The 121,483-nt window shown below is 32.2% G+C and overlaps 1 protein-coding gene across 1 annotated transcript; it reads left to right on the plus strand.

Annotated features, from left to right (window-relative positions):
* The first annotated feature begins 8,098 nt into the window (after nucleotides 1-8,098).
* Nucleotides 8,099-110,954, plus strand: LOC148308313 (uncharacterized). Its single transcript, XM_088261961.1, has 3 exons — nucleotides 8,099-8,904; nucleotides 31,525-32,324; nucleotides 107,705-110,954. Exons 2-3 carry the CDS (start codon nucleotides 31,543-31,545, stop codon nucleotides 109,098-109,100), a joined length of 2,178 nt encoding a protein of 725 aa, XP_088118087.1. The 5' UTR covers nucleotides 8,099-8,904; nucleotides 31,525-31,542; the 3' UTR covers nucleotides 109,101-110,954.
* The last annotated feature ends 10,529 nt before the right edge of the window (nucleotides 110,955-121,483 follow it).

Consider the following 121,483-nt stretch of genomic DNA (forward strand, 5'->3'; position numbering starts at 1 on the left):
CTGTTATTTTCGCGTTTTATTTTTTGTTTGTTGTGAGCTGGTAAGACAGCTTTACCCATAGCAGTTGTTGCAGCCGATCGAAGCGTGAGACGTCCATCAACCAATTAGTCTAGAATACGCAGCTACTTTACATACTCCGGGGCCATATTACTACTACTGCTACTACTACTACCGTCACGCCGTTTCTCCGCAGGGGATGGAACGCCACACTATTCTGACCTGACATACACTCCTCTCTTCCTTAGAATCCATACATCTAGTCACACATGCCCTCCGATTCGCAGACTTTTGACACTTTAGGTGTTGCTTGATTTGATCGTGCCAAGTCTTTAAGGAGCCATATTATTTATATGTATTGATTTATACATGAGTAGAGATAATTTATACTCAACTCTTTTGGGAAAGAGAAGATGCATTTGATGAAGTAGTGATGTGATGTGACTGAATACAGAAATCTTAAAAATCAGTCTTTCCGCAGCGTGTAATACTGATTACAGTCGAGTTATTTTACTGTGTGGTAGACCCGTATATATACCGTTACAATAATCGACTCTGATACTAAAAAAGCATTTATCGATTGACGAGCAGCATCAACTGGCAGATTCTTGCGAATGCTTTGAATTTGCTTTGGCTAATAAAAACATACATAGAAGTTGAAAATTAATTTGACTGATCTGCGATCACATTACTCTTAAAAAGATTAAGGTAGGTTCAGTTAAAAAGCATTTTTTTTAATATTGGGCGCAAGGATGCAAGCGCCACTTTTAGTCATTTCCGGTTTCTTGTGCCACAGTTTGGCAATCCCTGGCATAAGCGATCCTTTATCATCTGCATGATAACCGTCTACTGAAGCAGTGTCAATTTATCATTTAATTCGAGCAAATATTATAATATTATCACACATTTACCTTATTGCGTGGTCACATGTCAAATGTGTGTTATAATTATAAACCTAGATTATAGCCACTACAATCTGATGCTTCCATCTGTCGTAATGCATGCTATGTAAACCTTATATTCAAGTATATTGACATGTTCTCCACCTCAGTGTCGGCTAGCGCTTTTGGCTGTTGTACATGAGGTTGCGAGCTCGATTCTCTACATATCAAGTTTTGTCAGTATAATATTGAATATTTAAAAAAAATTAAACTCTTGAATATACCACATGATGAGTTTTATTTTTATATATACGAGTAGTTTCGAAAACTCACAGATCTTCTGGTAAAAATTAAAACTAGTTTCATTTTAATTTTTACCAGAAGATGAAAACATAAAAATGATATTTTATGGCGCTTCTCATGTGTGTGATTATAATCCATGATTCGGACCTCCCTTACTAATAAAAAGAGTTTCTGCTATATGACGGTCGTCAGCTCCGTAAATGTCCAGACTTCCATATTCTTCTTCATCTTTGATGAGATGTTGAAAAATAATATGAAAATAACTCCTGTAATTGGAGATAATCCTGAGTTTGTGAACAAGTATTTTGACACACTCAAAATGTTGTAGATTGATCATATATGTCAGTAGTGTAATGGCATAGGGGTATATCTGTCAAATTTTTCATTTTCTATGTTTTTTTTCACAAAATGTCTAAAATAGTGTATTCCATAATATGGCAAAAGGATAAAGCTGTAGTTGCAATACTTATTTAGTTTTATTAAGATATGCACATATGCCATCCGAAAAAAAAAATAATTTCACAAGTTTGTTTTCGCTCTCCTGTAAAATTTGGTCTTATACAGATATACCCCTTTGCCTTTACTCTACCGATGTATGACCTTTATGAAATTTAAGAAATGTGAAATGGTTTTCAATCATGAGTGGATTGGTGAATGTTACTAGTGATCACTAAATGGTTGAAGGCTAGTATATATGAGAAGGTCTTAAGCCTTGTAAATACCGAGCCCATATTTTTCCAAATCGGCGTTGAGATTATATATACTTATTATATGTACTTATAAGCTCTCTTTTAAAATTCTGCATTTTGTTTAAATATGAATGAATTCCTAAATACGAATCAAATGCTCGATTATTTTTTCAGGATTTTTTTATCCCTGAAAAACATTAGGGAGCAGAAAATACAAAGCTCCAGGATTAACCGTAATTATCGGTGACGTTGAAGAGAGGAAACTTGTTTACTTTTGCTTCTAACGATTCCCACTGATAAGCAGATTGAATCGGAATACATATTAGCTAAAAGCTCCAGCCTAGGAGCTTTGATAAGGCTAATTGGTTCGAACGCATTACCGGGCTAGTGCTGATAGGGGGTAATTGATCATTATGACAAACATTTGATTTGCAGCTCGTTTTAGACGGATTAACTAATTACCTGTGTATATTTACCCAGCCCAATAAGTGGGAAACGGAAAACGGCTGATGATTTGGAGGGAAATCACTCATGTGCGCTGATTTTCAGCATAATCAATATTTTCAACCATCATCCGATAGCCATATTTGCTTTGGATTTAACGCTAGTTGTAAAAATTACATATTGCGATCAGGGGCGTGCATTCCAAATATGGTAAGCAGAAAAGCAGTGTCTATCCTAACTTACCCGTGTGACATACAAAAACGCAACCAGTACCTACCCTACCTTCCTAAATCTTCTTCTTCAAACCCTTATCCGCACCCTAATGGTGCATAGGGCACTGCATCATATAAACGCAGTGTTATCTTGATCGTTAATACAATAAGGAAAGGTGATCAGCCCTCCGCCTCAGGTACCAGTCCAGAGAATTGAATAAATATTAGAGTGAAAAAATCACTTTTATTCATTTTACCCCCCTTCCCAGCCCTCCGGGAATCGAATCCAGAATGGCAGTCGAGCGTTCTGACCATTACACTACGGAGGCGGATCTTACTAAGTAGTACCAGCTTACCTTACTACCTACCTCTACTGCCTACCCCAGTTAGTAGTACCAGCTTACCTTACTACATACCTCTACTACCTTTCCCAATTAATTCTCTGTGCGCGCCTCTGATTACGATATTACTCGTGTGCAACTGCAAATTAATGATAATGAAAATGTGATTTTTAAATAATGTATGTATTTAAGCTTCATGAACAGAAAAAAATAAGTGCATTCGCGGGCTAATTGCTAAAAGCAATATCTTCCATCCCACCAAAAACAGACTAGTGATATTGGTCAAAACATTTGACACCACATTAATACAATATAAATATTAAAATGTAAAATAAAAATTATGTTTTGTTAGCAAGATAAGTATGGTTAGCACAAAAAGAAACCGCAAATATGCAACATAATACTTTGGTTAAGGGAGGTGACCAACTTTCGGCAGCTCTCTTGTCCCGTCTCAAGAAGCTACTTTTTAATATGTTTTTCAAAATTATTTTGATTTATTTCTAATTTTATTTTATGTGGCAACCCCGTAATCCTTGCAAAATCACTCGGATGAGAGTCTATCTCCACGCGCCTACGAATCGTGGAGAATTTCGTGGCGTTATTTCATCTGAAGCGCTTGCAAATCACCCATAGGCACTTCCACTACACTTTCAAATAATGAACATACCTGAAACTGCCGCCCACCCCGACGAACCAGATCATTCCAACCCCCAGCACCCGGACACTAGTTAGTTATTAAGTTAACTAGTGTAGTGATATGTTAAGTATATGGTATTATTAGGCGTATTGTTAGTATGTTATATATATCGCTCACTCCTTTCAAGAATGTCATAATTAAAAAATCGTCAAGTTTCAGTTGTGCATGTTTTTGAAATGCCCAGAAAACGTGCTATATCCCAGCAAAAGAAGCATATTCTTAACTTAATATTTACCCGCAACAGGGCAGAAAGTGATGTTTTTGTATTTTGAATAAAAGGTATTGTTTAATTATTTTTTTAAATATACTAAATATTTTTCAAATGGAGAAAAAACCTCCAGGTTTTACCTAAAAAGATATGTTGCATAGTAAAAAGTTCAATAAGTGGCTTGATATTTATGTTTAATACATTGTATTATATTTTTATACATTAAAAACGTTTTCCTGAAAAATCAAGTTTTTTTTATTTATGACGTTCTTAAGTACATAAGTAAATTCACTTCCTAAGTAAAATAAAAAATTAAAATCATACCCCTAAGTAACTTCACTGCTAACGTAGAATCAATGACATGTATAAACTCACGCCTCTAGCGAGATAGCGAGTGTTTTTGCCTAGAATTTTCACTCATGAATTAGGTACATGAAATTAAAGTAACTTCAAACATAAAAGTAAATCCACTCACGAGTAGGCATAGGCTTTAAACATTCAAAGTTGAAGCCTGAGTAGGGTCATGATAAGCGTTGTTACATAAGCCGTAGCTATATTTCTGAGTCACTTGGAGGTTAGGATTTTTTTTAATCACCCATAGGAGCACTTGTATTATTTATTGGACCTTGGACCCAGTATAATGAATAATACAATAAATTGAGCGATATTACAACATGCCACTTGAACGCCAAATGACATTTTCAGCCACTCCATCAGCCACTCATATAAGGGAACATCCCATATAATCCCATGGATCACCTGGGATTCGATTCTAATCATATCACGTGGTGATCTCATCTCGATAATCCTAAAAGTATACAAATTTATCACATATTGCATCAGTGTATGATATAATATATACTAAAGTCCTCCATTGGTTTGGTAAAATAGGTCACCACATTTTCGGTGTTGAAATCCTTGTTAACATATTTGTGTTACCTGAAACAGTTTAGAGTCCTGACTGGTAATCTGGATTGACAGATTATAAGCCCTGTAAATACCCAGACTTCCATATTTTTCTTCATCTTTGTTGAGATGTCAAATACAAAATAACTGAGTGTAGATTTTGAACCAAATTTGTGAACAAGGATTTCGACATCCTAAATACTTATATTCTTCCATAGACTTCCATATTCTTCTTCATCTATGTTGAGGTGTCAAAATGTTTAAATAACTCCCAGTGGGAGACCACAAAAAGACCTATATTTGTGAACAAGTATTTGGACACACACAAAGCGATTTATTAAGTCAACTAAATTTAAAGGAACCCTCAGCAGGCTTAAAAATACTTTAAAATAATAAAAAAAAAACAATACTGGCACACTTAATATTTTGTAAATAAAATAGCTACTTAAATTATGCGGTTAATAAAAAATCATGTTCCTGCATTTGCTGCATTTGGGCATCATATATTGTATTATTTAATATTTTTATATTGACATCTAAACATTGGAGAAAAGAATATGAAAGTTAGGCCATACGACATTAGGGCTTACGACCTGTCGTAGTCTGGTTTGAGTGATCACTCTATACACATGTAACATTTAACCTACACTTAACATTTTTATAGACTTCAAAAGAAAAGATCCTCCTTGTGCTTCTTTTTTACGACGTCTATGGTTGAATTGTTTAATATGAAATATAACGTTATTTTTTAATGAAGTGATTTCATTTCATTTTGTGGTAAAATCTATCCATTTTTAATTGATGTTTTACCAAGGAATTACACCTATTTCTTGTAAGAAATAGTGATATTTACTGAGTAAAATATTAATTAAAAATGAAGTAATTTAAGTTAAAATAACAATTAAAGAAATGACGTAGACAAACAAACTACCTCAGTACTCTCTATTCACAAACGCAAGGTATGCAGAGAAACAAGATTGTAAAGTTTAAACCTCCCTTATTACCACGAGGCACGCGTAAGATCGAGACGAGACCACGGCATAGGAATTTTGAGAGGTTCAATTACCTTCGCAGAGAAATATTACAAGATTTAATGCCGAAGATATCGAATGACTCATCTAATCGATAACAGAATATCTGAATTCTTAGGTAGATATCCGAAACGACTTCAAGCAAGATATTTTTGGGTAAATTTGTTTACTAATTCTTTATCAATCCATCCGTCAATAGAATATTCTAGAACTGCTACTCATTAATGATAAAAATAAAGAAAAATATATGAAAACACATAATATATTGTATATTTTTAGTACATAAATTAATGTTTTTAAGTCAAAATTTAAACACCTCTTTTCGGATCTCTTGCAATGAATTGTATTGTGATTATTAGCTTCCCTAATTTGTACCAAATATTTTAATTTATTTTTTTTCACCATGTTTTGTATTTTTTTATTATGTGTACATATTTTTTTCTTTTTTCATTTTTATTATTTTTATTATATACCGGATCACTTATTATTATTTTCTTTGTAATATTTTTATATTTATACATATATTGTCCGCCTCCGTAGTGTAATGGTCAGCACGCTCGACTACCATACTGGAGGTTCCGGGTTCGATTCCCAGGGGGGGTCAAATAAATATTAGTGATTTTTTCACTGTAATATTTATTCAATTCCCTGGACTGGTACCTGAAGCGGAGGGCTGATCACCTTTCCTTCATGTATTAATGATCAAGATAACACTGCGTTTAAATGATGCAGTGCCCTATGCACCATAGGGTGCGGATAAGGGTTTGAATTTGAATACATATATTATTTGTATTAATTACTACATATGTTAAAAACACATTATTCATATATTTTTTTAAAAGGCAGTAATGCCGTAAATAAATAAGTAAAATTAAATAAATACTTTCGAAAATATCAGATATTCTGAAGAACTAAATATAACGCCACACCTCTCTGTCATTGCACACAATATTCACCTCTTCCACATTCATGAATCTCCTTCATTATCCATCCTTCCTTCATCCACTTATCAATGGAACATTCTGGAGCTAGAACTGCCCATCTATCGTAACAAATACAATTGTGAGTTCATTTAAATGAAACTTAAACTAAATAACTAACCATCACTGGTAGGCAGAGAGAATAGAATGCCACACCACTCTTTATAAAACAATAATAGCTTCTTCCATATTCATGCATCTCCTCATACATAATCGCAGATTATTGCGACTCCCTACCTGACCAATTAAAAGCATTTCAAATATTTATTTATTAGTTGACATACTCAAAATATTTTGGACATGATTTTATTGTTTGATATTATTTTGATTAATAATTTTGTTTTGATATCTCAACAAAGATGATAAGAGAATATGAAAGTCAGGGTACAAGCCTTACGATCTGTCAAAGACTGGTTTAAGTGATCACTTTGTAAACATGAAAACCATACTACTCTAATTTACCCAGATTTGTGAACGAGGATTTGGACACACCTAAATTTTTGTAATTAAAATAACTGACCAAGGTATAAGCGTCATAATAATTGAAAATGCTGAAGATTATTTTGTTGCAAAAATGGTCGTTTTATTAGGTTTGTTCAAAATAAACAACATTTTTCTCAAAAATTGACGGATTTTATTACATATTTATTCAGGTATTGATGGAGAACATTTGTAATTATTCAAATAAAGGGCATTTTATAATAAACGTACTTATTTTAAAAAATTGAAAAAAAAACATGAATTCTTTTTTTGTTATTATTTATCGATGGGCCACACTTTTGTGACTATATCAGAGTCGATATATCGATTAAAAGACAGATTAAAACCAGCCTACGACAGATCGTAATCCCTGTAAATACACAGACTTCCATACTCTTCTTCATCTTTGTAGAGATGTCAATCTGTGAGAAATTCAATTTGAGAAAATACAGAAAATTTTCATTCACAAGAATGTGGTATTGTCCATCGACGGGCCGCGCTTTTGGCAGAGTCGATATATGTAGATTATCAGCCAGATTTAAACCAGCCTACGACGTATCGAAGGTCTATGTTAAGATGTAAAAATATAAAAATGTTAAATACTGAAAAAAATATAGATCTACCAGCAGTTAATTCCGTCCGGGTACCTACTGAAAAGGCTTTTATTTCATTTCCCTCGCGCTCCGCTGTGCGTGGCATACATTCCGACGGGAGCGCGCGTTGCTGCCGGGCGGCGGTAGTTGGAACTACCGCTCGAACCCGCCAACACTACCTGCGCCAAGTATCACATCAATAGTGCCGCCACTCGCGAGTAAAAAGAGACATACCTGCTCCAAGAAATCAATACTAGAAATAATATATTACTTTTGTCTTTGTTGTTCGCGGCCCGCCTACTGGACGCGCGACTCGAGCCGCGCAGAACCGACCGCGGCTTCCATCAGTACCCGCTCGACCTGCGCGTTTGGTGCACGCGCGCATGCGCGAATCTCGTAAAAGGAACACCTACCAAGTTTGCCGCGAAACTGTGAAAACAATAGACAAATGTGCGAATTTTTTCACGCTTTGGGCGGGAAATCAAAGTTTATTTTCGTTTTATCCGCTTGTTTTGTTAGTTTGGAGGCGTCCCATCGGCCGGCGCGACTGCCTCCGTCTGTGTGAGTGCTGTGTGAAACTTTCGATCGAAAGCTTCTGTGAAAATAACGCTACCGATAGACAAGATTCGATGCATTGCCAGATCTCGGCTCACTTCTGTTCGTTTAAAATTGCTCCGAAACAGTGGTTTTATCTGTGTTGATGTTTAACACTCTCTTATCAGTGTCCCGAGGCGAATGGGATTAAAATTATCCGCGTGCAAAGTAAACAAATAGATGTTTTGAATCTAAAAACCATTTTTAATTAAAACTTTGTGTTTAGTGTGGTTACATTACATTCTTATGAATACATTTTCTTTGCACATTGTTTATTTTGTGTTCCGGGTATTTCGCATAATGCGCGTTCATATTGGAAGCTGTGGTTAGGAGTAAAACTAACAATAAACATTTCTACGCCTTTTTTGTCTACCTGTGTCGTGATTTGAAAAAAAAAGAGGGTGCATTGTCGCGTGGATTGTGAGTGCACAACAATGCAAGGGTTTGCTCCCTGTTGCTAGTGTCAATCACCTGTGAACATATCCACATGACGGATCAAGTGTATTGTGTATTGTATTCATCCACACGTAGAAATCGTTCACTGAAAGGTAAGAAAACCAACTTTTAATCTCGTTATTTAAAATTTCAATTATACTCCTGTCTTCAGTACCCTTTTATATTCTCATCTTATTTAAATGCTAGAGAAATTTGTGAAGGCGATGCATGGAGTTAGCAGAAGAAAGATGAATATAGTCAAAATATGATCACTTAGACGAATGTCTGCTAAAACAAAATAGTATGTATAAACCAGAGATATTTGAATTATTTTGAAAATACAATCTTATGGTTAATTTTCAAAAAAGATAAATTTCTTTCAAACCCTTATCCGCACCCCAATGGTACATAGGGCACTGCATCATATAAACGCAGTGTCATCTTGATCGTTAACACATGAAGGAAAGGTGATCAGCCCTCCGCTTCCGGTACCAGTCCAAGGTAATATTGAATGAATAAAAGAGTGAAAAAATCACTCCAAAAAGATAAATACTTAAAAGTAAAATACCACATGATGATTTTATTTCATTACACACGACTAGTTTCGAAAACTATAAATGTTTTCGTGTACAGGTGAAAAGTAAAACTAAAAAGAGGAGTTTTACTTTTTACCTCTAGATAAAAACATCTGTAGTTTTCGAAACTAGTCGTGTGTAATGAAATAAAACTCATTAAGTGATATTATACAAGTGTTTTTTTTTAAGTTGTCAACATGTTATGCCACGAATTTAATGCCGAATCAATAAATAATATCTTATGGTTTCTCTAATGTGTGGAAGAGAAACATGGAGTTGACAAAAGAAAGATGAATGCACTCGAAATGCGATCACTCAGACGAATGCGCCGCAAAACTGTGTATGATAATATATTCGAAAAGTGAAATACGGAAAGAATGCACGGCTGAGATAAGTATTATCGTATTAACCAGAGGAATTTTAATTACATGTTTTCAAAATACAATCTTTTGGTTTCTTAAATGTATGGAAGTGTAGCATGGAGTTGGCAAAATATTAAATGTGCGGTAAAACCATGTATGATAAATGTTCGAATGGTGAAATAAGTAAAGAATGCTATCATAATAGATAAAATTACTAAAGGAATTTTGAGATGGTTTTGGACATGTGGAACGAATGGGTGAAAAATATATGAGGCGAATGTAGTTGGAAATACTAAGCGGAAAAGACCAAAGAAAACTAAATATGAACAAATATTTTAAATACTGGTTTGTGATAAGTTAAATGTGGTTAGGTCAGGAGTCGGAATAATAGGTAGGGATGAGATGCATGAGTATGGAAGAGGCGAAGAATGTCTGTAAATACAAAGTGTGGCTTTCTATTCTCTTTGTCTACCCCTGCGAAGAAACGGTGTGATGGTCAGTATTAATCAGACTATATTTTACTGTAATTCCTTGAGTGAAAATTCTAGACTTATCTAGTGCCTGGCATTCTTTCCTTGTACATATATCACCATTTGAACATCTATCATCTATCGATTTGCCACACATTCATCTTTCATCTCTCATATGAAACTAATAAAATGTATTGGTATGTATTTTTTTTGCATATCGCTCAATCCTTTCAACAACGTCATATATCAAAAAACTTGATTTTTCAGGAGATAGTTTTTAAAGTTTAAAAATATAATCAAATGTATTAAAAATACATATCAAGCCACTTATTGAACATTTTACTGTGCAATAGATCTTTTTAGGTAAAACCTGAGTGTTTTTTCTCCATTTGAAAAATATTTAGTATATTTAAAAAAAATAATTAAACGCTACATTTTCTTCAAAATGCAAAAACAATACTTTCTGCCCTGTAGCGGGTAAATATTGAGTTAAAAATATGCCGCATTTGCTGGTATATAGTACATTTTCTGGGCATTCCGAAAACATGCACAACTGAAAATTGTCGATTTTTGATATATGACGTTGTTGAAAGGAGTGAGCGATATATCGAATGCAGAGCGGACACCACAATAACAAACAACCCGCTAAGAATGTCAGAAATGAAGAGTCTTTAGAGCATATCTGGCAAGAACCTACGACATAGAATAAGGAACACCAGGATAAGAGAAATATGCGAGATTGAAGATGTTGTTTGGTGGGGAAGGCAGCGAAGAACTCTGAATGTTATGCGCATGTTAGGAGAATGGAACCATCCAGACTACTCCACAATGCACTGCACGGTCATCTCCAAAGCAGATCACAAAATAAATGGATTGACAGATGGAAATCGACATCGCAAGAGGCTGAGCCCTATTAAAAACAGGCCAGAAGGCCTGCACAGTTTTACGTGGTTTCCTTCCAGCAATGAGAAAATCCTGATTGGCCCATACTAGATTATCCCTCCTGTCCCCAACAGAGATTTAAATAAAAACATATTTATTTAGTTAAAAGAAACAAAAATCCATTTAATGATGTATAAACCTTGTACGTAATAATCAAGGTAAATAATAAATGCAATTTATGTATTAATTTTTAAATCAAACACAGATTTTTTGAGTCTACTAAGTTTTAATATAATACAACTTATTATACTCAAAAAATCTTCGTTTGATTTAAAAATTTAAAATTAATACATAAATTTAAATGGAGTCTTACAAATTAAAGGCCAGATCAATAAATAAATGAAATTCCTATCTAAAAAAAAATACAAAAAGGCCTGCACCAAAAAGGAGAAGAATGTGTTACATATATAATTTTTGGATCGATTTCAGTATCATTTACGCTTAATAAAACCAGCGAATAAACACTTGATTGGAATTTATGTCATTGCTATTATAAATTTAATTAAAGTTGTCTAAATAATTGACACGACACAACTTTAGAGCCACGGAAGCGGTATACCTATAAAAGTCGATACAGCACACAATAATAACGCTATGTACAAGGCATGTGATTGATTTAATTATACATACTGAGCAATTCTCGCAGACATAAATTTATTATTTTATCTCCAGTGGGCGGGAGGTGCCAATTAATATAGAAATCCGTGATGACAATAAATTATCATTGTTGAACGTATTCATACGATGCTTCCTTTCGGTATGGAGACTGGAGATTTATGTATGAGCTCGGCTCTAACTACATACAAATTATAAGGTGAACATTATTGGCAAGAGCATATGTGCTTTCTATGTAGGCATTATACAGGGTGGCACAAAATTAATCACACCATCAAACAGATTTAGGGTGGCGCAAAACTAATCACCCTATTTTGTTTTTTTAATAACTCTGTTACTAAATAATAAAAAATGATTTTGAGTGATGAAAATCTTTATTTGAACATTCAAATTCTTTCTGTTAAGTAAAAAATATGATATTCGTCAAGTGGCTTTTAGGCATTATCCTCACCCAATGGTGCACAGGGCACCATTGGGTGAGGATAAAGCACAAAGGGCACATAGAGTGATCTTGATCGTTACTTACATGAAGGCGAGGGTCACTTTTGCGTTTCAGGTAATATTAAAACCTGTAAAACAAATTTATGGAGTGAATGTGGTTGGTAATAGAAGCAGAGGAAATCTGAGGAAAACTTCGTTTAATCAATTATTTCAAATACTTGAAAGTGGTAAGTTCAAGAATCGGAATAATCGGCGGATAGGTATAGGGAGATGCCAAGGATGTGGAAGAGGCGAAGATTGTTTGCAAATGATTGGAATGGCGTTCTGTTCTCTCTGCCTATCCCTGCGGAGAAGCAGGGTGATGGTTAGTTAGTAGGTTGTCTTCTTTCGTTGATTCCATGTTTATAGGCGAGAAATTTATGAGGCGAATGTAGTTGGAAATAGATGCATAGGAACAGAGAGAAAAATTTCGCATGATCAAGTATGCCAAATACTTGAAAGCATTCAGGTTAAGAGTCGGAATAATCTAGAAGAGGCGAATAATGAGTTCGAAATACAATAATATACCCTCACTGAATTTTCTTGTACCGAGCTAACATTTTGCATTACGTACTTATAAATCTGTATAAAAGAAAATTATTAAGGAAACACTTGTTTTTAAACCACTTGAGTTTATTAATGACTACTTGTTTCGGAAGCTAAACTTCCATCGTCAGGTCTGAATAATAACTTTTTATTCAGACCTGACGATGGAAGTTTAACTTCCGAAACTAGTGGTCATTAAAAAACTCAAGTATAAAAACGAGTGTTTTTTTAATCATTTGAACATGTCTTACCACAAAGTAAATGCCGAAACAATAAATAAAATAAAAGAAAATTTATATTATTTATATTTGAATCACTAACATTGGGATTTTTTAATTGATAATTAAAATGTAACTCAATAAAATAATTAAATTTAAATAAATTAGTTTAATTTTAATAAAATGTAACTCTGTTTTAAAATCACTAGAAATATTTTATTTTAACTTAATTATCATGTCTACCGGTTTTGAAGCTAACCGCTTCTTTATCAAGACTGATTAATACTAAAACTCTATCTACTAAACAATATTAAAAATATTTTGACGGTTAGGGACTAATTTTTTAACATTTTAATTATAAAAGAAAATTGTTTATGACGTGCAATAAAATACGACATGGCCGAATGACGCGATCTACTCTAGATTCAGATCTAAGTAGCAGTAGCGGTAGATGGAGTGTGGAGCAATGACGTGTCATCATTTCAGTAGAAACAGTTTTGCTCTCATATCGGGATCATTACATGAGACAAGGCCGCCCACGCCCGCCCTCGCCAGCACCCGCCCAAAGTAAACTAACCACGCTCCTATGCTAATATTGCCTTAACCCTAAACTAGACAAATCTTCACATGAAAGTAAAAACTAAGAGCTATATTTTATAATCCTACATAAATAAACAATTGTTTAAATATTAAAATCAATCGCTGATTTTTAGAGTAAACTAAATTGTATTTTATGAAATAAAATAACTTTGATTTAACCACTTTTTATTGGTACACTTTTTCCAACCGGTTTTGACAAGAACCTTGTCATCCTCAGGGTTTGTGTACCAATTATAAAACATTGAAATACTCATGGTTAGGTTATAGTTTATCAAAAAGGGGCCACAAAATATCTGCGAAAAATATTCGAGAAATAAATTGTATTTTATTTTTTATTTTATTTTATTTGGCAGTCACCCAGTGAAAAGATGTTTCAATTATTATTTTTTCTTACAAACAAAATAAATTCTGACAATTATTACAAAATTTCATAGTTTAAATACGTTTAGCTTTATCATTTTTAAAAATATGACTGCAATTCTAGGATTAGGTTCAGAAAGAAGGGTGGATACTTGGGTGGAGAGTTGGATCCCAAAAACTAAACAAAATCAAATTTGTGACAATTGTTTCGCCATGTAATGGCATTATCAAAATACTGTGAAGATCAAATGGACTGAGGGTCCTTATATATGTTAATAAAATAATAAAGCCCTTATCCGCACCTCAATGGTGCATAGGGCACTGCGTCATATGAACGCAGTGTTATCTTGATCGTTTACACATGAAGGAAAGGTGATCAGCCCTCCGCTTCAGGTACCAGTCCAGGGTAATATTGAATAAATATGAGAGTGAAAAAATCACTAATATTTATTTTACCCCCTTGGGAATCGAACCCGGGACCTCCAGAACGGTAGCCGAGCATGCTGACCATTACACTACGGAGGCGAACAATATATGTTACAATGGCTATAAAATTATAGGTGCTCAAGTAATAATTAGTCTTATCAGATATATATAACTTGGACAGTAATAATTATGGGAGAAACCAATAGTTAAATGTAAGGCTAGGTGCTTAATAGGTAATGGTTATAGTAAGTGTGGTATAATGTATGGGGAATATATATAATGAGGAATGTATAATTCATAAATTAAAAGGGAGTTCTACAAAATGAACGCCAAATCAATAAATAAATGAATAAACAAACTAGAACATTAAACCATTCTGTCTTTGCAAACAATCTTTGCCTCTTCTACATTCATGCATCTCCTCATACATCATCTGATTTTTCCAACTCCTAACCTGACCGCTCTCAAGTATTTGATACACTTGATCATGCCTTGTTTTTTTCGGTATATTACTTTTACGAATTACATTAATAATTTTTATAATTTGGTGGAACTGCGTTTTATAATTATAACTACGTAGTTTTTTTCACATGTATTTTATTTGATCAGTGATCGGGTTTCGTCGTTACGATGATGTCGGATGATAAAAATCTATTATTTCTTATTTCACCATTCTAACATCATTTTGTTGCACATTCGACTGAGAGATCGCATTTCAAACGCATTCAGACTATTTTCATATTTTTTGTCAACTGTATGCTTCACTTTTTTCTATGATATACTACAACGTAGCGAGTTGCAATGTCTTTATATGTAATTGTCGATATTTCAATATGTAATAATATTTTTATTTTAAACTTGAAAACATTTCGTTTTCCTGATGCCTCAAATATAATATTAAACTTTATATTTTTAAGTAACCATATCCGGCCACATGATGCTGTGGCTCAGTCATGTAAAAAAAAAAGAGAACGATAATATCGATTGCAATGTTGTCTAAAAATTTCAATGCAATCGGTGGATAGGTTTAGGAGATTTAACATTCTGAATAAACGAACATTTTTATTTATATAAATGATATTATATCTAAAGATATGTTGTTTTTTAATGCAGGTAAATAATTAATATAAGAAGACTGCGACGATAAGCTGAATTAAACATGATCTTATTAACACCGTTATTAAACATGATCTTATTGTCCGCCTCCGTAGTGTAATGGTCAGCACGCTCGGCTACCGTTCTGAAGGTCCCGGGTTCGATTCCCAGTGGGGGTCAAATAAATATAAGTGATTTTTCACTCTAATATTTATTCAATATTACCCTGGACTGGTACCTGAAGCGGAGGGCTGATCACCTTTCCTTCATGTGTAAACGATCAAGATAACACTGCGTTTATATGAAGCAGTGCCCTATGCACCATTGGGGTGCGGATAAGGGTTTTATTATTATTATTATTAACAAAATTGTAACAAAACATCTACAATATATTGTATATACAAAATATATAATTTTAAACATGTAAAACAGGTTTTTATTTTTTTCTAAAAACTTCAACAATTTATTCTCTACGTTTTTAATCATTATGTTTCTCATTCATTATTTTTAAATCGATATTTTTAAAATTATTCTATTTATGCTGTTTTCCTGGTACTAAAATCATAATTTGTAGAAGAAAAAAACATTTAATTGCATGTTTGCAAAAACGACATCAACTACTTAAGTTGCCGTCATTACACGTCATAACATTATAGACTTGTAAAATAAACATTTGCATACAAATTTTAAAATGAATTGAAATGTGATTCCGGTTAAATTTTATTTAAAATTTGTCATTTTAGCGATCTTTAAATGCATTTAATTCTGTGATATTCCTTCTTATACTTGTATAAATTATATAAAAGAAGATTATCTGTGGCATGCAATGAAATACGACATGGCCGAATAACGAGATCTATTTCAGATTTCTTCCATTATCCATTTATGAATAGCTTTTTTATATTATATATTTCTAACTTCTTAATATTTTATTTATTTGTGTATTATATATTCAGAAAAAAACGGTTTGATTCATTGAATTGTCATATTAATCAATGCGATATCCATTTTTTTAAGGCGGGATAATCGATGGACCACAACTTAATTTTCTTTAAACCCAAGTAACATTTAACGCAATTGATTTTATTCCTTAAATACCGTTTTTGTTTTGAAAAATTAAGTTTCTTTTCGAAATAAGTATATGGTTCTGAAAAGAACAGAGTTATCAAAAGGTAGGTTTTTTTTATAAACAAATATAAAAAAAAAACACTTTAAAAAAAAAACAATATATATTCTATAATAAAACAAAATGTGCGCAAACACACGTGTGGCTTCTCGCGCAACCGCTCGCGTACTGAATTGTATATTTGAGAGTACATCCATAAGTGTGTCTAGAGTTAGGATAGTAAATTATAAATACATTTTTTTTCAATTCGTTGAAATGTCTTGTATATAAATTCTTTAAAATGCTAAATCCTAAACGTTCTTTAAAATTTCTCTGTATAAAACGCCTTTAATTTAAAATGTCCTTCTTTACCCACATATAAATAATATGCAGATATTATTAATATTCGGTCATATCTGGTTATATTTACATATGCAATGTGCCAACGTTTTAATGCGAAGTAACGTTTCTCGGAACACTTATTAAGAAGCGACATATCCAAACATCGCTATCTTCAATTTAAAACAAATTTTCATTTACATACTGCCAGTCATCGGTTGAACGTCGCTTGTAAAAGAAAATCCGTGGGATGCTGTGGCCGTAATCGTTTATTAATTTATTGACAAGTGTATTGTCTTAACCCTTCAAGTACACCAATTTATTTTTCAAATTTCTTAAACAAAAAAATGAAGTATGGATAATATAAGTTTTTTTATGGAAATGTATTAATGTGTACATTACACATTATTTGCGGGAAACGCTGTAAAGCGTCTCTTTCGTACTGTTGGTAGAGAGCAGGAGACGCTTATCAGCGTTCTATTTGCTTACTTTTGGTAGAGCACGATACGCCAAATAAACATTATACAGAACGGGATTGAGTTTGTGGTTACATGTGATTGGTATACGACCCTAATAAGTATACTAATTAGGGTCGGGGTTGATGAAAAAACCCCCGGAAAAACAATGTGTTAATACATACCTCAATTTTTTTTTAAGAAAAAAAGTTATGGTGAAGAAATAAACATGATTATTTTTTCAGTACAATATCAAATTGTGTCATTTATAGATACATTTTAATTGTATGTGTTAAGTGTATGGAAAATATCGTTTAAGATACATACTTGTAGATAAAATTAAGAATAAAGTAAAACCATTTATGATGAATTCTTACTTTTTATTAGACTTTCTTTTGACTTTAAATTCTCTCAATTATCTATCATATAAAAACATTTAAATCCAGTAATTTACCTGCATAAAAATGTATTTTTCGTATGAAAAGAAATATGAAATTGTGATCGTGAAGAAATGTATCATATTTTTGGAGAAAATAACGTATAAAAAAATTGTGGTTGTTTTTTCAACTAAAAATATTTTAGTGATATAGAGACAAGTGTTCCCTACATAATGACGACTGTTAAATTGTTATCAGAATAGCTTACGAGAAGTAGTTTTATGACTTTGTCTATATACAAGCACATAACACTCAAAAACAGTGTCGTGCCGATATTGTAAAACGCAGCATTTAAGGGGTTAATTTATTAACAAGTGTTATTGTCTTAAATAGGTGCGCTATTGCAGATATCGTTATTTTAGTACCAATACGTTAAAATAGCCTTACTTGGCTGATTTGAGATCCATGTAAGTTTTCTTAATAACAAGATGGCTACTGGTTTTCTCGATTTTGCGTAGGTTGGCCATACGATTACTGTTTGTGAAAAACGACATTCTTTTGGATTTTGTGAGTTCAGTTGTTTTCCTTATAAACTAACATGATTTATAAGATTGAACATAATACATTAATTACATCATTTGTATCACACATTGGTCAGGTTAGGTTAGGTCTAATTATATAGGGAGTCCAAATTTATGAGGCGAATGTAGTTGGAAAAAAGCAGAGGAAGACCGAGGAAAACTTCACACAATCAAGTATGTAAAATACATGAAAGCGGCCGGGTCAGGAATCGTAATAATCGTCTGGTATGTATGAGGAGATGCATGAACGTGGAAGAGGCGAATAATGGTTGCAAAGACAGAGTGGTGTGGCGCTCTATTCTCTCTGCCTACCCCTGCGGGAAAGCAGGGTGATGGTTAGTTAGTTTTTTATCACAGTTTTATTTTAACTTTCATTCAGTGGATATTAATATATTTACGCTTAGTATGTCAGAAATGATAACTCTAAGAAGCATATCAGGCAAGAGTTTTAATTTTTACCAGAAGATGAAAACATCTGTAAGTTTTCGAAACTAGTCGTATATATAAATAAAACTTACAAGTGGTATATTCAAGTGTTTAATTTTTAATAAATAATTAAAATGCCATTCCACTAAGTTAATGCCGATTCAATAAATAATATATTTTCTTAGTCATTCTCTCGTTATCCATTCGCTCCACATGTCCATACCACCTTGAAGAACTACAGATTTACATACTTCGTCAATATCCGTAGCCCACGTTGCATGACGTCATTACTGAGGTTAGCTAATTATTTTAACGTTGCTGGCACTTTGCACACAGTGGAGAACAGCAACTAATCTATCAGATTCAAAGAATCGGCCGTATAGAAAATCAGCTACATAAAAAGTCTTTGTTTACCTCGCTACTCTGCATAAATCTTAGCAGTCACACACAGGCAACAGTGAGAGATAAGCAATAGAATTTGCGTAATTAATTTGTCTGACTTTATTTGACTTAAGTGTTTTATTTCGACTTCTACCTGCTTTGATATGCTTGCTTAATTAATGCCTTACAATTTAAAATATTTGTCTTTGATGCAATGTTTAATTTTTTTAGTGCATTTACGTTTATACTGCACGATCTTTATCTTACTTTTCCGTATGTTCGCATACAACTACATACGTACATATCGCTCACTCCTTTCAACGACGTCAAATATCAGAAAACTTGATTTTTCAAGAGATCGTTTTTAAAGTTTAAGAATACAATAAAATGTATTAAAAATAAATATCAAGCCACTTATTGAACTTTTTACTGTGCAACAGACCGTTTTATGTAACACCTGAATGTTTTTTCTCCATTTGAAAAATATTTAGGATATTTTAAGAAATAATTAAACAATACCTTTTCTTCAAAATGCAAAAACAACACTTTCTGCCCTGTAGCGGGTAAATATTATGTTAAAAATATGCCGCTTTTGCTGGGATATAGTACATTTTCTGGGCATTGTGAAAACATGCACAACTGAAAATTTCTGATTTTTGATATATGACGTTGTTGAAAGGAGTGAGCGGTATGTAAAGGTTCAGTTTTCTTCTTTTCTAATTCTTCATGTTGTCATATCAGGTCTTCGCTTGTCGACTATCGCTTAAGAGTATGTATCTCTGTATTGGGCAGCTCTAAACAGGGCTTCAACTGATCTAATCCCTGTACGATCTCGTATATTCCGAAGCCTCTGTCTCCTGCCCAAACCTCGTCGACCGTCTATTTGCCTTTCATGATTAGGTGCAATAGCTCGTACTTCTCTCCTCTAAGGACATGCCGCAGATAAGATACCTTCCGGACTTTGATATCAGTCAGCAATTGGCTTTGCGTGGTCTTTGGAGCACATTTGCGTTGCTGACCATATCGGTCCATGGAATGCGTAGCATTGTACGATGTAGTCACATTTTCAATTCCATATTCATGCATTTCATAATAAATATAGGCTGTTTTTTCCGACTTGTGATCAGAGCACTTTCAAGTATTTCAAATTATTGATCACATCAAGTCAAGTTTTTTTCGATCTTTCTCTGCTAATATTTCTAATCACATTCATCTCAAAAATATGTTTTACTGTTCTTTTCTCGCCCATTCTTTCTACATGTTCAAACCTTCTCAATACAACTTTATCTTAGTTTTATCAATAATTCTTATCCTAGCTTTGCATTCTTTCACCATTTGAACATATATTGTACATCGTTTTGCCTGACATTCAGTCGTCTACTTACATCCTTTTTTGGCTAATTAAATGCTTCACTACCATGCATAAGAGCAGTGGCACCTAATTAGTTTTTCCTGCGTATCATTTCAAGAAAAATCTCAAAATTGCTTTCCCCTTATTACGTCAATGATAAATATAAAATGATATCCCTTTTCTTTCAACCATTTGATACCAACAAAATACATATTACTGATTAAATTATCTTATTATTAGAAACACTATATTAGAGAAACCAAAATATTGAAGTTTTCCTAAATAATTACAATATCTCTGCTTTCTACATCTGTTTAATTAAATTTTATCGGCATCTCAGATTTTATTCCGGTCTCTCAATGATTCTCGAATTCCCACACTCTAAAAATGGACTTCCGAGAACTCTCAAATGCTCGCCTTTCTTGTGTCATTAAAAGAAATGGGAATCGGAGGCAATTTGAGGCATTTTGTCCAGTCACCCACTAACTTACCATAATGGCACATTTCGCGAATAGTCTTGCGGTATTTCAGTCTTTGGTACGTACATGGAAAGTTCGCAATAAGTTTTTTGGACCGTAGATGTTGGCTAACAGAAATTTGCAACTACGCAATAAAAATACTGTGGTTCACCACTCGCCATAGACTGTTATTGGCTTCTTAAATTATTGCCAAAATAAGACGGGCATTTCGATTAGAAAGTATTTCAATATGGTCGCAATCTAGTTAGCTAAAACCAACAATAGTCATTAACTGAATGATCGGGAGGTATCATTTTGCAGCCTACCTTAAAGGCAGTACTTAAATATACATACGTTTATAAATTATTACTTACTAAATCACTAACTATCACGCCGACTCCCCTCAGGGGTAGCCAGAGAGAACAGAACGCCACTTCGATCTGTCTTAGCTAAAAATCTTGGCCTCTTCCATATTAATGCATTTCCTCATACAAACCCGACGACTATTACGACTCCTGACCTGACCACCTTCATGTATTTATAATAACTGATCATACCAAGATTTACTTGGTCTTCTTCTACTTCTATTACCATATTCGTCTCATAAATTGGTTTAACTGTCCTTTCTTAACTCATTCGATTCACAAGCCCAAATCATCTCAACCCACATTTGATATAATTAATTCTGTTTTCTCAGCATTGCATTATTTCCTTATTTGACCATTTGAACAACTATCATACATCGTTTTGCCGCACATTCCTCTGAGCGATCGCATTTTGACTCCATTCAGTTTATTTTAGTTCTGCTTTTGCCTATTATTTATTTATTTTTAAATTTCACTTGAATTTAGGATTTTTTATTGAAATACAATAAAACATATAATAATAAAAATTAATAAATTATAAAACCCTTATCCACACCCTAATGGTGCATAGGGTACTGCTTTATATAAACGAAGTGTTATCTTGATCGTTTTACGCATGAAGGAAGGTGATCAGCCCTCCGCTTCAGATACCAGTCCAGGCTAATATTGAATGAATATTTCAGTGAAAAAACATAACATATATAAAAATTAAATCTATTCCCGTTAAACTGTTATGTACGCAGTTATGTAATTATCAAGTTCTTGGCATCAATTGTTTATACTAAAATCTCACAAAGAAAAAAATACGTACTCGTATATCTACATTTGATTGTACGAATATCAAGTATATATTATTGATGATGAAAATTTGTTAATTTTTTATCATTTTGAAAGTTTTATTTTTATGATTCCTGTATCTTATCTCACTGTACATCAATAACCACATTTTTCAGCGATTTCATCACTCTCCGTGTTCTTTTTATCTTAAGTAATAAAATTTTGCGGAATGCTCGTTATTTTCTCTGTTCAAACTTCAATAAAATGTCATTATTTGCCATGTAAAGTGCACGTTTAATGTACGATTGTTCATAAGCTGCAGTTTCTTAAGTTATTTATTATTGAGAGGCACTCCCGTTTTGTTTCCAAGTTAGCCTTTAGAGAAATATCTTTAGTTTACATTCTAAGACGTGAATTCGGCTAGTTTTGTAATTGCTACACTTCTGAAATACAAAGTGTCTGAAATGACGGTCCTATGCAAATTTTACACATTGTATTTTCCAAATCAATAGAAGTATTACTCCGTAAACCTCGCTCTGTATACAAAACATTTATATTTATTTCCAAATTAGTTGTGGTCACAAAAAAAACAGAAATATTCAACGTCCATCTCGCTCGCATTCACTGCGGTCTAAAATGGCCGGTCTCTTTTATTCTCTTTTTAGATCGGCCTCTGCATCCCTTTTCTTACCGTGTATTTTGATATATTTCTCTCTGTTGCTCTTATTTCATCTCGTTTGGTTTATCATTAGTCGTATAAGGAAGTCTCTTTCCTCGGGTCATTCGTCTCTTTCCATCTCAAAGACACGGTTCGCCGTCTTTTTCTGGCGCAATGCTTTACGGCAGGTGTAAAGCTCAGTCCACGTGGTTGCGAGAAAACCTGCTAGAAAATGGTTGGCGTAAAAAAGCTGAAGGCTCCCTTGTCTTCGGCCTGGACAAAGGCTTCGGTCTCCGTCTTTTTTTACTAAACGGCCACTATTTGCCTGGGGTTTTGTTTGTGTTTTGCTTTTTAAGGATCACTGAGGTGAACGCAACGGTGGTGGGATGTTAAATTGAATTCGAATTGCTTCTTTCCATACGGAAAGCACAGCCACCGCTCAGTTAGAGCGCCGCTGCCAGATTTATAATTAATTTTATGTTAAAATATCTGGAGCTGGTTCGACGATGCCGGATCTATTTTTTTATCAAACTAATCACAGGTTTCTGACGTAAGACGCCGATCAGTGCTTACATAAACGAGAATATATAATAGTACGTTTCTAACAATTCTCCACGTTGAATTATTTATAAGGCTAAATTGATTTACTTTGATCTTAGAGAATCTTTGGAATTTCCGCAGTAATTTTTGTTTTGCATATTTTTTAATGTGATAAATTTTTTCTCTGGGCTAGGTTCATATAATTTTTTCGAGTACTTAAAATATGTATTTAATTAGTGATTAAATTTCAATTGGTAAATACTAATGTTTCTTAAAATCGATTATGACACAATGCATTCGATGCAATCCGCATCATTTTCAAACACCGTATGTGAAGCTAAGCCTAAATTTTAAAGGTATATTCAAAACAATAATCAGGAAACATGATTTATGTTTAAAAAATGGTATTTTTTAGAGTTCGCTTGTTATTTTATAGATAACAATTACACATATAACAACAATAACGTGAAATCCTATTGAACTGATCTGAATACATACTGAATTCTTAAGATATTTTTTTCCTTGAATTTCATTCTTCTTAGGTACTAACTAAACATCACGCCACTTCCACACAGAGAATAGAACCCCCACACCAGTCCGTCTTCGCAAATTATCTTTACCTCTTCTACATTTATGTATCTCCTCATACATACCCGCTGAATATTTTGACTCCTAACCTGATCATTTTCAAGTATTAAAACTCGATCGTGCCGTATTTCCTCGGTCTTTCTCTACTCTTATTTCGAACTATATTCGCCTCATAAATATGTTTAACTGATCTTTCTTCACTCATTCGATTCACACGCCCAATTAAAATTCTTTCAGACTCTTTTCATTATTCATACATTCAGGCATCTCATCATACATTTTCAAACCCTTATGCATTATACACTTTTGCAACTCTGTTTCTTTAAAAAATGGCAGTTTTATTTTATCTTAAATAAATAATAAATACAATACCCATCTAACAAAAGTCTACTTTCATCCTTCATTTCCCAACTCCATGCTACACTTCCATAAATTCTTGTAACTACCTCATGGCATCCGAGGCAATGTGGAGTCGGTGTGTATGTAAATGAGGCTGTATAAATACACATTTAGTGTAGCTGTGTGGGTGCAAGTACACGAGCTGGTAGCAGCCTTATCTTTGACAAGCAAACTGACGATTAAGCTGCGTTTAGTCAAGACAGCGTAATAGAACTGATAATTCTTGTTTTTCTTGTTTTATCGGACGTTTAAACGTCTTCCGATTATAAAAAAAAACCTTACCGCAATAGTCGACAGGTTCACTAATTAATATCAAAAGTATTATACAATTAAAAAAATAACTAATCACCGATGTAAAACCGAATATATTCAATTTACAATTGATGGATTTGTATAGGTACCTACATCTACATTTACAAAAATTTTGTATATATATAACCACTCATCGAGATGTAAGTCTTCGTCAGGACAATCACTACACCAGCATGCAAACAATACTATTCGTCAAAAGCATACCAATTTTTGCATTTTAAATACGTGAGCATGCCAAGTCTTCCTCCACTTCTTTTTCAAACTATATTTAGAATTTGCTTCTTAGCAGTTTCTTCACTCATTCGATTCACATGCCCACACCATCTTGAGACACTTTTTTATTTATTTTACCAATAATGCTTATCTCAGCCTAGCATATTTTTTTTCTATCGCCATTTAACCATTGAATATCATTGAAATCTATTATACTTATATCGTTTAGCCGCATTTATATAAATAAAATATTTTAATATTTTATAAACTCATTTATATACTGTGTTATATTTTATCACAACTTTTGTTGAGCGTCCAAATCCTCGCTCACATATCTGGTTTTCTCCACTTACGATTATTTTACATTTTTGGCATCTCTACATTGATGAAGAACAATAAGAATGTATTAAAGACTAAGAAAGAGTATTTACAGGGCTCCTGAGTTGTCGCGGTCTGGTTGAAGTGATCATTAAATCCATAAATCTTCTCATTTATATATATATTTATATATATATATATATATATATATATATATATATATATATATATATATATATATATATATATATATATATATATATATATATTATATATATATATATATAAATATATATATATATATATATATATATATATATATATATATATATATATATATATATATATATATATATATATATATACATTTATATATATATATATATATATATGTATATATATGTATATATATATATATATATATATATATATATATATATATATATATATATATATATATATATATTATATATATATATATATATATATATACATATATATATATATATATATATATATATATATATATATATATATATATATATATATATATATATATATATATATATATATATATATATATATATATATATAAATCACGTGTAATACACTCCTCTATTTACATACGAAGCTCGTTTCACGGCGGGGGGTTATCACTGTTCAAACGCTCACTGTATCCCGAATGTAAGCCTTTGTCAAATTATAAATATGTAAGTTGCTTACGGACAGTACAACGAGAGGCGTGTCTGGGTTATGTCACCCTAATCGTTATTTATTTCCCCCTTTCTCCCAACAAACGAACATTATCCTACCTTATTATACTCTCGGTTATCTTAAAATTCCATCTACGGCATCTCCAGTACCTACCTCTAAAAAATAATTGTTTTTTTTATATAAAAAATATAAATAATTGTATCCTGGGTATTAAATGCACCCATGACGGGCGCTGTGGCGTAGTTGGGTAGACGCTCGACTGCGAGACTGGCATCGCGGGTTCGATTCGACAAAATTAATTGAAAAATGAATTTAAGATATACTTACTTATTTTCGGGTGTTTGCGATGTATTTTTCACATTACCTTCCCTATCCTCACTATCCTACCTGCAGACAAACCTTTTAAATAGAGGCTTTGCGGGTTATTCCTTTAAAAAAAACTTATCTTTCTTTACTTATATTATCTACATATACATCAAATAATTTTTTTTTTTTAAAAGAGATTTTTATCACGATATTATTTTTATTTATGTGATAAATTAGAGTGAATGGTACACTAAAATTAAAGCAAAAAAGTTAAACAAAAAAAAATCAACGAAAACTTAACTGGCTGTCTAAGCTTAACTAAGTCCTGATTTTCATGAAGTATGATTTTGGCTATAGAAGGATGAAAGTAGACTGAATGCAGTCGAAATGCAATCTCTCAGTGCGACAAAACGATATATGATAGATTTTCTAATGGTGATATAAGGAAAGAATGCTAGGCTGAGATTAGCATTATCGATCAAATTAAGGAAGGTGTGTTGAGATGGTTTGATATCGAATAATTTTTTTAACTATCTAACCACCACGCTGCTTCTCCGCAGGGGTAAGCAGAAATAGTAGATTGCCGACTTATGACCTAACCTCTTTCAAGCATTTGAAATACTTTTTCATGCCAAGATTTCCCTCGCCTTCTTCTGTTTCTATTACCAATAACATTTGCCTCGTGAATTTATTTTACTGTTATTTATTCACTCATTCGTTTCACATGCCCAAACCATCTCAACGCATCTTTCTTTTTATCGATAATACTTATCTCACCTTGCATTATTTTCTTATATTACCATTCGAATATCTATTTTACATAGTTTTAGGCACCGATTGCATCCAGTTTAACTTCATCCTTCTTTTGCCAACTCTATACTTCACTTAAACATTAAAGTTAGTACCAAGACTCCATTGTGTAATGCCAGTTTAGCAATATCGTTTTTATATTCATGTTTTACGAATTTTGTATATAATTTCCGAAGGAATAACGAATGCCAGAATGTTTATTTACAACATATTGAGTGTGTCCAAATACTTGTTCACAAAATCTAGATTATCTCTAATTACAGGAGTTATTTTCATATTATTTTTTGACATCTCATCAAAGATGAAGCAGAATGTGGAAGTCTGGGCTTTACATCTCACCAATAGATGTCTCTAGTAAAGTTCTAGTGAAGTTCTAGTGATTCAAGAACAAGGTTTCTAAATCGGTTTATATATATATGGAACTTCCGAGAATTTGAGTAGTGTGGTTGTCAATAATGGGTAGAATTGGTGAATGTTACACGTGTGTAAAGTGATCACGTAAACCAGCCTATGACGGTCTTCCATATTCTTCCTCATCTTTGATGAGATGTCAAATAATAACCAGAATTTTTATTTATTAACTTGTTACCCACACTCTTACACAAAACATACACACATATCAATACATATATATATGCATGATTTATAGCTTAAAAATCGTAAATATCAATGTGGTTAACAGGTTTTGTAATTACTGTGTTTAGATTTTTTCAAATTATCGTTAGAGATTTTTTCATCGAGTAGGCAAGGTATATTTTTACGACACGACCGACCATGATGGTAGGCACAGGAGATTAAGTATTTTTATGGTCCGCTGAAGGTGGATACAACCAAATATATTCGATTGCAATTTTTATTTCCACCAGTTGTATCATAGTTTTTTTTTTTATTTGAGATCATTGTTGTTTGAAAGTGGTTTATTTACGACATCGGGCCTTCAAATCACACATTAATAAAATAACCCGTTAATTTTAAGAGTCACCTAATTCCGCTTATATTTAAATTGAGATTTTGAAGCAATGATGAAAGAAAACACTTGTTTTTAACCACTTGAGTTTTATTATAGACTACATGCTTCAGAAGTTAAACTTCCATCATTCAGGTCTGTATAATAACTATGAATGATGGAAGTTTAACTTCTGAAACATGTAGTCTATAATAAAACTCAAGTGGTAAAAAACGAGTGTTTTCTTTAATCATTGTAACATGTCTTACCACAAAGTTAATAAATGAGATATTGAAGAGTTTCAATAAAACTTTTTAACGTATGTACAGGATAATAAATTGTAACACTTCTTAAGTTTATAAACGAAGGTTATCTTTGATGAGATGTTGAAAAATAATAGTTAAAAACTATATATAACTCCTGTTTAAATAACGCAATCCTGGTTCTACATTTAATAAATGGAAGTGAAGCATGTAGTTGCAAAACGAAGGATAAACGTACACTGAATGTAGTCGAAATTCCATACCTTAGACGAATATTAGGCGAGACGTTGTATGTAAGATGTTTTAATGATGATGTAAGGAAATAATGCAAGGCATTTTCATAACATTAAGAAAGGTGTATTGAGATGGTTTGGGCATGTGAATCGAATGAGTGAATAAAGGATTGTTCAACAAATTTTGTTTGTTCGCCTCCGTAGTGTAATGGTCAGCACGCTCGGCTACCGTTCTGGAGGTCTCGGGTTCGATTCCCAAGGAGGGTAAAATAAATATAAGTGATTTTTTTCACTGTAATATTTATTAAATATTACCATGGACTGGTACCTGAAGCGGAGGGCTGATCACCTTTCCTTCATGTGAAAAACGATCAATATAACACTGCGTTTATATGACACAGTGCCCTATGCACCATTCGGGTGCGGATATGGATTTTATTTATTATTATTATTAACAAATTTATGAGACGAATTGGTTGGTAAAAGAAGCAGAGATAGACCCAGGAAATATTGGCATGATCAATTATTTCAAATACTTGAAAGCGGTCACTCCAGGAGTCGGAATAATCGGCGTGTGTGTATGAGAATATTTATGAGCGTGGAAGAGGCGAAGACAACCAACTTCAATTTTACATCTTACTATTGAATAGATTTGAATTTTTACTAACATTTCTTGGTGGGATTACTACAATTTTTATAATAAAACAACAACTACATATATTGTTTTTTTCCATAACGAAAGTGTATTTTACGAAAACGGTGCCATATAAATTATCCAAAATTATTATTTTTATTACTATTATACTACTTTGATGATGTCGGTAACAACGAAACCCGGTCACGGGACAAATAATTTAAAAGTGGATAAACTGTTTTTGTTTTACAACATTTTGAGTGTGTTCAAATACTTGTTCATAAAATCTGGATAATCTCCAATTACAGGAGTTATTTTCATATTATTTGACGTTAGCCCCTTAAATGCCCAGACTTCCATATTCTTCATCTTTGATGAGATGTCAAAAAATATTGTTTTTGTTTTATTATATGCGTTACGGATATAATTTAGAAATGGACTTAGGTCACTTTAAAAATTAACGACTCAAATGTTGATAATAAAAATGAAGGTGATCGTTTCAAAGTATCAACAAAATTTATGTCCAATTTTTAAAGACCCGTGTAAAGAATGCGGCTGACTTTTTATTAGCATTTTGTAGAGACGCGTTAGCGCGTAATAAAATGCTCATCTACGAGACCGCTTGTGAATTCTCAACTTGTGTTCTCGGCTTGTGAATTCTCAGGTTGTGTTTAGTTTTCCAGTTCTCATCGCCGAATTCTGACCCTAATGGATTCTTAATGATTAAACGCTTGACTCTTTTGTGCCTGGTCGAAAAATCATTCCAACATACGTGCGAGAGAGATTGATTAATATTTTTCTGAGTAAATTACGACTGACAAAAAAAAACTGACCAGTGCTAGATGGGATTATAATTGATGCAAATTTGAAAACAATAATAAATAATAATAATAAACAAATTCACTCCGGACTGTTATTATTTAGTAGATAGAATAGGAACACATGGATAAGAGATATCGCTCACTCCTTTCAACAACGTCATATATCAAAAAACTTGATTTTTCAGGAGAAAAAAACAATTATACTACTACTGCCATCACAACGTTTCCCCGCAGGGTTAGGCAGAGAGGATGGAACGCCACACTCTTCTGTCCTGACATACACTCCTCGCCTCCTTCACATCCATACATCTAGTCATACATGCCCTCCGATTACGCAGACTTTTGACACCGCCAGATTTTAGGTTCTGATTGATCTGATCGTGCCAAGTCTTTTTCGGTCGTCCACGTTCTGTTTTCCCTCTCACATTCGCCACATATATTTTCTTAGTCATTCTCTCGCTATCCATTCGCTCCACATGTCCACATGCAAAGAAATATGGAAAACAATTATATTTTCTTCAAAATGCAAAAACTTCGTTTTTAAAGTTTAAAAATATAATAAAATGTGTTAAAAATAAATATCAAGCCACTTATTGAACTTTTTACTGTGCAACAGATCTTTTTAGGTAAAACCTGAATGTTTTTTCTCCATTTGAAAAATATTTTTAAAAAAATTAAACAATACCCTTTCTTCAAAATGCAAAAACACGCTTTCTGCCCTGTAGCGGGTAAATATTAAGTTAAAAATATGCCGCTTTTGCTGGGATATAGTACATTTTCTGGGCATTCCGGAAACATGCACAGCTGAAAATGGACTATTTTTTATATATGACGTTGTTGAAAGGAGTGAGCGATATATGCGAGATCGAATACGAGTATGTCGTTAGGTGGGGAAGGCGACGAAAAAGACAATGGTATGCGCATGTGAGGTGAATGGAACTATCCATACCCCCCCATTGCATTGCACAGCTAACCCTAAGGTAGACAACCCCAAAGAGATGTATTGACAGCCGGGAATTGACATTGCAGGAGGCTAATCCCTCTTAAAAACAGACCACAAAACCAAAAAGAAGAAAAATTAAAAAAAATAGGTACCTACTCTGGAATATATGAGATATGATGGGAATCATATTACTTGAGGTACTGTTTAGACATATAATATTTACTTTCATGTGATGGACCTAACATGGCACATAAAGAAAAAAAAACGAATTTATGAGGTGAATTTCGTTGAAAATAGGAGTAGAGGAAGACCAAGGAAAACATGGCATCATCAAGTATTTCAAATACTTGAAAGTGATCAGGTAAGGTGTCGAAATAATCGGCGAGTTTGTATGAGGAGGTGCGTGAGTGTGGAATAGGCAAATAATGTTTGCTAAGACAGAAGGATGTGGCGGTCTTTTCTCTCTACCTACTTCAGTTGGGAAATGGCGTGATAGTTAATTTGTTAGGTAGTCATAAGAAATATCTATACGTTTTTTTGAAATTTGACTTGTTCGTGTAAAGTATAATTCTCCATAAATATCTGACAAAACGTAAAAGATCTGAGAACAGATTTTTCATATCTTGCAATCTTAATCCTACAATTTGCCATTCCGTCTTAAACAACTGGATTTAAAAACTAAGTTATTGTTTCAATCAATTGATTTTCTAATATATTTTCATCTTTCACAGGTTTTGTGCTGATCAACCATGTCTGACGGCGGAGGAGCCATCGCCGAAGAGCGTGTTCCACCTCCAGTGGGCCGCTCACGGCAGGAGCAATTCCTCAGCGGAGCGTCATCATCAGCAGAGCCAAGAGCGTCCTCAGGAGGTTATGATTCCTCCACGTACAGACAGCACTTGGCTGCAGCTGCTGGTCTGGGAGGCGGGCTCCTGTCGGCCAACCATAGAGAATCCTCAGCTTTTGTTCCGGTTGTTCCGACGAGGACACTCCATCCTGTTCTGTACCCTGGAGAAATACATCCGGCACTGATGTCGGCAGACATTCTCGAAAGGGAAAGAATCCTAGAAAGAGAAGGACAAACGAAGGAAGGGGGTGAAAGAAACCCAGGGCAAAAGAGAAACTCCAGTTTCGAACTCATGGCTATGATGGCAGATAAGAGAAAGGAATTGGCGCTGAGAGAAGCAGCTGCTGTTATGCTATTACCAGGAGAAGCTGGATCAATGTATCCTCCTCCTACTGCGTATCTTTCAGGCCCTGGACCATCTCCGGGAGCCCAATTCAGCTTTCCCAACCCAGGATCTATGATACCTCCTCACCAACTGCATGCCCATCTGGACAGAAGGCTACTTCGAGCTCCTGGAAGAGCCTCTAGACCCAAGAAACAATTCATCTGCAAATTCTGCAACAGGCAGTTCACCAAATCCTATAACCTCCTAATCCACGAGCGGACGCACACAGATGAACGACCTTACTCCTGCGACATTTGCGGGAAGGCCTTCAGACGACAAGACCATCTGAGAGATCACAGGTAAATACTTTTTTTGACTACTTTATTTCTTATCGCACATTATTAGCATGTATGAATTTTTATATTCTAATATCAGTTTAAAAGAGATCATAAACATTTATTTTATGGATGTTTACGACCGTCTTTAAAAACACTTTTATTGTTTTTAAACTGCTCAAAAACGCGTGGGTTAAAAGTTCGTTGCATCCAATAGTTTTTTAAACGTCTTCGAATAATGTGCCACCTACGTAATGCAACTATTAGTTGTACACATGTTATCAAATAGAAAATAATTACAGAGTGCATAACTTCTGTTGTTAAATACAAGGTGATCACAAAGAACGGGTTGCTTTTGAAATAAATAAATCTCAATCAATGTTGAAGTGAAAAACTATTTATTTGCATAAAAATGTACTTAAATGTATACCATACTGCTTAGAAAATTATGTGTGTAAGACGTTTTCCACTCTACTTTTGAAGTTCTCACACATTCTTTAAAAAGTTTTCTGGTCACTTGGATCTCATGTCGAATCATCATCTTTGATTTTTTCTAATGTTGAGGTGACAAATTATTATAGTAAAACGAATCTTGGAGTTATGTATGGAAAATAATATCTGCAAGATGTTGACCACCTTCATCGATGCTCTTTTCCACTCTTTCTTTGAAGTTCTTCCTCACTCATCTCTTTGTCTCATTGCTAATATTTCTTCCTCTGAGATTACTCAAAATCACGCGTTTATCTTGACAAACCTCGACCATTAGAGAAAATGAAATTTAACTTGAGATTCAACTAGTTCTACCACGCTCTTTCCAATGTTTGATGGTTAATCAGTTGAATCTCACGTCGAATCGCATCTTGAAGTTTTTAAATGTTGTCAAAATAAACGCGTGATTTTAAGTAACGCCAGAGGATAAAATATTCTCATAAATGGGAAAAAGAGGAAGAATTTCAAAGCACCGATAGAGACGGTCGATATCTCGCAGACATTATTTTCTAAACATATCTTCAAAAGCATTCATTTCACTTAATTTTTATGATAATTGATATTTTGTTAATTTCTAAATTCTTCATCAAACCCTCACCTGCACCTGATGGTGTATAGGGTACCGCATCATATAACGCAGTGTTACCTTGATCATTATCAACGCATGAAGAAAAGGTGATCAGCCCTCCGCTTCAGGTACCAGTCCAGGGTAGTATTGAATACATATTAGAGTAAAAAAAACTTATTTTTATTTTACCCCTCCTGGGAATCGAACTCGGGACCTCTAGTACGGTAGCCGAGCGTGCTGACCATTACACTACGTAGTCGAACTTCAACATTAACCGAGTTTTACTTTTCTTAAAGCGCTTTGTATGTTATAGCCATCATATTACTCGGTTTAATTAAATTTGTTTGGAAATAATACGCTAGTGTCGTAATTTGGTTTACAGGTGTTTAATACGGGTATAATACATAATTGCAAAGTTTTGCTCGATCGTTCTTGATATTTGCCGTTTACGCTATAGCTATTTTAAGTCTGCGGTTCTCTCGGAGGCTGTGCATTCGCTGCCGCCCACAGATTTCTACCTCTCTCTCTCCTTTGGCTTTCCTCCTCTCGATTGGGTACAGTCCTGAAGCATAATTACAGCTGCCGGTACAAGATTTGTATCTCGGTGCTTCGTTTTTTACCCTCGCGACTGGTCTTATTAAAACATTCCTGAGCCCTGCACCGCGCTCTGAAGCGATGCACCATCCCGAACCTCACATGCATACCGCATACATACCGTACTTGTACCTTTGATACAAATATCCACAGTAACAAATTGAAACCCTCCAAGATAACAATAAAACCATTTTTCAATCGAAGACAAAAATTCATGGCATTAAAAAAAAATATCTTTTGATGTACACATACTATTTATTGATTTGGCATTAACTTTCTAGAGTGACATATTGATTATTAAAATTTAAATATTTGTTTTAGACCATTAATTTAGTTTTATTTTTAAAACTCACTCTAAAACTGATCCTTTACCAACCTACGAAAGTCTGGGTATTTAAAACGCTTTCGACTTGTCATAAGCAAGTTAAAGTGACCTATGATAGGTAAATACATAGACTTACATACTCTTCTTCATCTATGTTAAGACGAAGAGAAGAGAGGAATGAAGATATCCTGTAGCATATACATATACACACAATGCTTGACACTATCGCATTTTATCGTTGTGTAAACGTCGCTCTCTTTTACTCCACTCCCGTGACGTCGGAATATATAGCTATGTTTCTCCTTCTTTCTACGTTATATCTTTCTTCTCTGTCATGTAACGAAATATGCCTAATAAACGTGACGATTCCTTGAAATTGCATCCCCAATTCTCGTCCAATTATCGATTATATCGAATCGCCGCCATAAATGTTTCAATAATCGACAAAATTTGAATACAAACGGTACGGTATATAAATTTTGCATCTAAATTTAGAAGATATTTCTGTTTTTTTTTAACTTGTTACGTATTTATGAACGTTACAGTATTTACGGGTTATTTTTAGAAAGAAAGAAAGTATGCGTGAGTAACTGAGTGTTCACGAAAATCGTGAACAGTTATCATTCTAATGTAACACAGTCTACTTCATACCTACATCATCTACGTTTCTAGGTGAAGATAATGTTGCCGTCATACAATTTATATCAGATTTCGATACGCTTCAATGATCCTCTAACGTTTTAAGACTAGTCAAGTTTGTGAGAAAATCTCGCTTTTTTTAAAATTATTTATTTATTTAAACTTACAACATTTTGAGTGTGTCCAAATACTTGTTCACAAAATCTGGATTATCTCCAATTACAGGAGTTATTTTCATATTATTTTTTGACATCTCATCAAAGATGAAGAAGAATATGAAAAATATGAATATGTCGTCAGCCCCGTAAATGCCCAGACTTCCATATTCTTCTTCATCTTTGATGAGATGTCAAAAAATAATATTTAAACTTCATGTACCTACAGAAAATAAATTAGTGCTTTGGCGGACTTATTGCTAAAAAGCTATATCTTCCAACCAACCAAAAACACACTAGTGATATTGATCAAAACGTCTGATACCATATATAGCTGTTTGCAATCAGAGGGTAGATAGTACTTGAACATAAAAAAAAACATAAATTACAAATTGATATTTAAAAATACATGAATTTAAAAAAGATTTTAATAAGAAGGGGAAAGGAAAAAGGAGAAAAAACTAAGGGAGGAGGTTTGATAGACAGTTAGGATTCAATATTATTATTGTTCATTTATTTATATTAAAATACATTAAGAAGTATATTTTATGCATTTATAAATAGATTATATTGATTTACTTAATCAATTCGGTGTTTAAAAATGATGCAGAATTCATTGAAATACATGTCACAATAGATTTTAAGAAATTTATTAAACATGTATCCATATAAAAATGTAAAATCAAAGTATTTATTTATTTCATAGATACATACATTTTTTACTATATGTATTACGGTTTCTTAGGCATGACGTGTGTTGAGCCGAAATACTTACATGTTTATACAATTTTTTATTATTATTTTTTTATTTTTATTATTACATTATATACATTACATACAATAGATACAATAACAATTTAATGTATAAAGGTTTTACCAAGTATTAAGGCCCCTTCCAACGAGAAGCAACCATCGACGGACACTGTTCTTAAAGACATGATCACTACTGGAATTCTTAATGGTTACGGGCAACAAATTAAATATCTTTGGAGCAAGGAATAAAAAATATATAAATTGACCATATAAAACTTAGCATGATCAAGTATATCAAATACTTTAAAGTGGTCAGGTCAGGAGTCGGAATAATCGGCGGGTATGTATGATGAGACGCATAAATGTGGAAGAGGGGAAGATTGTTTAGGCAGAGAGAATAGAACGCCACACCAATCTGTCGTTGCAAACAATCGATAATTCGCCTCTTCCACACTCATACATACCCGCCAATTATTCCGACTCCTGACCTGACCACTTTTAAATATTTGTGTACTTGATCATACCAAGTTTTTTCTCCGTATTTCTGTTTCTATTCCAATAGTTCTTTCTTTATCATTCGATTATCATGCCCAATCTATCTCAAATATGTACTAATAATTCCACTGTTAAGATATATTATGGTATGCGTTTCGATGCATCACGCATCGAAACACGTGTCTTTAAGGTCTTAAGAAATGGTAGTAGTTACTAAGTAAAATATAAATTAAAAATTAAAACGAATGTCTTTTCATTAATAAACTCAAAAATGTTTTCTTTTTATATTTAAATCGTCTTGTTTTTAACACAAGTTTTTTTCTAAATCAATAAACAAGGCTTTTTTAAAATTAATAACATTTTAGCTTAAAAAATTCTGTTTTGAATATTGAAAGCATTAACTTTGTGGATCATATTGATTTATTATTTCGAGAAATAAAAATACTTTGTGTTCTGATCCACTCACATTTTTATTAACCAACTAGTTTCGGCAACAACCTGTTGCCCTCTTCAGGGTTTCATTTATTACTAAATAATACTTTAGTAATAAATGAAACCCTGAAGAGGGCGACAGGTTGTTGCCGAAACTAGTTGGTTAATAAAAATATGAGTGGATCAGAACACAAGGTATTTTTATTTCTCGAACTAATATAAAATATTCTCACTCGCATTTTTTGCCATTTTCATTTCCATTGCCATATTTTTTTTTAAATTTTAACACTATTTTTTTATAACATTTTTCTTCATATATTCGTACATATCGAAGCCTCTATCTTACATTATGAATATCATCTCCTTCTAAGGATGCAAACACATTATCAGAAAGCCTGGGGCGTACCTCCGACCATATATTATCATTTTGGAGTCTGAATATTAATAACTATATTGCAGTTATATCGGCGTATCTTCTTACAACCGTTCAATGCATATAAGGTTTTTTTCTTCAATATACAACGTAGTTGTTGTTATAAAAAAATAGTCATAACGATTCATCTTTGTACCTGTTTTTTTTTTATTGCTAGTAAATGATACTGATTATGAATTATTCACATAATCATAAACAGTTATACGCATATACTTTTTAATTAAATAAATAAATATTTAAAAAAAAAACATTGGAAGACCGAGGAATACTTGGCATGATCGAGTGTTTCAAATACTTGAAAGTAGTCAGGTCATTAGTCGGAATAATCGGCGTGTATGTGTGAGGAGATGTATGAATGTGTAAGGGACGAAGACTGTGAGCAAAGACAGATTGTTGTGGCGTTCTATTCTCTCAGCCTACTCCTGCGGGGAAGTGGTGTGATGGTTAGTTAGTTAAAAAAACAAAATACTTAAACTTTATTTATTAATAGTAATATTTTTTAAATTTTATTTATTATTGTGATCACTTTATTCATCATCTTGGTCGTCGTCACCACCAGTCTGATGATATTGGTAACGATGAAACCCGATCACTGGTCATATAAAATATATGTGGAAAAAATCATGTAGTTGTTATAATATTTAATACTCCTTTTTACTTATATCTTGATTTTTATTATTAATTGATTCGGCATCAACTTTGTGGAATGATATATTGATTATTTCCTATAATTTAACACTTGTATATCCACTTAATGTGTTTTAATTCATTACACACGACTAGTTTCGAAAACTAATAGACGTTTTCATCTACAGGTGAAAACTAATGTTTTTACTTTTTAGTAGTTAGTTACTTTTCGAAACTAGTCGTATGTAATGAAATATAACTCATTATGTGGTCATAAAATTGTTTAATTTTTTTATTAAAATTTGTAATTCTTTCATACGTTTATTTTTTTCCACATTCTTCTGAGCGAACGCATTTATTCGATCGAATATCAGTTATCAAAAGCTTCTACCGAAACATTTGTTTAAATTACAAATTAATCTCGTAGATATTCCAATACCAGTGTTCGAATGATCGTAAATTTCTCAAACCCGAGAGTTAGTTCAAAAACTCGTCTGTCCAGATATGTTTTTATACCGATCTTGATATAGAATCGAGAGAATACCTCCTCCGCTGGCCCACGGCTGCATTCTCCCGCGTAGAAATGAGAGCAGATGAAGAGAGGGTGGGGGGGAGAGACCTCAGAGACTACTACCGCGCTGGGTATGCAGATCCAATTGGACATCGGACCACATAAAGTGATTTAAACGTACGGAGACTAAATTGCTTCTGGAATCGATTTTCTTTATTAGAATTTCAAATTGTCTTCGCCCTGACAACGCAGCGGTCATGAATTTGTTACTTTATTACTTTCTATTTCATTTTTAAATAGCTGCTCGTATGGGATATTACGTAAAAATACGCTTCTTTCTTACAAAATATGTTTTCCTTGTCATCTACATACGAGTATATAAATAAAAATTAAGCAAGTACATTTAGACATTTTAACATGAATAAAGAATAACTGAAATTGACATTTTCTGACATTTCTCATGTGTGTGATTATAATCCAGGATTCGTACCTCACACACTAATAAAAGAGTTTCTGCTCAATAAAAAGCTTATTTTCATCTCACCAATAGATGTCTCTAGTGAATTTCTAGTGATTCATGAACAAGGTTTCTAAATTGGTTCATATATATAGAACTTCCAAGAATTTGAGTAGTGTGGTTGTCAATAATGGGTAGAATTGGTGAATGTTACACGTGTGTAAAGTGATCACTTAAACCAGCCTATGACGGTCGTAAGCCCCGTAAATGCCCAGACTTCCATATTCTTCTTCATCTTTGATGAGATGTCAAAAAATAATATGAAAATAACTCCTGTAATTGGAGATAATCCAGATTTTGTGAACAAGTATTTGGACACACTCAAAATGTTGTAAATAAAAATTACAGTATATAAAGTACATTTAGACATTTTAACATGAATAAAGAAAACTGAAATCGATATTTTCTGGCATTTCTCAGTTGTGTGATTATAATCCAAGATTCGGAACTAATAAAAGAGTTTCTGCTCAATAAGCTTATTTTCATCTCACCAATAGATGTCTCTAGTGAAGTTGTAGTGATTCAAGAACAATGTTTCAAAATTGGTTCATATATATAGAACTTCCAATAATTTTAGTGTGGTTGTCAATAATGGGTAGAATTGGTGAATGTAACACGTGTATAAAGTGATCACTGAAACCAGCCTATGACTAATGCCAAGACTTCCATATTGTTAAATAATATTGTTGCATACTTGCAAATTTCTTACTGTGCTATACTAATTTTGTAAATGTAGAGGTCCTCACCAAAACGACTTCCATATTCTTCTTCATCTTTGATGAGATAAAGAATAATATGGAAATCTGGGTATTTACAGGGTGTTTATAACCTGTAATAGACTGGTTAAGTGGTCACTTTACACATGTGTAGCATTCACTACTCTACCCATGATTGACAACCACACTACTCAAATTTTTCTTCATATATGATCTCTTGACTCAATAAATATGAGTTTATAACATACATCCATGTTGAATTGAAAAAAAAATCTAAGCTCTCATGAAACTCGAAAATGTTGTGAATAAAAATAACTGGTCAAATTATAAGCTACATAAAAATAACATGTTTTTAGGCGTATTCCAGTATTATAAAGCATATATCGCTCACTCCTTTCAACAACGTCATATATCAAAAATCGTCAATTTTCAGTTTTGCATGTTTTCGGAATGCCCAGAATATGTACTATATCCCAGCAAATATGGCATATTTTTAAATTAATATTTACCCGCTACAGGACAGAAAGTGTTGTTCTTGCATTCTGAAGAAAAGGTATTGTTTAATTATTTTTTCAAATAAAACTAAATATTTTTCAAATTGAAGAAAAACCCTCAGGTTTTACCTAAAAAGATCTGTTGCACAGTAAAAAGTTCAATAAGTGGCTTGATATATATTTTTAATACATTTCATTATATTCTTAAACTTTAAAAACAATCTCCTGAAAAATCAAGTTTTTGGATATATGACGTTGTTGAAAGGAGTGAGTGATATAACTCCTATGTGGACAAAACCCAGATATGTACACACTCAAAATATGTATTGTGAAATTATATCCACCCAGTATCAGAATATAATTAGTCTGTTTGTTTTATTTATAGTTTTATAATCCATTTCACTGTTAAATTTCAAAATATATTCATTCGGCTTCAAATATCGCTATATTACCACACCTAAATTCAACTCACTGACTTTTTTTCGCATTTCTCAGCATGATCGATGATTTTATTACGCTCACAATATCGTTCGGTTACATTTCGTCGAGGAAATAAATTAACAACGAAAACCGAAGCGAGTTGTATACTTTATATAAAGGCATAATATAAAATCGCTTACATAAACTTTATCTGGGTTTGGTTTGAATGTAATAAATCAGTTACAAAGTTTTATAAATCAATTTGGAGCAAATTTAGTTTAAACATTATACCTTCGAAGCTTTTTCGCAATGGTGTATATGAATTTTAAACAATAATAAATTAAGGTTGCACAATATACTGCGATATTTGAAAATAATCAATTAATGCTGGAAACTCATTAATTACCGTTAGATTAATTAATGATTTCAATAAGTCACTTTTGTATATTAATTTTTATATTTAGAAAAATTAAACTACATATCTACATAAATGTATACTTAATTTCAATGGGTTGCTTCCTTGATTGTAATACTTATACTTTTATGATACGTGAATTTAAGAGAACACGAATTCAATCAATATTTTAGTATTAAAATAAAATAATCTTAAAAATATACGTAGTGCCAAAAAGTATATATAAAACATTTGATCGTCCCTTATTTTATTTCTTTACATTCATCTTTTCATTTAATAAATCACAAATTGGGTTTAAATAAAAAAAACTTTAATTAACACTTGTACAAGACATTTTTTTAAATTTTTTAATGTAAACACGACTAGTCTAAATACAAATTTTGTATTTCCACTTGTTGATGAGAACATCTGTTGTTCTCGAAACTAGTGTTTACATTGATAAACTCAAAAGTGGTCTTGTACAAGTGTTTTACATTTCGCCCACTCCTTTCAAGAACGTCATAAATCAAAAAACTTGATTTTTCAGGAGAACGTTTTTAAAGTTTATAAATATAATACAATGTATTAAAAATAAATACCAAGCCACTTATTGAACTTTTTACTGTGCAACAGATCTTTTTAGGTAAAACCTGAAGGTTTTTTTTATCCATTTGAAAAGCATTTAGTATATTTCAAAAAATAATTAAACAATACCTTTTCTTCAAAATACAAAAACAACACTTTCTGCCCTGTAGCGGGTAAATATTAAGTTAAAAATATGCCGCTTTTGCTGGGATATAGTACATTTTCTGGGCATTCCGAAAGTATGCACATCTTAAAATTGTCGATTTTTGATTTATGACGTTCTTGAAAGGAGTGAGCGATTTATACAATATTTTAGCCATGATTCCATAAAGTCAATGCCAGATCAATAAACAAGAGAAAAATATTATTTCGACGTTTTTAATTACTTACATTTTGTAGGATATAGTTTATTTCACCTTTTTTTTCAAAATACACGATCGTATACGATAATTTCTAGTATGAAATAAGGAAGTAAAAAATAAAGTTGATTTATATAACAGTGGGTTTGGCAAATCCTAAGAAACCACTCCCCGAGAAACTAATTTCAAAAGATATGAGAAATAAGTTTATACATTAGCAAATATTTATAGATATTCATATGCATAATTACAGATAAAAAAAATAAAATTTCGGAAAATGTAACCCTCATACGTACGCTTAAAATAATTTATTGTTTTATACCCTCCCACTTAGTTTTATGCATAATTCAATTGGTATAATTTAATTGTTTTTTTTTGAGTTTCATAATATTTTTTCCAATTTGATTTGTGTGTATGCAACCGATGTTTATTGCAGTCCAAACCAACTCGCCTCCGGGTAATAGTTTCAATGCGAAATCTTTTAAAAATTCTTTTTTGTTTAATACTATTGTTAACTTTTTCGAACTGGTAATAATCATTAATCAATAATGTCCGCCTCCGTAGTGTAATGGTCAGCACGCTCGGCTACCGTTCTGGAGGTCCCGGGTTCGATTCCCAAGGGGGGTAAAATAAATATAAGTGATTTTTTCACTGTGATATTTATTCAATATTACCATGGACTGGTACCTGAAGCGGAGGGCTGATCACCTTTCCTTCATGTGTAAACGATCAAGATAACACTGCGTTTATATGACACAGTGCCCTATGCACCATTGGGGTGCGGATAAGGGTTTTATTATTATTATTATTAATAATCATTAAAAATATTTTAGTATGTATAATAACGAGAATTTACAAATTTTCTTACATTTAGTGTAAATAAACCAATAAACAACATTTATTAGTAAAGAAAGGATGAAGAATAATGATACTCACCTCTTTCAGTACATAGATTGCTTATTAGTTTGTATTTTCACCTATTGATGAAAACTAACATCTGTAGTTCTTGAAACTAGTAATTTTTGCATTAATATACTCAAAAAGTGGTCTTTCAAGTATACCTTTTTTATTTTTATAATCAAATCGTTTTACAAAATATTGAGAACAAAATAAATTTTACGTAAAAATTATTTCATACAAAGTTGATGCCGAATGAATGAATTATATTCTTAGTGTATTATTTCAATATAATGCTTAATATTAAACGCACCAAATACATTAGTTTAATTTCAATATTCTCAATTTATATATTTGTTAAAATATTTAATATTAAGTACCAAATACTTCAATTTAATATTTATATTCAAAGTGTGTTTTTATTAAAATGATTAATATTATACGTACCAAATACTTAAGTTTAATGTCAACATTCTCAGTGCGTTTTTTTATTTAAATTTAAAATACCCAATTTCAGATATGTAAGTTTTATATCAATATTCTCAGTGCGTTTTTTTATTAAAATTTAAAATACCAAGTACCAAATATGTAAGTTTCATATCAATATTCTTAGTGGGTTTTTTATTAAAATTTAATATTACAAGTACCAAATATGTAAGTGTCCTGAGGAACTCGTTATGGACGCAATAGTGACTAATCATTTCATCCTCGCCTACCACCGCAAGTGCTCTGTATAGTAATTATCGAAGATACAAAATTCCTCGTAACTCCATTCTGGACGTCAACAAAAAACCGCCCAATGGGTATATTACATATTAGCTCCACACGGTGCCACAGAAGGCACGGATACAAAGATATATTTTTTAAAATTAATTTATTTTTTATTAAAAATCGGACAATGGATTATTCCTCCTACAGATGACCCCTCGGATATTCAGACTTCCATTTTCTTTCATATAAAATAAGGAAGAACGATATATTTTTCAAATAAAGTTAAGACACCTTTGGATTTTTTATAATGGAAAACTTTTCTTCGTTAGGATGCACCATCTGACCATTCTATCTTTTACATTTTGGCATCTCAACATGGATGAAAAAGTATATTGAATTCTGAGTATTTAAGAATCTGACGACCGGTCATGGGCTGGTTTAAGTGACCCATGATTGATTATTACACTACAAATTTTTTTGGAACTCTTATTTTATCATAAATCTCACGACGTTTTATGTTTGAGTTCACTGAATTAATCTATGGTTGGGTTGAGAAAGTTTTTATTAAGTAGAAACCCTTTATTAAAGATGTATGTAAAATCCTTTCCGGATTGTTGTACATACTGGCAGACGCCTGAAAACATGATAAACACACAGTTCATGATTTAATAGATGTGATTTTGAAACTCAACAATATAAATATTCTCGTTTCATGTTTGATTTCTCGGAAAAATCTTTGATTGATTTGAGTAAGCTGTTTTTTTTTAACAAAAACCTTATTTTTAGTGTATGCTTACCTTTTTCACATACTGAAACACGCCTGAAAACATTTTCATTTTCATTTTTAAAGCTTAAAAAATTGACCAGTTATTTATTTACAATTCACAGTTTTGGGCGTGTCCAAATCTTTGTCTACAAATCTAGTTTCTCCACTTTATATAAGTGGACGTATATGAGTACAAACATTTCTTAAAGGCATTTTAAGATCTTTGAATTTTGTGACACCGTGTGTTCCGTGTTTTTCTCTTGGGTTATTAGACGAGCCATTATTGAAAAACCATTATAAAACATGAATGTGTAGAAGTTGGGATGCAGTACATTGAGTTCATACAGGCTTAAGATCCAAAATTGGTACAAAAAACGCATTTGTATCGAACTGCCTTATAATCAAAGCAAGTGATATTTGCATATCTTAATGACAGCAATATATTGTATATATAGAGGTGAATAAATTTATTTTAACATATTAAATTAATTTATATATTATATTAAGTTTTCGTGGTTTTTGCAAGTAGTCTTCACTGATATCTCACACTACGTTTACGACTAGTTTTCTAAACTATGTAGTTGTGTGAAATAAAACTCAATTATTGTTCTAATACGTTTAATTTTTAATAATTAACTATAATTTCAATTACACCACTTATTTATGAATATAATTTTACACCACTTTACCTTTGCAAACATCGCCTCTTCCACGTTCATTCATCTCCTCATACACATGTATAGATATATATATATATATATATATATATATATATATATATATATATATATATATATATATATATATATATATATATATATATATATATATATATATATATATATATATATATATATATATATATATATATATATATATATATATATATATATATATATATATATATATATATATATATATATATATATATATATATATATATATATATATATATATATATATATATATATATATATATATATATATATATATTTATATATATATATATATATATATATGTATATATATATATATATTTATATATATATATTTATATATATATATATATATATATATATATATATATATATATATATATATATATATATATAATATATATATATATTTATATATATATATTTGTATAAATATATATATATATATATATATATATATATATATATATATATATATATATATATATAAATATATATATATTTATATATATATATATATATATATATATATATATTATATATATATATATATATATATATATATATATATATAAATATATATATATATATATATAAATATATATATATATATATATATATATATATATATATATATATATATATATATATATATATATATATATATATATATATATATATATATATATATATATATATATATATATATATATATATATATATGTATATATATATATATATATATATATATATATATATATATATATATTTATATATATATATATATATATATATATGTATATATATATATATATATTTATATATATATATTTATATATATATATATATATATATATATATATATATATATATATATATATATATATATATATTTATATATAAATATTTGTATAAATATATATATATATATATATATATATATATATATATATATATATATATATAAATATATATATATTTATATATATATATATATATATATATATATATATATATATATATATATATATATATATATATATATATATATATATATATAAATATATGTATATATATATATATAAATATATATATATATATATATATATATATATATATATATATATATATATATATATATATATATATATATATATATATATATATATATATATATATATATATATATATATTATACATACATATTTTAGAACAACAGGAGTGTTTTTATTAGGTTAATTCTGAATTTCTGATTGAAAAGCCTAGTAGGTCATTGGTAGCATGTATAAATGAAAGGATTGTTTTCCATCGAGCCTTTTAATTATGATATAAATTACCGCGTTTACTATATAATAATTTCCCATTTTCAATTACCTCAAATAACCCAGTTACATTATAACGTTAGAAGAAAAATACATTTTTTAACGTGAACACTAACTTGATACATTGGCACTTAAGTCGATCGAACGCTATTAAGGTTTACGAACTCAAAATATGTAAATTATTCATACAAGCCTCAATGTTACTATATTTCTTATGCATTTAAGAGCTGAAAATAAAATATTTTGGGTCTAATTATACACTGCTGTCGTTAACCCTTTGAGGCGCGGTGCTAATTCAATTTAACATGAGACATTTTGATTTATTTCGTACGACACGCTACACTATTTTTTTTCAGTTAGCTGGTAGTTTTTCCGCTATTATAAAATAATAATAAAGTTATACATTTCCCACTTATAACAAATAATTTATCACAATAGGTTGTTGGCGAAATTGGCTTGACAAAATTTATTATTAATTTCTTAATATTTTCAATGTTTTTCTTGAAATTATTCATAAATTGAAATCTACGCACGAGACCATTGAAATCAACCAATCATTTTCGGCTTTTTCATTTAAAAAGCTACATATTACATGAACTTCAAATGTTAAAACTTACCAGCTACGATTGTTGATCGTCATTATAAATTTAAAAAAAATATGACATAATTAGTTCTTATCAATTAATTAACAATTAGTAGCAGCTTTGTGTGGAATAGAAGCATGGAGTTGGGAAAAGAATAATGAAAATGTACTAAATGTCAGACGAGTGTCTGGCGAAGCGTTGTATTATACATAAATGTTCGAATTGTGATATAAGTAAATAATGCAAGGCTGAGATAAGCAATACGATAAAATTAAAAAAATAGGTCTGTTGAGATGGTTTAAGCATGTGAATCGAATGAGTGAGGTAAGACAATTTCAAAATATTTTAATGGGAGAACAATTTTGCGAGGTAAATGAGAGTAATTGTCCTTCTCTTGGCAGCACTAAACAGCACCTCGACGGTTCTGATCCCAATCCAATCTCGTATATTCCGAAACCAGGAGATCTGTCTTTGCCCACACCTCATTGAGCCTGTTTTTCTTTTATTATTAGGTGCAATAGCTCGTACTTCTTTCTTCTAAGCACATGCCCCAGATAGGATACCTTGATGTCAGTCAGCAACTGTCTCCCTGCTCTTGCTTTTTGGAGCACATTTGTGTTGCTGATCATATCGGTCCACATAATGCGTCGAGTGCGTGCATGTAATATGTGACTAAACTATGATTATTTTTATCATTAAAATATACAGTAAAAAAAGTCCGGTCCCAAAGGGTTTTATTATGAATTTTTCAACGACGAATTGAAGCCTTTAGGTTTGGAACCTGATTGGGTCTCGGGTCGCTTATCGAAGATTGTGCTGCATTTTAATTCGTTAGATGCCATTCGCTTGAAAGGGATACCACGTACATCTATAAAAGTAATTGATACTCGTCTCGGTTTTGTTCGAGAATACTATTTGTACCGAATTCCTTCGCATGAGAAGTATTTAGATATTTTTTCAATAACTTTGATATTTTCGGAGGTTAACTAACTCATCGCCGAACAGAGAAAGGAACATTTTTTCAATCTCACATGATTCAATTTACAAATAAATCTATGAAATATTTTTTTAAATAAAAAAATTACCAGTATATTCTGCCATTAATAGTAAATTACTTTTATCGCGTATATAGATCGATCTTGATATGCCCAAAGCTATACTATCTAGTTTTGGCAGAGTTGATTGACTGAAACAACTCTGATTGAAAAATATATATAAAAGTCGGATATAAATTTCAGCATTACATTTATTATAAATCAATGTTGGTTTGGATTTTTCTAATTGAATGTTTGACGTGTAAACGAATTCAAATGGCCCAAACTAGAACCCCACAAATATATATATATATATATATATATATATATATATATATATATATATATATATATATATATATATATATATATATATATATATATATATATATATATATATATATATATATATATATATATATATATATATATATATATATATATATATATATATATATATATATATATATATATATATATATATATATATATATATATATATATATATATATATATATATATATATATATATATATATATATATATATATATAAATATATATATATATATATATATATATATATAAATATATATATATATATATATATATATATATATATATATATATATATATATATATATATATATATATATATATATATATATATATATATATATATATATATATATATATATATATATATATATATATATATATATATATATATATATATATATATATATATATATATATATATATATATATATATATATATATATATATATATATATATATATATATATATATATATATATATATATATATATATATATATATATATATATATATATATATATATATATATATATATATATATATATATATATATATATATAAATATTAATTAGTCAATATATTATGCATATAGTGAATCGCCTGTGGGTTTTAAGTAAAATCAAATTACGTCTGAAGATCATGTTATTCCTTAATTTTGTAATCCAATGTCAAACCTATGATGTAGGTCAGTATGATTGGATAATTTATGAAAAATTTGAATATTTTTAGAAGCGACATAGGTGTCTATTAGGATTTAAGTTTAAGGATATTCAAGATATATTTTCTTCTGGAAGATGCGTGTCTTGTGACGGATTGATTCTGCCATCAAATTGTCTGGGTAGAGAACCCAAAATTGAACGACTTCGAAAGTCGATCATCTTAGAATAACGTCTCACGCACTCCAGGTAAAGTTAAGTATTATTAATTTAAGTTTAACTAGATAAATACCACTTTTTCAAAATCTATTGTGACATGTGTTTTAAGAAAAGTTGGTATTTACCGAGAACTTTAATTAAGTATAATGAAAAAATATTTTTATACATATATTTTTTTACTTCTTACCTTTCAATAACTCTTTATTCAAAACCATATACGTATGTACTTATTTTTTCTAACAAACAAACCTAAAACGATCGCATCGCTTGCATACGGATTACATAAGTAAAATCATACACCTAAGTAACTTCATTACTACTTTACTAGTAATGAGTATTAATGAGTAATTCTGCACAAGAACTTTCCACTCAATATTTTAATGAAATCATAGTATCGTAAAACACAAAGAGTAAACCCACTCATAAGTAGGAATTGGTTATAAAACTCAAAAAGTTGCAACTTAAGTGTAGACACTACACACAGGCTCTATACAATGTCGGCCCTTGCAACGTTATACGCTGGCAGCCGTATAAGGCTGGAAGGATGCTGACATTATGTATTACTTGCCCGAGGTAAGGATGAAATTGGTTTGGTAATCAGGGATGAACTCTGGAGGATGCAGGATGATGCATGGGAGTGCTAATGGGGAAAGATAGTGGAATTGGCCGCAGGTCCACAATCATATAACACAGATGTCGGTGATATTTGAGATTAATAAAATGTATCCAAATGCAAAAATTATTTTTCATGATCTCAAAAGACCCATTAAGGCGAGAAAATCAAATTTTCGTTAAATCCAGATAACATTAATAGTAATTAAATTTCTTACTTAAAACAACGTTTTTCTTTTGAAAAAATGTGTTTTTCTTCTAAATAAAGATATGGTTTTCAAAAAAAAGTGTTAAAGAGTTTTTTTTGTATATTTTTTACATGTTTTCATGTACAGTAGGTAAAATTTTATTTTTATTTAAACCCTTTGCACCACTAATAAAGATAACTTAATTTTTTCATAGAACACACACTATTTAATTTTGACACATTTTTCATTACAAATACATTGAGACTAAATTATATACAAAATAAAAATGGTAAAACATAAAAGCATATATTTTTTTTACATTGTGATTATTACATTTTATTATGAAATCAGTAAACGAAATATACTTATTTACGTCATTTTTATTAATCAAGTTATTGTCTCTTGAATGTTTTTCGCAAATACAAATGAAAGCTAGGAGTTAATAAAACTAAAAAAAAATTTGCAATACATATTCTAAAAAAAATGTATGCGGATAATTGTGTGTATTGTTTCTATGATAAAAAATAAAAAACTGATAAAAAATAATAAAAAATAACTCCCTGTTAATCGTTCAACGTCGCAAGAACACAACTCTCAATTTTAGACTTAGCCTTATATACGGTGTTTGAAAATGATGCGGAATGCATCGAAATACGTGTCACAATACATTTCAAGAAGTAGTGGTTTTTACCAAGTGAAACTTAAATTTAAAATATATTTATGATATACATATTTACGTTCAATTACTAGTACTTCATTCAATTACCTAGTTCGTTCATTTGAATTTGATTCAAATATTTTAGTACGTTATTTGATTATAAAAAAGCCTTCTTAGGACATCGGAAATGAAGACTCTACGACCCATTGCAGGCCTAACACTTCACGAAAGAGTTAGAAACTCAGAAATAAGATAAATCTGCGATGTCGAAGATGTTGTGCGATGGGGAAGAGAAAGAAGACGTTTCTGGAGAAATCATGTGGGAAGAGCGAGTTCAGATCAAGTGGTGAGGATGGCAGCGGACAGCAGCGTAAGCGGGATCAGACCCCCAGGAAGACCACCTAAACGATGGAGGGATAGCTGGTCTTCCACCTCCCAGGAGCGGACTGGAGAATGACAGGACCTAGTCCTAAAAAAAGAAGAAGATTTGATTATAGGGTATTTTCATGATAGTTTTATAACCCTGTAAATTTGTTCGGCACCTGTGCATCTAAAGGGCACGAATATGATTTATTGTTAATTCCTTTCGGTACAATTTGGTCGGGGTTCGAATCCCCAGCTTTTAGCGCTGCAGGGCAAATATGGTAAACAATCCAGGCAGAATCCATCACAAAGGGAGGGATAAATACAAATTTATTAAAATATGGCCAATTTTATACCCCTATGAATTTTAATGAACGTTTAACAGTAATAGAATTACTCGAGTCGAAACGACGGAACAAAAGGATCGATTCGATGCTAGTAATGAAACAATGAATATATTAAAAATTATTTTAATTAAGTCGGTAAATATATATATTTTTGGTTAAATATAACGAAACGTTGTTGTAAATACATCATTTTATTTATGTTAATTTTCCCCCAAAAAAAATATCCACGGTTAAAATACGTAAGTGTTAAAAATTGTGGCGAATTTGGGATTCGAATTTGTACGACTAGATGATACACTTCTTTACAACTTATCAACAGTAAAGAAAGGCAAGGGAAGCTGAATCAGATGAAAAGTTGAGGGGGAGAAACCAAGGAATAATAACACGATGGACAGTTAGGGTTCCATGGATAGATGTTAATGTTCTATGCGCTTTTTTAATTTTATTAAAATTAAGCACTTGAATATACCACTTAATCGAGTTTTATTTTTATTTACGACTAGTTTCGAAAACGACAGATGTTTTCATCTTCTGGTACAAATTAAATGTCGTTTTTCTAATGTCTTGAGAATTGGTACATTTTTAACAGGTAGAGGTAATTCATTCCATAGTCTGAATACGTACATAATATATGCATATTATACTTAGATTATTATGCAATAAAGTTGTACAAAATGCTCACATTATCCATAAAGTCATTAATATTTTTAACTAAACATAAAAGAGCTATTTATAAATGGATAATGAAAATGGGTAGATCTGAAATATTATAGATCGTATCATTCAGCCACGTCGTATTTGATTATTTTAACAATTTGTTTTTCTTTATAATTTTATAAATAAATATTGTTAAATGTGCCTTTATCACAGGAAAACTCAGTGAGGGTATATTATTTTAAATTCAAGTTATGTATGTGTTCAAAATAAGACTAAAAGTCATTTATATAAATTTTATGATACTTAAATATAGCGATAATTATATCTTAACGTGTTTCTGTGTCTATAAAATTGATACTACACCTTATTTTGAATGGTTTCACGGAAGAAATCTTATTTGAGTAAGATCATAAAAAGGTTAATTCTCCTCTTATTGATTTTAAAAGTGGTACTTTAAGTGTGTATTAAATTTAAGTGTCTCTTACATCATTTAATGATAATAGAGAAAGCTGATTGGCCAATGGATAAAACTGTTTGGTTAGTATTTGGCATTTTTTACTCTGCCACTAGAACCTTTTTCAACTCTTTGGCTACCAGGACTTTTGGGGTTACTTTGCCAGAAATACCTTGATTTAAACATAAGTAATTAAAAAAAAATCATAATTTATAAACATGTGCTATTGTTGAAACAAATCTGTTTTTGAATTTAATCTTGGGCGTGAGCAAAATATTTATCTCAGTTAAGTTAGTACTAAAAGTACGCAACGTTGTAAAAAAATTGACTTACATAAAAATGCTGCTATTTTCATGTCCACCTCCTTTTTACGCCGTGCGCTTAGTACTCCAAATTCAACGACTTCCCTACCGAATCGACGACATCCGGTGTTGAAAAAAATAGAGCAGGGGTGAGAGTAATTAACATTGTTTCACCTATGCAATATATGTATTATATTATTATCAATTTATTGCAAATTAACGATTAACCTTGACACGTAAATCAATGATATTTGAAAAATATCGCTGCTTTACACAACTTATTTTCCGCAGAATCAAAATTGGTTTACTGTTTTCTATTTTTCTCGTTTCTCTTTAAGTATTTTTGAAACTTTTTTGCTTATGTTATATTACTACTAATTGTAAGATATAAATCATCATTTCATTCTTAATATTGATGCATAACTTATCGAAGAAAAAAACATATTATGAATCGAAAATTGCACAACCCTGAAGGGATCCCTCACATACTATCCAAAATATAACTAACTATTTAACTATCATACCGCTTCTCTGCAGGAATAGGCAGAGAGAATAGAACGCCATACCACCCTGTCTTTGCAAACATTCTTTGTCTCTTCTACATTCATGCATCTCCTCATACATACCCGCCGATTATTTCGACTTTTAATCCAAAATGTATCTTGTACTTTTATTAATCATGACGTCAAATCCGAAGGATCCGGTATTTTTCGCTAGTGGACCGAAAGCCAATTTATCATCATTTTGGTAACCAAAGGGTTAAGGCCATCTTTGGGTAATGATTTTAGATAGGAGCCATTATTAGTTAGACGCGACGAATTCCGAGATGTGAAGAGTTAGTAGGATTATTCGGTTTGGCTATGTATGTATGTAAGTTACTTCTAGCCATGTTGTTCCGGTGAAGTCTACTGCTTCTTTTACGACCTGTATGTAGAAGTCTGTGCTACAGGTAACGGGTGGTTATGAAGTTTATAATACCATGCAATTAAATAACGTGTCAATCGACACAGACGTATAAGTAAAATTTCTAGTTTTAAATTTGATTTCACTTTGTAAATAAGATCACTATCTAACGCCACACCGATCTGCCTTTGTATATTTTCGTTTTATATCGACTCCTGATCTAAGTACTTTTAAGTATTTGAAATATTTGATCATGCCATGTTTACCTCGGTTTTCTCTGGTACTATTACCAACCACATTCGCCTCATAAATTGGTTTTAATATTCTTTCTTCACTCATTTGATTCATACGCCCAAACCATCTCAATACACCTTTCTTATTTATATAACCTTGCATTTATTTCTTATATCACCATTCCATCATGTCTGCACCAGGACTCCGTTGTATGCTGCCAGTTTAGCTTTTGCAAATAGTTTGTGTTTTAATTTGTAAACAAATCGAGGTCAGCTCTCTTTATCCTCAGGTTCTAGGTTCTTCTATCATGCACAACGTCACAATCATGTTGTCTTTCTGTAGCATCCATGAATTCTTTAGTCTTACTCTAGATGTCTTTCAAGGAAGATCCATGTTGATTGCTTTTTTTTTACAATATGTTCAGGTTTTCTACGTTCTTTATACCATTTGCCCTTAAATACCCAGACTACCATATACTTCTTCATCATTCATTGAGATACCAAAATAGATACCAGATACCAAATGTAAAAATTAAAACATTTTTTTGTGGTTAGGCTGTTTGTGATCTCCCTATACTGGTGTCCGGTTGCTCGCCACACCGACCAGGTGTTACGGCCTCGGCCATATCTGCGCAGTCACGATTTTTAAACAGATTTCTTTCATCCCAGCACACACACACACTCACACGTACGCACTGCTACAACACACAGCGTGCCCTCATATTGGGTGTCAGTCCAATAACTTCAGAGTATCAACTTCCTCTTCTCTCTAAGTTCTGGACCACTGAGGTTGGTGGTCCATACTGTTATTGCATTGACGGTAGATGGTCTAGATTTAGCTAAATCATTGAAATATTTAAATAATTACTTCATTCATTTGGCGCTGGTGTCAAAGGTGTATAGTGTGTGCAAGGAAAGTGATTAGTTGATGAATGTTGACAAATACAAAGTCAAGGTTTTTGAAAGAGATGATGTATATTTATCTGAGCGTAAAAAATGTAAAACAGGTAGAAGATTTCGTTTATTTGGGAAGTATATATTCTGGGGATGGAATGATCGATAAAGATATAGAAAGGAGAGTGAATGCTGGGAACAGAGTGAATGATGCACTGAAATGATAACAAATAAATGTCCAACAGCCAAAAGTTAAACTATGAGTCCTGGTTGTAACCCCAGTGTATAAGTGATGCTTGGAGTTAAAAAAAAACTAGATGAAAGTAGACTGAATAAGAAATCAAACGAGTGATCAAAGAGGAGTAAAGTATTTTAATATGCACAACTCATATTACTAAAAATAATAAATATATCGCCAAAAAATAAAGAGCCATTTTTACAAAATATCGTCTTAAGAAAACTTTGCATTTTTTATGAACTATATCCAATGCTTTGTACTAAATATGAACTCAATTTTAATCTAAATGTAATTATTAATTTACACTCTACAGAAAATACAAAGTAAAGGAATTACTGTTTTGCTTGAAAGGGCTGTCAACATATTTTCATTCATTAATAGTCACATTGTAGTACTATTGTATTTATGCATATTCCATTTAAATTTTACTTAATAAACACAACTGATTCTGAAATAGATTTTGATAAAAACTGTATTTACCCTATGAAATTTAGATAAAAAAATCTATGAAATAATTATTTTAATTAAATTGAATTGAAAGAATATGAGGATTTGAAAAAGAGGTGTCTTTAGTTGTGATCGTATATGCACATATCAAACATATTTGATACGTTATCAGTGCATACATATAATATAAATTATTATGTTACTATAATTACGAGTATTTTCTGAAACGGCGACAATTAATATAAATACATTATAAAGGTGTCCACATATTTTTTTTGTATGATTGCGTGAATACTCAAATGTTTTCAAATTTATCAAAATTCTCACAGGAACCAGCATTAAAATTCAATTAATTCTGTATCTTCATCTTGTATTAAAAATATCAAAACTGTTGTGAAACTCTTAATAAAAATAAGCGTTTTGTGTATTTATCAGGATAAGCCGATAATATTATTTTTACATCAAAATCGAATGCCATAAAGATATATTTAATGACAGGTTTTAAAGGTAAAGATACCTCTCAGGTTATCATAATTTCCCATGTGAATTTGGAACCAATCAAAAAGTTATCTTATCTTATGATAAGTTTTTAGATTTAGATCACTTTGGAATGTAAAGTCAATAAAAACTCAGAATTAAATAGCAACAAAATATTAAACCATTTTAGGTATTTTATTTCTATATATTTACAACATTTTTAATTGTGTCAAAATACTTGTTCACAAAATCTGGATTATCTCCAATTATAGGAGATATTTTCATAATATTTTTTGACATCTCATCATAGATGAAGAAGAATATGGAAGTCTGGGCATTTACGGGGCTGACGACCGTCATAGGCTGGTTTAAGTGATCACTTTACACAGTGTAACATTCACCAATTCTACCCATTATTAACAACCACACTACTCAAATTCTTGTAAGTTCTAAATATATAAACCAATTTAGAAACTTTGTTCTTGAATCACTAGAACTTCACTAAAGACATCTTTATTTTTCTTATGCCTTGCATTGAAATAAAGAATAAAAATTCATATGACCATCACGCTGCTTCCACAGGGGTAGGCAGAGTGAATAGAATTAAGCGGGATATTCGATAGCCCGCAACTAAATTTTCTTTAAACCCAGGTAACATATAACGTAATTGAATTTTTCCCCAGGTTAGTCGCATCTTTATTTTCTCTAAATCCACGTAACATTTTACGTAAATGATTTTTTTCTAAAAACATCGTTTTTTAAACAAAAAAATAAGTTTTTCTTCGAAATAATTATATGGCTTTGAAAAAACAGTTATTGAAAGGTAAGGAGTTAAAAAAGTATGTAAAAATATTTTTCTTTTTTTTTTAAATTCAAAAACAAAAATTACAAGCTTGAGATCTAAGCCTTAAATCACTGTTTTTGAATTGATAATTTTGTGATTAATAAGATTGTATTGAAATAAAGATTAGTTTTTGAAAAGAAAACAGCTTTTAAAAGGAGAGAAGTCAGGGTAAGGAGAATGGTAGCATTGAAAAATTATGCATATTAAAATATGTGTTTTCTATTTTCTTTCTGTTCCTTTAAACCAGACTAAGTCACAACAACACGTGTAGGTACAGCCAGATTAAAATAAATCAATAAATAACATTGTAAATCAGAGACTTAGAATAGCTAAATAAATACTGAGGTATTTAATCACATGGCCACACTTTTTTAAAGTTATAGCATTTGTAATACGTATTTCTCTTGAGAATTTGAAGAATCTCGTTCCGATGACTCTAAATATATTATATTACGTAGATGTTAATCAGAGAGGATGGCATTCAACAATAAATGAATGGGTTTCAGATCACCTCCTTAACATCGGGAGTTTTTTTCTTCTTAAAATAAATGATTACTTTTTTTTTGCTTATTATAAACTGCCAAGTAATATTAAAATGTATTTGTAAAAGCTCTTAAAATAAACAATAATAGGATATTAGCTGGACTGACAGAGAAAAGGGGACAGAGATAGCATCTTAAGAGAAATACAACAATACAAAATTTGCATAGCAAATATTATGTTTACTTAATATTTACACTGTCATTGATTAGTATTTCAATCAGTAATAAAATATGAGATAAAATAAATAGTAATTAGAAAAAATTGCATCTCTTGTAGTTCCAGTTTCCGTTGTTGAATCGTTGGATTTGTTGAAACACATTGATAAATATTACATATTTACACAACTTCGTTGTACCTCATTGGTCATATATAGCGTCTGACGTATACATCCATAACATCGATTACATCTCCTCTTCCACTTTGATGCATCTCCGCATACCTCCTTAATTCCTATTGTCGCCCTGACCACTATAAAGTATTTCAAATGCTTGTTCATGACAGGCTTTTCTCGGTCTTCTTCTGCTTCTATTACCAACCACATTCGCCACATCGTATCATGTTAAAGATTATCCCTTTTGTCTGTCTAGTTGTAGCAAAAGAGTGTCAGAAATGAAGATTTTAAGGAGCATATCTGTCAAGAATCTACGAGACAGTATAAGGCACACCAGGATAAGAGAACTATGCGAGATCAAAGATGTCGTTAGGTGGGGAAAGCAACGAAAAGACAATGGTATGCGCATGTGAGGAGAATGGAACCATCCAGACTCCCCCACATTGCACTAAACGGCCAACCTAAAGGTAGACGACTCCCGGGTAGACCACCTAAGAGATGGATTGATAGCTGGGAAACGACATCGCAGGAGGCTAATCCTTCGTAAAAACAGGCCACGAAAAGGAGAATAAGACTGTCTTACTAGGATTATTATTATTTTTAATTACCCTATATTTACAGCATTTTGAGTGTGTCCAAATACTTGTTCACAAAATCTGGATTATCTCCAATTACAGACTTCCATATTCTTCTTCATGTACATGAAGTATTATGTAAATAAATAAAAATAATATATTCTTTTTTGACTTCTCATCAAAGATGGAGAAGAATATGGAGGTCTGGGCATTTACGGGGCTGACGACCGTCATAGGCTGGTTTAAGTTATCACTATACACACGTGTAAAATTCACCAATTCTACCCATTATTGACAACCACACTACTCAAATTCTTGGAAGCTCTATAAATATAAACCAAATTAGGCACCTTGTACTTGAATCACTAGAACTTCACTATAGACATCTATTGGTGATATGTAAATAAGCTTTTTACTAAGCAGAAACTCTTATATTAGTATGTGAGGTCCAAATATACTCTTATATGTATGCCCCATAAATGCCCAGACTTCCATATTCTTCTTCATCTTTGATGAGATGTCAAAAAATAATACCCTATATTTATTAAATGAAAAGACATTTTTCTTTAGTCATGTTAATGTTAGAGATTTATATTATCCACTGACACTTCGTGATGGAATTGCATTTTTAATATATTATTAGATTAAAACCAATATTTTTAGCTTTTCCACTTTTTTTATTTGACCAGCGACCGGGTTTTTCAACAACATTTCGTTTTCCGGACAACATTTCACTCTATAACTTCATCATCATTCATGCAATTTGATTCATATTTTTCTTTATCTTTATATCAATGCTTAGAAATACTTTGTATTAAATTAATTTCTCCATAAAATTATAACAAATCATGGTTATCAACTCCTGCCTTGTTTTATATATACCATAACAATTCGTATAGCCTCCCACCAGTCTGATGATGTCGGTAACGACGAAACCCGGTCGCTGGTCAAATTAAAAAGTGGAAAAGCTAAAAATATTGGTTTTAATCTAATAATATATTAATGTTAGAGATTAAGTATTTGTGTGTACATTACATTGATCCTAAATTATTCTATGTTTTCGGAGCATCAGTCTTTAATTTAAAGCCTTTAAAACCCCCATTTAAATTGATTGCCTATTTGTGACGGAGTTGTCGGTCCCTCCTCGTTCGATTTATTCACATCCAATAAATTTAAGTGCTTCTTAATTAATATTCATGGATATTCAAATTTCCACTTTGGACGTCATTAGACATTTAAAATTTACGAGTGCTCGTTTTTGTTGAATCGATTTTACTAAGTCAAATTTAATTAATATCGCCGTATAACTATGCAACGTTCCTTTCTTAGAGTCTTATCTGAGACTAGTTTTATAAACATAGATTCGCGATTTATTATGATTGTTTCGCTATGATCCGAATAAAGTATTGAATAATTGAATTTTTATTATTATTATTTCTTTAGTTAATTTTTATTACTTTTTTAATTTATGTTCTACTATTTCTTAAAATATTCGGTTGCACGTGTTTCGATGCATTCCGCATCATTTTTAAGCACCGTAGGTACGCGGAATGCATCAAAACACGTCTCACAGTAGATTTGAAGAAATAGTGGTTTTTACCAAGTAAAACTTAAATTAAAAATGGATAGATTTTACCACAAAGTGACTGCCGAATCAATTAATGAAGTTTGTATTACATTCAATACAAACTAATTTTTACACTTAATTTACATCATATAAATATATATTTATATATATATATATATATATATATATATATATATATATATATATATATATATATATATATATATATATATATATATATATATATATATATATATATATATATATATATATATATATATATATATATATATATATATATATATATATATATATATATATATATATATATATTTATATTTACGTCTTATAATAAACAATTAACAAAACATTTCTTTTAAATTCTGTCTGACTTTTTTCATTCTTCATACATTCAGGCATCTCATCATACATTTTCAAACCTTTATACATAATGCAATCCTGCGACTCTGTTTTTTTTATAGTCTTATATTATCCTCATCTCTAGTTCTCTGCCTACCCCTGCGGGAAACGGCATGATGCTTTCCTAGCAGGCTAATTATTCAAATTCAAAGATCAAGTTCAAGATTGCCTTTAAAATAAAGGATCCATTAAAAATTGGCGTTATTCGCAAAGGTTTTAAATCATTCGGTCGTCATGAATTTGGTCCAGTTTTTCTTCTTCCATGTGCGCTATTTCGTTTCTCGATCTCCATCGACATATCGACGAAAGGGTATGAAACGAAGTTCGTTCACTCCGGACTGTGCGTCTGGGAAGTCTTGGTCGAATGATGTGTCCGAATGTAATCGAAGCGTCGAGCTTGGTAGGAAATCTCTAAGCCGGATACCGTGAGAAGAAGCCTGAATCGGATTACCAGCATCCATTCGGCTTTAATGCTCGATCATGCTAATATATGATTCATTAGTATCTGATATAAATTTTAGATTGGAATTCGACCAGCTATATTGAAGGCAGTACATAAAAAAATCACTCTCCTCACACTTTTCAGATATAAATTAGACTGAAATGATTTTATTTTTTTGCGCGTTTCACTACATTAGCGAATAATTTATTTTCGCAGCAAAACTTAAATCGTGAAAGCTCTCTATGCAGCCTATTAAAGCCGCAATTTTTTGCCATTATTAATTATTTTGAAATTTATGCTTGACAGTTCGAGATGAAATTACACGATTGTTATTATTTAATTAAACAAGTTTTTTATTCGAAGTCTCGTAGCTTTTATCGAGGGCGGATATGGCTATAAATATATCGATCTGAATTCGGCAGAGCCTTAATAAGATTCGGTGTGGCGAAATGGTAACACGCATACACGGATTCTCAGAATTTGCACATGGGCATAGGGAGTAGAACGCCACTTCTCTCTGCAAACAATCTCCGCCTCTTCCACATTCATGCATCTTCTCAGATATAACTGCCGGTTGGTCCAACTCCTGACCTGACTACTTTGAAGTATCGGAAATACTTGATCCTGCAAAGTTTTCCTCGGTTTTCCTAATTAACTAACAAACTAACCATCACGCCGCTTCCCCGCAGGGGTAGGCAGAGAGAATACAACTCCACACCACTCTGTTTTTGCAAACATTATCCACATTCGCGCATCTCCTCATACATACCAAACGATTATTACGATTCTTGAACCGGCTTTCAAGTATTTGACATACCTGATTGTGTCAAGTTTTCCTTGGTCTTCCTCTACTTTTTTTTCCAAGTACATTCGTCTCACAAATTTGTTTAACCGTTATTTCTTCACTCATACTTTCCACATATCAAAACCATCTAACTCACCTTTCTTGATTTTATCGATAATGCTTATCACAGCTTTGCATTCTTTCCTCGGTTTTTCTCTTTCTATATTTTATAGTCGCATATAAGGAAAGAATGCAAGGCTGATTGATATAAGCTGTATCGAAAAAAACAAGAAAGGTGTATCAAGATGGTTTGGACATGTGGAAAGAATGAGTGAAGAAAGAACAGTAAAGCAATATTCTTCTCTTCCATATTAATACATCCCCTCATACAAATCCGCCGATTATTCCGACTCCATACTTGACCACTTTGAAGCATTTAAAATACTTGATTTTGGCAATAACTTAAAACTGCCGAAAAAAATGGTTGATTGTTTTGTAAACTATATATATATATATATATATATACAAAGCTAAAGTTATCTACACATCTAAGTTAGTAGAATCATAGGCCCTGTTTTATGAATTACGCATTTTATATGAAATGTTTATAAAATTAATTAACTTTGTTTTCACCACTTTTTTTAATACTGCAATTTAACCTACAGGTTTCGACAATACCTTGTCATCATCAGGGTTTATTTTTAATCAAAAACATCAAAATACTCTTACCAAAAACTTCCACACACTCCATAAAAATCCTAAATGTGATTAAATTATGTTAATAAAAAAAATGTGATGAAAACAAAGTTAATTAATTTTATAATAATAATAATATAATAATAAAACCCTTATCCGCACCCCAATGGTGCATAGGGCACTGCTTTATATGAACACAGTGTTATTTTGATCGTTTACACACGAAGGAAAGGTGATCAGCCCTCCGCTTCAGGTACCAGTCCAGGGTAATATTGAATAAATATTACACTTATATTTATTTGACCCCCCTGGGAATCGAACCCGGAACTTCCAGAATGGTAGCCGAGCGTGCTGACCATTACACTACAGAGGCGGACGAATAAAGATATTATAAAATGTGCCACAAAGTATCTGCGGAAAACATTCAAGAAATTAGATGATATGTTTTGCACTTGCATATAACATTTTGTAAAATTCACAAAATGTGTCTCGAATTTTTCATTGTATTTGAACGTATCTACAGTAATTTAGATTTAAGCTCTAGTATCATGTTTCAGTGCTATTTGCAAGTACATAGTACACATTTACCAACAGGATTCTTTATCAAACCGTATCTCTCTTTATTAATCTTCAAAGAAGGCGACATCAATTTATCTTCATTCCACAACTTTGTAATTTACAACCTTTATCATAGGAAAAATAAAGTACAGTTTATTAGGAGGCATATCTGTGTCGCGTACATAACTCGGTATTCATATTGACGTTTTTGATAAACTTACCTACCTTCCTTGCTACTTACTATTTTATTTTTATTTTAAAAGCATATTTGATACGTAAAAAAAGATGAAAGAAGACTGAATACAGTCGAAATGCGATCTCTCAATCGAATGTGCGACAAAACGATGTATGATAGATGTTCAAATGGTGATATAAGAAAGAATGCAAGGCTAAGATAAGCATTATCGATAGAAATAAAAAAAAGGTGTGTTGATATGGTTTGGGCACGTGGAACGAATGATTAAAGAATAAATAGTAAAATGTATTTAAGAGGTAAAATACAGATAATAAATTTATAAGGTGAAATAAAATGAACAAAATTCAATCTCTCAGATGAATTTGCGGCAAACAATCTACAACAGAATTTTTTCCACCGGAGAGGTTACATGTCTGTTCACGCCCGATTTTTGTATATTGAATTTTCGTTTGTTTTTTTTAGAATATAAATAGAAGAAAAATTAAATAAAAATTAACTCCTTTACTTTTATAACCCATATAATTATTTCAGAGAAAAACTTTTTTTTTCATTGCAAAAACAATGTTTTATGAAAAAAATCTATTACGTAAAATGTAACCTGTATTTAGAGAAAATTATTATTTTTTGACATCTTAACATAGATGAAGAAAAATATGGAAGTCTGGGCATTTACTGGGCTTACGACCGTCATAGGCTGATTTAAGTGATCACTTTACACGTGTAATTATATGGAAAATAACTGCTTTAGTTGGAGATAATCCAGAGTTGTGAACAAGCATATGGACACATTCAAAATGTTGTAGAGAAAATTAAGTTGCGACTCAAGGAATACTGGACCTCAACTTAACGTGGTGTCCTTTGAATCATATAATGTAATACTTATGGTATATTTCCATTTTCCTTAGTAGGTCATCAGAACAGTTTATTTGTCTGACAAAAATAGTATTTTTATGTTAAAACCAGTGTAAAGATAACCAGTGGCGAGCATGATAACGGCCCTCGAACCTGTTAACCTTCAGTTCACATTGTTCCCCTCTCTTCCATCTCACCTCCCACCTTGTCTTATCTCGAACCCGGGCTCTCCACCCTTCTCCCGCTGCCTTTAGCGTTTCTAGAACCTCCTCCGTGTTTCGTACCCTTTCTTTATCTTGCGTCTAGAAACGTCCGCTCGCTTCTTTACCGGTAATATTCGAATTGGTAGCTTCTAAAACATAATAGATATATATAAATAAAATAAAACCCTTATCCACACCCCAATGGTGCATAGGGCACTGCTTCATTTATACGCAGTGTTATCTTGATCGTTTACACATGAAGGAAAGGTGATCAGCCCTCCGCTTCAGGTACCAATCCAGGGTAATATTGAATAAATATTACAATGAAAAAATCACTTTATTTGATATTTATTTGACCCCCCCTGGGAATCGAACCCGAGACCTCCAGAATGGTAGCCGAGCGTGCTGACCATTACACTACAGAGGCGGACATATTTTATACTAAAATTAATTAAATTTTTGTAAAAAAAAATAAACAAACATAAAAATGACTAAGCACAAAGTAGATGCTTTAAATGTTAATAATAGTGAGAATATTATTCAAATCATTCACAACATTTTGAGTGTGTCCAAATACTTGTTCACAAATCTTGGTTTTCTCCGCTTAGGAGCTGTTTTTTATATCTTGGGAATTTCACCATAGATGAAAAAGAATATGGAAGCCTAAGTATTTACAGACCCAAACTTCCATATTTTGTATTATCTTTCTTGAGATATCAATTTTATTTACTATTTTCGTCTTTTTTCTCTTTAATGTGGCTTGTAAATTTTTTAATTGAAAATTTCGGGATTGAATTTAAAATTTATTTACATATATATGATAATATGTGACGTTTTTCGTCTTATTAAGACATTATCAAACACCAACTAAAAATATTTAGAAAGAAAGAATTAAGAAAGGTGTGTTGAGATGGTTTGGACATGTGGAACGAATGAGTGACGAAAGAACGGTAAAACAAATTTATGAGGCGAATATTAGTGGGAAAAGAAACAGAGGAAGACCGAGAAAAATATGGCACCATCAGGTATGCCAAATACTGGAAAGTGGTCAGGTTGGGAGTCGTAACAATCGGCGGGTATGTATGAGGAGATGCATGAACGTGGAAGAGGCGATGAATGTTTGCAAGGACAGAGTGGTGTGGCGCTCTATTCTCTCTGCCTACCCCTGCGGGGAAGCGGCGTGATGGTTAGTTAGTTTTTTTTTAATTTTTTTAACCAAAAATATTTACAGAATGTCCCTATATACTAACCATAGTTGGTATTTACCCACTGAAAATCCATCACTATATGTACCCTTATAATACAACATTTTGAGTGTGTCCAAATACTTGTTGACAAATCTGTATTATCTTAAATTATGGGAGTTATTTTTCATATTATTTTTTGACCAAGTATACGGCATACTGAGCATTAGTAAATGGGATTGTCCCAACTTGAGCATATTACGTATTCAGAGTATAGCCTCGGGTACCGATTTTTCCGGTTAAGGCAGATAGCGGCATCACTCATTGTATTTTGAAGAAATCCTAAGGTTTTATGAATACGCAAATGACAAATTAACATGCTGTCGAGAACTCGTGTAAAAATGCAGGTACGACGTTCGCCCGGAGAAACAAAGATGTAAAATGTGAAGGTACGCTTATTGTCGAAATAGCTGCCTCTATTTATGTGTACTATACCAGGGTATATGTACACATATAATAGTCTTCTTCTTCCTGGCTGCATCCCCACTTATCGTCTTTGTAGACTGTTGAAGTCAGCTCTCCTCGTCCTCAGGTTGTAGGTCCTTTTATCATGGACAACGTCACCTAGGCCATGCCTTTGAATCATGTTATCTTCCTGTAGCATCCATGATTTTTTGTGTTTTGTGTATTTTTAAATCTTCTTCTTCAAACCTGTCCGCCTCCGTAGTGTAATGGTCATCATGCTCGCCTACCGTTCTGGAGGTCCCGGGTTCGATTCCCAGGGGGGCTTAATAATTATAAGTGATTTTTTCACTCTAATATTTATTCAATATTACACTGGACTGGTACCTGAATTGGAGGGCTGATCACCTTTCCTTCATGTGTAAACGATCGAGATAACACTGCGTTTATATGAAGCAGTGCCCTATACACCATTGGGGTGTGGTAAGGGATTTATTATTATTATTATTCTTCAAACCTTTATCCGCACCCGATGGTGAATAGGGCACTGTATCATATAAACGCAATGTTATCTTGTTCGTTAAAACATGAAGGAAAGGTGATCAGCCCTTAGCTTCAGGGTAATATTGAATAAATATTAGAGTGAAAAACCCACTTATATTTATTTGAACCCCCCTCTTGTAATTGAACCTGGGACCTCCAGTACGGTAGGCAAGCGTGCTGACCGTTACACTACGGAGGCGAACAACCTTGAATCTTGAAAATGTCTTGAAAATATTATTATTATTGGCTAGTCACATCTACCCGGCGAAAAAAAATACATACGTATAATGCTCGTTTGAATTTTGTATTGAAAATAAATAAATGATTCAATAGAATACAAGTTTTGTACTGTTAAATTATCATTATTTCAACTTTGAGATGAAGTGTGTATGCCTCTAAGGATCATGTGATATATACTGTTTACATTATTAAATCAAATCAAAGAGGTTTAAATATAACTTGCATACGTTTATTCATTTATTTAAATGTACTCACATATTTGTGATTATTTCTGCAAATATATATGTATTTTAAGGCATTATATTTTTTGAGGTCCTTTGTTATTAGTTCGTTAGCAGACGTGTAATTATTTATTCTGAAAACGAATATTACTTACGTGTCAACATGTTCTCAACAATGGATTTTTAACAGGTAACGCTTGGAAGTTATTTTAAAATTCACTAGGCATAACTAATTAAGTTCGAGGTACAGTATGGGCTAATGAGAATAATTTTAAGACTTACATATTATGCATAATTTGTGAGTTTTTTTAATGGTAATGTAAGAAGGTTGTATTTTTGCATATTTAAAAAAAAATTAATAAATTGATCGTATAAAACACGCACATTTCACGTCATAAGCAATCATAAAAAAACAATGATATGTAGCTAATTGGTTTTAGTTGAAGAAAGGATATAATATTTTTTAAGGAAAAATTCTACAGAAATAAAAACGTAAATATTAGTTTACTCAAAATTTCTAATCTCCTAAAAATATTCATCGATTGCTCTGAATTTTCAACACAACGATGCATTCAAATACACGCGTGGTGATTTTATATGTCTTCATAAATAAAAATGTAAATTTTAGTTTGTTTCAGATTCTCAAAATTTTCAAATCTCGTATTTGATAGCGTAAATATTTTCTTTCATATTTTGCATATCAAAACCATTGTTTACTTTGTGGTTTGGTAATTTAACTCTCTCCTTTTATCATTCATCGTTCACTTCGTATAATAATAATGATAATAAAACCCTTATCCGCACCCCAATGGTGCAAAGGGCACTGCGTCATATAAACGCAGAGTTATCTTGATCGTTTACACATGAAGGAAAGGTGATCAGCCCTCCGCTTCAGGTACCAGTCCATGGTAATATTGAATAAATATTATGGTGAAAAAAAAATAATTCGTGTAATACCAATTAAAAAATCTACTTCACGACTAATTTCAGAATAACCATTCCATTACCGAATCATCTGTTTACGTAGACTATAGTCTAGAGTAGACCTGATGTTGGAATGAATATTCCAAAACCGGCAATCATGAAGTAGTGTTTTTAAGTAGTATTAATCAAAACGAATGATAGGGATTGTCTTACTTTATTTCATTATAATTTTGCAAATAAATTGTAAAATGTGTCTTCGGCACGGAAAACTCAGCGAAGGCACATTATTGTAATTATTTATTATTTAATATATAATCATAAAATAAATAAATTAGGCATGGCAATATTTTTTTGAAAATATTATATAACGTACATATATTAATGTACTAATTTTTGTTGTTGTAAACACTCAAAGTCTAATCTTCTTAAGCATAATATATAAACTTTAATGGCACTATTTATTTTTATCGTTATTTTATTCCGTTTATGAGTCACTTGTTCAGAAAAAGCACCTTTCAAAAGCCCACGCAGTGATACCGATACGAAAAAAAGTGCTAGTAACCCGAGATCCGTGAGATATTTAATGATACCTAATAGTGTAACTGTAACATTACGAAATTCAATTGTTTGCCGCCCGGTTCGGCTAGTCTAATGGGCGCTCCCACGTAGCTAATAAATCTCTCGCGAGGTTCCGGTAGTATAAATCCGGGCTTCTAATGCACATAAAGTATTCATGTTTAACAAATTGATGGCCTGTACATGGAATCGCTCATTACGAACATTCAGTACGTACAAACAAATGCGTATTTGTCTAGTTTTCAATTAAACTGAATCCACCTTTGCGGTGTAGCGATTAACATACAGTATCAAACAGATTAATTGAAACAAAACTTTAATCGTATTTTCAACACCCTCTTTAAAAAAATTGGGAACCTTATAAAATAAAACAACTTTGTTTTTACCACTTTTTTATTAATACAATTTAACCTACCGGTTTCAACAAGAACCTTTTCATCATCAGGGTTTATTAAATTCTAAAACATTAAAATACTCTCACCAAAAACTTCCACACTCCGTGAAAAATCCTAAATGTTGAACATTGATAAATAGAAGGACCTAAAAGCTGTTAACGAGGAGAGCTGACCCCAACAGTCTGCAAAGACGATAAGTTGGGATAGAGCCAGGAAGAAGAAGAGATATAGATAAATATATACATTTAAATACATAGGACTATAATTTGTCAAATTTGTCATCTGGCTGACAAAGCAAACTAACATTCAGGACGTATTAAATGACACAGATGACACATGTCACCATTCCAGTAAGTCTTCCATTATATTACTCCCTAAGTGAGTACGTATCACAATGGAGTGGTTAAGAATAATGATTGAGTTCGCTAAACGGATTCCCCTTTGCCATCTGAAAATTTTATTGCAAGACGTGTATTTTTTAACGCAGTGAATCTTCGGAACTACGAATTGAAAAATGCATACATAGTATTGTATATCCATACGTATGAAACGATAAAACTTAATGTACTATTACATGTATTCAGAAATATAGTTAATATTTTTGGCATCTCAACATAGATGATCACCTTACACAAGTGTAACATTCACCATTCTACCCACGATTGACAACCATACTTCTCAAATTTTCGGAAACTCCTGCATATATCATTAATCTTATGACGCTGTACATGCGGATTCACTACAGTCATCCATAGTTGGATTGGGAAAGCTTTTATTTAGCAGAGACCCTTTTTTATTTACATGTATGCAAGATCCTAACCTGATTATTTTACATGCTGGGAAACGCCAGAAAACACGATTTGGAATTTTGATTCAGCATAAACTATATTTAACCTTTGCCTTAAACTATATTTCACCAATCATGCAAAGTTTTTCGCGATTCAAGTTAAAAATGATTACTAATGGTTTTAAAGTCCCTATCACTGTCAGCGGGTCATGTAAGTTGATAATAATAATAATAATTTGGATAATTTGTATAGCGCCATTTTCGTAAAATACTACCTCAAGGGCGCTTATAAAGACATAGATAATAATAATAATAATACATATGATGATGATGATAATGATATACAAAAAATAAACGGATTAAAACGTCGTCAATCGTTCTCGGGCCGTCGAGTCTGGAGCGCGGAAAAGATGACAAATTTAAGTTATTACTTATTAGTGTGTAAAATCTACCACCATGTTCTTATAGCCAGGATGGCAGTGGCAGTGGTTAGTAACCCTACTAAGGCCAACCTCCCGCGCTCTATATCCACCCCCAAACCCAATGTCCTAAGGAGGAACACCAAACAACCTAAGCTACGAAACGAACCTACCAAGCATTTCCTTATCCTAAACATTAAAAATTGCAGTGCCCTTTGCACCACAGGTTTCGGATAAGGGTTATAAAAAATTGATGTTTTATACCATGTACCACCAGATGTTTTCTACTGATAATTCTACAAAGGAAATGCCGCCTTTATTATTTTTTAACGTATGAGGTTGTATCGTATAATAAAGACCATGCACTAATATACGCGTGTAAACACATGTCCTTTTTTATTAATAGATTAAGTTGTATCCTGTTATTTTTTTAAAAATATTATTCCCCCTTTCAATCAATTTAAAGGAAGCATGGCTACTTTTTCTTATCCGACCAAAATCTTGAAATAAATAACCGATTCATATTCTAATACCATACTAATTTGCTTATCTAAAGACTACCCGTGTCGGCATATTGTTGTTTTTTTAACTCCCAGGTTACTACCTATTCTTAGTGATTTCCGCTCTAAAAAGGGGGTTCTTTGAATACAGAAGGATGTTCAAATAGCAGGTGAAGTGAATCGTAAAGTAACCCCCACTTTGCGCTCGAGTGATGACAGCAAAAAAATGAATTACCCCTTTTTTGTAATATATTTTGAATGCGGCTACTGTCTTATTTATCAACGAAAAAAAACTAGAATTTATTAACATCAGATAATAAATTATTCACCCTACGGATTATATATCCATATTATAGGTATATCAACTTGATATGAAATATCTATCTTTTATATACGAAAGAATATTGAAGTCTGAGAATTTCAGGGTTTACGATCTAGCATTTGCTAGCTTCAGTGATCATTTTATACACTTGCATATCGTTCACCATTATTCTGAACATTATCGAACATCCATATTGCATTTATTTTGTAAAGATGTATATACGAGTATGTATGTTAGTTTTAAATTTGAAAGGTTTAATTGGTACTTTGGCTGTCATACAGTACTACCCTCAGTTGAAAATTTGAAAAGTACGGTTTTCTACAATCATACATTTATTGATGTATCATCCGTAGGGAGAAAAATATTGTGTCTTACAGAAATAAAATGAAAAATTTAGTACAAACGAAAGTTTGATACATTATATTAGAACAAATGACTATCGAGTCTCTTCTAGAAATATAAGTGTTGTGTTGATATATCTTTGAATTAATATATTTTAATTTTTTGTGTAGTTATTTTTTTTTAAACATATATTTTTAATATGATATTCGTACTTGTTTTTTATAAATTTCATAATTTTTTTTATATAACGTATAAGTCAACTGTCCCTTAAAGGTTTCCCTACTTCATCTCAAGGTTTGGAACAATGATAAAATAAAATAAATAAATAGTACAATACCTGTATTACGTTGATTATTTATGTACAAAATTTATGAGTATTTAACGTATGCAGTTTATATGAGTATTTAACGTATGGAAGGACGCAGACCCCCTGGCAGACCTCCAAAAAGGTAGAAAGACAGCTGGGAGTCAACATCCCAAGAGCGACAAGCGAATGCACAAACAGATCCTTAGGATCTAGGATCTACAAAAAGAAAAAGAAGAAGAAGAAGAATGCTTTTAACTAAGTGCTTTTGACCGGTCAATAGTAATAATATTTCAAATACTGAAAAAAAATATTATCTTTTAACGTTCGAAAAATAGTTGTAGTTTAATATATAGCAACGTAATAACCGATTCTAATATCTAACATTAAAGTTCCTCCCACGGTAAAGTTTCCGGTCGAACCATGCGTCGAGGTTTATACCAGTGCTTAGCAATCAAGGAAGTCGTAATGGGGTAAATTTCAAAACTCCTGTTCTGGCAAGCCGTAATTTAAAAACGTGTTTTTTCCAGTCATTATTCATCGAAAAATGCTAAACCAAATATGTGCTTCATGAAAAAAAATTACCAGCTGCCACCGTTTTGAAGCTTGTTGATAAGCCTTAGATTGACTGAAGTTCATACTTTTAGCTCATACCTGCTCAGATCGAAGCTTGCGTTATACCAGTGGTTGCAAACCGTGGCTCGTGGGACCCTTTTTTATGGGAATTGCATTAATTATTTACCTTGCTTATTATGTACAAGGTTTATAGATCATAAAGTGGATTTTTGTTTTTTCTAACATAAAAAAAATAGTCTGTGTTGGCTAACAGGAGGGATAATCTAGTGTGGTCTAATCAGGAACTTGTCAGCATTTGCTCATTGCTGGGAGGAAACCACGTAAAACTCTTCAGTCGGACTGATGACTGTCGTCAGCAGACCTTCCATTACACTATAAGAGGGTTAGTCCTACAAGATGGAATAAGGTGTACCAAGAGAAATGTGCGAGATCGATGATTCGTTAGATGGAAGGCAACGAAGATAATAATGGTATGCGCAGGTGAGGAGAATGGAACCATCTAGACTCCCCTCACGTTGCATTGCGTGGCCAACCCCAAGGCAGACGACTTTCGGGTAGACCACCAAAGAGATGGATTTACAGCCGGTAAATGACATCGCAGGAGGCTCATTCCTCTTAAAAACAGGCCACAGGCCCCATACCAAGAAGAAGACGTTTAAATACATGAATCATATAAATATTTTAGTTTTTTCGGAAAATTATCTCAGACACCGAACGTTATTTTTCGGTGAGGCTCTTTTTATTGTTTTTTTTATTACTTTTGATTAATGAGTAAAATCACAACGAATTGAACAATTATTAAAAAAACACTTGTTTTTTTACCACTTGAGTTTATTTATGACAACTAGTTTCGAAAACTAAGTTCCAACTTCAGGTCTTAATGTTAACAATTTGGAATTGAACAATTTGGTTGATATTTGTCTTGATATAAAAACACCGTTTTTGTATAAAAAATTTTAAGGTCTTGAAAAAAAAAGTTATTGGAAGATAAGTAGCAAAAAAAAGAAAATATTGTTTCAATTTAATATAATATTCTAAAAAACAAAAAAAAATCAACACATATTTTATTAAATAATGAGGGTTTAGTGATATCTGGCTCTCAGCGTAGCCGGGCGCTTACTGAACTCTACGATTGCGAGTAAAGCCTCAAGTACACAGGCGAAATAATGACTTATTATGGTTTACTTTCATTAATAGTCTGGCAATTTTTCGACCGAATATGGAAGGTTTCTCTCTCTCGATTCCATGGTATGACGCCCCAGGCTTGTTTGGTACCAACTCCGCGCGGTCTCACGAGTAATGGTTCCAATTCCAAAACTCAAATACATGCGAGAAATTGCCTGAATTATAGCCATAGACAATCCAGTCTAGCGTGAATACTGTCATTTAAAAATTGTGCAACTCAAATTAAACTCGGATCGTGATCTATGGCGTGTTCTAGCTAAAGCGTTATAACGTATTTTGGCGATAAATTCGTGTCAAAATTAATTTATGACTTTTTAATCCAGCGCCGACCACATTCCCATACATGTTAATATGAGCGCAAAATGTTTTTTTATATGTTCGGACATATGTAGCTGTCACGATTATTTCAACTTGTAAATTTTAATTTCATTTTTATTATGTCGTTTTTTTGCAATCAATTAATTTCGTACAGCATCCGGTTTGGTATTGCATCCCAAATATAAAACATTAGTGACTTGTTTATTAAATAATATATTTAAAATATATCGTAATAAAAATATTCATATTCGTTCTTCAAAATCTTTAACAATTAACGTTATTATTATTTGACATCTCATCAAAGATGTAGAAGAATATGAATCTGGGCATTTACGGGGCTGACGACCGTCATAGGCTGCACAACTGAAAATGGACGATATTTGATTTATGACGTTATTGAAAAGAGTGAGCGATATACGTATTGTTATATTCGTAATATTTCCGTCATAAAATAACAACTATTCAGTTTTAACCACTTTTATTTCTGAATTTTCAAATATAAATATTTGTAATTTATGTACTTCAATTGAATACTAAGCGGCTCATTATTTTTATAATGAAATCTTAGTATACATAGATAGGTTTTAATAATCACTTTATAAACGTGTAATATTCACCATTCTACCCAGAAAATGTACTACATCCAAGCAAAAACGGCATATTTTTAACTTAATATTTACCCGCTACAGGGCAAAAAGTGTTGCTTTTGCATTTTGAAGAAAAGGTATTGTTAATTTTTTTAAATATACTTACTAAATATTTTTCAACTGGAGAAAAACAATTAAGTTTTACCTAAAAAGATCTGTTGCACAGTAAAAAGTTCAATAAGTGGCTTGATATTTATCTTTAATATATTTTATTATATTTTTAACCTGAAAAATCAAGTTTTTTTTATACATGACGTCGTTGAAAGGAGTGAGCGATATGTATATACTACTTTTTCAGACCCAAACCCGTTTAAAACATCAGTGGCCTATATAAATATTGCGAGGGTGATCACAACACGAAAAGCACAAATGCATTTTGATTGATATGTGTGTTAGTCGCTTTGACAGCTGTCGATGCCTCCGAATTTACCATCGGTTACTCATTTATTTTTTCCAATCTCCTTTTTGTTTCTGGTCATAACTCTTGGAGTTCTCGATCAGGATTCGTACGGTCCTTGGCTATTAATTTTAGGCTAAGGTTAACCATTTTTTGTCTTGCGGTTATGTGGGTAATATTGGGCAGTAAACACTTGCCTCATGGGTCTTTTGTTCTCTTACCTGTCTTTTTTGTTGTTGTTTATGTCGTTCTTATGGGTGCGTCAGTTTTTTGAACACGGTTGAAGTTTTTGCCATGCGTGACTCCAAACTAAATATGCCTTACAAAAACATCAATAAGTACGCCTATTAGTTTCACTTATTAGGTTAATGTTATCAAATTTACATAACAATTTTACCAGTAGCTTTTTTATACCGGCTAATTGAATTCATAATGATTTTTAAATAGAAAAAAGAACTGATAAAATACTTTTTTATTTAAGCCGAAATTTTATTTAAAACTGTTTATTTAGTTGGATTTCTTTATAAGATAAAATTCAAACCACTTTATTTTTACATATCCATCCCTGAAATCGTGTGCTTGTCGAAACCGTTAAGAAAATGTACCAAAAATTAAATAGGTTAAATAAAAAGATCTTGTTTTATTTTACAAACTTTATAAAATATGCCACAAAGTAAATACTAAAAATATTAATAAAATAATTTGGATTCTAATATCGTGTCATAAAAGTGGATGTTTCTAAAGTAGCGCGTTCAAAATATATGTGTACGTATATCTTCTTCCAGGCTCCATCCCAACGTATGTACCGCAACGTTATCGTCTTTGTAAACTGTTGGGGTCAGCTCTCCTCGTCCTCAGGTTGTAGGTCCTCCTGTCATGGGCAACTTCATCTAGGCCATGCCTACAAATCATGTTTTCTTTCTACAACATCCATGAATTCTTTGGTCTTCCTGTAGATGCCTTTCTACGAAGATCCATGTCAATTTGCCTTGTTCACAATATGATCAGGTTATTTGTGTAATAAAATACCTAGGTACCTACCTTTACATTTTATTTAGTACTTACAAATAGAACCTACATAAAACAGTTCTACCACCAGATGTCGCATGCGTCGCACTTAATAAAACAAAAGACATCAGATAGAAAAAATAGAATGTTCTGAACTGTCAGAATCAGATAGATAGATAGAAAAATATTATAAAGATAAATTAAGAATAAACTTTAATTAAAAACTTTAATTATTAACTTTAATTACAAAGCAACACATTGTTTAGTTTATTATTATACATCCACTTTACATATTATTTACACCCAATTTACGAAGGAAAATATTACCACGTTATATATTTATATTTAGATTTTTATTTAAACCTCTTTTTTTAGTTTTGATAAACATCACTTTAAAATTGAGTTACATCAAAACGTTATCATTATTTGTAAGTATGTTTTGTACATACTCGTTCATATCTTTCCCTCGATTACTTCTCATTTGATCTCGACTAAGATAGCATTATCTCTCGGTAGACTTTGAAACAGATCGTATCGGATTAATCCGAACGAGTTCGGAGTGAACGTACATTTTCGAGACAAGGCTCCAGCGGGAGGCTGTGATCGCTCGAGCGGAAATGTGACAGTTGCACTGACGCCTGATGTCTGACGTCTGATACATCACTCTCTGTGACACGCTTTATACTACCTCTTAATACGTCTACGCTCCTGATAATCTAAATCATATTTTTTTCATTTTTATATATTTTACACGGTAAATACCACGTTATTATTTAAAATTAATTAATGATAATAATAAATTAAAATTAATCATTAATTAAAATTAGTTTTCGCCAAGTAAAATTTTAAGTGAAATTAGATGGTTTTTTAGATGGTTATTTTATTAATGACACTTTTTACACTACCTCTTAATGCGTCTACGCTCCTGGTAATCTAACTCATTTTTATATTTATTTATTTACATTTTACACGGTAAATACCACTTTATAGTGGTATTAACCAATAATTGACAGAAATTAGTATCCACCAAGCAAAATAAATAGTAGTTTTATTTTAAAAGTAACTGGCTTCATACGAGTTATTTTAACATATGCTCTCCTGATATTTTACAAATATTTTTTTGTACATTTTAGACGGTAAATACTACTTTTATAAGCAGTATTTACAAATTATTATTTACTTACAATTGATATTGATACCGAGCAAAATTTAAAATGAAAACAAGTACTTATTACAATTTTTTTTCTTTGGTTGAATGTCCATAGAAGCTAACTGACAGTTCACAAGGGTGTGCTAATACTGACACTAATGTATGGATGCGTAACATGGAATAGGCGAAAGAAGGATCAAAGTAGAGGAAACGCCGTCGAAATGCGTTCCCTAAAAACGAATGTGTGGAAAAGTCATTGTTTGACAGGATTAAATATAAATACATATTTTAGAAACGAATGTATGGGAGTATTAGTGAAGATTAAATATATCAATAAAAGTTCTTTTAGGTGGTAGGTATGTTTGTGTGGAGCGAATGGATAACGAGATGACTAAAAAAGTTTGTTTGCAAATGTGAACGGGAAAACAGAACAAGGACGGCTAAAAAAACAGACTGGTGTAGCGTTCTATTATCTCTGCCTACCCCTCTGGTAAGAGGCATGATAGTTAGTTGATTGATTATTTTTTAAATCATTATATTTTATTCATTGATTCTGTAGTCACTTTGTGGTAATATCTATTTATTTTCACTTGGTAAATACCACTTTTTCTAAATAGTGGTATCCACCAAGTGAAATTAAAATTTAAAATAATTTCTATTACTTTAATTTTGATGATTATTGTAATTTACTAAATCACAAAATGTAATACGTGAAATCAATTATTTTTCCATATATGTAGAGTTAAGTACAATAAATCATTTATTCAAATAATTATACCACCGATCTAAATTAATGGTGCATAATCACTGCTTTGCTTGTCAAATCGAAATAATGCAAAATTTTAATCGAATGTAAGTTGTCGTAATATAAAAATTTAACACTTATAAAATTAGGGTTTGTTTCGCGTAGTTTTATAATTATTTCAATAAATTATATAAGACCGCAAAAAAGTGATAATAAACAATATTCGTGAATTCGAGACTAAACTCGTTTTATGTTTATTGCAGACTAAGCCTCGCCATACGTAAGACAGCCGGAGTATTTTGTTTATTATGATGTAAAATGCGTGTTTTATTACGGCTTAATATACAAAAATGGTTAATATTCCGTACCACACACGCGTATTACTTATCATAATACTACCGACATATGAGTAGTCCATTTGCAAACCACGTTATGTTTTAAAAAATTACGTTTTTTAGCCAATTTCAGCGAAGTTTTTTGAGCTAATCTTCTACCGCTTAGAGCTATTTTGAGCTAGTTTTACAAGAGCATTGATCTTTCTATTACATTTTATTCTTAACTTAATGAGTTTACATTAATTGATTCGGCAGTCAGTTTGCAGTAAAAAATATCCATTTTTAATTAATGTTTTACTTAGTAAATACCACTATTTCTTAAAATCTACTGTGACACGTGTTTCAATGCATTTCGTATCATTTTTAAAACACCGTGAAAAATGATGCGGAAATGGTGTATTGACTTAGTAAAACTTTTATTAAAAATTAATGAGTTTTGGCAGATTATGTTAAACAAAGAATTTTAAATCTTCAACCGATTGTCACCATTCGCTAAAAAACTAAATTTTCTAACATAACGTGGTTTGCAAGTGGACCATTCATATTTCTTATATGTACTTTTATTTTATACTTCTCCGTATACCGCATTACTTATTTATTTATTCCAACCAAACCTTGAAGCGATGTGTGAAGGCAACTAGTTAAGGTTCAGATGACATCATAAATATATATATAAATATACATAAAAATTATGAGAGAAAACTGAATATACTTAGTAGAAATACGATAACACATTAAAAATATACATATATCGCTCATTACTTTCAACAACGCCATATATTAAAAAACTTGATTTTTCAGGAGATCATTTTTAAAGTTTAAAAATATAATAAAATGTATTAAAAATAATTATCAAGCCACTTATTAAACTTTTGTACTGTTCAACAGATCGGCTGTCCAAACTTAAAACACAGTAAGGGACATTTTTTTGTAGAACGTGTTTTTTGCATTTTTGGACTAAGTAGAATCTACTTAGCCCAAAAATAAAAATGTACTACAAAAAAATGTCCCTTACTTTGTTTTGAGTTTTGTCAGCCGAGATCTTTTTAGGTAAAACCTAAATGGTTTATCTCTATTTGAAAAATAATTAAAGTATATTTATTATTTAAAGCATTTATATTGAAAGCAAGGGTGAAGAATTTTGAAACAATATACTTATTATTTTTTTATATCTCATCAAATATGAAGAAGAATATGGAAATCTGGACATTTACGGGGCTTACGACCGTCATAGGCTGGTTTAAGTGATCACTTTACACACGTGTAACATTCACCAATTCTACCCATTATTGACAACCACACTACTCAAATTCTTGGAAGTTCTATATATATGAACCAATTTAGAAACCTTGTTCATGAATCACTAGAACTTCACTAGAGACATCTATTGGTGAGATGTAAAGAAGCTTTTTACTAAGCAGAAACTCTTATATTAGTATTCTTCCATATTCTTCTTCATCTTTGATGAGATATCAAAAAATAATATGAAAATAACAACTGTAATTGGAGATAATCCAGATTTTGTGAACAAGTATTTGGACACACTCAAAATGTTGCAATATACTTATTATTTATTAAATTATTACAAGAATTTAGGTTCTTTTGTATTTCTTAATTTTCTAAATAATTCATAATTTAGCTTTTATGTGGTACAAGGTTCAATAATTTTAGATTAGTTTATTTACGAAACTAGTGGTCATAAATAAACTCAAGCGGTAAAAAACCAAGTGTTTTCTTTAACAATTTAAAGTAATTCAATGCACATAACTACGTTTTTCTTTATTTTCCACAAAGGTCAAGAGTTCACATTCTGCCTATGGTTAATTAGCGTACTCTAGCGACGTTTTTTTGAAGCAGAGGATTTTTTTAGTTATTTTTTTTTTCATTTTTCGCCCAATGTTTTGTAAACCAGCGCTTAAATACTCATTTATCTTTGTCGGCTTTTCAATAAATTACACCGAGGTGTGAAGACGGATCGATGCGACTTAAGATTTTACTTCCGAGTTTGGCCTCCGATATCGCTGGACCAACGGTTTATAACATGCAATAAAGGAATATAAAATGTATGTTATTATATTTTTATTTTTTTGGGAATTTAACAGACCAGTTATATCAAATCATTCACATATCGCTCACTCCTTTCAAGAACGTCATAAATCAAAAATCGTCAATTTTCAGTTGTGCATGTTTTCGATATGCCCAGAAAATGTACTACATCCCAGCAAAAGGGGCATATTTTTAACTTAATGTTTACCCGCTACAGGGCAGAAAGTGTTGTTTTTGCATTTTGAAGAAAAGTTATTGTTCAATTATTAAAAAAAAAAATACTAAATATTTTTCAAATGGAGAAAAAACCCTCAGGTTTTACCTAAAAAGATCTGTTGCATAGTAAAAAGTTCAATAAGTGGCTTGATATTTATTTTTAATACATTGTATTATATTTTTAAACTTTAAAATCGTTCTCCTGCAAAATCAAGTTTTTATTTTATTTATGACGTTCTTGAAAGGAGTGAGCGATATATGAGTTTAATAGAATAAGTATCTACTAGTACTCTTCCAATTACAAAATTTCACATTTGTAAATTTGTGAAAAAATACTTGGAAGAGGGACGAAAGGGAAGAAAATGTTAAAGGGGAAAGATCGTAGAAGGGTGAATGTTACACTGTATACATTGATACTTAAGCCATCCTATTAAAGGTCGTACCCAGACTTCCATATATGTCTTCATGTTTGTTGTTTTTAAAACCCTCATTTGCACCTGATGATGCATTTATTTGACCTCCCCCCCTGGGAATCAATCCCGGGACCTCCAGTCAGGTAGCCGAGCGTGCTTACCATTTCACTACGGAGGCGGACAGGACATTTCATCTTTGTTGGGTTATCAATATAAAAGACTCCTAAGTAGAGACACCGAGATTTGTGGACAAGGATTAACACACACAAAATGGTGTGTTAATAATATACATATGATATTCGTTAGCATATAAAAGGCAGAATATTTTTTTAACTCATTAGAAAAACGTATTTTTTTAGATATGCCCTTTTGAAAGAAGTATGCAATGTAGACAAGGAATTAAATAATGAAAATAACGAAATTTGGACGTGTGTTGCTTTTGACCCAAGGTCTTCATTTTCTTTGCTACTTAGTAAATAAATACCCGAGTCAAGGCTAACCAAATATCGTACCAAGTTATTTAAATAAACGTAATACACATTATGTATTGACGTTTGGCGAAAAATATTGAGAATATAACACTGTGTATGACATTATAGAAAAAACAAAAAGTTTGACTTTAATACTAAGAACTAGCTTTACCCAGCCACACGTTGCTGTGGCTCAGTTTAATTGAATAGAAAAGAAAAAACACATTCTTAATTTATATATATATATATATATATATATATATATATATATATATATATATATATATATATATATATATATATATATATATAAATAAATATATCTTTTAAAACCTAATTTATGGTTTTATTCCTTTTCATAAGAACTCCGCTTGGTTAATGCAAATTTATGACTAAGAAGGATTTTAACACACGAAAATGCCATAAGGCTTCCTAATGATGTTGAATTTAATACCACAAATAAAAAAGTATACAGTAAATGAATAACATTCAAGTAAAATAAGAGCTTAGTACAAAAAGGGGTCATGAAGCACTATCTTCGTAACAAGAAAGCAACGGTGAAGATTTTAACCTTTTTCTTTTACGTGAGAGTTGACGGTGAACAGTTTTTTGGGTGATTGTAAAACTGTACAGAAAAATACAATCATTTGTGTATGTATCATTTCAATATCTGTATAAAGGCTTTTACTTTTTCTACCTGCGTACTAAAGTTACCAGTTATGTTAATCAAAAGCTTGAGATCCGTTTATGGTGAGCTTAAGCCGGGATTACTGTGAGGATTTACAGCATCGTTCTGCACCTGTTTGTGAGATAAGATCATTTACGAACTAAGAAGTCGTATATAAAAAGTTTTAAATTAATGACATGTATATTTTTCGAAAATATTTGATTGACGCTAAGCCGTTATAAATTTTGGTTCAGAAAGTTTAATCTTGCAATGAATTGGTCATAAAATATGATATTTTATCTTGCAGTGCATCTCATCTCGAAAGTTTAAAATTGTAAATCACTCACAATTGTGACTGAGTATTTGAGATTTATACTTTCAATTCAATTATGTTTTTACTTATAACCAGTATGTAAACTTATGCCAAAAAATATGTATATATTTATCTATACAATATATGCAATGGGTATATGCTCTATGGCTCCTAATACTGGACGATGTATAACATCTACTCTAGGCAATTAGAAACTGCTGAAATTCGAATGCTTAGATGGTCAGCTGAACTGTCCCTTAGAGACAAAATAAAGAGTTCACGCATTCCTGGAAATCTGGGTGTAACACAGATCAATAATGAGGTAGAGAAAAAGCAATTGAGGTGCTATGGGTACACAGGACGTAGAGAACCTGGTCACATTATTATTAATTAGGCAATCGCCATGGATCTTGTGGAGATGTAGAGGAAGACCAAAGAATTCATGGATGCTACAGAAAGATAACATGAATTGTCTGGTTGAAATTGTCCATGATAGAAGGACTTACAACCTGATGTCGAAGATAGCTGACTCCAACAGTCTACAAAGAAGATAAGTTGGGATGCAGCCAGAAAGAAGAGATAAATGAGATGCTCAGACTTCCATCTTTATTCATCCTTTAGGTGAATAATCTAGTGTTTGAATAAATAATAAATTGTTAAAACGCTTTTAGTTTAAAAACGCTTTTATTTTTTCACATATCCGTACGAAAAGACTAATATTGGGGTATTAAGTTACCATACCATATTTTACATAATCAGAATCCTAGCGAACCATCAGAAAGATTCTGTCTTTTTCTTTGTGTGCCTTGACTGACGTGTGGAAAAGAGATAACAACACGTGTCTCGTGACAACCGGATCAGGTGAACATAATACAGTGTCTGGAAGGTATTGGGATGATTTACCTGTTAACTAACCCAACTCCTTCGGGATTATTTCAGAAACGTCTAGACAGCTTCGGTGCCTAAGAGTGTTTTTTCCTTTAAATCTAATTTATCGTCAAAATATGACGTTTTCGATTAGGATAAGCGGTGATTCCGAAACGAAGCCTTGAATTGCGTAATAAATATTTTTAGAAACCTCCCAATCCGATGAGATAATTGTAAACAGTTTTTTTTTTAATCTTTTAAATTAAAAAGAAGAAAAAAAACGTTTAAATTAATATACTATCATGCCGACACCCCGCTGAGGTAGACAGAGAGAAAATAACGCCACCAATCAGTTTTTGCAACCAATCTTCACCTCTTCCACATTTATTCATCTCCTCATACATACCCACCGATTATTCCAACTCCTGGTCACGCTCAAGTATTTTAAATAATTGATCATGCCAAGTTTCCTCGGCCTTCCTCTGCCCCTTTTTCCAACAACATTCGCCTCGTAAATTTGTTTTATTGTTCTTTCTTGACTCATTCGATTCACAGGTTTAAACCATCTCAACTCACCTTTCTTAATCCTTCTCTTCTACACATTGCGGTTGGAACCAGTACTTGAAGTTGTATATGCTGATGGATTCCTTTCATATGCTAGTTCTTAATTCATAGATTTGGAAGTTATCATTTGGTCCGCTTTTCATATATATAATAAGATGTATAATAAACAAACCTGTGTCTGAATAAAGAATTATAATTTCCTAATATTTTATTTACTTATTTATATAATAACAAGTAAATGTTTCCGCTTCATAAGATTTAACACAAAATTATGCGATAAAAAAAATTATAAATTAGCTTTCGCATACCTATGATTTAGGATAAAAAATATATATTATAAAAACACAAAGACTGTCGCACTGAGGCTCTGTGAAGCTACCAAGGCGCGGCCTTATAATAAAAAGCTTCACACAAGAGCTTTGATTAATACCTGTTTCAGGTGACTTTTTGTTGCCTTTCGCCGAGCTTTGTGTTATTTTTTCCACCGATTCCATTCGAAGCAGACAGCCTAGATGAAAAATGACTTAGAGCGACGTGTCCTTAATCTGTAATTATGTTCTACCATGTAAAAGGCTTGGTCATCCAAGCTATCCGGCGCACAAAGAAATTTCTCGAACGTACCGATCGAAAATAATTATTTTCGTCTCGTTTTTTGCCTGCATATATTCGCATTTTTTCTATTTATTTTCCATCGTATTTGAATTTAAAGATGATTATAATCTGTTCCGCTTCTAATTGAAGAGCGACTCGTAGTTGGATGAATCTCTGAACATTTCAATTAAACTTGAATTGCCTTCGCAAAACGTGCAATCAATTTTTTTAATCTATTTATAACCAGTAGGTACACAATAAATTTCCGCCTCTAATATAAGTAGTTATTGCTCTCGGCTACCGTTCTGAAGTCCCGGGTTTGATTTCTTTGAGGGTTCAAAAAATCGTGGACATACTAGTAAAACGCAAATATTTTATATACTGGATATTATTTTTTATCAATAACTGGATTATTCACCCTGCAGATGAAATACTCGTATATAAGCATTATGATTAATTAAACATGAAACATATAACTTGAGATATACCTGTGCATACTTTTTGTACAATTTCTCAATTAATAGAGCCACAATTAGCAATACTTCTAAGCCTATTGAATTACTACTTACATGTTACAGGAATCCAAGACCATATATATGTTCAAGTTTCATTAATTTATCCAGATGTAGTGTATCCAACAAAAATACATTTTTTTGTTAGATACTGGATTTTTCTTTTTTTGTCCGCCTCCGTAGTATAATGGTCAGCACGCTTAACTACCGTTCTGGTTGTCCCGGGTTCGATTCCCAGGGGGGTTAAATAAATATAAGTGATTTTTTCACTCTAATATTTATTCAATACTACCCTGGACTGGTACCTGAAGCGGAGGGCCGATCACCATTCCTTCATGTGGTAACGATCAAGATAACACTGTGTTTGTATAATGCAGTGCCCTAAGCACCATTGGGGTGCGGATAAGGGTTTGAATGAATGATACTGGATTTTTCTTCTTACGGATGAAATGTTAATATATACGTTTAATTGGAGAAAACTACATACTTCTCAAATTCCTAACTAAGCGTTACACTGGCAGCCAAAATTAAATTTAAATTTAAAGTAAAGTACGAAAGAAATCCAACAACAGTGTTCATATGGATAATCTTTCAAAACTTAATGCAAAATGAATATTTAATAATGGACAGAGTGATAAACGTTTTAAAAGTGTAGAAATTGATCACTTAAGCCAGCCAAATGCCAGTTTGTTTAGCCAGCCCTGAGATGCACAGAATCCCATATTCTTTCATTTAAAAAGAACTATAGTTTTTAGCAACTATAATTTTTATAATTTATTCTTAAACGCGCTATATTTCGTAATATTTACTTTCAATATAGTAAAAAATGCTCGATACTTAGATGAAAATTCCTTTTACATGTGAGTAGTTAAAATCTTAAATTATTTATTGATTCAGCATTGACTTTGTGGAATAACATGATTATTTTATAAAAATTAAACACTTGAATAATCCACTTTATCGAGTTTTATTTTTATTTACGACTAGTTTCGAAAACGACAATTCGCTCACTCCTTTCAAGAACGTCATAAATCAAAAAACTTGATTTTTCAGGAGAACGTTTTTTATATTAAAAAATATAACACAATGTATTAAAAATAAATATCAAGCCACTTATTGAACTTTTTACTGTGACACAGATCTTTTTAGGTCAAACCTGAAGGTTTTTCTCAATTTGAAAAATATTTAGAATATTTAAAAAATAATTTAACAATACCTTTTCTTCAAAATGCAAAAACAACACTTTCTGCCCTGTAGCGGGTAAATATTATGTTAAAAATACGCCTCTTTTGCTGGGATATAGTACATTTTCTAGGCATTCCGAAAACATGCACAACTGAAAATTTACGATTTTTGATTTATGACGTTCTTGAAAGGAGTGAGCGAATTGTTTTCATCTTCTAGTACAAAAAAAACTGGTACAAAACTCGATAAAGTGGATTATTCAAGTGTTTAATTTTAATAAAATAGTTAAAATCTTGTCTGAAAATCCGTAGAACTCCATGTTGAAATCCCTATTTCGTGATGTTTCCTTTTAAATAAAGAAACTAACATATAATTAGACCTAATAGTAATTCCTATGCTGTTGAAATTATCTCATGATGAATAGAATGGCCTTCTGGATAAAATAGGCTGACATAGAAGCACAACCCGCGGTTAGGCCGGGCTACCTGCTTGCTTATTCTGCTCTCCCGGTAACGCCGTTCCCACACCGCACTTCCTTTTTTTCTGTACGGGTTTAATCTGGATTTCGATTTACAGGTAGGGTTTGATATCTACTACCCGGATCAGAATAAGGCTTCGGCTACCACATATCCTAGCATTGTAATATACCCTAGACCGGTGTTTAAGTAGGCTACTGATTGTAGGAAAAAAATTCTATAATAAAAGCCTCTTCACTTAATCACTTTTCAACCTCTATGGTTATTAAAAGAAATGTAACATTTCTGACATGAAGGAATTAATAATTGTGTTACTAACCATCACGCCACTTCCTCGCAGGAGTAGACAGATAAAAAAGAACGCCTCACTACTGTCTAGAAAATAATCTTAGTCTTATTTATTGTTTATTGATTTGGCGTTTAATTTGTAGAACTCCATTTTAATTTATGTTTTAATTTTAAATCAAACACAGATTTTTGAGTCTACTAAGTTGTATTTTATTAACAAAAACACATAAAAAATTATATTGTGACAATTGTTTCGCCTTGTTAGGGCATTATCAAACGAATGACATTCTTTTGATAATGCCCTAACAAGGCGAAACAATTGTCACAATATAATTTTTTATGTGTTTTTGTTAATAAAATACAACTTAGTAGACTCAAAAAATCTGTGTTTGATTTAAAATTAATACATAAACTTATTTATTGTAACTGCGGACAGTTGGTAGAATTCCATATTGAATTGTTAAGTAATATATCCAAAATAAAACAAGGTTTGTTGGATTGAATTCTATATTTATTTATGTATATGTTAATACGTGACGCGTTTTGTCTTCTTAGGAGATTATCAAACACGTGTTTGATAATGTCATAAGAAGATGTAACGCGTCACGTATTAACATATACATAAATAAATGTAGAATTCAATCCAAAAAACCTTGTTTTATTTTGAATATATGTTACCCAACAATCTTAGTCTTTTTCATATTCTTACATCTCCTCATACATAGCTGCCGATTATCCCGACTCCTGACTTGACCACTATAAAGTTATTGCATATTTTATAAAGCCAATTTTTCCTTGGTCTATTTTTGCTTCTATTTTAAACTTATTCACTTTATAAATTTATTTTACTCGTTTACGTTGCATTATTTCCTTATTTCACCATTCCAACGTCTATTGCCCATCATTTTGCCACATAATCAGGAGATTCACAGGTCTCAAACCCTGTAAATACCCAGACTTTTATTATTCTTAATCTTTATTGAGATGTCAATATAAACAATTTTTAAAGTATCATATTTAATGAAAAATCTTTAATACACGAAGTAAAACATTAATGCCTCACATATATAAGTGTACTGATCTATTGTTGAAATTCAGAGACTGGCATAATTCCCCACCTGGATTCATTGGATTGATCGGTTTTATTGTTCAAATTTAAAAAATATATATTGAAATGTATTGATGCGCTGTTCTAGCCATATTCTAGCCACCCTTTCAATAAAATTTATCCTATTGTTACTTCAAATTTTACTGACCGTCATAAGAAAACCTTTTGTGGATATTTTAACGGTTTATTTAATTAATTACATTTGAAATATTATTGATATGACCATATGCCCTATAACCAGTTACATATGAAGGAAATACTGCAGTAACCTTTTCAGGAGTTTCGCATCCTTTTTTGGAAGTCATGCTGGCTTTAAAACCATTCCACATATGCCACTGATTTTTTTTGTATTGGACCCACAAATTGAAAATCATATTTATTACTTGCTTCATTAAACAAATTTTAAATGTATTTTTTAATGCGAACAGCCTCTCAAATATCAGTAGTAAGCTTATTAAAGCTTAATTAAATATATTCGAACCTAGACCTTTTTTTAGGGCGTCGATTCCATAAGGTGGTAAAGCTTTTACTTCTTGGGGTAGATAATAATGACATTCATGTTTAAATTCGTAAATAATTACTCATAAGAAATTAATGAAAGATTGCAAAGCTGCGATAAGCATTATCCATAAAAGTATGAAAGGTGCGTTAATATGGTTTGGACATGTGGAACGAATGAGTGAAGAAAAAATGGCATATTAAATTAATTGGGCACGAGCCATGAGCTGTAAATGTGAGCAGAGGAAGACCATCTAAACGCGCCCTACTTAATTTTATAGATAACGCTTATCTCAGCCTTGCATTCTTTCCTTGTATCACCATTCGAGCATCTATCGTGCACACGTTTTGCCACATTTCGACTGCATTCAGTCTATTTTCATTCCTCTTTTGCCTACTCCATACTTCACTTAAAAAAATATATATTAATCAATTAATTTAAAAAGGAGAAATATTGATTTTTTAAATTATTTACCATATTTAAATTTCATATTATTTCTGCGAGCCTAAGCGTTTCATTATTAGAAATAGGTATCAAATTATGGTAGAGTGGGTCCGAGCCGAGAAACTCTGACTCAAAAGTCCGCGACACTAAACCACGGAACCACAACCCGACACCCGATATAACTAAAGTTTTATTAAAAAAATCGACTGAACTCACAATTTTTTACATGTGACTCTTATGTAAGGAATCAAGCTTTTAAGATAATATATTTTATAACATTGTGTTCAGTAAATTTCATACATTAATATGATAAATACGAAAAGGCGTCATTAAGCGATCTTCCCACGGCGAATAGGTACGTTTTTTTCCAAACACAAATTAATTCTCTTCGTGGAAGGATAATAATTCTTCACTGAAAATGTAACATGATTTATTTACCAGTTTGCGCGTTCGTTATTAAGAATGATTAGGGGAGTGATTCTCTTAGTGGCGGATTTCTATGAACTCCACCGATATCGTCAAAGGGTTCCTTGACCTCTATCAACATGGTTTCGAAATTCAATTATGTTTTTCCTTATTTTTATTTTTATTTTGTTTTTTTTTTTAAACATTAAAAACATTAAAATACTCATAGTTAATTACATTCCCTTACCAAAAACTTCCACAAATGAAAATATGATTAAAAAATATGATTAAAAAACTCTTAAAACTCTTAAAAACTAATAAAAAAGTATGAAGTATGAAACCGGTAGGTTAAAGTGTAAAGTGTAAAAAAGTGGTTAAAACAAAGTTGTTTAATTTTTTAAAGTTTATAAAATGTGCCACAAAGTATCTGCGAAAAACATTCAAGAAAAATTCCCATTGTGATTCATTTGTCTTCTTTCTCTATTTCAAAATTGAATTTTACTGACCTGATGATGGAATGATTATTCCGAAACCGGTAGTCACGAATTAGTGTATTTTTTAAAGCGGTATACACAACGTAAACGATGAATGATAAGCAGAGTGTTTTATTTTTAGTATTTTTGCATTTTAGTTGTAAAATGAGTTTTTAATGAAAAAAGTTTGATGATGCAAGATTTTGTGTTATCCAAAGTCTACGCAATCGGAGAACATGTAGGACTAGATGTGTGGAGGTGAAGGAAGCTAGGGCATATGTCGTAATAGAAGAGTAAAGCGGTCCATCCTCGTGTAATGAAACTGCGAAAATTGTGCAAAAAGAGATTGAATGTAAAGAAATACTTTATTTTTGTATTTCCTCAACGTACATCTCATCTATAATGAATAGGTAGAATAATATATTTTTTTAAAAAAAACGTCGCCAAAACGAGTCTGATGGGAAAAGTGGAGACACCATCTTATTGCGCCTTCTTCTTGGTCTTCTTGGGCTAACACATGGCCAAAATGTTGGGCAGGACGCCTCCCTGAGTGATGGTCACTCCGAATGCAGCATGCTGAGTTCCTAGTACATTATATGTAAATTTTTTTAAAGTATTCAAAATAAACATAACTTTACGTGTGTACAAATTACGATCTCATAAATTGACTGCAGTTCTCCTATTTTGATAAGATTATTATCTAGAATATCATACTGAGAGATATCGCGTGTGCATCGCTAAAATAATAATATTATAAACTTTCCATGCACCGCTGCGGGCGCCAAATCGCACACATGTACCTAAATAAATTGCCACAAAATCCTCCCATTGCACTGCACAAAAAGGGACTAATTTTCATCGTAATTTTCCATATTATCAGTATAAACTCTACCCCTTTTTTACCTTGTGCTCAGTTTTGCTTGACTCGTTCCGCGCCTTTCGGATCAGATTATTCGCTTCGCGGCGGTCCAGATACCTACCATAATTAAGGCTTTGCAGTAGAACCAATCTATGTATAAAGTTTCGTTCTCCGTCTCAGGTTTAATGTCCTTTTTCGTCCTTTATTATGCCTCTCTTTTGCGCACATGTAGGCTTATACGTGAACAGGGTAGTCCGGAAATCTTGAATACTGAAAAAAGCGTGATACAAAATTGTATCATTAAAAGTGTTATGATTTAAGTAGTTGCAGACCTCGTAGTTCAAATGGAAATTAACCCATTTTAATATAGATTTTTTTATAAAATTTACCCTATTTAATATAAACTTGTTATTATTCATTTGTGAACACAAAATATCCATTGGCCCAGGTTTTTTTTTAATAAACATAATCAGTATATATTTTTAAAATCAACTTTCACGCATCTCCTCATACATACCCGTCGATTATTCCGTGTCTTGACTTGATATTTTTTAAGTGTTTGAAATACTCGATCACGCCAAGTTTTACTTGGTCTTCCTCTGCTATTTCCAACTACATTCACATATAAATTTGTTTTACAGTTCATTCTTCACTCATCAGATTCACATTTCCAAATCATATCAACACACACACCTTTGCTTATCTTAGCCTTGTATTCTTTCCTAATATCACCATTCGAACATCTATCATTCATCGTTTTGCCGCACATTCGTTTTGCCAAGTATTCGACATAATTGTGCATTATCAATTTAAAACGCCTCGCATATTTGGTTTACAGTTCTTTTTTCACTCATACGATCCACATATCCAAATCGTATCAACACACGTTTCTTTGATTTATCGATAATGCTTTTTGAACCTTGTTTAATTTCCTTATATCACCAATCAAACATCTGTCATATATAATTTTACCGCACATTCGTCTGAGATTTACATTTCAACTGCATTCAGTCTACATTTTTTAGATGTAAGAAGAGTAAAAAGTAATTGGATAAAATATTACTGATGTAAGATTTTATAAAATTATTTTTACTGTTACACTATTTCACTGTAGCCCTGTATTTGGTCCGAAGCTTTTTGCACAGGGTGTGTAAAAAAGAATATTAAATAACTCCGCATTGCCAATGGGGAAAAAACAGTTTTAATTATAAATCACGTTACCCGATTAAACGTTATAAAACATCTTTGATCGAATATGCAAATGTAACTTGGCTGGAGATGGTTTTTTACGACTCTTCCGGAACGCATTTTCTTCGCTAATTGCGATACATTACTTTTTATGACTGTAATCATTTCCCCAAACTTAGATTTTAATACAAAATTGATTTGACTCGAATGTGAAACGTTTAAGGATAAGAGCAGTCGGCCAAATCATAATATTGTTTTTCTCGTTATTTTTTGACATCTCAACACTGATAACGAATATGGAAGTCTGGGCATTTATTTATTTGAATGTTACACGTGTGTTAAGTGATCAATTAAACAACTTATGACGGTTTTAAGTCCCGTAAATGCCCAGACTTCCATATTCTTCTTCATCTATGTTGAGATGTCAAAAAAATGAAATACAAACATATTAGTTTTGTTGACCTCGAAGAAAAAAAGTTGAATTATTGTAAGCACGTTCGGTGTGCGTGAATGTCATATTTTTATCTCGTTAAAAGATACATAAAGATTATGGTTTAAGACCCCTTGTACCTTGGATTTGACATTTTTATTCGAATTTATATGGCCAGTGACGTTTTTTCTCTGCGCTCGGGTCCCTCGGATGTCGCTAACGTTTAAGCTTATGCCTTTTTATTCTGAGTTTTTTCGTCGTCTTATCTTGCATTGTCTGACGTAGAGACCAAGCGATGTCCTACCGCTGACAGTGGCGGAACACATTTTATTTATTTTTGTGTTTATTATTTTTTTTAAATAAATTTACCACTACTACGATCACGCCGTTTCCGCACAGGGGTAGGGAGAAAGGATGAAACCCTACTCTCTTCTGTCCTGACATACAGGTCTTCTTAGGGTGAAAACTGACCGGAGCATTTCGTCGTAACGTAACATGTTACGATGCGAGCATTCAGGCAGTCAGTACAGCGAGCCGAGCGCTCCATCCATAGTTTCGGATGCTCGTTGATGCTCGCCGCGAGCGATGTTACGACGTTATGTTACGACGAAATGCTCCGGTCAGTCCCCACCTTTAAAAACAGGCCACAAGGCCTACACCAAGCAGAAGAAGAGAAAAATTTCATATTTTAAAATATTTTTTTCCCTTTTCCATAAGATTTACGTATTTAAATCATCTCTAAAAATCACTAAGACTAAGTTTGCTGTGTTTCTACCTATCTCAGAACACCTATTGAGGATAGACAGTGTCTTATACGTTAATTATGTTTTTTTTTTTTTTTTTACTATATTAAGTAAAAATCAAGTTCAATTGAAATGAAATATATGAAGCCATTCATATTCCCACAGCAAATACCTGTTCTGGAGTAGGTTACATTTACTTGTTTTCGTAATGAAAATTTTACAGTAACAAAAGAAAAGTAGCGTTTTCCTTTATTACTTCTGCAAACTGAACATATTGTTTTTTTTGCTATTTTAAACGCCAATTTTCTTCAAACAATAAAACTGAATTCGCTTGCAAAATAAATTTAATTAACAGTAGCGCACAGACAACTTCTCATTTATATTTATGTACACTGTTCCCACACACTAGTAGGCTACAAAAGGTTTTCGTTAGTAGTGTACTTACAATACGTCCGCCTTTGGTACAGCTCGCCTCCCGCACGCTACTTCCGTAAAGCCAAGGCACCCACTCAATATTCATCCGAACGTCTAGTATGAGCCTAATCTCTCTCTGCGTTCGCTAATCAATCGAAGCGATCATTTCCAGCAATCTTGCTGTCGTTAGATCTGCGAATGAATTTCGATAATTGGGAGTACACAATGAAATCATGGTACGAAATCTAACGAATATAAATGAAGTATGCATTGGCAAAAGAAGGATTAAAGTGGACTAAATGCAGTCGAACATGTGGCAAAATGATGCATGATAGATGTTCGAATGGTGAAATAAACAATGAATTCAACGTTGAGATGAGCAGTATCGATAAAATTAAGAAAGGTGTATTAAGATGGTTTGGAGATGTGGAACGAATGAGTGAGGAAATAACGGTATAAAAAAACTTATGAGGGGAATGTAATCGTAAATACAAGAAGACTGAGTAAAACTTGACATAATCAAGCTTGTCAAATACTTGAAAGTGCCTATCAAGAGATGCATGAATATGACAGAGACAACGATTGTTTACAAAGACAGAGCGGTAAGGTGTTCTATTTATCTGCCTACCCTTGCAGAGAAGCAGTGTGATGATTATTCAGTTATTTTTAATACGTTTTTTTCAAATGACTACATGATTTTGAAAGGATTGAGATAGTCACCTCACCAGACCAATTGACTTTCAAATTCTCATGGTTTTTTTATTATATTGACGACGATATTCTACTTCTAACTTTCAACTGCAATCAATGGTGCATAAGGCACTGCATCGTATAGAAGAGGTATTATCTTGATCGTTAACTTTAAAAACGTTCTACTCTCTCTCTCTCTCTCTGTGATGGTAAGTTAGTCAGCTAAATCGAAAGCATCCGATTAGCGAACGAATGACGATGCGACCCATTCTAGAAGCGCCGGTCACAAATAAGCGTTTGCTTCGCATCTACCCCCCTGCTCCACGCTGACCCCCCTTCTGGCGCAGCCTCATGTCGACCCCCTCCCCCCGCCGAGGCCCGCTCCGGCCCGCGCCCCCCGCCCGCTGAACGGCGGCGACCGGTCAGACGGCTTGCTCCGAAGGCGTCTTGACATGCGAAGATTGTCGGAGAGCAAAATGTACTTGGTTTTATTTTTAGAGATATATCGGGTTCGTTTCCCGTCGAATATAACTGTTGACTACCTGAAAATTTTAAGGTTAAGCATTTTTTTACACACTCTAATATGTGATTTTGATTCGAGTTTTCATACAGTAAAACTGTTGGATAAAACCAATAAATGATTGTATGAGGAAAGTGACTTGCTGATGAATGTTGACAGATATAAAGTCATGGTTATTGAAAGAGAGAAATTTGTGTATGAAATGTTAAATCAAACGTTGATTTTTTGAGTCTACTAAATTGTATTTTATTTTATGTATTAATTTAAAATCAAACACAGATTTTTGAGTCTAATAAGATGTATTTTACTAACAAAAACACATAAAAAAAATGTTGTGACATTCATCAAACGAATGTGAAGATCAAATGGACTACGGTCCTTATGTAGCTATACAATTCTAAGTATTTTTAATAATGTATTTTGTGACAATTGTTTCGCCTAGTTATGGCATTTTTAAACTAATGTTTAACAATAAAATATAACTTAGTAGACTCAAAAGATCAGTTTTTAATTTTACATTTAATACATAAATAAAAATGCAGTTCTACAAATTAAACGCCAAATTAATAAATAGAAAGAGATGAATGTAGATCTGTATGTAAAATAGTAGTAAAGGGGGAAATTTCGGAACAGGTAGATGATTTTGTATATTTGCGAAGTATCTTTTCTAGGGATGGATGGAATAAATGCTGGGAACAGAGTGAATGGTGCATTGAATTTAGTTATAGCAAATAAAAGTATACAATATTTGAAAACTAAACCAGCAGTTCCTACACAATGGAGTTCTGGTCGAACCCTGATATTTGGAAGTGAAGCAAGGATTTGGCGAAAGAAGGATGAAAGTAAACTGAATGCAGTCGAAATGCGTTCTCTTAGACAAAAGTGCGACAAAGCGTTATATGATAGATGTTCGAATGGTGATATAAGGAAGGAATGCAAGGCTGAGATAAGTGTTATCGATTCAATTAAGAAAGGTGTGTTGAGATGATTTGAACATGGAAATCGAATGAATGAAGAAAAGATAGTAAAACCAACCTATGATTGAAATATGGTTTTATAATAAAAGCAGAGGAAGATCGAGGAAAATCTGATATGATCAAATATTTCAGATACTGAAAGTCAGAATAATCGAAGGGTATGTAGGAAGACGTGTACGAATGTGTACGTTAGGAAGCTAAGATTGATTGCAAAGACATATTGGTATAGCATTCTTTTATCTCTGCATACTGCTGCAAGGACGCGGCATGTTAGTTAGTTTTTGGTAAAAAATCCACGTTTTTTCCCAAATTGCTGTTTTTATAAATCAATATTAAAAATATAAAACCACTAATGGTTGTACTTACTTAACAAGCGATAAAACATTCAGACCGGGGATTAAAATATAATCCAGCGGACGTACCACATTTTATTTTATTCACTAATGATGATGATAAGTAGGATTATCAGTATAAAAACCTCTCGCATATAGAGAAATCCGAATTGAAGCGTCCGTTTTTTACTCTGTTCAATTTATATCTGAAAGATGGGACGGGTTTGGTTATTGGTTTTTTTCTGAACGCCCAATAAAGTCGAATTAAGCTCTTTTTAATACTATAGTATGCGAGTGGATTTGGTATCTCCGGTTTTATGGCGTCGAGTAATTAAGGCTCGGAATTCTGGACGGATCGATGCATAATTTCGGTGATTATAAATTTGAAGAGGTCGTATCTAATGTCGATTTCTTGGACGCGTTCGGTGAGAAAGATCCCATTAGCGTTTGCATATATTACCAATCAAGCTTATTCTAATTACTTCGAATGACTTCGGGCTACCAAATTGGGCAAGGAATCAAAAATACAACGTTTGTTAACCCTGCGTTGCGGGACATTCGTGAAATTTACGACGGACATTCAATTTGTGGGGAGCACATTGGCTGTCCAAACTTAAAACACAGTAAGGGACATTTTTTGTAGTAGGTTTTTTTGCATTTTTGGACTAAGTAGAATCTACTTAGTCCAAAAATGCAAACAAAAACGTTCTAGAAAAAAAATGTCCCTTACAGTGTTTTGAGTTTGGACAGCCGGCATAGGCAACACATTTAGGGGTCACTAGATGAGGTGTCACTAGATAGTGTAGTGCAAGGGAATATTGTATATCATATGATACATGAATACATAGTTCTCTTAGATTCATTAAAAGATTGCTTTTGAATGAAAAACGTACTTAATCAATCACATATCACAGTTTAAGACTAACTAACTAACTAACCATCTGCGAGGGACCGCAGAGGTAGGCAGAGACAATAGGACGCCACACCACTCTGTCTTTGCAAACATTCTTCGCCTATTCCACATCATGCGTTTCTTCATAAATACCCGCTGATCATTCAGACTCCTAACCTGAGGACTTTTAAGTATTTGAAACACTTGATCATGTAAGATTTTTCTTGGTCCTCCTCTGTACCCGTTTCTAACTACATTCTCCTCATCAATTAGTTGTACTGTTATTTTCTCACTCATTCGTTACATGTTACATTAGTTACTCATTCGTACACATGTCCAAAACATCTCAACACTCCTTTCTTCCTCAATTTCATCGGTAATGCTTATCTCAGCCTCGCATTCCTTCCTTATTTTACCATTCAAACATCTATCATACATCGTGTTGCTGCACATTTGTTTAAGAGATAACATTTCGACAGCATCAAGTTGACTGATTCATTTGACATAATGCACAACAAACACATTTTCGTACATTCTATCTAGTAATGATTAATATCTGATATTGATGACTGACCACTGCATATGATTGAATAACCATTTTCTTCTTCTTCATTTTCTTATTTTTCTACTTCTTCTTGGTGTAGGCCTTGTGGCTTGTTTTTCAAACATTTTTTTTACAATTTCGTATGGAAAAATAATATGTAGTTTTATGCGTTTTTTTCACCCATTGGCAGCGTTAGCTAACCGATTTTTTGTAATAACATGAATAATATTCCGAGAGCCAATAAGTGGAGCCGATAAAAACAGTACTCAGGCAAATTATTGTATTTGTGTACTTGCGGCTGAGATTTTATTATATTAGCTCCGACGAAGTCACCGAAATTCCTACAAAAGCCACTCAAGCCAAGTACCGACGCGGTGTCCCAAAACTAAAGTGTCTTTAAAAATTATAATTCATTTTTGAAGCACTAACTTTGTGATTTTCCATTTTTTAATTAAAATGTAACTTTGTTTTAAAATAACTACAAATATTTTATTATAATTTGATTATAATGTTTACCGGTTTCGAAGCTAACCGCTTCTTTATCACGACTGATTAATTTACTATTTTTTGTCTCATTCGTATCTAACGACGCATTTACGAGATTATTAATTTATTAGTATAAGTACTTTAAAAAAAGTTGTTAGCCATTAATAATTAATCTCAAAAATAATACATATTCCTTAGACATGCTCTGAAATTTCAAATATATATGAACATTATAATGGTAAATATAATATACCTATAAACTTTTTAAATCGTAAAATGTAAATTAAGGACTACACTATCATTGAAATTTTGCGTTTGTGTGAAACATCATGGATATATGGGATCGAATGCAGAGCGGACACCGCAGTAGGTAACTAGAAACGCACTGAGAGTGTCAGAAATGAAGACTCTAAGTAACTTATCTGGTGTTCCTTATTCTATCAATAAGGATCACCAGGATACGAGAGTTAGCTAGATCGAAGATATCGTTAGTAGGGGAAGGCAACGAAAAATACAGTGGTATGCGCATGTGAGGAGAATGGAACCATCCAGACTCCCCCACATTACACTGCATAGCCAACTGCAAGATAGACGATTCCAGGGCAGACCACCAAAGAGATAGATTGACAGCTGTGAATTAATCCCTCTTTAAAACAGGCCACAAGACCTACACCAAGAAGGATAATAAGAAGAAGAAGATTATTGAATTTTTTTAAATTTTTGTATTTTACAATCTTTTCAATTTGTCTATGAATTTGGTGGTACCGAGTTTTAGAGTGGATAGATGTCTTCGCTTCATACGATTCCTAAACAAACACTTAGCTTCACAATATTTTCTCTCTTAATTCCTTTGCTATGTTGACATCTTTGGACCATGTCGGGTGTTTACCTCCACGTACTAGAATACCTGTGCAAACAATTCATATTTACATACCATTTTCGTTGGTCATCTTACCTCGTACGTATTGTTCAAGTAGATATAGCTCGTCCCATTTCGAAACGTACATGTATATTGTGTATGAATTATCATCTTTTCATTTTATTTCTTTAAACTACCAGGTTAACACTGAATCGATGCAATTCGTTACCTGTGCTCAATGTGATAATTTTTTTTTAATCTTTGGACTTATGACTTATATTACGGTTGTAGGATCATTAATGTCAAATAGGTATTTTTCAGGTACATACATGACAACATTATCTACTGTAAAATACATTATTATATTTATTTTAGATTATAGAATTATCAACTGTGTAGAAGGTATTTTTAAGATAGATTATTGTCTATTATTTTTTGACATCTCATCAAAGATGAAGAAGAATATGGAAGTCTGGGCATTTACGGGGCTGACGACCGTCAAAAGCTTCTTTACATCTCACCAATAGATGTCTCTAGTGAAGTTCTAGTGATTCAAGAACAAGGTTTCTAAATTGGTTCATATATATAGAACTTCCAAGAATTTGAGTAATGTGGTTGTCAATAATGGGTAGAATTGGTGAATGTTACACGTGTGTAAAGTGATCACTTAAACCAACCCATGACGGTCGTCAGCCCCGTAAATGCCCAGACTTCCATATTCTTCTTCATCTTTGATGAGATGTCAAAAAATAATATGAAAGTAACTCCTGTAATTGGAGATAATCCAGATTTGGTGAACAAGTATTTGGACACACTCAAAATGTTGTAGATTATTGTCGTTAAAGAATTACGACTGCCTTATGGGTATTTTTAAGATAGAAGAGAGCATTATCTCCTGATATATTAAAGCATAGTTTGCTGTTAAATATGTATTTTAAAGATATATTAAAGCATTGTTTACTGTAAAATAAGTATTTTAAAGATATATTTGAGCATTATCTACTATAAAATATTATTTTAAAGATAAATTAGAGCATTATCTACTGTAAAATATGTATTCTAAAGATATATTAAAGCATTATCTACTGTAAAATATGTTTTTTAAAGATATATAAGAGCATTATCTCCTGTAAAATAGGTATTTTTACTAATCTAAAGAATTGTCTACTGTATAATAGGCATTTTTAAGATAAACTATGGCATTATCTACTGTAAAATAGGTACTTTGTAGAAAATAATTAGTTCACTTGCATTAATTAGACTCTTAGATTCGCTATTATAGCCTGTTAAGAGGCGAGTAGTCGTATAGAAATCTCTTGCACGGTTTCCGCGACGGAGCATGAAATTATTCCAGAATATAGTAGCAGAACAAAACCAACCTGTTGCTGGCTGTACATATATTACAGATTTATATTTACATGTACGAGTCAGGTCAAACCGTTTCCGATACCCCTCACCCCCCCCCCCCCCCGACCTACCGCTGCTCTCGGTAATAATAATTAATGCTACCTGATCGTTATCAAACTGTCGCTGCCGAGGCGACAGGAGCGCTCAACCTTTGACACCGAAAAAATAATTATATAATTAAATTGTAACTTTGTTTTAAAATCACTATAAATATTTTTTTTAAACTTAATTATAACGTCTACCGGTTTCGAAGCTAACCGCTTCTTTATCAAGACTTGTTAATACCAAAACACTATCTACTTAACAGAATTCAAAATATTTTGCCGGTTAGGCAAAGGAGCTTGGGTAGATCTCAGGTGGCTTTTTGTGTTGATTGGCAGTCACAGTCAAAAAGGATCTGGGACGATGAGTGATTGGAAACATATTTAATAACGGACTTTTAGAAAAATCAATTACTTGTGTATTTATTAATTGTATATTATTATTAATTGCCTTTTCAATTTTTGTATTATTTATCTAAAATATCTAAAAATAATTATTTGGGAATGACTTAAGTGTTCATAATATATTAATTTAATATTCGCTCTATCCCAATTTTTTTTCCAATCATTTATTAATGTCCTTGTGATTTTTTTGAACGATCTTTTCATAAGTTTCTTTTAAACCATTTTTTTACTTCCATTATTTATAAATAAAAAATATTTATTTTCATTCACTATACTTAAAACCTATGTCATCATTCATCATTTCGATCATTCCACTTCCAATTTCAACAAAGAAATGCATTTTATTCTTACTATTTTAGCTATAATCTCAAACAATTATATATTTGTTTCGCTTTTTAATTTCACTACCAAAGATTCTGTAAACTCCAGACATATAATATTATTCAATGAATTTTATTTTATTTATTTTTTGTTATTCTTGAAGTAATCTGTTAAATGTTTGACTGAGCCTTTTTAAAAGATATCAATAATATCATTTAAAAAATTGATCACCAAACTGATGTATTGTTTCTTTTATCTATATTTAGTTTCAACTATAAAATTTAGACAACTTCACATACATTCATATTTATAATTCTCTTCGAAACACGCGTCACAATAGATTAAAAGAAAGATTGGTATTTACCAAGTGAAATTTGAAAATAAAACTAGTGTATAATTTGATTCAAAACCCCTGACAATGTGACAGAGACATATTAACGATCTCGTTCCATAAATCTTGTTGGGAGCTGGTCCATTCCCGCTCCTCCATCTTCCCGTATCCTTATCTCTGATCTTCAACTTCTTATTTTTTAATACAGTGGGACAGAAAGGGAGAATCTTGCGGGGCGCTAGATAGTTCAAATTTTAATACACATAAAAAACCCGTTTCACTATGGATGGACTGTTTATATACATACCAACAGAATGTCACATAATTCGTAGACATTACTTTTTTTTGGTGGGTGATTAATTATGGATTTACAAAAATCCAAAAAAAATAATACTTCACATATTATACTTGTAATTTATTGTTATTCCATACCAACCGTTTTTTGACTTAGATTTTGTTATATGACTATGTTACTGGATTTTTATTTTCTTTAATGTTTCTTACTGTTATTTTATTGCAGATTTTTAAAAACGTTGTAAAAAAACTCAAAGATTTTTATTAACAACTGTTTTATTTTGGCACTTTTTTCTGGCACTATCCTTTCTTGAAGATGACAATGTGCTTGTCGTAACCGGTTTAGAAAAAAAGTACTGACAATCAAAGGCCTCCTAGAAATATACCATCTTTAAAGTAAATAAAACAGAAACATTTAGTATTTTATCTTCTTCCATATTTACTTAAAATGTAATAATTGAGATACCCGGATGCTTAAATTGTTAAATAGTAAATATTTATCATCAAATATTATTAATCCTAATGAAAAAGACGAATATTATCATCCAATAATATTTATTCAACTTCTAGTGTATTTTCTATTATTTCACAAACGTATTTTGAAAATGAAACCAATCGATTAAATAATTTACAAAGGTTTTGATTATAATATAATAATAACATAGACAATGTAATATTAAATTAATTTGTAAGGCAAAATATTAACTTGCTGTTTTTTTTCTATTAATTTGCCTACATTCGGCTGTATTTTTGTGAGCAAATCTTTTTAAAAAACGTACCTCATGGCTTCCGGATTGGTTCCCAAGTCCCCTACTCTCCAAAGCTAGAATTACCCCCTCAGCACTTTACAGGGCCCTCTGGAGGTCCAGGGAACCCATTTGAGAACCTAAGCTTTAAAGTGTAAATATATTTTTCTATTACGATTATCATGATGCTTCAGCATTTTGAGTGTGTCCAAATACTTGTTCACAAAATCTGGATTATCTCCAATTACAGGAGTTATTTTCATATAATTTTTCGATATCTCATCAAAGATGAAGAAGAATATGGAAGTCTGGGCATTTACGGGGCTGAGGACCGTCATAGGCTGGTTTAAGTGATCACTTTACACACGTGTAACATTCACCAATTCTGCCTATTATTGACAACGACACTACTCAAAATCTTGCAAGTTCTATATATATGAACCAATTTAGAAACCTTGTTCTTGAATCACTAGAACTTCACTAGAGACATCTATTGGTGAGATGTAAAGAAGTTTTTTACTAAGCAGAAACTCTTATATTAGTATGTATTTTTCTGGCGTTTCTCATGTGTGTGATTATAATCCAGGATTCGGACCTCACAAACTAATATAAGAGTTTCTGCTTAGTAAAAAGCTTCTTTACATCTCACCAATGGATGTCTCTAGTGAAGTTCTAGTGATTCAACAACAAGGTTTCTAAATTGGTTCATATATATAGAACTTCCAAGATTTTGAGTAGTGTGGTTGTCAATAATGGGTAGAATTTATGAATGTTACACGTGTGTAAAGTTATCACTTAAACCAGCCTATGACGGTCGTCAGCCCCGTATATGCCCAGACTTGCATATTCTTCTTCATTTTTGATGAGATGTCAAAAAATATGATGCTTCAAGTTAAGAGACACCGTGTTGTGTGTATGTCACGCATATATTTGTAAAGATCATTGTTAGTTTCTACTATTCCATCCAGCCTTTTAACATGTCAAAATAACTGCCCGTTATTTACGGGTTTAATTCAGATCTCCTTTAACGAGCCGGTCAAATTATAAAATGACGACCAACACCTCGAGCAATTAAGACTTACCCGGTAAAATTAAACCCCGGCTTAAATGGTAGTGATTTATCTACAAAAATATCTCGGATTGTACTCACGTCCTTAAAGTATAAATCAAAGTCGATTTGTTTTTTAGTAGCGATTTTTACGCATTGGAAAGGGGATTTAATAAATTATAATGTAACTGAAATAAAATAACTAAAATTTATTTTTATTTGAATTTTTGCATTTCTTTAATTATTTAATTAATCAATACCTTTTCTTCAAAATGCAAAAACAACACTTTCTGCCCTGTAGCGGGTAAATGTTTAGTTAAAAATATGCCTCTTTTGCTGGGATATAGTACATTTTCCTGGCATTCCGAAAACATGCACAACTGAAAATTGACGATTTTTGATTTATGACGTTCTTGAAAATAGTGAGCGATAAATCGCTCACTCCTTTCAACAACGTCATTTATAAAAAAAAATATTTTTCAGGAGATCGTTTTTAAAGCTTAAGAATATAATAAAATATATTAAAAATAAATATCTAGCTACTTATAGAACTTTTTACTGTGCAACAGATCTTTTTGGTAAAACCTGAAGGTTTTTTTCTCCATTTGAAAAATATTAAGTATATTTCAAAAAACAATTAAACAGTATATTTTCTTCAAAATGCAAAAACAACACTTTCTGCCCTGTAGCGGGTAAATATTAAGTTAAAAATATGCCGCTTTTGCTGGGATATAGTACATTTTCTGGGCATTCCGAAAACATGGACAAACAACTGAAAATTGACGATTTTTGATTTATGACCTTCTTGAAAGGAGTGAGCGATATGTAACATTTAGAACTGTACTTATTAAGGGGAAACTCGCAAATATCCAATTCATTAAGCGATTGGCCGCGCGAGAAACCAGACGTGTCTCCACGCTCAATTTTTTAGTATGTACATTATTACGGGTATGTTACTCTTTTCTTTTCAAAACCATATATATATTTTTAGAAGACAATCTTATTTTTTCAATTCAATTAGGTACGTCAAATGTAACCTGGGGTTTATGAAAATTGAGTCTCAATTTATAGTATATTGGACCTTAATTCAAACGATATGTTTGTATACAAAGTTTTTCATATCAGAAGCTTTCATGAAATATAATATATCAGCGGTATACATATTCTTTGTTTGCCCAATAAATTACCAAATGCCATTTTTTTTTTAAATCTCCGTCCCCGCTTCTTCCCCTCCCTACAGATATCCATCTCATCCTGGCGAGCAGGAACCCAAATTTGTACAGACTGTTAGTTGTTTTTCTGAAATTAAATAAAATAAATTTATAGTTTATCTTTAAAATCTTTAGTCTATCATATTTTATAATTAAGAATTCAATTAACTTGACATTGGCTAATGCATTGTATTACATGTGCAACGCTATTCCATTTATTCAATTTATATATTTTAACATAAAATACACATTAAAAATTTCAAACTATATTACAATTTTTACTACATTATCTCTTGATCATTATAAAAAAAGGTCTCAGATAATGAGCTCGCAATCTTAATTATTTGCTTATTATTTAAATTGCACTTTCACGAGCCTACTGCACTTAAGTTTTACGAGATAAAATGCAATTTCAAACTGCATTTTAATTTGAATAAACTGCCGAGCAGCCAATCGTGGCAAAATTAATTACTTTTGTAAGTCTTACTCCCAGTCTTATCCCTTATCTGATGCCTTTTCTTAATAAAGGCTTCTGTTGCAGATATTAAATGATTTTATCTCAGTGCGCAATTGCCCTGTGTGTTTTTATGTCACGCCATTCCGGGCATTATCACCTGTTTGGGCTTGCAAAGGTCACTTTAAAGGTGTGTTTGTAAAAATTACGCAGGTTTTTTTTAATCGTAGTTGAAAATTATTTAAAGGCGTAATTTAGTTTGAATAATGTGAAATAACAGCATTGACCCATTCTAATCCAATGTATGGTAGTGAAGTAAGGAGTTTGAAAAAGAAGGATGAAAGTAATCTGAATGCAGTCGATATACGATCTCTCAGTGCGGCAAAACGATCATATCCCTCACTCCTTTCAACAACGTCATGTATCAAAAATCGTCAATTTTCAGTTGTGCATTTTTTCGGAATGCCCAGAAAATGTACTATATCCCAGCCAAAGTGGCATATTTTTAACTTAATATTTAACCGCTACAGGGCAGAAAGTGTTGTTTTTGCATTTTGAAGAAAAAGTATTGTTTAATTATTTTTTTAAATTTACCAAATATTTTTCAAATGGAGAAAAAACATTCAGGTTTTACCTAAAAAGATATGTTGCACAGAAAATAGTTCAATAAGTGGCTTGATATTTATTTTCAATACTTTTTATTATATTTTTAAACTTCAAAAAAGATCTCCTGAAAAATCAAGTTTCATGATATTTGACGTTATTGAAAGGAGTGAGCGATATGTAGATGTTTGAGTGGTGATTTATTTATTTATGGTTCACAAATAATGAAAAACATATTACAAGAAATGAAAAACAATGCAGTACAAATTGTTTGAATGGTTTTCATCAATTACATGAGAACACAATAAGCTTACAGAAACAAATAAAGGAGGAGGTGATGAATGAAAGAAGGAAAAAATGCTTGGTTAGCATGTAATTAATTTTTAGCAATTTGAAATGATAGCAATAATATGTTCTTTTCCTAATGTTTTAGTGAAGCATGGAGTTGGCAAAAGGAGGATGAAAGTAGACTGAATTCAGTTGAAATGCGGTATACCAGACAAATGTGTGGCAAAACGATGTATTATATATGTGCTAGTGGTTATGTAAGGAAAGAACGCAAGGCTTTATAGATAAAATTAAGAAAGGTGTGTTGAGATGGTTTGGGCATGTGAATCGAATGAGTTAAAAAAATAGCAGTAAAAGAATATGATGCGAATGTGGTTAGTAATAAAAGCAAAGGAAGACCGAGGAAACCTTGGCATGATCAAATATGACAAATACTTGAAAGTGGTCAGGTCAGGAAGCGGAATAATCGGCGGATATGTATGAAGAAATGTATGAATATGGAAGTGGCGATGATTGTTTGCAAAAAAGATTCCTGTGGCGTTCTATTCTCTCTGCCTGCCCCTGTGGTAAGCGGCGTGATGGTTAGTTAGTTAATCCGTTCTTAAATTAATCCTACCGACCGCGAATCATTACGCTTCATATTTCACATACAGACAACAAACACCCCGCTTAAAATCGTGTTCGCGTCAACACATAAAATATATTTAAAAAAATAATAAAATTACCAACAAACTCAAAGTGTAATGTATCGAGTTTCCGTGCTAACTCATTAAGCTTAATGATGCAAATATTTTTTTTATAAAAAAAAACTTAACTCAGTTTTTGCAATCATTAAGTCACCTTAAATTAGACGAACGAAACTAAATATGTATGGCGCTAGTACAATCTACCTCTTGATTTCATATACATATAAGTATATTTCGGTATTTTTTTATGTTAATGTTTGTGTTAGACATCTCAAGAAATATCATAGAAATCTCAAGAAATATCAAAATTTCGTTGGCTTAAGTGATCACTTTATACTCTATTGTAACATTTCACATTCTGCCCATTATTGAACATCCATATCGCACTTTAAAAAAAAGTTATATGTAGGTAATAATATTTTTGGCTGATTTATACAGCGCTATTTTCGAAAAATACTACCTCAAGGGCGCTTTACCGTGATCGAATGGGGGAAAATGATTCAGCAAACAAATACATTTTTAGTTTTTATTTGATTATGAAGATCATCTCACTCTTGCTGCTTCTAACTATTGGTGGAAGAGCATTCCACGCCATCGACTGCAATAGCAAAGGCATGCTCGTCAAATTAAGTACTCCTGGTTGCGAGCTGGTCAGATTACTGTATTCACAGCAATTGTTATAGCCGATCCGTGAGAACAATTCTACTGAAATACACAGCTCTTTTAGATACTCTGGAGCCATATTATGTATTGATTTATACATGAGTAGACATAGTTTGTACTCAACCCTTTCGGGAAAGTGTAACCAGTGCAGACCTAAGTAGTGGGGTGATGTGACTGAATTTACAAATTCCAAAAATCAGTCTCTCTGCAGCGTTTAACACTGATTGCAGTCGAGTCATTTTATTGTTTGATACTACAAACGTATGAAACAAAAGTTCATGATAGTTCACAAGAAGACTAAAATTCTAAAAATTCGTTTTAATTACAACTTATAGCTGCTCCAATATTTTTTTAAATGTATCCATCGGTATTGTTTGAGGTACATTAATATATTGTACAAATGGCAATAGATCTCTTACGGAATGTGGTTCTGACTATTATCTACGGAGGTATGCAGAATGTCGCTATCAGTATGGAGTATCTTGACCGTTCGACTTATAAAATTTCTTGTAGGCTATATTCAGACATGGAGCATTGCCTGATCCTATTTTAATTCACCGAGATTTCTATCTCGACTTTGCGTGCAGACAACTTTTTGTGCATCGGCTGGTAATCACTGAAAAAAAAGTGTGGTGTATCGTTCCATCGTTAATTTACCGAGAACTGTTTGCTTCAGTGAAAATTTCAAGGATATCTCGTCAAAAAAAAATACAAGAAAACAATAAATGGGTTTATTAATGGGTACTACGGTATTGTGCTGAAGTTCTGTTGAATCAACTAACTTATATTTTGACATCTCAACAAAGATGGAAAACAAAGATGTTAAGATGTAAAGTGGAGAAACCCACTTTTGTGAACAAAGATTTGGACATACCCAAAAATGTGAATAAAATCATCTAGTCAAATTATAAACTGCGTAAAAATTTCATTATGTAAAATAATCCGGTTAGGATCTTTCATGCATCTCAATAAAACGGTCTTTCCTGAATAAAATCTTCTTCGAATTTACGATAGATGGCTCCAGTGAACTCAAACATAAAGCGTCATGAGATTTATGATATGGTGTAGTGTGATTGTCAATCATGGGTAGAATGGTGAATGTTACACGTGTGTAAAGTAATCACTTCACCAACATATGACAGGTATCAGCCTTGTAAACACCCAGACTTCCATATTTCTCTTCATCTATGCTGAGATATAAAAATGTAAAAATAATTCCTAAGTGAAGAAACCGAGATTTGAGAACAATGATTTTCACACACCCAAAAATGTTGTGATTTTTTTAAAACAATATCAACTAACGTGCTTTTTTATTTGTTACAGATATATTCACTCTAAGGAAAAGCCGTTCAAATGCACGGAATGCGGAAAAGGTTTCTGCCAGTCCAGGACCCTAGCAGTGCACAAGATCCTGCACATGGAAGAGTCCCCACACAAGTGCCCCGTGTGCAGCCGCAGCTTCAACCAGCGCTCCAACCTCAAAACCCACCTCCTCACGCACACGGATCACAAGCCCTACGAATGCAACTCTTGCGGAAAGGTGTTTAGGAGAAATTGTGATTTGAGAAGGCACGCATTGACCCATGCTGTTGGTGATGTCCCACCGGAGGTTCTCGACGTAGGCGAAGAAGACCGTCCTCTTTCTCCGTTACACGATCCTGTTTACGATGACGATGCTGATGACCTTACATCACCAGATCATTCGCCCGTGAGACGACCGAGGTCTCCGTCTAATGAGAGCATTACAAGAGCAAGAGTTGAAGAGTTCATTCCACCGCCGCCGCCTCCACAGCATACTAGGAGAGCATCTCCCACACCCGAAAGAACTGAATGTCACCACAATGAACCAAGAAGTACGGCAAGTCCATACACAATGCGCCCTCACCACGAATACTACTTCCAAGATAAAAACAAATTTTATTCGCATTCCGATTTAGGGCATGAGAAGCAAAGATATAATAATCCAGAGTGTCACACTGAAAAGGGGATGCGACAGCCTGAAACAAGCGAATCTCCTGTTCGACATCCTCAATTACAAATACGTAGGGATTTACACCACGCGGCTCCTTCTGAACACGGACTCAAATCGCACAACCCGAGTCCTTCCATGCTTCAAGTTGGTCCAAGCATGTATCTAGGATCATTTAGAAAGCGTCCTCTTCCTCCTGATATTGCGGACATTGGAAGGCCTTCTACGTCTGGAGAGTATCGTGGCAGGCCACCTTCTCCAGGCCCTACCAACTTGAGCTTGCCTAGAAACAATTTGCACATCGGTTCACCTGGCATGGGTATTCATTCACCAGGTCTGAATTTGCACCCTTCGCATAAAATTGGCCCCATTGCACCCCCGTCGCAGGGATTGATGAAGCCTCCTGATAACCACATAGTACTCCCGAGTTCCTCTTCTCGGCTGCCACCATCAATCAACATACCATCACATCACCCTCCAATGGTTGCTCAAGACTTGATAATCAAACATCTGCATCCGAAAGATATGAGTTCCATCGGACATGCTTCTCTAACCGCTTCAAAGTCTGGTAATCCCAAATCAGAAAGTGCCTCTAGGGAAACTCCCTCGACCAGCGGAAGTTTATCCAGTTCCATTAGTTTGGGAATCCAGAATATGGTTGGCATACAACCGCCGCCACCTTCCAGGCAGAATGGAACCAACCCTCCCCAAAAGAAAGGATTTAGTATAGAAGACATAATGAGACGTTGACACTGTGAAGGTTTTAGTGTTCTTAATATTGACTGTTTAAAAGACTGATTGATTTAAGCAGTTACTTAGGAAGTGAAATCAATTATACCATATTACTGCTTCGTGTAAATATTTTTTTCTAATCGGTGAAACGCAAATTACAAAATTTGATTAAAAAAATGCATAAGCTAAGGCACATTCAAAATGTTAACTTCTTTTTGTGTGAAAAATGACTTCTTTCTTATATAGAGTTGGTACTATTTTTAAATAGTATTTATAATTTTTGTTGTAAATTATGCATTATCTTATACAGTGATGCCTCGCATAACATAGTCAATTCGTTCCAGGAGCAAGTTCGTTATGTGAAAAACCTTTTTCCATGACAATTTCTTTGAAAAAAATCGATATGTAGCTAAAAATATGCTACTCTAACATAATAAATGTTAGTCATGTTTTTTTTTAATCAGACTCAAATTTAGGAGAGTCTACAGAAATTTGCAGATTCAAATTTTCTTATTCCATCCTTTGCTTCTTGGATGCTGGCTTCTTTAAAAGCCTATACAAGGTTGTCTGTTTCTCCCTCTTCTTCAACACATCTGCCAGAAATATCGGGCAAAGGTTTCATTATAGAGATCGTTGGTCCTGTTGGCCTCAGCTGAATTTGGAAAGTGAGTGTTAGTATACGCCTGAACCTCTCCTTATTTGACCAGGATATCCTTGCAGTTGAGCAGTTGAGATGTTGAGATTGGTTGATTTGATTGATCCTTCTCGTTGTTAGATGAAGCTTTCTTTTGAGCTTCATCATGTTGCTCTTCAGTTGTCAGCTCTTCTTGGTGTTCTACATACTCCTTTTCTATTTCCGATTCTTACTTTCGAGTCACCGTGATGATATCCTTCACCACTTGCATTGGCTGTAAATACGATACAGTCGAGTAATGGACGAACAGAAACTTCGTTATGCGAGGCATCGCTGTACTTTATATATATATATTCAAGAATTTCGACGATCTCAGTATGAAAATGAATTAAGCATAAAGCGATCGATCATTTTAAAGATATTCCTGTTTTGTAAATAGTTAATTACTTTCTCCATCTTCTTATGAAGATGTATATAATTATATTTATATTTAACTATCCGTTTGCTGTTATGAAATAAGATTTACATAAGGTACCTATTGTAATTTTCCTAAGTGTTCCTTTTCGTGTTTTCACGGTATTTGATTCTCAGATTTTTAAGTGTTAAATCTATATAGATCTAAATCACTTTGTAGGAGAAATTAGCTATTAGAAGGTTTTGCCGGAATAATATCGTACTTAAAATGTTTTATAGTATAATTAAGCTGTTATGTTTAAGGTGTTCGTTTGAAGATATAAACAATGTTTTCGGTCATTCCACATTTTTTAAATGTACTTAAATTCCTACTTTTGTAATTATTTATTTTTTAAGAATTTTTTCTTTCGCAGATATACAAAAAAAACATACCTGCTGTTATTTTTCTCAATTTTATAATTAGATTCAATATAATATTAAGTAGTTCATACACTTAAAACCTAATTGTTTCAATTATTTTTTAAATGAAATGTAACTAAACCGTTTTATTTTTTGTCTTCATTAAAAAAATTTAGATTATTCCAAACATACATTATATAGCAAAATAAATTTCAATCCAATTTCAAGAAATTTTAAAAATAAAAATAAAGTGTAAATATTTTTCTACTTCAACTTAAAAAAAAACATATCACAATTTTCATTATATAAATTCACAAATATTTTTTTTATTGAATTACATGTTTTACTTTTATTAAGAATATTTAAATGAATAAGGATATTTAAAAGTGTATGACAATACGATTGTAACAGAGCAATTTTGACAAATAAATATGTTTAAAAAATATTTTTTTCTTTATTTTTTTTTTGTATTTTTTATTACATATCAGACATTTTAAACTGAATTTTACAATTATCTATATTTTCCAAAAAAAACAAGGTTATTTTAAAACATATGTATCTACTCATATGTAGGTACTGTGTCACGAGATATATCAATATATCTAGGAGTTCAATATTCAAAGAATTGAGTAGTGCGTTTACAATGATGTGTAGAATTGGTGAATGTTACATATGTGTAAAGGGATCACATCCAGCCTAGGATAGGTCATAAGCCTTGTTAATACCTAGAATTATATAGTCTCTTCATCTATGTTGAGATGTCAAAAATATAAAAGTAACTAAAATAAATAAAAGTGGATATAATCCAGATTTGTGAACATATTTGGACACACTCAATATGCTGTAAAAAAACTTAGTTCAATTTAATTAATCGTTTAGTTTTTGTAGCTAAAAATTGATCAATTTAATGTTTTCAATAACAAGAAGATCCTCGTATATATGGCTCGACGTTCGTCTGCTTTGGCTTCAAATTCTTGGAAATATTTAGAATTGATCTTTGTCAATTTGTAAACATATCTTTAGATAGATTATCAGTAAATTTAAGTCATAGTAATAAAAAATTAATTAAAAAAAAAGTTTTTTTCGCATTCTATTTATTCGCTTAGAGTGTCAGAAATGAAGACTCTAAGAAACATATCAGACAAGAGTCTTCGAGATAGAATAAGAAACGCCAGGATCAGGGAAATATGCGAGATCGAAGATGTCGTTAGGTGGGGATGGCAACGAAGGAATCAATGGTATGCGCATGTGAGGAGAATGGAATCATCCAGACCCTCCCACATCACACTGTACGGCAAACCCTATGGTAGACGACTCCCGGGCAGACCACCAAAGTGATGGGTCGATAGTTGGGAATCGACATCGCAGGAGGCTAATCCCTCTTAAAAACAGGCCACAAGGCCTACAACAAGATGAAGAAGAAGAAGAAGAAGATATTATTTTTCAGGACACATCTAAATATCAACATGACCAATTAAAGTACCAATCAATTATAGTGTACATATTGAATAAGCATTTTTTTTTTAAATTTAGTTTTGTAATTCTTTTGCGATGCCCTCTCTCTTTATCTCACTCAATAAATATCTCTTATTCTTTGTTTTTTTTTAAGTTTCACATCTATCAATTACTGCACATTTTTTTTTTATATTCCGCGTATCACATAAGACTCATCCTTCTTTTACTTACTCATTAAGTTGAAGTCATATCAGCTTTCCAAATGCGTACTCACATTTGAATGTGTTTAGTTCAAACAGGAAACAATTTGTCACTTTGTGCTTTAAATATAAACGAGCAAATTATTTTGATTTCGTACCTACACGACTTCTTGTACATGCGAATGAATATTTGTGCCACTTTGTGATGGTCATGTCATTACAGACGTTGCTACAACACCCCAAATTTCATTCGGCTATGGTTTTCCCGTTGCCTAAGCAACACGTACAACATGTTGTGGTTAAGTTCGGGTGAAACAATCGCACGGCAATGAGCAATGGTTACTCATTGAGAATTTAAAACATTGAGGAAAAAATACATTAAATTTCAAGTTGGTACAGCTAGCCAAATGATACACCCAGGCCTGCTTTTCACAATTGCGAAAGGCATGTGCAAAGACACTAACTAAAAAGGACACCGAGGTATGGGTGCGCCGAGTCGATGAGACGAGCGGAGGATAAAGCCGAGTCGCACAGATTATAATCAGCGAAATCTTAACTGGCAGTACACAACGGAGTGCAGTTCAACCTTAATGTATGAAAGTGAAGAATGGAGTTGGTACAAGAAGAATGAAAGTAAACTGTGTGCAGTCGAAATGCAATCTCTCGGAAGAATGTGTGTGATGCATGATAGATGTTTGAATGGTGTAATAGGAAATAATGCAAGGCTGACATAATCATTATTGGTAGAATTAAGAAAGGTAAGTTGAGATGGTTTGGACATGTGAATGGAATGACTGAAGATAGAACAGTACAACAAATTAATGAAGTGAATGTAGTTGGAAATAGAAACACAGGGAGACTGAGGAAAACTTGGCGTGATCAATTATTTCAAATACTCAAAAGCGGCCATCATATATGAGAAGGAGCTTGAATGTCGAAGAGGCGAAGAATGTTTGCAAATCCTGATTGGTGTGGCGTACTATTCTCTCTGCCTACTCCTGCAAGAAAGCATCGTGGTGCTTAGTAAGGTTATTTTTTCTTAGTTGTTGATTACATCTAATTTATTTCTTAGTAAATCAAAATGTATTTTGGTGTTAAGATAAAATGAGAATTAAATTTTCAATGATAAAATTCTCTGAAAAAATTCTCAAACGATTCTGAAACTTGCGTTAGTAGGTACTTGCTAAAAACCTTGCCCATTTTTGGACGCAAAACACTTCGGCAAATCTACAAAGCAATCGATGATGGAGGCAATGAGCTGTATAACGTATATTAAAGACCTGATGTGAAGTATATTAAAGCATATTGAAGTTTATTACTGAGCCGCTTATGTGGGCGGGACATGTGGTCTGAGTAGCTGACGATCGCCAGTCTGTCGCCAAACCAGCCTCAAACCTCACAAGAGACAGATTTGACAAAACACTGTATTTAAGAGTCGGAGGACATTGCTTTGAATAAAATGATTTCTGAGCTCCTGTCAGACCAAACGTTAACTAAATAAAAAATCACAATTTTTATAATGAACAAACAGTTAAAATAAACTTTATATTAACTAACTAAGTAACTAACAACATCTTCGACTCAAAACATCTGGGATGAGTAAGAAGACATTTCTGGAGAAATCATGTAGGAAGAGCAAGTTCGGATCGACAGCGAAGACGATTCTGAAATTCTCATGTCAGTACCTACAATTGCTCCTCAAGAGAACCCAGACCGAAGAAGACATAATAAGGAATATCTCCAAAGCAATGGCGTCCATATCACAAGAGACGGATAACGGAACAGACAGATGTCGGGTTTATAAGAAGGTAGAACAGGATGAAGCTAGTCAACTCGAATTCCATAATAAACTCCATAAAAGTTAGATTCATCGCAATATCCCTCTGCTTCATCTTCTTAATCGTTGTCTTTTGACGAAGTACTCATGATATAATTTAATTATAGTACCTACTCGTAAATATCCTCCTTTTAACCATAAATATGTCAACACTGTCAATATAAACCGTGTCATGGCGTTTATGAATAATCCTGATGTGTGGTCTGAAACATTAGTCATAAAACAAAATGATTTCATTATGCTACCTGTTATCCTCCTCCGACTTACTGACGTCATAAGGATATTATCATAATTTTGGGAGCTTTTTGCTCCATATCAATATCAAATGTTGTTGGAAATAGGAGCAGAGGAAGACCCAGCAAGACACTTGACATGATCAAGTATTTTAAATACTTAAGAGTACTTGAGAGTGTATGTATGAGGAGATGCAAAGGCGAAGATTGTTTGCAAAGACATATTGATGTGGTGTTTTATAATATCTGCCTACAACTGCGATGAAGCGATGTGATGGTTAGGTAGTAAGCTTCTTTTTAACGTCGCAATATCGTCGACGGCTCCACGGACCAAAATATGCCCATAAAAGACTATGAAACCATTTTGTTGTAGACATTTCGGGAATGCTAATTCGGTTGCAAAACAAACGTAGCTTTGAAGACCACCGCTCGAATGCACTCACGATTCTAAGGAAAAAATATTAATACGTGATAGACATTGTAATCTTGTTTCAACTGTGGGAAAATGTGAATGGAAAATTCCAAAATTATTTTCGTGACTCATTTTATGATAATCTGTACTATCGTCAAAATAGATCTACTGGTGACCGCTATCCAAACACAATGGTGCATAGGGCACTGCATCAAATTGATACAATGTTTAGTTGATCGTTAATCATAAGAAGGCAGGTTCATCAATTCAGCAGTTTTCAATGAATGAAAAATAATAATGCAAAATAACTGGTCAAATTATACGGTTCATAACATCGTGTTTTCAGGAGCCTCCCAGTTTGAAAAATAATTCGGAAAGGGTCTTGCATACATGAAAAAAATATTCTCTTCTGAATTAAAAAGCTTGCTGAAATCAATCACAGATGCTGCTGCAAGCTCAAACATGAAGCGCTGTGTGAATTATTTGATTCCATTTCCATATTAAATGAGTAAAATGAGTCTGGTTGTCATCATGGGTACAATGGTGAATGTTACTCGTGTATTAAGTGATCACTAAAATCAGCCAAAGCTATATCGTACGCCTTGTATATACCCAGACTTCCAAATGAAATATTCTTAACACTCTCCTCATGGTTCTTCTTTCACTTTGTTTAATATCACTTAAAAACATTTTTTATGACTAACAGTTTCGGAATAATCATTCACCATAAGGTCAACTGTAGACCGAAACCGGTAGTCATGAAATAGTGTTCTTAAGTGGTGTTACACAAATTGAAAGACGAATGATAAGGAGTGTTATATTACCAAACCACAAATTAACCATACTTTGAATATATAAAATATTTCATATCCTTCTTCATGTGAATTATGATGAAAAAAAAGCTTTTAAAATAACGGATTTTATTCGAATTTTAAAAGAATTTCAATAAAAACATTTTAATAAATTTATTTTCTAGACTATAAAATAAACATCCAATTAATACAAATTTGAAGAAATAAATAAATACTGATTTCAATTACTAACGGTAGAAAGACATTTTATGCTAAAAAAAAAACCCTTATCCGCACCCAATGGTGCATAGGGCACTGCGTCATATAAACGCAGTGTTATCTTGATCGTTTACACATGAAGGAAAGGTGATCAGCCCTCCGCTTCAGGTACCAGTCCAGGGTAATATTGAATAAATATTACAGTGAAAAAATCACTTGTATTTATTTTACCCCCCTTGGGAATCGAACCCGGGACCTCCAGAACGGTAGCCGAGCGTGCTGACCATTACACTACGGAGGCGGACAAAATGCTAAACGGCGCCTAAAGTAGTGGAATATGGCCGATATAAATTAAACATCGTTTTCTTAGTAAATTTAATCTCTGAACTATTAAATAAACATCCAGTTACGACTAATTTGAAGAAATAAATAAATACCGTTTTCAATTACCAACAGTAGAAACACAGTTTATGCGAAACGGCGCCTAAAGTAGTGGAATATGGCCGATATAAATTAAATATCGTCGTGTTCTTCAATTAACGACCAGTTTCCGTAATATTATTGCCCGACGAATGGGGCACATTTGAATATCGATGTCGTTTTGTTATTGATATATGTTGTGTTGGTTCGCGCATCGAATCAGCGCATGTTGACCGACGAAATGACCTTTGATTTACAAATGACGAGATAAAAATAAAAACGTGCTGCAAAAAATAGTATGTATTCAGAAAAGATTGCCGAAAAAGGTTTTCCGAGTGCACGTCACGTGACTTTCTAGGATTTTTATTTATTAATTTGGCGTTTTATTTGTAGAACTCCATTTTAATTTATGTATTAACTTTTAAATCAAACACAGATTTTTTGAGTCTACTTAGTTGTATTTTATTAAAAAACACATTCAAATTAATATTGTGACAATTGTTACGCCTAGTTATGGCATTTTCAATCGAATTAATAAAATACGGCTTAGTTTACTCAAAAAATCTGTGTTTGATTTAAAAAGTAATACGTAAATTCTAAGATTTTTTACTTCATCATTTATTATCAAAAATATATTTCAAAATATATTTATAAATATATTTTGAAACTTCTTACGTAGAAAAAAAAATCCTTTAACCAGCCTTATTAATTCCTCTCCTTTTCTTCTCCTTCCTGCTAAATCTATTATTTTCAATAATACCCTTTTTTTATTTTTTTTTTTTTATTTTTTGTTTAAAATCTGAATGTTTTTTAATAGTTTTATAACATAATTGTGGAATTGTTTAATTGGTTTTTTTTTAACGTACCTAACTATTTTTTGTCAATGTAATATAATGTTTATTATTGTTAATGTAACTATTGTTTTATATCATTTTTTTAAATGTTAGCTGTACAATTCCCGAATAAATAAATAAAAATAAAAAAAATAATAATTATATAACAACAAAACAATTTAAATTTGACATCTCAACAAAGATAAAGAGAAATATGGAAGTCTAGGTATTTACAGGGTGTATACCTGTCAAATGGAGGTTGTGTGAACGCTTTTACACACGTGTAACATTCACCATTCTACAAATGATTGAAAAACACACTACTAAAATTTTTGGAACTTGTGTACATACCTTTTAATTGATACGTTCTTTCACACGCGAGTTCTCGGCAGCATCTATTGTTGATTTAAGCTTTTGATTTACCATAGAGCTTTATGAACTAGCCTATGATACGTCGTAAACCATGTTAATACCCAGACTTTCATATTTTCATCGTCTTTGATGAGGTTTTTTCTTCTTCGTCTTCATCCTTCTTATAGACCCAATGATTTCTCTGTTCCATTTAGCGTCTCTTGTGACGAGGACTGCCAGCTGTTTGAGGGTCTTCTAGGTGGTCTTTTTCCATCTAGGTTCTCTTGAAGAGCAATTCGACCCAGTCTTTTTTCTTGCATTCTATTGACGTGTGCATTCGAGTACTATCTTCTTCGTCTAACTAAGATTTGAATAAAAATAACTCCTATGTAGAGAAACTCAGAATTTTCAAGAATTGCATTGATTTGAACACAGTATTACAAAAATATTGTGATATTGTTTTCACGTATCACGGGAAAAGGTGTATTTTTTTATAGAGTTTTAATTAAATTTCTGTTTGTTTTGTTTGCATACGTATTGGAAAGCAAAATTGACAAAGATGGCAGCGGACTAAAAAAGGAAAAAATATTTTTTTTACGGCTGCATAATGCAATGACCATAAATTAAAACAACAGAAGCCGAATTTATTTATTTTTTGCATATTAAGCTGACAAGATTTTTTTGGTTGGTCAATTAATAACAACCCACGGTGATAAGTTGTTTTGACGAACGTGAGTCAGAAATACATTTTATAGATATTTTATTTTATTTAATTTATATTTCATCATGCACATAATTACAAATTACAATAATGTGCCCCTACTGAGTTTTCCTGTGCCTAAGGCACATTTTAAAATATTTATTTATAAATTTATTTTGAATTTATCAGATGAATGTGGTTGGTAATTGAAGCAGAGGAACACCGAGGAAAACCTGGCATGATCAAGTGTTTTAAAGTGGTCAGGTCAAGAATCGGAATAATGGGTATTTATGAGGAGATGCGTGAATGCGGGAGAGGCAAAAATTGTTTGCAAAGATAGTTAGATGTGGCGTTCTATTCTCTCTGCCTACCTCTGCGGGGAGGTGTTATGGTTAGTAAGTTAGTTTATTTATAAAATTATATGAAAAGAAAAAATACAATATTTTTAGGTACGTGCAAAATCCTTGTTCATAAATTGAAATTGAAAAACATGTTTTCAGTCGTATCCCAATATGTAAAACAATCTAATTCAGATTCGTATAAACTCAAATAAAGAGTCTTTGCTTAGTAAAAGCTTTCTCAAATCAACATAGATGGCTATTGTGATCTTATATATACTGCGTCATGAGATTGATTAACCTATCTAGGACTTCCAAAAATTTAAGTAGTGTGGTTGTCAAGCATGGCTAGAATAATGAGTGTGACAAGAATGTAAAGTGATCACATATCCAGCCTATAATAGGTTGGCTGTCCAAACTCAAAACACAGTAAAGGACATTTTTTTGTAGCACGTTTTTTTTGCATTTTTGGACTAAGTAGATTCTACTAAGTCCAAAAATGCAAAAAAACGTACTACAAAAAAATGTCCTTTACTGTGTTTTAAGTTTGGACAGCCGAGGTGATCCCTGTAAGTACCCAGTCTTCTTCATCCAAGTTAAAGAAATATTTATTTTCAGCTGGTCTGGGTGTTTGTGAAATTTTACACATTTACCTCCCCTATCCATACTATCCTTTCTGCTGACAAGCCTCTAAAAGTAGAGTCTTTACAGGTTATTTATTCCTTTTTTTTAAGGATCAAGAGTGCAGCGTTCTATCCTCTCTTCCAGCCTGTGCGGGAAAACGTCGTGATGCTTGTAATAGTAGTAGTAGTAGTAGTAGTATCAGATTCTACGAAAAGTATTCCAGTTTTTGACCATAGTACTCTATAGTAACACGTCATATATTATGGAGTAGGCACCTGTCCGATGCTATGATAATAATTACTCTGTTTTCAGAGTCAGTTTTTTAATCGACCTCCAAATATAAATGTATAATTAAATACGTAAAAAGGTTTTTTTTTCAAATTATTTATTAACCACGTAGATTAGTTACGGTGAGAAAAAGTCCTTGGATTACATCATAATACCAACAAAAAATATCAAATTTTTATTGTCCAAATATTTGATAACAAAATCTGGGTGTGTATCCTCTAACTAACTAACTAACTAACCATCACGCCGCTTCCCCGCAGGGGTAGCAGAGAGAATAGAACGCCACTACACCCTGTCTTTGCAAACATTCTTCGCCTCTTCCACGTTCATTCATCTCCTCATACATACCCGACGATTATTAGGACTCCTAACCTGACCACTTTCAAGTATTTGGCATACCTGATCGTGCCATCTTTTTCTCAGTCTTCTTCTGCTCTTTTTTCCAATTTCATTCGCCTCATAAATTCGTTTGTGTCTCTTCTTTAGGTGTTATTTTATTTAACTAATTAAAAAGATAAATATTTGTGTTTTCATTATTTACAAAAATATTTCATACTATTTATCAATTTCATACTATTTCTGTGAACCTAAGCTGCTTGTTATTAGAAATCGGTATCAAATTGTGGTCGAGTGGGTTTGAACCCAGAAACTCTGACTCAAAAGTCCGCGACAAGAACCAATTTATATAATTTTTTACTACTTGGTCCGTTAGAACATGGACAGAACTATATATTTAATTAGCTAATTCATTATACTTAATTTTTTAAACCAGCATTTAAAAAAACTTAAGTTATCGTCCATCTGGAATTTCCGATCCAAATCTATCAATTTGGTGATTCTTGAACCAGGATCTAACATACGAGTATTACAAGATATTAGTCCTTAACACTTTAACTACGCAAAAAAAATAATATATGTATAAAAATATTAATTACTGCACTCCCATTTGAAAATTTTCATGAATTTCCAATAATTCCCAACAAAATTCTGTGGGGAAAAAAGAATCAATTAACCAGTTTAATCAATTTGACGGGCGACCGGATTTGTTGGGTAGACGCTTTACTGCAAAACTAACATCGCGGGCTTGATTCCTGCTAATAGCAAATGATTTTTTTTATTTTTTTATTTTTTGTTTGTGATGTATTTTTCATCTATCATACCTATTCTTACAATTTTACCTGCAGACAAACCTCTAAGGCGCAATGCTTTACGGAAAACTATATATTTATATTTATACATATTTCGTTAATTCGGCAGTCACTTTGTGGTAAAATCTATCATTTTTTACATTGCGTTTTACTCAGAAAATAACACGATTTTCAAAAATCTATTGTGACATGTGTTTCAATGCATTCCGCATCATTTTCAAACACCGTGGAACGGAGATTTTTATGTATTAATATCAACCAACGCTATCAAGTGAGTAGTGTCTTTTTTTCTGTGTAGTAAATTTATAAAAAATATACATTTCAAAAAATCCGTTGCCAGAGGGTTGATATCGTGAATCAAGCAGAACCGAACCTGTGGTATGTATTTTCAAACGCAAATACATTTATTATACTCTTCGCATCGACTTTATCAGGAATGGTATCAGATTTAAAATGTGTTTTTTGCAGTTTTGGATCGTTTTTTGCGAGCGGTCAGTGTGGCTAGGACATGTGTCGGCAATGTGTGGCTCGGGAGCCATATGCGTCTCTTTGACCTTTTAAGAGCGGCTCCGGATCGAATATCCGCGGGAAGGCTCTTCGACTTTACGTATTCATGTGAACAATATTTTTAATCATTTACCTTGTTCAAAGCAAACTAAAAATGCTTTTATTGATGAAAACCTGAAAACGTCATAAAATAACTAGATACAAACCCGACTTGATAAAACTATCAAAGGAAAGGTAATAATTTTTGGGGAGCCAATTTTTAATTAACAATAATTGAATAGAATTTATTGAATGTTTAAAGGAACCTACAAATTCTTCCCAAACCGTTCCCAGAAAATAAATATAAGGGTACGTACCTACACCCCCCATTAGATACTGTTGTCTCCCATAAATTAATGCTGTACATGTTTGTTAAAACTGTCTCTTAGAATTGTATAGCTACATAAGGAGCGTAGTCCATTTGATCTTCACATTCGTTTGATAATGCCCTAACAAGGCGAAACAATTGTCACAATATACATTTTTTATATGTTTTTTTTTAATAAAATACAACTTAGTAGACTCAAAAAATCTGTGTTTGATTTAAAATTAAAACATG

Source organism: Brachycentrus maculatus, unplaced genomic scaffold, assembly GCF_059751285.1.
Source record: "Brachycentrus maculatus isolate JH-2025_06_01 unplaced genomic scaffold, ASM5975128v1 h1tg000170l, whole genome shotgun sequence".
NCBI classification, from domain to species: Eukaryota; Metazoa; Arthropoda; class Insecta; order Trichoptera; family Brachycentridae; genus Brachycentrus; species Brachycentrus maculatus.

Excerpts from the sequence above, each read along its gene's own strand:
- LOC148308313 (XM_088261961.1), top strand. The coding sequence starts at position 31,543 with ATGTCTGACGGCGGAGGAGCCATCGCCGAAGAGCGTGTTCCACCTCCA. Across the intron at positions 32,325-107,704 it reads GACCATCTGAGAGATCACAG|ATATATTCACTCTAAGGAAA; the intron begins GTAAATACTTTT and ends TATTTGTTACAG.